The sequence below is a fragment of the Neophocaena asiaeorientalis genome, unplaced genomic scaffold (assembly GCF_003031525.2).
Source record: "Neophocaena asiaeorientalis asiaeorientalis breed wild unplaced genomic scaffold, Neophocaena_asiaeorientalis_V1.1 scaffold150, whole genome shotgun sequence".
Lineage (NCBI taxonomy): Eukaryota > Metazoa > Chordata > Mammalia > Artiodactyla > Phocoenidae > Neophocaena > Neophocaena asiaeorientalis.
The window spans coordinates 9053377-9176785 of record NW_020176571.1 but is presented as its reverse complement, the minus strand read 5'-3'; the positions used below and the strand labels follow the sequence as shown (position 1 = coordinate 9176785).

The window sequence follows — 123409 nt, the reverse complement described above, 5'->3', positions numbered from 1 at the left end:
GCGGGGAGCCCTTCGGCCTGGGTGACTTACTTAGGTGGGGGTGAGCAGTGGTTAGCTCACCCTTAACCTAGAAGTCTGTGCTAGTCTGGGGGGGCAGGGGTCTTAGGGGAGAAGCCACGGCGAACGGCTTTCTATAAATTAGCCTGGAAGAGACGCAGCACTTATAATGTATTCTGAGCCCAAGCTCTCCCTCAGTAAAAAATAAGAAAGAATTTCCAGATCAAAAAGTCGACTGGTCTCCCAAGTCCCCAATAAGCTTTGTAACTGCCTCAGACACATTTAGTTTAAAAAAAGAGAGATTACACCCCTGGCCCAGGTTCTTGCTTCCCAGTCACAGTTAAGGCCACTGACACGGGCTGCGTGTGGGAACTCGTCTCTTCTTTGTATTTTTCAATTCTTTGCCGGGTTGTAGCAGTTTCCCCGCCGCCAAATACAACAGTTCCTTCCTTCCTCCACCTTTCTCTCCCACCAGACTCACTTCTCGGAACCCACCCAGAACACCATTCAGATGCAAGTGACGCCTTTAGAGGGCTGCAGGTCGTCGAAGAGTGAAAGTAACCGGGAAGTCCGGATTGTGAAGTGATGTATAAAACCACCACCACCGTGTTCTCACGTCTGATGATTACTTGGGCATTTCTCTGCTCCCCTTTGCAACTTGAAATTTATCTAAGCAATATGATCTTGAGCAAGGTGATGGACGTTAAAACAGGATGGACAGGGCTGTCATATCTGAAACAGAGCCCAGTCTTTAACTGCCTCCCCCCAACCCCGTGTATGATCTTGGTCTGGGTCAAAGTTACACATTTTACTGAAAACTAATCTCCAGTTCTAACAGTACACAACGGCAATTGTACACAACAGTTTTCTTGGGCGTCTATGCTACAAATGAGTTTGACTTTTAACTTGTTTTCTTAACCACGTATTATTCGTCCACTTTGTGTCCCTGCCTTGCTTCATACACTCCAGAATGTAAGAGCTGGGAGGGACCTTGGGAACCCTGTGGTTCAACCCTCTCTTTTTTTTACCACTGAGGAAATAGAGACCGAGAGGATTCCTGTCCAGGGACACATAACCAGTTGGTAGCAGACTAGAGGCAGGTCTCCTGACTCTAAAGCTGGTTCATTTTCTGTTCCTTTCCCTCCTGATGACCCCAACTGGTCTGGGATTTCGTCTGGATTCGCCTATGTCCCTCTCCTACAAATGATTCAAAATGGCTCCTTCTCGTGACCTGGGCTGCCTGCAGATGTTTCCTTGACGTGGCCTGTGGTCCCTGATATTTTAATACAGCTGTCACTGGCCTTTGGTATGACCTTGGCACTAATTTGACTAAAATGCAGATGCCAAAAGGGCAGGGTGAGACCCAGAGAGCAGTGAGGGAGGCAGTGCCCAAAATTTGTTTCAAGGTCGGGACTTCCTACCTGACCGACAGAAAACATTTCACCTGGGATCAAAGTAAAAGGTCTCATCTTCTTTATTTTTTTACATTGAACGCCCCACTTAGTTTGCTGAGTTGGAGAAGAGGGGGAGAGGGACAGGAAAATTAGGGTAGGTCTCAATACCATAATTTATACCCTATTCCTGAAATTAGATCATTGTTGAAATTTTTACACAATTGCTAGACTACACCGGAATTCTATATTATATATAAGCATCAATGCAGATGCATAAATACACAAACTACCACATCTATGTAAATGGAGATAGTCTAGAGTATTGCACCTTGCCACAGATGTTTGATTTTATTCGTGGAATTAATATCTTACAGAAAAGTTAAAAATGAATACTTCTATCCCCTCCACACCCTGAATATTTCTTCAACTAATATGCAGGACCACCATTTTGTCGCTTTGTTAATCTTGAAAAGTAAACGAGTCACAGTCACGCCACCTTAAGACGTCTGGCTGCCAGCAGAAAGGCTGTGCTTACTCCGACCTTGCTATGATCTAAAGTGTTTTGTTTACAGTCAAGGCACCGGAGATCTGCACAGCAAATAATGAGAAGGCAGGCGTCTGCTGTAGTAGCGACGAAGCGTGAAAAAATACTATGGAGTCCCCGGGGGAAGAGGGAACTGGGAGCTCAGAGCGCCATCCTCCTGCGGAAAGTAGGCGGCGGCTTTAAAAGACTGAGCTGGGGAGAAGAATTTCCAATAAACAGCGTAAAGGCGGAGCCTGGGGAGAAGACAGAAAGTTCCACTGGCACTGCTCTAAAAAGGGCTCTGCTGGCCCAAGACCCAGAATCTAGTCCTGGGTGATGTTTTTGCTGTCATTTTCACTCCTGGTAGTTTTCTCCTTAGAGCTGAGAGGCGTCCCATAAGCCACCCAAGATTGCGTGTCCTTCACCAGCTGAGGAGAGAGAGGAAGCCCAAAATAACTTAAAAGAAAACACCTGTGTGGTAGCCAAGCGTCCCGGCGGGGCGGCAGGGCAAGCTCGCCTCCCAGGTGTGGTCCGTGGTCCTCGCAGGGGGGAAGTCAGGCAGCCCCAAATTTCTGCGAAGGCGCAGGTTTCCTTGCTCTGTTGCCCCTCCCACCACAAGCACACAATTTTAATCCTTCCTCCAGGGTGTTTATGGTGAGGCAACGTTCACTCAATTTCACTAGTCTTCTAAACCGACATGTTTTTAGAGTTTGGCAATTTGACAGTCGTCTGTTTCTGACACTTTTCATTCAATGTAATAAATATTTATTGAGCATCTTCTATTAATTTGCTTATTCTTTATTTCAACAAAGATTTGTTGAGTGCCTTTGATATCCGAGGCCCTGGGGATACAGAAGTAAACAAACAGATTTAAACTAGGATGAAATTTACACTCTAGTAGGGGGAGAGGAGACAGATGATACACAGTAATACATGAGTGAAATATATACACTGTATAAGGAGGTGATACATGCTGTGGAGAAAAAACAAGCAAGGGAGGGAGAAGGAGAGTGTCGTGAGGTCCCAGTGGGACTAGAATGGTCGGGGAAGGCTTCATTGAGGAAGTGGCCTTGGAGAGATGCCCCGAGGACTCAAGAGAGAGCAGCCATGCAGATATCTGGGGAGAGTGTCCCGATAAAGGGAACAGCAAACACAAAAGCTCTGAAGTGTGGTCTTGTGTGATGTGTTCAAGGAACATGGAGGAGCAAGGGGAGAGTAGCAGCCGGAACATCTGCTCATATGAGGCCATGCAGGCCTCTGGAGGGTTTTTATCAATGACTGAGTGATAGGGGAAGCCACTGAAGCATTAGGAGGTTCTAAGCAGTGGAATGATGCGCTCTTACCATGTGTAAGGTATTCCCCTAGGCGGTATTCTCAGCAGCCCAAGGATGAGAAGTCACAGTCCCTGCCTTTAGGGAGTATACCTCCTAGATGGGGAGACCACCATGTGCACAAAAACTCCAGAGACAGAAAGCAAAACCTGGAAGAATGCAGTCCAAAGACAGAGTACAGAGGAGGGAGAAAGAGGAAGCCTTCAAGGAGGTGATATGAGTCAGGTCTTGAAGAATGAGGAAAATGTCAAGAAGATTACAAAGATGTATTGGCAGGGGTGTTAATTGGCGGATGGGGTCAGACGGTGGCAGCTGTATGGATGACATGCTAAAAAAAAAATGTTTTATTCAGTAAGCAATGGAGCATTTGGTGAAAAGAATATCGTGATCACTGTCCAAACTTGTCTCCTGACCCGGAGCAAGCCTGGGCCCTGAGAGACAGTGTCTAGGTACACAGCTGAATGAAAGCTGGGTGGACCGTCCCATTATGGTCTTAACCCAAAGGGAGCTGGTTGTTGGACAGAGTATGGGTGTGAGGCAAGAGGGTAGAAGCATGAGCCACGAGACCACAATAAGAGGGTTTGGAACAGAGAATAGGAGGCTGTCTTGTGTGAGCTACTGAGCTACGAAGGCACAGCTGCAGGTGCTTTGTATGTGGTGCGCACAGCCTTGACGGGAAGCGGAGGCAACTGTTAAGAAGCCCACGCCGTCTTGGACAATCAGATGTTTGTGTTCAGTAGTGGCATCTGACAGCAGAGTAGAGGATGGGTGTGATGAGCCTGGAGGGGCTGACACAGGCAGGTGACTTTGCAGGCTGATTGCAGTTGCTCGAGCAAGAGATACAATGGCCTTAAGCTGTACTGCAGAGGAGGGAATGGGAAACTAGGAATGAATGTGTGCTTGCTTAGGTAGTCAGAACAGATACAGGGGCTGGAGAAAGATGAAGAAATGGAGGATGGCTTTAAGGACTCACGCTTGGGTATTTGAGAGAATAATGCCATTAATTAAGAGAAGTAACACAGAGAGATGATGTAATAGAGAGTTAGTTGTCCACCAAATTCCATCCTCACCTTCTTCCTCAGTATCGGAATTGTAACTGGGCATACAGCTGCGCAGCTACTCTAAATTTCCCAGCCTCCTTTACTGTTGGATGTGGCCTGGTGCTAGGTGTTTTCCAACAGAATGTAAGCCAAAGTGATATGTGTCTTTCAGGCCTAGTGCATAAAACCTATCACATGACTCCTTCCCTTCTGCTTCTCTCTTCCCCCTCCCATGGGCTGTAAAGGTGAATATTGCTGTAACCTTGGAAGCCACATGTTGAAGGTGATAGGGCCACCATCAACCTGAGTCCCTGATCTGACCCAAGAGAAAAAATGAATTTCTATTTTGTTAAACTGTGATATTTTGGAGGTCCATTTGTTATAACATTTTATAGTCAATCCGAGCTAATACAGAGGGAAACGTTTGGGAGATAGGGAATAGGGAAGATTAAGAATTTGATTTGATGCAGACAGTATGTGCATTGAAATTAACTGGATCCCTGTGGGATAAAAGTATAAGAGGTTATGTTCCTTAAGAGGGCAACTGAGACAATATTGGAGACATGAATCTGACACATAATGTGAAAGGATGCTATGGTTGGCGGGGCTCTCTGAGACCTGTCCATATTTACAAATGTGCCAGTAATCATATGGCCAGAGCAGATCCTGAGTAGATTAAAGCTTTCAAAAGTGTGGAAATAAGGATGTGTGTGGTGTCCTCAATATTCTTCATCACATTTGAGCTGTGTAACACTCATTGTTTCTTCATTGTCCCATCCTCCCTTCTCAGAAAGTCTGCTCCCTTAGGCTCTTCTGCTGAGAGATTATATCCCATTGTTCCCATTCTCTAGATTTTTTTTTTTTTGCCAAGCCACGTGGCTTGCAGGATCTCAGTTCTCAGACCAGGGATTGAACCCGGGCCACGGCAGTGAAAACCCAGAATCCTAACCACTAGGCCACCAGGGAACTCCCCCGATTCTCTTTCTGAAGGTGACCAGAGGAGGGGAGAGGCTGTATCTATCTGACCCGAATTTGGCCAACCAAATTCTCTCTCCTGAAAATTTGAAACCAAGTCTCAGAAACTTCAATTAGTAAACTGTAAATTAGAGATTAATAAGGTAATGTAGATTTGGAATTCAAAGAGCAGTTTTAAGAAAGCTGTCTTTGGCACATGTGTGATGGAGGTGCAGATTAAGATCGCCTGCAGCGTCAGAAGAAAGAAAGGGACATTCAAAGAGGGGCAGAGAAGAGAGACCACGGGTTTTAGAAAGACAGATAACACTTAGCACCCCCAAACTCCCCAGTTTCTGGATCCTGCAGCTCAGGAGGTCCAACTCCCTGGATTTCAGTTCTGTGGGACAGCCTGTGTTTGTAAAACAACTCCTCTCATTTTGCTCCAAGCTAGTTTGTTACTGGTTTCTATTAGAACACAAGACATCCCTGATTAACACAATACTTTACATACTTGAAAGCAGCTTCTCTGGTGTCATCACATTGGACCCTCATAAGACCACCGTTTCGAGACGAACGCTATTATCCCCTCTTGCAGATGAGGTCCTGAGATAGGGAAGGCTGAGTGCTCCAAAGCTAGGACCAGTATGCCTGCTCTTCCGAAGCTGAGTCCAGAGTCCACTGTGATGACTCTTGAAGATGTAATGACTTGGTGGGTTTGTAAATTTTATCACTGAGGCTCATTGGCTTAAATTACCTGTAGTGCACTATTCATCAAAAGAAGGTTCTGGGGAAAATGAGATTCAAGTTCCTAAAAAGAAAAATAGCATCTTCGAAAGAACCTGGACTCAGAAAGGGTTTGAAACTGATCCAGTGGGGTCAGACTTTAAAGAAAAAATGCATCAGGCAATTTTAATTAGAGAAAAATCTTCATTTTCAAGTAAAATGTAGTAAGCAAATACAGTATTGCTGGTTTCATAAGAATGTGAAATAAATGGCAAACCCTGGATCCATGACTTTAATTTCCGTGACTGAAACATAAGTGGACACCTCTGTGAGTAGAATATGGAATTTGGAACAAAAAAACATATTCACCACCAACTCACCATTTTCAACTACAGTCATTGAGAAGATACAAAGGAGAAAACCTCCCTCAATTATCTCAGTCTTCAGTTTATGCAAACTTATACCTAAAAAAAAAAATAACTGGAAAGTGCTCATTTTTTGCTGCTGACCACTCTCTGAATAACTGTTCACATGAATATTTGTTCATTCCTTCATTCACTAAATTTTTAATGAGCTCTTAGCAGATGCCAGACACTCTGGGGACACAGCGGGAAAAAAAGATAGCCAAAGTCCTGCTTTATGGAATGGGGTTTACACTCAAGTGTGGAAGGCAGACAAGACACAAATAAATAAGCATAGTATGTCATGTTGTTATTGGTGCTAAAAGAAAAAAAACTAGTGTAGTTGAGGCTTATGAGAGTAATGAAGGCAGATGCTGTATTAACAAGGAAGGACTCTTTGATTAACTGATATTTGAATAGAGACCTGAATGAAATGAGGGCATTGGACTATGTCATTTTCTGTGTTCCAGGCAGAGGGAATAGCAAATCCAAGAGCCCTGAGGAATGTGCCTAGGGTGGCTAAAGAGTAATAAGGGAACTAGTAAGCCAGACACAGTGTGTAGGGACTGGGAGTAGGAGATGAGATCAGAGAGAAAGTAGAGGCCCGGATCATGTATACTATATAAGACATGATAAAGACGTTTGATTTTATTCCAAATGAGGTAAGCCGCCTTTGAGCAGAGAGTTTTGATCAGCTAACTTTGGTCACTTTCCAGAGTGGGAAGTACTTCAGAAAAGCAAGAGAGAAGTAGGGAGACCAGTTAGCAGACCATTGCAGTAATCCAGAAAGAGGTCATACTGGTTCAGACCAGGGTGGTAGCAATGTACGTAGAAAAAGGAGTAGAGTTATTCATAGATTTGCTGAAGGATTGGAAATGGAATGTGTGTATGGGAGAGAGGAGTCCGTAGTGATTCCAAGGCTTTTTCACCTAAGCGACTGAAGAAGGTTTACATTTACTGAAATGGGGCTGACTGAGGGAGGAACAAATTTTGCTTTGAATGTGTTAAGTTTGAGACATCCATGGATATCCAAGTGGAGTTGCTGAGTGAGCAGTTGTATACATGAGTCTCTCTTAGGGGAGAGAGGCTTGTGCTGGAGATACAAATTTGTAAATTTTCAGCATTTAGATGATATTAAAGCCATGGGACTAGATAAGATCACAAAGGGAATGAGTTTAGACAGGGAAGAGGCATGAGTATTACAACTTTCAGAAATCAAAAAGATGGAAAGTCTCTAGACAAAGGCGCCGCTGATGGAGTAGAGGAGAGCCAAGGAGAGGTGACTCAGAGGCCAAGTAAGAGAAAATATTTCAAGGACAAGAAGAGATCAGATGGTTCAAATGCTGCTGCTAAGTCAAGTAAGATGAGGACTGAAAACTGACCATTGGATTTGGCCATGAAGGTCATGGGTGATCTTGATAAGAGTAGTATTGGCCAAGTAGAGGATATGAAAGCCTGACTGGAGTGGACTAAAAGGAAAGTCATGTACATACATGCTGTAAACCCACATGAACAAAATATGCACACATAAACCTTGTCTACGCGGAGGGTGGCTAGGTTCTAATATCAGGGAGCCAGTCTGGAAGCAGGCCTGGGGTGGGGTCTGTGTACTGGCAGATGAGGAAGTAAGCACGGGAAGAAGGTGCCACCCATTCACTACCTTGACTTGTTTCATTGTATGCTGTCACATTCTATGGTTCCTTCAATATCTTTCCTTAACTTTCCTAAGAATTGTCATGTTGACAAATTACCTTAAAGCTCTTTGAAAGGAATCCCTTTTGGAGACGATGCTAAGAGAATTAGCACAGAATGAGCTTTGCTTGTGATTCTCATACTTCACCCAGCTAAGAAACAGAAAATCAAGAGTGTAAGGCTTTATCGTAAATTCTTAGCATAATAAAAGGACATTGAGTAGCATTTCTATTTATTCTTGACAAAAAGCCTTTCCTGACGTTGTCATAATGGTATTCTTCTCCGAACCTCAATAATCTGCTTAAGATCTTCCTGTATCAGCGGACCAATTATACAACGTGTCTAATGCAATTTGAAATTTGTTGCCTTTTGCCTTAACTTGGGATTTGATTTTCTGACCTAGAATGTTTCAGAGTAGTTTTTCCATCTCTTCCTTTACTGAAGAAACAGAAACATCCAGAATAGTTAGGCCCTCTGTGGCCACATGAGGACAGAAGAGGGTAAGTAATAAGATAGAATTCCCCCGCAGAGCATTCATGAAGCAAGAATGTAATCGACCTGCTGAGCTGTTTAAACAGCACAGGAGGGCAGCACAAGGCCAGAACTGTTGGCCCCAATCCGGCAAATATTCCAAACCACAACCATACTTATGGTCTACTTTTCTGAATGCATACACAAGAGTTTTAATCCCCACCAAATTTCACTGAACTTTAAATCTGCATAGACGCTACCTATTAAACATTTTCAGATCATTTTCGTACATTATTCACATAATAATCTGAATTTAACATTTATGTATTTTACTGTAGCAGAGTGTTTTAATAATTGTCTGTGCAGTCGAGGTAGCTGTTATAACCCTTAACAAGTGAGGAAGTAGAAATAAAGATAAAAGGTGATTTGCCTATGGTCACCATAAATCTACAGTCTTTAACCTTTTCTGTATCCTCCAGTGAGGCCAATTTCCATCCTCTAAACAACATAAATACAGAGTAGGTAGCACCTAATAGATATTACTGGCAAATATACACAGTTGCAGTGAAGCTCAAAGAGATATCCCCTAGTGAATTCTGTTAGATCCTCGATATGGCAGTCATGGAATCCATCAAATCTACAGCTCCTTCCAAGAGCAAATGCCCCACCCCTAGCACGGGCCACGGCATGGGCTCCTGACCAAAAACTGTGTTTTATGATGGGGCCTGGCACAGACACCTCTGCCCAAAAGGAAGATGGTTATTAGCTACTCAAATCTTATACTCTCACTCAAGAATTAGAACTGGGAAGTATAGTAAAAACCAGAAGGTCACAGTGAAAAGAGCATAGACTGATGCAGAGAGAAGACATGTAGGGACATAGAGTCACTATGTGCTGGACTCATAGGCCATGGACTTCCATGGCAAAGATGTCTAGAGCTCTCAACATTCCAAATGAACTTATAATTCCTGTTTACATGTGACTCTTTCAAGGCCCTGTAGTTTGGGTTTCCATGTTCTAAGGATTTGGCAGTATGGCTAAGATTCCCGTCACACATGTGAACACACATTCACACACTACTCAAGGGGACAAATGAGACTGTTCCTTACAACCAAAAGAACTTAGCCAACCGCCACCCATAGATAATGCTCCATAACCAAAATAAGCAATATTTAATCACAACCAAGCTCACATGGAACATATGATTGTTTGATCAAAGCTGTACTTCATTCACTCATTATGTATCTATTGATTACCTATGTGTCAGGCATTAGGTGAGAGCTGGAGTTATAGATACAAATAAGCAAGAGACAAATAAGACAAGGTCTCTGTATTTGAGGGGTTCCCACCTCAGTGGGAAAGGCATCATACAAGAATGGAAACAAAGTGAGAAAATTTAGGGAAACTGTAAACTGATTGCGTAAATGGTAGATCCTTTTTTGCTGGTAATTCATTCTAAAAGAGCCCTTCTAGTCAAGTCCAGTTTATCAGTCAACATGAGATTTGTGTCAGTATACTGTATACCCAAGTGAAAAGATGAGAACAGAATCATATCACCATTCTTGAGTGCCCTGATGACTGGGATGTACAATGGTGTATAGATGGACAGGGTTAATAATTACCACATTCATCTTGACCATTGCTTCATGCTGGCTTCTCAGGACTTTAAATGTGGTTATGATGTTTTAGACTTAAAAGTCAGACATTACTTACTGATTTCTTGATTTGAGCGATTATCAAGACAAATAATTAAATAAAACATAAGGAGTTTAAAGTAGAAGAGAAAAGGGGAAAGGCCCTGAGAAAAGGGAGAAGGAGGGAGATCTAAAATACCAATCTTTTTTTTTTTTTTTTTTTGCAGCATGCGGGCCTCTCACGCCGCGAAGCAACAGGCTCCGGACGCGCAGGCCCAGCGGCCATGGCCCACGGGCGCAGCCGCTCCGCGGCACGTGGGATCCTCCTGGACCTGGGCACGAACCCACGTCCGCCTGCATCGGCAGGCGGACTCTCAACCACTGCGCCACCCGGGAAGCTCTAACATACCAATCTTTTAAAACATGTCATCAATATGTGGATCCAGATTTATCATAGGTCTATGTTAACTGTGGATTCAGTCTTAATCACTTAAAATATTAAAAAAAAATCCACCAGTACATACTCTAATATGTTTGGTTTGATTTTCTAATATGCAGAGGGTTCTCTTGTAGTTTTTTTAAGCACTAGAGATGTAAGTCAAATACCAACTCATATACTTTAAATTTTAGAAATATTCTATTAAATAAAAAGTAGATGTATTAAATAAGTCATTTTAGGATAGATACAGTACAATTAAATTCGACAAATACTTAAGTGTGTCTCATTTGTATGAACCATAAGACCAATCACTAGAGAAAATTTGAAAAGTAAGATACAATTACCTTCTTCCATGGCAGGAGCTTTATTCTAGATATAAAAGTTAAACAAAGAGACAATAACATTAATGTATGGCCAAATATATGTGCTTTAAAAAGACGGTACAAGCAAAGTGCTCTGAAGTTTCTAGAGGGAAGGCTTCAGAGGTTGCTTTTGAAAGGGTCTTGAGAATTCAGTGGAGTTAAGTTGAGAGAGGCAGAGAACTGCATTAATTAAATGGGAAAATTTACTAAATGTAAACTTGGTAATGAGAAGAATCATCTTATTTCCCTGTTATTGTTCACTGACACTGTCCGAGATAGCGCATAAATGTATACCATCCCTCTGAAAATATAGGATTGGAATTCTCTCTCCCTTTTGCCTACTGGCAGTCCTATCTCCCACAATACGAGCTCTGTATGCCAGATAGAGTCATTTTTAGCTCATATGCAATTGATACAAGGGGAAATAATGTCAACATAATTCAGAAATCACATTGGTTCTTTCATTATTTTTCCCAGCACACTTACATTTTGAAATGATCAGGGGCAGGTCTTCTTACAATTAAATATAAAACCTTAGCAATATAAACACTTTAAGAAAAAAAGCAGGAAATTCTTCAGGAATGCCTTCCTTTAGTACAAATAGAGGCTTATTTGTGGCTTCAAAAACCTTTAAGAGGGCTTCCCTGGAGGTGCAGTGGTTGAGGGTCCGCCTGCCGATGCAGGGGACACGGGTTCGTGCCCCGGTCCGAGAGGATCCCGCATGCCGCGGAGCGGCTGCGCCCGTGAGCCATGGCCACTGAGCCTGCGCGTCCGGAGCCTGTGCTCCGCAATGGGAGAGGCCGCGACAGTGAGAGGCCCGCGTACTGCAAAAAAAAAACCTTTAAGATTTTTATTACATTGTTATGTGGTAAAGCTACGCAGTGTAAACGAAGGTGCAAAACTGTTTTGTCCTGTGTGTGGGGTTGGGGGTTGGGGGACTGATTGATCAATAAGGCTAAATACTGGATCAGACTCTTCTTTTTCATTAGCTTAGTTTTTTGTTTTTAAAGAGAGACTGTCATTATGGTAATTCTAGTGGATTTTTTAAAAATTGAAGTATAGTTGATTTACAACGAAGTGTTAGTTTCTGGTGTACAGCAAAGTGATTCAGTTGTAGATAGATATACATATTCTTTTCCATTATGGTTTATTACAGGATATTGAATATAGTTCCCTGTGTCATACAGTAGGCCCTTGTTTATCTATTTTATATACAGTAGCTTGTATCTGCTAATCCCAAACTCCTACTTTATCCCTCCCCCACCCCCTTTCCCCTTTGGTAATCATAAGTTTATTTTCTATGTCTGTCTGTTTCTGTTTTGCAAATAAGTTAATTTTTGTCATATTTTAGATTCCACATATAAGTGATATCATATGGTACTTGTCTTTCTCTTTCTGATTTACTTCACTTAGTGTGATAATCTCTAGGTCCATCCATGTTGCTGAAAATGTCATTATTTCATTCTTTTTTATGGCTGAGTAATATTCCATTATATATATATATATATATATAAACATACCACGTCTTCTTTATCCATTCATCTGTCGATGGACATTTAGGTTGTTTCCATGTCTTGGTTATTGTGAGTAGTGCTGCTCTGAACATTTGGGTGCATGTATCTTTTTGAATTATAGCTTTGTCTGGGTATATGCCCAGGAGTGGGATTGCTGAATCATATAGCAACTCTATTTTTAGTTTTTTAAGGAACCTCCATACTGTTTTCCACAGTGGCTGCACCCATTTACATTTCCAGCAACAGTGTAAGATAGTTCCCTTTTCTCCACACCCTCTCCAACATGTGTTATTTGTAGACTTTTTAATGAGGGCCATTCTGAACTGCTGTGAGGTGGTACCTCATTGTAGTTTTGATTTGCATTTCTCTAATATTTAGCGATGTTGAACATCTTTTCATGTGCCTATTGGCCATCTTTATGTCTTCTTTGGTGAAATGTCTATTTAGGTCTTCTGCCCATTTCTTGATTGGGCTGTTTGGTTTTTTGTTATTGAGTTGTATGAACTGTTTCTATATTTTGGAAATTAAGCCCTCGTCGGTAGCATCATTTGCAAATATTTTCTCCCAGTCCGTAGGTTGTCTTTCCGTTTTGTTATGGTTTCCTTTGCTGTGCAAAAGCTTGTAAGTTTGAATAGGTTCCATTTGTTTATTTTTGCTTTTATTTCTATTGCCTTGGAAGACTGACCTAAGAAAACATTAGTACAATTTATGTCAGAGAATGTTTTGCCTATGTTCTCTTCTAGGAGTTTTATGGTATCATGTCTTATATTTAAGTCTTTAAGTCATTTTGAGTTTATTTTTGTGTATGGTGTGAGGGTGTGTTCTAACTTCACTGATTTACATGTGGCTGTCCAGCTTTCCCAGCACCACTTGCTGAAGAGACTGTCTTTTCTCCTTTGTATATTCTTGCCTCCTTGGCAAAGATTAATTGACCATAGGTGTGTGGGTTTATTTCTGGCCTCTGTATTCTGTTTCATTGATCTGTATGTCTGTTTTTGTGCCAATACTATACTTTTTGATTACTGTAGCTTTGTAGTAGTGCCTGAAATCTGGGAGGGTTATGCTTCAAGATTTTTTCTTTTTCCTCAGGATTGCTTTAGCAATTCTGCATCTTTTATGGTTCCATGTAAGTTTTAGGATTATTTGTTCTAGTTCTGTGAACAATGTCATGGGTAACTTGATAGGGATCACATTAAATCTGTAGATGGCTTTAGGTAGTATGGCCATTCTAACAATATTAATTCTTTCAATCCAAGGGCACGAGATACTAGATCAGATTTTTAATTTTGACAAAACTGCTTTCAATTGGAATCAAATGCCCTCAAGGACCTATATGTCCAAGGAGAAAGCACATGTCCCAGGTTTAAAGGTTCTAAAGCAGCATTGTCTGATAGAAATATGAGAAACAGGGCTTCCCTGGTGGCGCAGTGGTTGAGAGTCCGCCTGCCGATGCAGGGGACACGGGTTCGTGCCCCGGTCTGGGAAAAGAAATACAAGAAACATGCAATTTTAAGCTTTCTAATAGCTATATTTTTAAAAAGTAAAAAGAAACAGGTGAAATATTTCAATATAAAAACTATTAATGAGATATTTCCATTTTTTTTCATACTAAGTCTTTGAAATCTGCTGTGTATTTTACATTTACATCACATCTCAATTTGGATTGGTACATTGAAATGCTCAAGAGCCACACTTGGCTAGTGGCTACCGTATTGGACAGCATAGCTCTAAAAGATGACTGTAATGTTGAGTACAAATGCCAGTGGAGGTTTAATTGTGTTAGTATTTTTTTATTAGCCTAGTAACTTTTATGGTCCTAGGGTAACAAAACTGCATAGGCTTTCAGTGTTCTGCTCCTGAGCTTCTATTTTCTATAAGTCCTATTATTTTTAGTGCACCACTTTTAAAAAACTACTTGTTTCTTCTGTACGTATTTTCCTACCCTTCCTCCCAGCTAGAGGTAGTCACGTGACAAGGTTCTGAGCAATGAAATGTGAAGGGAAGTCTGTTAAATCATATGGGAAAGATTTTTCACCCTGATAAGAAGGGAGGCCACAAAGAGAAAGCATTTTTCTTTTTCTTCTCCCTCTATCCCTGCCTTTCTGTTTGAACATTTCACATGAGAACATGATTTTTGGTGCTGTGGCAGCCATTCTGTGACTATGACAGAAGACTCTGGTATGTTGAAGATGGCAGAACAGAAAGGCATCTTTCCTTACAGAGATGTAAATGCAATGAAGAAGCCAGCCAGGCAAAGATGGGGGTAGGAGGGAGGCGGGAGAGGAGTTCCCTAACAGTAGGAAGAGTACTTCAGCAGATATGGCCTTAATGGGCATTGCTTAATATTCACAATCAAAGTCACCCTTTCTTCTCCCATATGCCCCCACCCCCTTGCTAATGATTCCCTTCTAACTGACTGGAACATTCTTTCTTCAGGTGTGACAAGAGTGCTGGAATTACTCCCAACACTTGCAAGAGAGCAGAGCTAGAAGCAGGAGCACAGGTTTCTTGAAGTCCCTTGTTTATCTTTAAGGATTCATGCACAAACACTGCAATTTGGCTATCACATGTTTAATACTTCAAAAAATGTTTAAAATTATCTATCTTGAAAAAAGTCCTATCACTCAGTTAATAAGTAAGATTATATTGTGTTGATTCAACCAATTTTGGGTAATTGGGAATGCATACAAGATTCACTGATCAGCAATTTCTTATCTTGGGGTCACAATAATTCAAGAACCCAGGTTTACATAAATATGTGGACACATATGGTAGCAGTTTTTTTCACTGCTTTACAACGTCAGGGTAATTACTGATTGTGGAAATTCTGGAGGTCTATTTCCTGAGTCGTATGACAGACTGAATGGATAACCAATTCAGTAGTGAGTTTCTTTTACTCATCAAAGGATTTTTTTTTCCAGTGAACAAAGACGAAGTTTTATTTGACCACTTACCAGTCTTACACTAACATTTTCATCACATGTAAATGAACCAGTAGTCTCAAAGGATTCATAGTTCCATATCAACTCTTCATCCAGTTCCCGTTCTCTATTTCCATTAGAACCATCTCATCATGTGCAATAAAAGCATTCAGTTTCTTTTACAGTTGTTGATTGCCTTGACAAAGTAAGCAGTGTTTATGAGTCAGTCTTAATCACCTTAATAGGCGAACAAAGAATCAATTCAGCTTATCTACGTTTCTTTTCCTTCAGGAAGAAAATGTCAATTCAGTCCTGGCTTAGAAAACTGGCTATCACCTTACTTCAACCAAATGAGTGTACCTCTAGATAACGGAGCAGGATTTTAAAGTTCCTTGTGACTTTGGTACAAATTGTTGCCTTAAAGGGTAAGTATCCAAATTGCTACATTTACTAAATTTTACTATCATATCGAACGTAATAAGAAAAACCCAGAGGCTGATTTTTTAAGGTGAAGGCTCTGTGAACCATGCTGGAGGTGTCCAGAGCCTTCAAAATCTGGCCCCATCTGCACACATGTCCATACTTTTCCTCTACTTAATTTCATGCTACCTAAAAATTTCACCTTCCTTTTGTAGAAAGTTTCTTCTATTACAAATTAAAGTCTTCAAATCCATCATTTAAAACCTAACAGAGTCCAACAAAATTTCCCAATTGTTAACATCTATGCTATTATCCAACTCTAAGATAAACATCTAGGTTTAGCTGAATCTACCAGTTACTTAAGGCTGTTTTGAGCACATTAAAACGCATCACTGGAAATTCTTCCATAAGGATAGTTTTAAAAAATCAGCTTGCCTGCGTTTTCTTTGTTTTCAAACAGATCCAGTCATATCTATAACACAAAGTTTCACCAGATCTTCTCATTTTGTAAGTATCATAGTCTTCTAAGCCACCTGAAACTGATTCTGAAGGGAACTTAAAACCATTTTCGAAAATTTGCTTGTTGGTTTGTGCTTTTTCTGGCTATTGCTTCTAGAGTCATCATCTCTGTTTTTAGTTTCAAAATTTGCATGGCTCCCTTTTTGACTCTGCTTCGAGTCTTTTTTTTTTTTTTCAATAGTCATTCTTAATGATGCAGGTATTGCTCGAAATTTGAGCAAGATGGGCTTAGGGTTAGTGTTATTTGCATATTTTTCCATTACAGGAGTCCATATTTTTAACAGGTACCTGAATACGACCTTCGCTTTTGGGTTTAGTACTGTTGCTGCTTACCACTTCTTAGTTATGGTTAGAGTTGTGCTATCACCTTCATTACGTTCACAATGAAGCTCTTCCATGACAGATCTGAAAAGGCAACGATTTCTAAGTGATCAAGATTGGTTTTCATTACGGCTCGTGTTTTCATTACGGCTCGTATTTTCACTGGTTTCAGGTTTACACTTAACCTGTCCTGTTATTAACCTCCCACCCGTGTTCCCGGCTGAAAACGCGACTTTCATCATGAACTACACACCAAGACTTTAGATTCCGGACTCTGAAGTGGGTACTCAGCGGCCGCCCGAGGTAGTAAACAAAGCCCCGCGCAGGCGCAGTAGCAGCAGAAGGGGGAAACTTGGTGTGTTGTCAGCCAATGGGATTTTTCCTACAGTGAAAAGTGGAAAAACAACAACAAAAATCCCCACACCGCATTCTAAGGTGATAAACTGGTTGGCTTTTTTCCATTTTTTACAGACTTCTGGCTTTTGTTTCTGAAGAACTTGTGCGGCCTTCGGGGCCTCGTAGAGAAAAGCCCTTCCTCGGCCCCGGAGACCTGCCGCTGGCGTGTCGCCTACTTCTAGCCTCGTTTCTTCTCGCCGCGGAGTCTTGATTTTTTTTATTTGACGACAGCATTAATCCATCGGGACTGGAAGGGGGGGGTCGTAAATAGGCCTCAAAGCACCCCGAAAACATTACTACTCCCCGGGCTGGCTCAAACATCGCGAGATCTGCCTGCGCGAACAGCGGACGCCCCCTCACCCTCCGGGCGTTTGCTCATGCGCTTGACTGATCATTTTTAGCGCGAAAACATTTAGAAACGTTTTGGCTGGTAATAGTCAACCAAATTTGACCCTCGAGAAAGGTCGGAGGTTAATTCACGTGGACGCGATGGATTCGAGCACACAACACTACATTCTTCGAGATTTTGCAGTCACAACTCCACATGCTTATACGGTCGTCACTCCTTTCCGTTGCTCTGTTTCGGCCGTGAACTCTGTGAGGAGGTTTCAGCGAATCGAGTAGTAAAGGCGTGGGCGTGGGAGAGCCGTCCAGGCTTTAAACCAGAGTGGTGAGCTTTCTGTGTTTGGAAAGATAACCCTGGGAGCGACATAGAGGAACAAATCTGAGGGGCCAAGAAAGAAAACCTTACGTTTTCTTTGTATTTTTTTTTCTGGAGACCAAGAGAAGATGTGAATGTAAATAAGGTAGTGCAGTGGGAGGGAGAAGGTGGGAAAATTGAAGCGGTGCATGAAGGCAGTAGCCATGCAGCACAGTGGAGAGCGGAAACTAGGAAAACAGAACTCTGGGCAGTAGAGCACGTCTTCCTTCAAATAGTGCGTGTTTGTAAACAGAAAGGCAGAAATGCTCCACATCTAGTTCCTCGTGGGTGAGGTGGAAATAGGGGAGTCCCTAAGTGAGTGGGACAAGGAGGATTCTAAAAGCCAGAGTCGTGAGCGGGGGCTGAGGTTGGGCTGAGGTTGGGATGAGGAAGGACAGTTAAGGTAACGGGAGTCAAGAATTCTGCAAGTGTTTTGAGAGAACTGACCCATCTGACCTCTTTCTCTCTCAGGGTATGTGGGACACCTGCGCAAGCACTGGAGTTTGCCCTGCAGCGCCTGAAAGGTACCACCCACAGTGTCCTCTCCCAGTGGGTCCCCTGGCCCCTCGAAGCATACCTCAGGCGGAATGCAATGTGGATTGCATGGAGTGAAGTGGTGGAATTGAGCTACCAAGACACTGGCGCGCAACAAAAGTACCGACTTGTCGCCGCTAGCCTCCCAGGTCACTAGGTAAGAGAGCCCCACCTTTTTTTGTTTTTTGTTTTGGCGGTACGCGGGCCTCTCACTGTTGCGGCCCCTCCCGTTGCGGATCACAGGCTCCGGACGCGCAGGCTCAGCGGCCACGGCTCACGGGCCCAGCCGCTCCGCGGCATGTGGGATCCTCCCGGACCGGGGCACGAACCCGTGTCCCCTGCATCGGCAGGAGGACTCTCAACCACTGCGCCACCAGGGAAGCCCCGAGAGCCCCATCTTGATGTTAGCAGCAGTCGTATGCAGCTTAGCCAGTATATTTGGATGCTCTGTGTCCTGTCTGTAGTACAAGGCAGAGGAACGGTGGAATACATGGTTTTAGTAGACCAGCAAAGGAATGGCTTGTAGGTAAGCAATATAGCTTCATCTGTAAGAAAAACTCAGTATAGAAAGCCGCAGGGTTTAAGTTAGCAGTGAGGGAGAAGGATCCAGGTATCGGTCAATAGAGTGGAAGTACTTTAATAAAGGCCCAGACCTAGTAGTCCCCTAGCAAGAAGTTCTGCCTGGAGCACTTCGCCTCATTTTGGCAGCCTAAAGTATAGCCTAGTAACTGGGCTGTATGTGTGGAGTTCATGGGAGAATGTTCCAGGAAAAAAAAAAAAAGATCCATGGATGCAATAGACTAGGGTTTCTGCGCTGGCGCCTGTTTTTGGGGGTAGTGGGATTGTTACCGAAACGCAAATCCTGTGTGCCCGACGCACAGTGAGGCCACACGATACCAAAATGCTGGAGTCTGGAACACTGAAAGGTTTATTGCAGGGCCATGCAAGGAGATGGGTGGCTTACGCCTTAAAAAACCCCAAACTCCCTGAAAGCAATCAGCAAAGCCCTTTTATAGGAAAGGCGAGGGAGGGGTGCGGTTAGTTGGTGCACACTTCTTGGTGTCAGAGCCTTTGTCCTTGTGGTCAGGTCATGGTCAGCTCACGATGTTCCTGTAAATCTCCACCAAAACAAATGTTACTCTCTGTTCTGACAAGAAAAGGGGAAGGTCCCAAGGCACGACTTTCGCCCTCCGAGGTCCAGGCCTGGTGGAGAGAAGGGGGGCAGTCACCCTAACCTCGGAGCGTCAGTCCAGCACCCAGTCTGGCTCCTCCCACCAGTGCCCAGGCTGAAGAGGCAGATCTCAGACGGTGGCTCCCTCCGGGCCAGGTCCCCAGACCCTGCCCAGCTGTCATGGCTGAGGCAGCCAGGCGCCCAGGGCCCAGCTGGCCCTCAGGCTCCTCAGGCCGCGTAAACAGTGGGGGCCAGGTTCCTTGGACTGTGTCCCATGCAGACTGCCGCTGCCATGCGGTCGCAGAGGCGGGGATGGGGGAGAGGGTCACCGCAGCCTCAGGGCCTGGGCCCGGCCCGTGCGCGGTCCTGGCGAGGCTCTGGAGCCCTGCAGGGCACACCCCCAGCCTGTTCCCTGGGCCCCCCAGCTCGTCTGCCAGCCCGAGGCCGGGTGAGCTGGAGGGCCCCGGGGAGAGGGCTGGGATCGGCCTCTTACCTCACTCTCCAAGTGGACGACCACCGCTCCGCCGACCGTGGGCTCCAAAACGCCCCTCAAACGGTGGCTCCTTGACAGTTGCTCGCTTGGGGGCGGGGCCCACGGCAGCGCCGACCAATGGCTGAATGGGGCCGTCTGTGGTGCCGACCAATGGCTGAGCAAGACCTCTCGCTGAGGCTCCATCCCCCGGCGTTAATGATCTCCCGGTAACCGTTGCCTGGTAACGGGGTGCAGGGTGAGGGTGGGCAGCAACGGCGGAGGGCTAAGGGCTGCGCCCTGCGGCGCTCCGTTACAGGGTCATCCAGCTGTAAGAGGCGTGACCTCTTCAGGATGGTGTCACAGAAAGGGTTTGACCCTTGAGCATACCAGTCAATCTGTGTGCCCTCTCTGGGCCTCGGTTTCCCTGTATGTCAAATAAGGACAATAGTGCCTACCTCATAGGATGACTGTAAAGAGGAAATGAGGTACAGTTGAAAAGACTGCATGAGTTACTAGCGTAGAACTTGATATGTAGTGTATGATCAACAAATAGTTTCTGCCTTGAGCCTCTCACCACGTTTACGCGTGCCATCTCCTCACCAAAATGTGGATGTTCTGTGTAGCATGGATGCATCCGTATTCAGAGAGCCTTAAGACAGATTCTTCACCTTGCCGCCACAGTAGACTCAGCTGGGGAGCTTTAGAAAGTCCTAATGCCCAGGCTTCACCCTAGACCAATTCAATCAGAATCTCTGGGAGTGGAAACTGGGCATCAGTATTTTTTAAAGCTCTTCATTTTGCTGCTAAAGTTGAGAACCACTGCTTTAAGCAGGAGGAGAAAAGAAGTTAGGCCTGTGGTTTAAGACCACTTGTCTGGATAGCTATATATTTGAAAATTTTCTAGAGGTATAAGGGCTAGAGCTTGAGATGGGCCGATGAGTAGGGCATAGTGAGCTCTATTCAGGAGAGAGGGCACTATGATAAGAAGGTGGTAAGCATCGTGATTTGGGAAAGGTCAGTGATGAGGTCGTTAATACAGGCCCCAGGAATACACAGGATTTACTGCAGAGATGGAGGACTTTGGCCTCCTAAGTTGGGCCTTTGATTAGCACAGGTGACACAATTCTGGCTGGTTAGCTCAGTTGGTTAGAGCGTGGTGCTGATTTAACAGCGGTGACAGACGGGGATGTCTTTATTGCTTTACCGCGTTGTGGATCTTGGGCCATGAGCATGGCGGACTGCAGTAGTGGGGTGCGGGGACCTTTTACAGTTGCTCCACTGGTTGGGGAGGGACATCGAGTCATCGTTGACATGTATGTACGGGGGTGTTCTCCAGCGGAGAGGCCATTGATGAGGAAGCCTCTTCCCGGAGCCTCATAGGGTTGATGTGGCTGCTCTGACTACAGAAGTGGTCCTGTCAGTACTAACAGGTGAACTTTCAGTGAGTAGAGAATCAGTTAGAATAGGAGGGACGGCGTGTCTGGGTCAAGAATGTGAGGTTCTAAGAGACAAGGTACTTTCCTTTAGGACGACTCTGGTTTCTAGAGATACAAGTAATTTAGAAGTTCAAACCACCATACTACTTCAGTCACTGATGCCAAGACCCAAACGTAGCAGTAATGGCCAGGAGTATCTTCTGCCAAAAGGGGAGGGGGTAATCTGTCTTTCACTCGGTCCCTTTTCTTGAGAAGCACATGAGTTTAATCCCTAGCAAGAGCGTTGGTGAAATGGCCAGGCATTGTTGCCTAGGTAAGAAGACAGGATTCAGAGACTCTGCAGGGGTCAATAACTAGAGGTTATGGAAGTGGGTGGATGCAGAAGTGAGGAGTGGAATGGGGTAGAAGGATAGGAGACTTCGGGTGAGGAGGGAGACCTATTGAAAGTTCGAAGTAGAAAAATCCCAAGTGCTGACGGTTTAGTTAAACGGTTATAAAAGTATGTCAGAACAGGAGTGCTTCCCGAGACCCTGTGACAAATACCAGAGACAGACTGCTCTGTAGGACTCTGCAAGATGTAGGAGGCTGAGAACTGATTCAACTGCTCTTAAACTCTCACCCATGTCAGGGGCATAAAGGAGTCACGAGGAAGACTGGGAAAGGCTTCTGCAGAGGATACTTGAGTGGAGTTGTTGGAGTGCCGGTAGACAGGCAAAGCAGGGAGAGAGGGACATGGCTCCACTCTTTGCCTGAACGTCAGCTTTCCCGGGTACAGCGGCTGCAAACTGGTGGGAAGGGGAAAGCCTTTCCTGTAAGTCAGGGGGCAAATTTCGACGATGATACTGGACTGGAAATTTTAATTACTAACTTTTCTTACCTAAAAGTGACCATAAAAAGGAATGGGGCAGCTCAGGTTTTCATTCAGGGATGGGAGTACCAGGCACTACAGAGTGTTTTCACTGGGACAGTGGGAAATAAAAATAAAGTTGCTTTAAGTTAGTCCCTGAAATCATGCTTGTTGAGTGTGCTGGAACACTGTTGTTGAGAACCTACTTTGTTCTTGAGATCCTAGAGGTCTAAAGATGAATTAAATGACATTGCTCCCTATAGGAATCTACGAACACAATGCAGTATAATGTATACAATAAAAGAAGTAATATATGTGAAAATTAAAGAAGTACTATAGTAAGAAAGAAGGTGTGAGTAACTTATTTTGTAGGGGGTGGGGCTAAGAGGGACCTAGAACCTCAGAGAAGATGAAAGGCAGCAGGGTTTGAGATGGGAATAGGTGTTCTGCAGGTGGACACAGCAGAGGAAACTGCCTCAGGTCTAACCATGCGTGACACAGCATGGTGTCCATGTGGGAAAACCCAGGCGGTGTGAAGGGTATGCGTATTCAGGTGGGTGATTCAAACGGAGGTGACATGGAGACCAGAGGTGTTGTGCCTTGGCAGGCTCACCAGTGGAGAGGTCACGGAATTTTAAAAACACACACACACATACTAAGATGCCAGTCATTTCCTCCATCGGTCCCTCCCTTCCTCCCTCTCCTTGTCCTTCCCCTTTATAAAACTTGCCAAATTTGTTAGAGAGTGTTGAGGGGTAGCCCAGGAACTCCGCTCCATCCCAGTGCCTGCAGCTGGTTGGATCCGCTCTGTATCCGACTTAAGCTGAGTCAAACAGACTCTGCCTCCTAAGAATTTAGATCAGAACATTGAGAGCCTGGGTCATATGTTTTCTCCCCAGCTTTACTGAAATATGATTGACAAATAAAAATTGTGTATATTTAAAGTATATGATGTTTTGATATACATACACATTGTGAAATGACCACAATCAAGCTAACACCCCATCTCACATAGTTAACATTTTTGTATGTGTGGTGAGAACACTTGAAATCTCTCAGTAAATATTGAGTATACAACTATTATTAACTATAGTCACCATGCTGTATGTATATTAGGTCTCCAAAACGTATTTACCTTATCATTGAAAGTTTGTACCCTTTCACCAGTATCTCCCCATTTCCCGCAATCCCCCAGCCCTGGTAACCACCATTCTACTCACTGTTACTGTGAATTCAACTTTTTTAGATTCCACATATAAGTGAGACCATGCAGTATCTGTCTCTCTGTGTCTGGCTTATTTCACTTAATATAATGTCCTCCAGGTTCATCCACCCTGTCACAAATGGCAGGATTTCCTTCTTTTTTAAGGCTGAATAATACTCCATTATGTGTGTGTGTGCGTGTGAAGTGTATTTGTATATCACATTGTCTTTATTCGTTCATCTGTCGACAGACACTTAGATTGTTTCCGTATCTTGGCTATTGTGAATGATGCTTCGATGAACATGGGAATGCAGATATCTCTTCAAGACAGTGATTTTATTTCCTTTAGGTATATACCCAGAGGTTAGATTGCTAGATCATACGGTGGTTCTATTTTTAATTGAGACTGGGCCATTTAAATTGGAGCATTGAACTTGTAAGGTCATGTAACTTTCAGAGCCGAGGTCACCATTTGGGGGCCAGTAATCAGAACCAGCTGATTGCAAAAGAGAAGCAGGTGAATGCAGCTAATTAAGAGAGAGAAAATAGGGGACAATCGGTCCCGTAGCCTGAGAGAAAGAGATGGAGTCAGTGTCTCTTGGCTCTGACAGCTTTCTGTCCCTTCCTTCAGTCCCATCTGTGGTCTAACTGCCACTTCCTGTTCTTGAGTTCCCTGCACTTCTTCTGAGTCTTTATAATAAATCCACCTCCACCTCAGTGGCTTTCTTTTTTCCCCTTAGACAGCACTCTAATGTGGCTAGTTGCGCTCTCCCCCTCCTCCTGTTCTTGGCCTAATAAAACCACATGCTTTCCACAAGAGGAACACACATACGCGGCATGGACACATGTAACTCACTGCAGCTCGAATGTGCCAAGAAAAGGTAGTTCTCATCATTGTTTTCTGTAGTTTTCACCTGTGTATAAGTTATCTATAAGTTACCTGCATAACAAAATCCCCCCAAACTTAGGAACTTAATAATAAACATTATCTCCTAATTTCTGTGGGTCAGGAATTTGGGAGCAGCTTAGCTGGGCAGTTCTGGCCTGGGGCCTCACAAAGTAGAGGTCAAGATGTCTGGACTGCAGACGCTTGATAGGGCCGGAGGATCTGTTGCCAGGTGGCTCACTGCCCTGTTGCTAGTTGGTGCTGGTTGGTGAGAGGCCTCAGTTTTCCCTGCGTGGGCCTCTTCACAAGACAGCTTTAGTGTCCCTACGACACGGGGGCTGAGCAATCCAAGAGGCAGAGAGCCAGGCAGAAACTGTCCTTGTGATAATCTCGCCTCGGACATTACAGAGAATCACTCCTGCCACATTGTCTTCACTGGAAGCAGGTTATGAGTCTGGCCCATGTTCAAGGGAAGTAGTATTAGATGTCACCATTTGAAGGGAGGCATATCAAAAATTTGTGGACATATTTTAAAACCATCACAACTGTTAGGTTAGAGAGAAAAAAAACCAGGCAAAGTGTCCAATTCAGTCTCAGGTATAGTTCAATTTCATTTCTTAAGTGGTTTCTTTAAATAGTATAAGTCTCCTTTGGGTAAAAATGTTTTCTTTTTCATAATGCCTCCCAAGGAGGTCCTGTCATCCTCTCTGAAGATAACATCCATTTGAATGGAGGGTGGGGAGGGGTAACATACACATCCTTGTGGAATTGCTGAAGGGGGGTATCCCCGACTTCATTCTGGACCTAGAGTGTGCACTGGCAGGGCTCCGGCATGATGCCCCTCGCTGGCCTGAGCGCTGGGGAACCTGCTGGCCTGCGATGCTGAAGCCTGCAGCTGGTGAAATTCATGGCCCATTTTTGGCTTCAGGCAAATCTCCACAGGGAGAATCGGCCTCCTCCCCTTGGGGACTCTTTTCCCCTTGGCCCCGGCTGTGGAGTCACCTCACCTGACCACGGCAGGCCCCCTGGCTGTTAGTTGAACATCCATGCTTCAAGGGAACCGGAAACACTTGGGACAGTTGACTGTTCTGTATGCCTACGTACACTGTGAGAAACTTGCCATTGGCCCGAACGGCCAGGCAGAGTGCAGAGGATGAGGTATGAGGGGCCTAGGCAGTGGTCCCCAGAGGGGAGCAAAGGCAGAGAGCTCTTGCCCTGGGCGCCCCTCTCAGCCTGGAGGTAACTTACTGTGGTACGCAGAGTAAGGACCCCTGAAGATATTCACCCTAACACCCGGAACCTGTGACTGTGTTACCTTACAGGGCAAATGGGACTTTGTAGATGTGACTAAGTTAAGGGCCTTGAGAGGGGAGATTATCCTGGATTATCTGGGTGGGCCCAATCAAGTGACTTCCCAGTCTGAGGTCAGACAAAGGGAGATGTGACTGTGGAATAATGGTTAGAGAGATACAAGGTTGTTGGTTTTGAAGTTAGGAGTTAGGGGGCTACGAGCCAAGGAATGTGGGTGGCAAGGAAACAGATTCTCCCTGTGTAGCCTTCAGAAAAGAACACAGCCCTGCTGTCACCATAATCTTAGCCCAGTAAGACCCATGTTAGATTTCTGACCTATAGTACTGTAAGATAATAGATTTGTGTTGTTTTAAGCTACTGTTTGTGGTAATTTGAAACAACTACAAGAGAAAATGAATGCACTCATATCCGCCTTTGGTCTAGAAAGAGGTCAGGCCCAGTGACTGGCTGCTTTATTCTCTTCTATTTCTCTCTGAACCTGAGACCTAGAGGGAGAGACTTTTTGTTTTGTTTTGTTTTTGCGGTACGCCAGCCTCTCACTGTTGTGGCCTCTCCCGTTGCGGAACACAGGCTCCGGACGCGCAGGCTCAGCGGCCATGGCTCACAGACCCAGCCTCTCCGCGGTATGTGGGATCTTCCTGGACCGGGGCACGAACCCGTGTCCCCTGCGTTGGCAGGCGGACTCTCAACCACTGCGCCACCAGGGAAGCCCGAGGGAGAGACTCTTACTTTCCATGTGGCATGTCCTTGTTCACCACAGAGCAGAATTTATTACTTTTTTATTTTCATTCAGACAACAAATTGAAAGTAAGTACAGTAAACACCCATACACTCTTCACCCAGATTTCGCCAGTTAACGTTTTGCCATATTTACTTTCCCTTTCTGATTATGTGCGTACATATTTTTTGTTGTTGTTGAACCATTTGTGGGTAACTTGCATTCGTCTCGACCCTTTATCCTTAATACTTCAGCATCTCCTAAGAATAAGGAAATCCACTTATTAACCACAATTCGTTTCTCACACCTAATAGAAATAATAATTCCATGACACCATCTAATATCCAGTTCACAAGACAAATTTCCCTAATTTCCACAAAATATTTTAGAGCTTTTTTATACCAACTCTCCCTCCCTCCCCAGTCAGCATCTCATCAAATTACATGCTTTGCAATTGGTTTTCTTTAGTCTCTTTAATAATAGCTCACCCTTATTATTTCACAACATTGACTTTCTGATAAGTCCAGACTAGTTCTCTTGTAGAATATTTTGTTTTCTCATTTTGGTCAATTATTTTCTCATGATGTCTTTAATCTGTTTCTCCAACCCCTGCCTTTTTTTTTTTCTCCCCCCAAACTGGGCACTCTGTCTAGAGGTTTGATTAGATTCAGGTTAAATGCTTTTAGAAAGAATATTTCATTAGTAATGTTGGGTAGGTCACCTTGCTTTATGTTAGGCACTAATTTCAGGTTGTCCCACTGTTAGGTTGGTGATGCTAAGTTTGGTCACTTGGTTAAGATGGTGAGCCCCTGCCAGTCTCACCCTTGAAAAAGTACACATTTCCCTTTGCAGTTTGTAAGTAACGTACAAACAACCTGTTCCCAACAACTTTTCCTCTCATAGTTTGAATACCTGCTGTGGTCCTTGCCTGAATCAGTTATTTCACTGCGGCCTGTAGAAATGGTGTTCTAACTATTATATTCTGCCTTTATTAGCTGTCATTCTTTTGTAAAAAGAGCTTTCTTTTAAGAGAACTGTTGTAATGACTCTCTCAGTGGACAACTGGATAGTGGTTTGCTTTCAGTTTTGTTTAAAGCAATTGGAAAGCTCTTGTTTCTTAAAAGGATGCGTTAACTCAATTATTGAGTTCACTAATATCTCAATAGCATCCTCAATATTTCCAGTTGTTTCTTTGCTTGTTTCCCAGGGCTTCTTAAAATCCAGGCAGTTCACCATTGTAGGATTTGAGGTAGAGGTGGGTGAGAGGTTCACCAATCTATGGTAAAAGGGAAGAAAAACTACTAGATGGGAACCAAGAACGAGCATGGCATCTTGACTGCACCAGTTCTCAGGAAAGTCAGCTTGTGGAAGTTGAGAATCTAGAAATTCCGATAGAACTGCCTGCAGGCTCTGGAACCCCTTGGAAAGTTTTTGCCTGCCCCAGTGTGAAGGCCTGCTCTATGGTACCAAACAGTCTGAGCAAAGTCTTCTATATTTGGTTGATGACAAATAAAGGAATTTTGAGAATGGCTTTCAAAACGGTAGCTTGGATTTCAAGCCTATTGTCTTGCTGTACACTCCTATTTTGAATTTCAGAAGCTGAATATTATTTCCTTCTTTCTTTCCATTACTTTTATAATTTCTGAACAGTGCCACATTCCCTATCCCCAAGGCAAATCGATTCCCCAGGCAGGCAGAGGGGAAAAGAATCACATAAATTATTTTCAAAATATTACCGTAGCTACACAGTATTATGGGATTTTTATGGGTTTGAATAGAAGACAGCTGTCTATTTTCTTCCCAATGGCTGGGAATAAGTTTGGTGATTATAAATTTAATATTTTTAACAGAATTAGTATATTACATAACATGTTTTATAGCCATCCTTAATAATATTTCAGATTATGATTCCTTATAAAATCGTTTTTATTATTTTATCACTAAGCTGTGATGTACACATGCAATCATCCTAAAAAGAATGAATAATTTCGTCTTTTTTTTTTTTTGCATCTCAAATGATTTAAAGAAATCTTTTGTGTTTTTGTTTTTTTTGCAGTACGCGGGCCTCTCACTGTTGTGGCCTCTCCCGTTGCGGAGCACAGGCTCCAGACGCGCAGGCTCAGCAGCCATCAGCAGCCATGGCTCACGGGCCCAGCCGCTCCGCGGCATGTGGGATCTTCCCGGACCAGGGCATGAACCCGTGTCCCCTGCATCGGCAGGCAGACTCTCAACCACTGCGCCACCAGGGAAGCCCAAAGAAATCTTTTTGATTTCTTCTGTCAGAGGCCCGTAGTAATGAATCACATCAGTCACATTAAACTGACAAGTTATTTTGATTGAGTCCATTATCCATGATACAGATTCGTATCATATAATATGCCTGCTCTGGAGTCATACTAAATACTCCTCAATCCTAGCTCCCACACTAACTGGTGGTGTGGTTTTGGGCACGTTACTTATCTTCTGTAAGTTTCCTCGTCTGTAAAACAGGAATGTTAATAATAGTACCTGTTTCATGGTTTGATAGGATTAAATGACATCATGTACTGAACACCTGGTGCATGATAAATATTAGCTGGTTTTGTTGTTGCTGTTATCATTCACTAAAAGAAGAGAGGTGATATCTTAAGTAACTGTCTGGCTGGCTCTCTAAAACTTTCTTCAAACACATATCCAGCTTTCCTGATAAATGAATTTTCTGAAAGTGGCAAATATTAGAATTAACAGAGTTGAATTTCTCTGTGAGTCTTACATAGAAAAACTAGAATTAGCTTGATTCTTATCCTAAAATAAAAGATGTAAACATGTCTTAAGCTGTGGATGTTGGACCAGGAAGGCACTTCAGTTTCCTGAAATTATACTCCAGCTCCTGTATGCTGCCTCTTTTCTTATAGAGTTTGCATTATTGCACATTGAAAGTCAGCATTTCTATCCCTCAAAATAAATATTCAGAATTGCCATGCTTAGGATTCTGAGTTAGAAACCATCAGCTACATGCATGCCTAAAGAGACAAGTGCATAGCTAGCTTAAGTTCCTGACTTGGGATAGTCCAAATGCTATCCAAGGGATTGACCTTATTATTCAAATTTATTTTTATTCAAAATAATCCAGCAAGGCACGTTAAACCATATTTATCTTTTCTGCTATAAAATTGTAAAGCATTCACAAATTGTTCCTGGTTCAGGTGTGGTTCTAAAGCATCTCCCTAAAATTAAGACTGTTAGACTTAGATAAATGGCCTCATGAAAGCCAGAAGCCTCAGCCTGAGAAGAAATACGTTTCCTGTGTTCTTCCCTGTGCTCTGTGGTGGCATATGCCACAGTTGTTCTGTGAAGGTGGCATTTTCATTTAGTGGCACCTAAATAGATTTTTAAGGAAAGCAGCAGTGGAGGATGGGGGGAGTTACCATTGCAGTGTCCATACTAATTCCTAGAAGCCTTTCAAGATTTAGGGTCAACAACAATTCAGTAAAGAAAGGGCCCATTAGGTAAATTTGGCTCTGCAAATGCTAATTGAAAGTCCTCCTCTGCAGTTCAGTCCTGTTCCCTCTTCCTTTCTTTAGTCAGCAGGGTCCCATGGTGACTGGTTCTGAACGAAATCATCCCCTTCAACAGTTACCATGGCAACCGGGATGTCAGTGAAGCAGGAAAGACCCTGCACAAAACTGCTCCTGCCGGGCTCCCTCTCTGAGTTGGAGAGCTCGGCCCTGCCTGAGGCCTAGGGATGGGACTAAAGACATCTGGACGTGCACATTCAAGAAATCTTACGTTTGCCTGTCATTGTGCCTGTGAGCGTAGATATATGGGCATATGGTAAACTGTGTAATGAGAATTTCCCCTCCCCCCAAAAAACATGGAGCATGTTTAAAGGGTGGGGATGGGTGGTGGGATGGGGCCGGGGAGGTAGACATGGGATAGTCTTTTTAGGTTTAATGGTATGTACAAATTATAAATGTGTTTATAAGGTTACAGTAAGTTGATAGTAGGGGAGGTTGAAGCCTTACATATATATAGCCTGATGTATATTTAGACACAAGACCTCAGGGGAAATATTTTTAAAATATTTTTATTTACCTGAGAGTGAAATAGACAAATGGCTTTAAGGAGCTCTGAAGGAGGGTGTAATGCTGTCCGTGGTGCTGAACACTTGATTGTCTTAGATGTGCCAAGGGGGCTCTGGAGGGAGGTTAGGGAACACCTTGCCATGTTAGGGTACTGATGATAAGAAAGAAAGAGACGGCCTGGGGAGAAAGCATTCTTTCCTTCCCTTCCAAGCAATTCTGAATGCCCAGGAAAAATGTTCAGATGAAAAATAAAACAAAAAAGAAAGCGGAGAAGCCTGGAGGTTTGGATGGTTGAATCTTCCTCTTTTCGTGTGGAGATTTTTGGTCCGAGCCAATCAGGTCGGAGATTTCTGCTGCTATGCTCCTGAAAGGAAAAGTGGGGGAAGGGAGAGAGAAGCCGGCCACATTCTCCCCTGGAGCCACATGATCCATTTCCCATGTGACACATTCCAGAGCCCTGGAAAGGAGAAGGGAGGGGCACCAAGGGAGTGGGGCTGGGGGCGGGAAGATGGTTTAACAGTCAACCCTGCACAGCGTCATCTTGTCTTCCTACCAGGAAGCAGGCTCTGAGCCAAGGGGAAGGCAGAGGACAGATATGGATGTGTTCCCAAGCTTCCCTGGTGGTTTATGGCATTCTCCAAACTCCTCTGCAAGGGCTGTTCCTGACCAAGAAGACCCAAGGAGACCGTCTCTGAAATAAAGTCCGGATGAAGGTATGTGCTAGAGATCCCGCGGTTTTGTGGCTGAAATTTGGCTCAGAGGACATAATACCTTCTGTTTTCCAGACAATTTCGAGATTTTGTCCCGGCTTAGACGCTGGTTTGGGGCTTTAGATTTGTCACAGGTCCAGAAAAGATGCCTAGGTAGTTCTGTAAAATGAACAATTCACCACAGTCACTGCCTGTTGAAGAAAAACGAGATGGGAATTGTATATAGTGATAATTAATAAAACAAAGCACTCATTGCTGAAAAGCATTTTTTTCATTGAATCCTGGAAAGAGGGAAAAAGATAATATTACTGACACCAGCCAGATTTCATTGTCACTGCAATAAAATCCTGTTTCATCCTTTTTCAGCTGCTTATTCTGTGCCCATGTTCCCCGAGGTTATTGGCAGTGGCTTAGGGAGCCTGAGTGAGCTGGCGTGCTGTTTCTTTGTGCTGTGTGATCGTCTTCCTTCTGATGTTCCTGATACCAGGAGTGCTTGTGATTGTTTCCAGCTCTCTTAGGGACAGCAGACTGTCACCAAATTCCATATCTTTCAGAATAGCTACCAAGAAGGCTTCCAGGAAGTTCTCAAAGGGATCTTCCAAAGTTACAGGCTAAAAGAATCTGCCATGCACTCAAATCTTGATATCTTTGACTATTTCTATCCAGCACAAAGAGACGAGCTAGCAGATTTACATTTTATTTTGTCTTTATTTAACGAATACTTGTAAAGTTCTTGTTATGTGTAAAGCATCATTCTAAGCACAGTCAGTTATTTAATCCTTATATAACCCTCTGGGGGAGTTATTATTAGTACCCACATTTTGGAGACGAAGAAACTAAGGCACAGAGGAGTTAGGGAATTTTCCCAAGGTCACACAGCTAGCAAATAGGAGAAACAGGGTTTGGACCCAAGAAACTTGACCCTAGAATCCATGATCTTAACCACTTAACTATGCTGCTTCCCTGCTCCTATTATTTCAAATGATGTCAACAGTTGATTTGGCTACAAATTTTGTTCAGCTGATGCTACTAGAACATTGAATCAGCTTTCCTGGCTAAAACAGACCCCCAGTGAAATCTATAGTAATCTTGAATTATCCCAGTAGTCACATTCTGTACCCCCAGATAACCCAGTAAGTAATTACCTGTTCTTCTCTTCCCCTTGTGCTGTATAGATATCTGGTGGTAAAACACTGTATTGCAATGGTGACCAAATGATGTCTAAAGGAAAAAAAGAAATCTAAAATTACATCATGGTTCATTTTTTTTTTAAATCAAACCTAGAAACATTCTTCCATCCTCAGGACCTAGTAATAAGACCAGCCTAAGCATATTAACAGTACTTACCTGGTTTTCAAAATAAAATAAATAGATTAAAAACTTCTGAAATTATAAACACAAACTATGTTATCAAACTGAGTAGATTTATTGCTTTAAAATAATATTATCATACTTTAAAATAGGGAATAGATTTCTCTCTTTTTGCAAATTAATTTAGGTTTTTAAGGGGAAAAGAGGAATTTTTTTTAACTTCTGGAAATATCTGAAATAGAAGGGTTACCTCCTTTTGGTCTGTGTAGTTTCCCTTTTGGCCCTTGACAAGAAAAGATGACTGATCTCATTCTTATATGCTGTGGGAAAACTTAGAGAAGTTACTAGGTCAGAGATACAAAGAGGAAGAAAAGGGGGTAGGAATCCAAAATTTGTGAAATTCCTCACTATATAAAGTGTTTCCTTCACGGTTTCAATTGAAGAGAATACTTTGAGAGGAAGGAGTCCCCTTGATACCTTAAACTTTATTGAACTTTAGTTCTTAGATTTGCTGAAAGATCCCTGCTGAAATCAGCATTTCCCTGGAACAAGTACACTTGACGCTAGCTACTATAGTCATCCGAAGTCAGCTTCTAGACAGAAGGGACCATCTCCTTCCATCTGGCTTTCTAGCACTTAGCACCCAGCCCGTTTATGATATCATCTCAGTGTTCCCTTGTGAATGAAGAATGGGAAGACTCAAGACTGACAGCATGCTGGGGGCCCATGCCTATTTTGTTTTGCATGCTTTTATGCGGAGGATAGTGAGGAGGTAAAAGTGTAGTAGGAGAGAACTTGGCAACAGTCAATATTATGTCTGAAATGTACATGTGCTAGTCAGACAGACCCTGGAGCAATAGCAGACTAGAGTTCCAAAAGGATCCATAAATGATTTCCTGGTTATTACCAATCCCCCTGACATTTTATTTATATTTAGAATGAAGTTCTCCTGATATTTTTATTTACATGTAGATGGGGGCACCCCAAATAGTCTCATTTTCCTTTGATGTTTTGCCTGGCACCCTCTCCCCGTGTTGAAATAGTTCACCTTGGGTTGAGAGTGAATGTCGTGAGAAGGTCAGTTCCTGCCCCAGGCAATCCTGCCTTAATCAGCTGTGCCTCCCGGTCGCTAGAACACTTCACCAAGAGCCCACCGGGTAGGACTACAAGACTCCTCCCTGGAGAACCATGGGATCTTCAGAGTCAGAGGGGGTTGAGCCAGACTGCCTTTTCCACACCGTGGCAATTAGGACCTGAGTACGAAAGATTGTCTCAGGCATCTTGAAAGGTTGCTTAGGATTTGAATTTAAGTTAGCAGTCTAACCTGGCTTAAAATAGTCACCCCTCCTGATAATATACACACATATAACCTATTCTGTTCTTTTTTCATCTGATTAAGTCATTAAAGAGCATTAAGAGTGGGGTTTGTGGTTACCGTTTGGGTCCTTGAATCCTGTCTACTCATCCTCCTGGTCTTTAGTGTGACCTGGAGTGAATGAGGGGTGGAAAAGAAACAGCCCTGCTGGAAGCAAGGTACAGCCAGGCCAGTGCTGCCTGCCCACCGCACGCTTGCTGGCCTTCTCAGATGAGCCAGGCTAGTGCACACAAGAGTCTTAGATCTGGAAGCCTCTCTGGGCTTCCTACTCATCCTTCTCAAAACTGAAAGGGGGCAGTCCTCTCTACCAGCTGAACAGGAGAAGTAGAATAGAGAGAAAGTGGAGCGGTTCCTCTGGAGGAGAGGGCTTGCCAAGAGTGCTTTCAGCTTGGAGGCTAGGGATGAAAGAAGAAACAAGAAGAAGGACAATGGACTTGTCCCTCAGTGGGCATGTGGAAGTGATGCCTGGGTTCTGCTTTTCACTCTTAGTAACTTCCCGCTGCTGGTAAGCCCTGCCTGCTGAATTATCAGGTCCTTTCCTAGGATGTATATGTGGGGAGGTGGAAAGAATAGAGAGAAGGACCAAAGTGTGGATGCAATTTCTCCTCTGAACCCAGGCGAACAGTGGGTTGAGATGGGAGGTGGCTTCTCCAAGAGGACAGTTTAAAAAGCAACAGGGGAGTTACCATCATGACTATATTTCCCTGTTTATAGAGTCACTTTTCCTGGGCCAAACTTTGAAAGCACCCATCTCTTGGAGCCTGTCATTCAGCATATTTCCAAGACACTGGATGTCTGTCATGTTTAATCCTGATGGAAGCTCTCTGATATGCATTATTAGCCCCAGTTTCTGATCAGGAAACTGAAGCTCAGAGTAACTAATCTGCCCAAAGTCACATACAACAAATAAAGCCAGGATCTGAATCCAGATCTTTCTGATTCTGTGCTCTTTCCACTATGTCACAAAATAAAGTTCTTTCCTCTACATTCTTTTAAAAAAAGTGTTTTTGGATATTAGGGTAATACAAATACAGTTCTAGAAAATTTGGAAAATATAAAGAAATATAAAAGTGTAATGAAAATAAAAATCAGTCATGGTCTGGCCACCTAGAAACAACTTATTTTAAAATTTTGGTGTTTTTCTTCTCAGTCTTTTTCGATGCATCTAATGGTAATGAAAGTAAACATTTGTTAAACACTAGCTTTTTTCCAGACATTGTTCTTAGCTCCTGTCTGTGTCACTTATTTTATTCTCACAACAAATCAAGAAGGTGGACACTGTTTTTATCCTAATTTTACTGGTGAAGACACTCAATAAGCACATAGATGTTTAGTAACTTATATAGGTAACAGGTGATTTGAAACCCAGGCAGGTTGGCTTGAGAGCAGGGTTTCTCAATCTCCGCACTGTTGGCCTCTTAGATCAGATAATTCTCTGTTGGGGGTCGGGGGGAAGCTGTCCTCTTCGTTGTGGAATGTTTAGCAGCATCCCTGACCTCCAGCTACCAGACGCCAACACTTTCCTCCCCGAGTTGTGACAACCAAGAATGTCTCCTGATATTGCCAAATGTCGCCTGGGAGGCAAAATGACCTCTGAACCACTAGTCTAAGAGCCCGTGCTGTCAACCATGCATTATGGTTGAGATAACGTAGCCTCTTCACATTTTAAATGTGTTCAGAGTTATTTTCTTCTACATCTAAAGAAGGGAATACACCTTTGAATTTGGAGGCAGGCTATGAAGACTCCCTGGGATGTCAGTGGCTTTAAAGAGCATAGGCAGGAAATTAATTATTTCCAGGGAAATGCTAGACTTTTGTAACAGGTTTGTCATATCCCACCGTTGCCCAGTGTGGAGAATAGCCATGTTTCTTTCTCTTATTACCTTTTCCTGGTTCTATGTGTCAGGCACCCTTAGCCTTCAAGATCTGTTGTGGCCTCTCCCGTTGCGGAGCACAGGCTCCGGACGCGCAGGCTCAGCGGCCATGGCTCACGGGCCCAGCCGCTCCGCGGCATGTGGGATCTTCCCAGACTGGGGCACGAACCCATGTCCTCTGCATCGGCAGGCGGACTCTCAACCACTGCGCCACCGCGGAAGCCCAAATGCTAGACTTTTGTAACAGGTTTGTCGTATCCCACCGTTGCCCAGTGTGGAGAATAGCCATGTTTCTTTCTCTTATTACCTTTTCCTGGTTCTATGTGTCAGGCACCCTTAGCCTTCAAGAATTCAGATTTCAGGTGTACACTTATGGTATAGCAGGGCAGTGCTTATCAACCAAAGTGTCAAAATGTGTCCCAAACAAAAAATGTCTGTTGCAAATAATTTCTAGCTGATAAAATACCAAAGTTTGCTGGTGATTCATTTTTTAAAAAACTAATTAGAATAAAGGTAAGGATATCTACATAATTATTTTCTTTTCAACATGACTTCTAGGTTGAAGATTGTAGGCTCAGCTCCTGGTGTTACATGTAATTCTGGATGTGTCCGTAAGAGTGTATCACATGTATGGACACATTTGTCACATCTGCCTCCGAAGAAGAGGTTGAAAATTGCTGGTGTTGGTGATTTTGGTCAATCATTGCTGATATGCAGAGAGGATTAAAATAAGAAGCACTGAGAAGTGATAGCAGTAGCATTTTAACTTATAAAATGTCTAAAAATATATGGCACTAAAAAATATATTAACCATGTGAAACATATGCAGATACATGTTCAGCCATATTTTCAGTCACATCTGACCACATATATAGTTGCATAATTTGTCCATGAAAAATACATGTTACTGCAAATTCAAATCTAACTTCTGCTCCATGAATTTGAAGGTTCCTTTCTTGGAAAACCCTGATTGAAGACAGTGGTGCAGATCAAAATTTCCCCAGAGTGTTGATGTGAACTTGACGTGAGACAGAATGTAAATGCTTCTGAAAAACGGAAGTTCTTAGTAACTTCCTGTTTGGTGCTTACACTCGGTTCTTAACAAATCCTTCACCTTCTTTTCAAATAGCTATAAATCATATCTACTGTACAGCTCTTTGCTTTGAGTGTAATGAGTCTGCTCTTTGCCTCCCCCCCCTTTCCTCTTTCAGTCATACAACTAAAGATGTTGATACTGAAATCAGAGATTGGACATAAAACTGAACATTTCCCTCCCAAACTTGGACTCAATGAGCACACGGCAACTATTCAAAAAATGTTTGTTGTAATAAATTAAATTGAATTTGGCAAGGTGCAAATTCTGGGGCCAAATTGTTTTCTTCAAAATTTGGAAGATCCCTTACGAGGAGGAGAGGTGTGGAACGTTGGTCGAGGACAGTCAGGGGTTCTAGCAAGTGTTTCTTCCTGCTGAGAAGTTTGGTGTTACATGGGATTGGAAGCAAACACAGGTGGCAGGTCTTCTTAGACCAGACTGCTTCTTGCAAGGAATCTTCAGTAAGAGATTATTGGCACATCCAGGATAATTAGTGGGGAGGGCTTGGCTGGCCCCTCTGTACAATTCATCTCTCCTTTGGAGACCCAGACTACCAATCTTGGACAGCAAAGGCTCAAGAACTGGGCCCCAGCAGCCCTAAACAGCTTCCCGGTCCTCCCATCACAATGCACTTTCAGGATGCACTCTCCGCCAGGTGAAAGTGGTGGATTATAAGTGAAATGAAAGTGTGTTGCTCGTCACAATGTCTACCTATCAGTTGTAGTTCATAGAGCAAAAATGATCCTAGAAATCATCTAGACCAACTCATTCATGTTGTAGATATGGAAATAGAGATTCAGGGAGATTAATTTACTTAAGGTCCTTACACCGATGTAAAAATAAGACCTGGGCCTCTTGACTTGCTGTTCAGTGCTTATAGTCATAATTATAACTTAGGTTTCTTAGTCTCCAGTCTAACATTTAAGGTGAAGTAGAAAGTGCTACATTCTTTAAGCTTTTGGGGGTTTCTAATATTCTGGATGATGGTGGGGTAGTGGAAAGTGATAGAATGGCTGGTATGAGTTTCAGTTTTCACACTCAGTTATATAACAAATGCTATATTGAATTAGTTTCTATTGCTGCTGTCACAAATTAACACAAACTTAGTGGCTTACAATAATGGCCATTTATTACATCACAGTTCTGCGGGTCAGGAGTCTGCGTGGGCTTGGCCAGTTTCTCTGCTTAGAGTCTCACAAGGCTTCAAGGTGTTGGCAGGACCATGCTCCTTTTTAGAGGCTCCAGGGACAATTCCCCTTCCAAGCTCATTTCGGTGGTTGGCAGAATCCAGTGCCTTGTGCTTTAGGACCAAGGTCACGTTTCTTTGATGGCTCTCAGTTGGGGGCCACCAGTAACTCCCAGAGGCCTCTCCCTGGTTCTTGCATGTGGGCCCCGGCATCTCAGAGCCAGAACAGCACGTTGATTCCTTCTCACGCTTGGAATCTCTCTCTGGCTTCTGCCGCATCTCTCTGTTACTAGCCGAGAAAGTTCTCTCTTTGTAAGGGCTCATTAGTTTGGGTCCCCCTGGATAAACCAGGATAATCTTCCCATTTTAAGTTCCATAACCTTAATTGTATATGCCGAGTCCCTTTTACTATATAATGTAGCATATTCACAGGTTCCAGGATTGGGGCATGGGCATCTTTGGGGGCCCAAAGTGATTATCTTTCCTTTTCAGCCTCTGGAGAGAGGAAGGCAAGGAAGGAGTTGGGAATGGCCATTGGGTAACCAACCAACCATCTGCCATCCATTTCCCATCCATTTTGGTTCCCTATTCTGCTATATTTTTCTCCATAGCACTAACCATTTCTTTATTAATTGTGTTGTTTTTCTTATTTAGCTGTGTAATATTGTTTCTCCCACTAGAGGAAAGCTCCATAAAAGCAGAGACCTTGTCTGTCTAGTTAACTTCTGTATCTCCAGCATTTAGCACAATCCTGACTCACACTAAGTGGAAAAGATTTGGATACTTTGTGTGATTGAGGACCACTTTGCATATACCATCCTAACACATTAGTCATTTGTTACGGTGAAGTTGCTTGGTGTTTCTTTTTCCTTTTCCCATTTTATCTGACCACCGACTTTGTGAGAACAGTAGGGAGGGAAGTTCTGTGTTATTAAACCATTCCACACAGAACCCTACTAAGTGGCAGTTAGGGTGGGAAATACTGGATAGTGTCCTTTATATATTCCCCCAAAGAGGAGCCAGTATGACCTAACATTTTCTCCTGCAACTTGGTTTGCAGAGAATTTGGGGAGGATTGCAGCTTGTGGTCAACATAAACCTCCACATGGGGTGAAGCTCGGGCTCCTTTCTGAGATCATAGATCTCAGAGAGAGACGGAGTCTCAGAGGTCACTGCTCTACTGATAATATGTAAAAAAATTTACTCTTTAAGTAGTAGTTAAATTTTAAATGGAACTTTGGTGCCCACTTTGGCAGCACATATACTAAAATCAGACTTTGACTTTAAAAGAATGATGCTCTGATGGTGATAGAAGCCTTCCTGGTTTCTGGAAATCACGCCAAGGATGCTGACTGTGTTTATTTCTAATATTTTAGAATTCGTGTAAAGAACAAAGAAAGGTAAAGGTGATAGAAGAGGAATAGTTCCTTAAATCTAGATATCTAGAAATTTCTCACCCAGAAATGTCGTTGTGGGTTATTTTGTGATGTTAGAAGAGGCTGTTCTGAAAATCCTTCTCTGTTCAAAAAATCATGTTCTCCTTGAAAGCATAACCAATATTCAAACAAAAAGAAAATGTGCCAAGTCTGGTCTCAGGAAACTGCTTGATCCCAGTTTGGAAACAAACTGAAAGGCATAGACCTGGAAATATTATGGAGGAATATTTATATATCTTATATAACAGGAGGAAAGGGAAAAGGGCATTAGGGAAAATTCCAGGCTTATAAATCGTGATGCTAGTGGTCTCAGATGGTGGAGAAGAAACTTTGTTTTCATTGAAAGTATGAGGTTCTTTTGCAATTATTCAAAATTATATAAAGGAAATAATTTAAGCAGGATAGACTCTATATGCTTTTGAGAAAGACATAGTCAATCCAGTTATATTTACATCTTTTGGTTTAGGGTATAGAAAAAGGTTTTATCTGGCTAACATGTCACTATAAAATCATCCCCAACTTGGAGAAATGTTATGTTTATTTATTTGGACCCCAATGACTTTCCCCTTAAAAACAATGTTGTGAATGATGATTAGGTCCCCAGGCCCCTTCACAAAAGCCATTCATCCTTAACAGTGCTAAATTATGTGACTAATGTTAGTATTATCGCTATAGTATGTGATGTGGTTACTAAAATTTGCTTGTCACATGGCTTAGAAGACTTTTATGGGCTGACAGTAGTAAGAGTGCTAATTTTTTCAGCACTCGCTATGTGCCAGACACCAAGCTAGGTGTGTTTTAGAACTACAGTAGGATAACACTGATTGAATGTTTTTCTCATACCAGGCAGATTGACTTGTAATAACTCATTTAACTCCTGTGCATCTGTTATATCATTTAATCCTCATAATAATCAAATGAGATAGGGACTAATTGTCCCCATTTTACAGATGAGAACACTGGAATCAAGAGGGTTAGATAACTTGTTTTGGATCACACAACTAGTTAGTGAGTGACAGAGGAAGGACGCACACTTCAGCTGTCTGCTTCAAAGCATGCACACATAACCACTTTGCAATATTCCTGTATTGTGAGATGAAAAATAAATGTTTTTCAGCAGAAGATTATGTTCTGGGTGTGTAGGTTTGTCAGATTTAGCTAATAAAAATACAGGACACCATTTAAATATTGTAGGAGATATTACATGGGACATACTTATGCTAAAAAATTATGTGTTATTTATCTGAAATTCACATTTAACTGGGCATCCTGTATTTTATCTGGCAACCCTATCTGAGTGGCACGTTATGAGAACATGTCTCTGTCTCTCTGGTTTTCCTCTTCCCCACCACAGTCATGCTGGTGGCTACCTGAGCCTTAACGTAGTTCTGTAAAGCACATAGCTCAGTGTCCGCACCAGAGCCATAGCTCAGAGCCAAAAGCAAGATAGGAACTCAGGAAGCTTCTGAAGAGCGTATGGGACCTCCTTAGCCATTTGTAAATTCAGGGATGTGTGTAAGTTCAGGACTTCGGGATAGGTTGCCCCGTAAACTCTGCCCTACTGGAAGCGGTGGGCTGGTCAACGTTTAACAACTGGCTCTTCAGGGGAAAAACCTATTTGTGATGTTTGTCAGTTTCATGGTGTGAATATTCCTACCATGGCTGATTCATGATACCAACATGATGTCACTGAACTTGGAGTTGGGAAGGAATGTGCACAGCTGTCTCTGAGGAGCCCCATGCAAGCCGGTCCCAGTCCACCTCTGTTCCATTCTTATTTCATATATAGGTAAATCAGGCCTATATAACAGTGAAAGATTTAAGGAAAATATCTACCACCATTATATTTCCTAAATTACAACAATTAAAATTTAAAAGAGAATTTCCTACTCAGGGAAATACTATTGATCAAACTTTTTCTGCATTTTAATCAAACTGAAGTCTAGAGTTCTGCTTTCATTCCGCATTTAAAAGGCAACAAGTTAATCATCTGCGATAATGAATTTCCAATATTCTCACATTCTTTATTCTGAAGAAAGGCTGTATTTCTAGACCAACATTTCTACCGCACTTTTGATACTAAGCCTCTGTGCAGTATATAGTGGGAGTGATTTTTTTTCCCCCAAATGTTCACTGTGTCACATATTTCTCAGCTAGCATATTGAACAGATGTATCTGTGGGTAGCAAGAGGCTGTGGGGGAATAACTTTATATTCCTATGTTTGATTGAGAAGTCCGTGTACAGCCAGTTTGACTGTCTGAATTCACATCCAGCCCATTGTGGCTTTTCAACAGTATGACCTTGGGGAAGAACTTCAGTTTTTCTCAATTGTAAAACAGGACTAATCATGTTACCTACCTCGAAGGGCTACGCATATGAAGTACCAGACACATAGTAAGCACAAAATAAATCCTAACTCTTGGTAGTAGTAATGTTATAAATACTGTCATCGTTGTAATTAGTCTCATTAGTAAACAGCCAATGTATCTGCTTAGGTGCAGCAGATACTTTCCATTCTACAGAAAATGTTTCCGTTCATTTTTTTTTTTCCAACCAAACCATATAAATATTCAACATTATAAAATTCTAATTTGCCATTAAATTTTTAAACAAATGTCAGAAAAAAATGGTCTTCCTATATTATGAGAACATCTGTGGATCTTTATAATTTCAGGAGGGAAAAAGAAATCTGTTGTTAGGGTTTTTTTGAGTCTAGAAGAAACCTAACCAGCAAGGATGTGCTTATCCAGGAATAGCCGCCGGCAAACTGTGAAGTAAACACAGTTTCTCATCTGTGCCCCTCTATTGTGGTCCTTTCGTTAGTTTCTAATCATTCATACATTCAGCCATCCATCAAAATACGATTTTCAAAAAGTTAAAATCATGACTGTCACGATTTTCAAAAAGAAGTTAAAATGACTGTCATTCATCATGACTCATTCAAATATAGAATGAACACCATATCAAAGATTTATTAACTTATTACTGAAGGAACTGATCAGATAATCAGGTTGCTTCCAAGAGCATTTGAATAAATGGATATTTGTAGGGTTTTTTTTGTCATTGCTGTTGTTTGTTTCCTTAAATAATGTGAGCATAAGATTGCTAGGAGGCACAGAGCTGGTTACTGTCGTACAGGGCAATAAGTCTATAACCTTTGGGGTTATTTTATCTACTAGACAGAAATTTGCATGTTAGCGTGTAATGTCTGGGCGCTAGTCATATAGTAATAGCAAAATCAAGCACAGATACATTCTTCCAGAGAATTAAATAATCCTTGGGGAAGCCCATTTAACAATGTCGTAGCATGACATTAAAATGTTATGCTATGGGGACCTCCCTGACGGTCCAGTGGTTAAGACTCCACGCTTCCAATGCAGGGGCTTGCGTTCGATCCCTGGACAGGGTGCAGCCAAAAAAAAAAAAACACTTACGCTATGCTCTCTGTGCCTTATTTTCAAGTATTGGATAATTTTTCTTAACACCTCTATCCATTTTTTTATTCAGTAAACCTTTATTAATATCTGTATGCCCCAGTGATATAAGGACACAGTCACTGTCCTTAAGGAACTCATAATGCAACAGGGGAGACAACGTTCAAAATAAAAATTACAGTATAAAATGATAGACATATCATTTTATATATAGACCCAGACCTCTGTAATGATGGGACTCTCCAGGGTCCCATTATTTCAGAGGTCCCCCAGTCCCTAGCTCTACACCATGTCAACCCATCCACCATTTTCCCCACCTATATATTAAAACCCATCTCTTAGATCCCAATAGATGAATAATTCCTCTCTTAGATAATATATAGATAGAGATATATTTTAAAATAGGGGCCCTCAATATCAACCCAATGGAGTGTGTCATGTGGCAGTCTCCGAGTTGGTTGGGAACAAACAGGTTGAGCAGGAAAGAGGTGAAGAAGTCTTTCTTGTTGCTGCTATAATTACTGAATATGGATGACCCAGACATAATTATGAATTCCGCAGCCCTTGTGTTTCAGAAACACCCCCTTGAAGATGTATTTATTTCCAAATTAATGGAGCAGGGGAGACCTTTCTGAACTTTTACTTTGGGACCCTAGAATTTAGTTATAATATGGCAGACCATGTTTTCTGGGAGGGGGGTGCAGGAGGCTGTCTGCGGTCACCTAAACTACCTTGACTGTCCCTTAAGTGAGAGTTGACCTGGGTGGCTTCAGTTTCACTTGCCCTGCTCTGGAGCCATGTTTTCCCCTGTCTTCATGGTCACCAGCGTTTCGGCTCTCTGAGAACACACGGTGATTTTCTGTCTCTGCATTTAATTCTCCTAGCAGAGCCACCTAGAGTAGGAGGCCTGTATTTCAGTTCTCTGTACTTATGGAGTCAATTCAGTAAATAGCTAACAAGCGATTATTAATGTAAAGAACTTCAGTGGAAGCTGTAGAGCACAGACAATGAATAATGCCCTTTTCCCAGGACCCCATAGTTAATGAGAGAAGACAGAAACATGGAAGCCATTCTAAAGCAGTGATTGTTAGTCTGGGCTGCGCGTTGGGATCACCTGGGGAACTCTGAAACATCCCGATGCCCAGGCTGCACTCCAGAGCAATTAAATCAGAATCCCTGAGGGGGGCTTCCCTGGTGGCGCAGTGGTTGAGAATCTGCCTGCCAATGCAGGGGACACGGGTTCGAGCCCTGATCTGGGAAGATCCCACGTGCCGCGGAGCAAGTAGGCCCATGTGCCACAACTACTGAGCCTGCGCGTCTGGAGCCTGTGCTCCGCAACAAGAGAGGCCGCGACAGTGAGAGGCCCGCGCACCGCGATGAAGAGTGGCCCCCGCTCACCGCAACTAGAGAAAGCCCTGGCACAGAAACGAAGACCCAACACAGCCAAAAATAAATAATTAATTTAAAAAAAAAGAATCCCTGAGGGTAGGACCCAGGCATCTGTATTTTTTTTCAAAGCTCCCTGGGAGAGTTCAGTGTGTTGCTAAGCTAGAGAGCCATGGCTCTAAAGCAAAACAAACTGGGAAGAGGAGTAACAACATGCTCTGTGAAGAAGGAATCCACAGCCATTCTGTATATTCTTATCCACTGTGTGACCACATTTCAGCCCATGAATGTGGAAAATGTAACCTCTCATTATAGCCATGGGGAAAATGTAGGTCAGTTTGACTGTAGGGCACTTAGAGACTGTATAGTCTGGGAGGTATGGTCTGCAGAAGACTATACCTCTAAGGGGAAAAGGGCCCCCAAAAGATCAGCCCTAGAAGGATGACCCCCAAATCATTCCACATGCTTTCTCCCTCCCTTGTAATGTTTGGGGCTTTTTAAAAAACCCCTTGTGTTCCTGAAGAAGGGACCTTCATCCTCCAGGTCCCCGGCTTACACCTCACCTCCTTTGTGAAGCCTTTCCTTTCCTTCCCCCTATCCCAAGAAGAATCGGGTCCCTATTTTTCTCTGTCACTTAACTCCTTATCTACTAATTATACTTATTATAGAATTTAGTTATACTATGGCAGACAGCTCATTTATACATTTACCCTTTTATGAGCCTTACTTTTCGTTGTTCTCCTAGTACCTAGCATAGTTTCTTGGTGTATTGAATAAGTAAACAGAGCTGCAGCACTTTTAGGTCCAGTCCGAAAAGTCATGCCATCAAGCAGGGGCGACCTAGACTGGAGAACTCCTCAGGCTGCCTCGTTCCATTTCTGAGCAGAGGGATCCTGCGCTTCCAGGCAGGAGTGTGTGGGGCGGGGGCGGGGGCGGGGCGTCAGAGAAATTGGTGGACACACTAGTTGATGTAAAGCAGCTGGAGGAAAGGATGGACGAAGGCCTCGCAGCGCTTTGGTGTTAGTGGTGATCTTGAGTTTCACCTGCAGACTTTTGCTGTGAGAGGAAGAAACAGAAGGAAGTTCACAGGTTTCAAAGTGTGTGTGGAGCCATGGGAAAGTGCCTGTGCTCCCAGCTCCTGTTGTATTTAGGCCACAGGCATCCCCCAAGAGTTTAGAGCAGCTCCTTCTGTCTGGGAAAATAGCTCGTCTGTTTTATTTTTAAACTTTAAATCTTTTTTAAAAATTGTAGGGTTTTTTTTTGGGCTTTGGGGTTTTTTTTTTTGGAATTTTGTAGGTTTTACACATATAAAGGTGAAAAGATTATTTCAGTTTTGTAAGGATAACAGTCATGCATTCCAGATTCTCTAGGACAGTGCTAATTTTAGATCTTATGTCCTGTCTTCAGACCGTGTATCCTAATTTTTTATATGGAAAGTATGGTAGCTAGTCTTACAATTTACTATCAACCAGTCAGCCGTGCTTAAAGGTCTTTTGTTAAAATGGCTAATTTCCTTACATTTCTCTTTGAGAAATCAAGTAGGGCTGTTTCATGGATCAAAAAAAAGCCTTGAAGGGAACCTGGACCTGGCCTTCAGTGCATTGCCCTGAGCCCCAGACTTTTGTTGAATGTGGTTTCTTGGTGAGGACAATATCTATTAACACCCTCTCCCTACCACAAGTCATTGGGAAAACCCTTCAAGGAAAAATGGGTCGTTAAGAACTGTTCTTTCATCTCCCCTCTAAACCCCAGAAACGTTTCTCTGTGAGGTGTAGTGACGGGAGCCCCGGAGAGGGCCGGGAGGCCCTGCTGAGCCTGCTGCTGGTGTGCCCTCCCCTGCACCACCAGCCAGGTGGGGTCGCTCTGGTTATTATGGATTCAATCGCTGTGCTTCCTCTTTCTGCTTAATAAATTCAGACCAAATTGAACCCTAATGATCAGACTGCAACCAGTCACCTCAATTTTAATTGAATGGCCCACAATGATACAGGCTTTTTCCCTATTAAAAAGTATACCTTTTTTTTTTTTCCCCCTCACTGAATAGTAGGGGAAAAAAAGTTAAAATAAAGGCTGGGTAAAGTTAGAGTTGCTTGCTTATAATCATCTGAATGCCATAAGGTTTCTAGTAACCTGGTTACACGTTCATTAGGGGACATCTTGTATATTCCTCAGTCAGGGTCATTTGGTGAGATACTAACGACAGAATAGCATCAAAATATGTCACTGATAGGTGGCCTATCATCTTTTGGAAAAAAACAGGCTATGTTTATGTGTCATTAAATGCGCTACTTCTGGCTCATGCGAAAGTGTTATGTTTGCTCCATGTGCTCCCATAATGCTTTTGTAATGGAAATTCTAAAGTAAGTAACGACAGGGTCGTTCCCAGTGGCCAGTCAGTCTGTATTCACAGATTTCTGTTAGCTTTTTCCATAGCCGACGCCTGTGTGTTTCCATCTGCCCAAGTTTTCCTCCCTTGCAGCCTCGTTACTTTAGTGGTACGATATTCGGGAACTTCTCACGTACCTACCGGGATTCCAGCAGCACTTCATTTGGGGGTAACACCCTAACCATGAGCCAGATTTGAGCTCTCTAACCCTCCGTGATCCCCAGCGTATGAAGGGAACAAGGTTCAGTGTAGGAGTGGGGCTTGCTATGAGTTCCACCACATTTGACTAAGGGTCAGGAGATGGGGAGGCCAGGGAAAGCCTGAGCTGGGATCAGCTGAAAGCATCCTAAAATGAAAGAGAAACGGGGCCAGAGCTCTTTCCGGCTAGTAGTCATGTTTTCCTGCCAACACACAAGCCCTACTCATTGACAGATGACAACCGATCTAAGCGTCAAGTAAGGTTGTTAGTCTTAGGAATCAATCCGTGTAACACCGTTTTAACAGGAGGCCTCATTCTTCTTTTCTTATCCAGAACTAAGAGGGAAAAAATGAATATGGTTTTTGCTCACAGAATGGATAGCAGCAAGCCGCCTTTGGTTGTTCCTACACTTCTGGTGCCTCTCCAAAACCACAGCTGCACGGAAATGGCCTCCCCTCTGCTGAGCCAAGACCTGACGGAGCTTTACGAGGAGCATGGCTGGAGGAGCAACGGAACAGACCTGCACTACAGACCAAACCCCGGGGAAGTGGCCACAGCCAGCATTTTCTTTGGGGCCCTGTGGCTGTTTTCTGTCTTTGGCAATTCCCTGGTGTGTTTGGTCATCCACCGGAGCAGGAGGACTCAGTCCACCACCAACTACTTTGTGGTGTCCCTGGCGTGTGCCGACCTGCTCGTCAGCGTGGCCAGCATGCCTTTCGTCCTGCTGCAGTTTGCCACCGGCCGGTGGGCCCTGGGCAGCGCCATGTGCAAGGCCGTGCGCTACCTTCAGTATCTCACCCCGGGCGTCCAGGTCTACGTTCTCCTCTCCATCTGCATAGACCGGTTCTACACCATCGTCTACCCTCTGAGCTTCAAGGTGTCCAGAGAAAAAGCCAAGAAGATGATTGCAGCGTCCTGGATCTTTGAGGTGGCCTTTGTGACCCCCGTGTTCTTTTTCTATGGCTCCAACTGGGACAGTCATTGTAACTATTTCCTCCCCTCCTCTTGGGAAGGAACTGCCTATACCGTCATCCATTTCTTGGTGAGCTTTGTGATTCCATCCGTCCTCATAATCTTATTTTACCAGAAGGTCATAAAATACATTTGGAGAATCGGCACCGATGGTCGAACAGTGAGGAGGACAACGAACATCGTCCCAAGGACAAAAGTGAAAACTGTCAAGATGTTCCTCATTTTAAATCTTCTGTTTTTGCTCTCCTGGCTGCCTTTTCATGTTGCTCAGCTGTGGCACCCCCATGAACGAGACTATAAGAAAAGTTCCCTTGTTTTTACAGCTATCACGTGGATATCCTTTAGTTCCTCAGCCTCTAAACCTACTCTGTATTCCATTTACAATGCCAATTTTAGGAGAGGAATGAAAGAGACTTTCTGCATGTCCTCGATGAAGTGTTACCGAAGCAATGCCTACACTATCACAACCAGTTCACGGATGGCCAAAAAAAACTATGTCGGCATCTCAGAAATCCTCCCCACGGCCAAAGCTGTAGCCAGAGACTCAAGCTATGGTTCATTTGACAGGGAAGCCAAGGAGAAGAAGCTTGCTTGGCCCATTAATTCAAATCCGCCCAATACTTTTGTCTGATTTCTCAGAATTCTTTCAATTACTGCTATGCACCAGAGATTAAAAACTTTAACTGTAAAAACAGAAGCTATTTATGTATATTTTTTCAATCAACTTTCTGAGGGAAATGTTTGATCTTGTAAAATGCACTCACTATTGATTTTAGTTTCTGCGTTTTTTATTTTAGTTGCTTTTTGTTTTCGAGGAAGCTTTCACCTTGAGCTTATGGTCAACGGTCCCTTTCCTCTATTAGTTACATACATTAAAAAAAAGAATGCTTTCCTACTTTTTAATTTACCAGTAGGTCCAAAAAGCATAAGCCATACACACAGTCTTTGATTAATGATTCAACCTGGTTTTATTCTGTTTCCTTTTTCTCCTCCCTACTGAAATTTTGTTAACTGTGGGCTTCTGTTCCAAATGAAATCTCCTGTGTGACACATTTCAGAGACTTGAATTTCTCTACTAAGCAACATTTAGAAAGGCTTAATATTGTATATGTTTCTACATTACCTTCTGTCCGGATCTGTTCTGGAGAGCGCTCCGTATATTGGAATATATTGGAACTTGCTGGGTAGTCTTCTGTGATCGAATTATAATCAGGATTCTTAGGGAAAGAAAGCTTACAGAGTTGCCTAATTTTGGTCTCTGTCTCTTTTTCTGTCTCTCTTTCGTTCTCCCTTAACCTAACCAGCTGATGATGCCTTGAAACATTTGAAGTGGCCGTGCTGTTTTCCTCACATCTGTGTCCCATCTAGGCTGTGTCCAGGATGTTTACGTCTCTTCTGAGTTAAACTCAAGAAAATGAGCAGGGACCCTGCCTGGGCAAGCCCAGAAAATGCCAAAGGGAGAAGTGCAGATGGGATCTCCCTGCGCTCTGCAGTTCAGGCAGACACCTTTGGCTGCCCGGCGCTGCCCCTATACACTAGGACAGCAAGGGCAAGGAGCGCTTTCTTCTTTCTCCTGGACACTCAGACATGAGGCCGTTTCTCCAGCCAGCACTTCCTACCCCTCATCTCTCTCCAGGATGTATCATCATACCCTCAGCAAGCTCAGACTCTTCTTTGGCTGTGGTAACTCGAGATTTTCTTCTCTGGTTGCCAGGTCTCCATTATTTCAAATCTAGGACTAGCACATTTTAAAGATGTACTTATTCAAACAATAACGGGTTTACAGACAAGACCGGTGTGCATTTTCACACCCAAGTTAACGAGAATTGCAAATAATAATATCAGTTGTTCAGTGATTTTACCTGTATTATCTCACTTTATCCTCTCAAGTATTCTGTGATGTTCATATTATCATCTCTACGTGACTTGCCCAAGTCGGAGTGTGACCGAGCTGTTTTTCACACTCAGGCCCCCTAACTGCAAGTCTGTTGCTCCTTCCTTGACAAGACAGGTTTCTCTCTAGGGAATACATGAGTAGCCAAACCCATCCAGACCTCTGTGGGCCTAATGGCTGCTGCCTGCGTGGAAATCTTGAGGTCTGGGAGAACGTGGCATTCTTAACAGGAGAGTCTGGAAATTTAGTGAGCTGGCCCTCACCTTTTCCTTGGCTGTGGCTAGGTTCCTGGGCTGGTGGTGCTAAACGTCTGAAATGGGAAAGAAGCTGTACATCCCACCTCGCAGACACAGGGAAACAAGATTAGGCTTGGGATTTGGGGCAAAGAATGAGAACAATAAAGTATTCCATCCACAAAACGTCTACAGAGCTGATGCATTTAAGTGGAGGTGCTTTCTTTACTCAAAGTCAAAAGATAAAAAGTGTCTTGTATTTTCTTCCTTTTCTTTCCCCTCCACATACTCTTCCTTATCCTATCAGCCAATGGCTGAGCAGACAAAATGAGCCAGATGTTTATGTCCCATGGCCCTGGTATTTTGTGGTTCAGAGTTGTTAAAAAATAGAAGAGACCCTGCAGTACTTTTTTTTTTTATTTTTTAAAGTCGGATTGTAACAAGTAAAATTTCATTTACTTTAATTTTATTTATATATGTATTTTAGGTCTCAGTTTAAACCAGAAAAGACTAGATGATTACAAAGCTCCATTCTGTCCTTAATGTTCTGTGAGTTTACCCCAGTGGGTGGAAATTCAGTGAGACGACCTCTTACAAACTCTTGTTATCGAGATTAGTTTTTTTTTTAAATCCCCCCAAATAATGACAAATTAAGAGTGTTAATCAAATCACAATGGAGAGAGCTCTGAAGTCTCATGACCCATGATAATTCAGCTACATTTTCTCAGCATGTGGATAATTCATTTTATTTTATTTTTTTAGTTTAATATTTAGGATTCCTGTTGTCTCACTTGATCCTGAATTTGGAAGAAACTGGATGTAACGCACAGACTGATGAAGATTTGCATAAGTCCCAGCAGTACGGGAACAACATTCACCCTACCTCACGTTTACCTGCCAAGCACAGGGAGGCAGGCTGTTGGGGGGAGTAGGAAAACGACTCCAGTCTCCTTATCAGGCACGTGACGAGGTGCATCACAGATGTGGATTCATGTAGCCTCCAAACAGGAGTTCAGGAAAGCTAACGGGGAGCAGGGTTCTGAGGAGAGCAATTCCCCTCCCTGGCTCCAGGTGCCCACAGACCATCAGAGGAAGGGGCAGGGTCGCATCCTTTGAGGTGGAATTCAAATTTCTCCTTTCCTTCTAATCTTCAGTGGAATCATTAGTGCCACCAGCCTGCTGCCCAAAGTCCATCAGCACATCCTGCTCAGGTACACTTCCCTGTGGACCTGCCGTCACAGGTTTCCCCAGGGTGCCTGGGACCAACGAATGCCCTGGGCCAGAGTTCTCAGCAAGGGCAGTTTCATCCAGGGGGACCTCCACCAAGCATGTGGAGAGCAGGGTCATTTGCCAGATAAGGTTGGCACTCTTGGCTCTCCTGGTGGGCGCAGTGCTTCCCTTCTCCCTCCAGCCTTGCTGCTACCTGCCAAACTTGCTTTGAAGCAACAGAAGCAAGATCTGTTGGAGCTGCTGGACCAGGATCAGCTTCAAGGTTATGCTCCTTATAAAAACCACACGTAACAGAAGCAGAGAATTCGACTTCTAGAGTAGAAGGAATGGGACGTTGGGAGACCTAACCCAAGCCCCTCACTGTTTAGAAGAGCAAATTATGTCCAAGAGAGGTCAATGTAGGGGTAAACAAAAATGCCTTCTGCCAACCAGTCCAACATTCTTCAAGTTTGCCGTGCTGCTGGCATGATGCATTCACTGGAGTGAAAAAATCCTCACTGTGTTGGGAAGAATATGAAAAGAATAAACAATTCCCCATTGCTTAGTGAACCTGCTAATTCATCTGGAGCAGAGACGACCTTAGGGGGCCGTGATTAGACAGCCATGGAAACGAACCAGCTTGGTGCCACTGTTTTGCAGAACGACCGCTTGGTGGCACTGTGGCCAGTAGGCAGACCCCACCAGCTCTTCACAGGGCCTGGCACACCGGCGATTTGGGGGAAAGTCCTCGTTGCGTAGCAACAAGACAGTGAAAACTGCTGAGCACCCAGAGCAGCAGCTGCGGATTAACTAATCAGTGTGTTCAAAACACAAAGCATCTCAACATGGGAGGGAATTCCAAAATAATTAATACCCTTTACAGACATGAAATCACTAGTCAAAATATTCTTTTAAACCCATTTTACAAATGGTAGCATTTTCGAAAAACCCCATCTCACCAAACACACGGTTGTGCCACCCACACTTACCAGGGCCTCTCTCTTTTCTCCTTTTATTATTTGACTCTCAGAATTTATGGATTCCATAGCAGTGTAATCTAGACTTTCCCTAAAAGTGAATGTTCCTGTGTTCCTGGTAGGTAGGCAGTTAAATTTATTTTAGGTTAAATTTATTTTTGGCCCGTCTCATTTCCCTCAGACCCTCTTTAATTTTTTGAGCCCCTACCTACAATCTGGGCCATTCTGAATTGTTTGCTCAACTGAACACTTCTGTTCAAAAGCTCTGTCTTCTTTCTCAGGAGAAGCCTCCTTACTATTTTTTTTAATTGAAGCATAGTTGATTTATAATGTTGTGTTAGTTTCAGGTGTAAACTGGACACCTGAAGGTAAAAGTATATATTCTTTTTTAGATTCTTTTCCATTATCGGATAGGTTATTACAAGATGTTGAATATAGTTCCCTGTGCTATACAGTACGTCCTTGTTGTTTATTTATTTTATATGTAGTAGTGTGTATCTGTTAATTCCAAAGTCCTAATTTATCCCTCCCCCTCCTTTCCCCTTTGGTAACCATGAGTTTGTTTTCTATGTCTGTTAATCTGTTTCTGTTTTTTTTTAATTTTTTTTATTTTATATTGGAGTATAGTTGATTTACAATGTTGTGTTTCTGCTGTACAGCAGAGTGAAACAGTTATACATATACAAATATCTACTCTTTTTCAGATTCTTTTCCCATATAGGTTATTACAGAATACTGAGTAGAGTTCCCTGTGCTGTACAGTAGGACCTTGTTGTTTATCTATTTTGTACATAGTAGTTTGTATCTGCTCATCCCAACCTCCTAATTTCTCCCTCCCCACATTTCCCCTTTGGTCCGCATAAATTTGTTTTCTATGTCTGTGAGTCTGTTTCTGTTTTGTAAATGAGTTCATTTGTATCATTTTTTTAGATTCCACATGTAGGTGATATCATATGATATTTGTCTTTTTCTGTCTGACTCACTAGAAGAAGCCTCTTTAAAAGTGTTGCTTTTTAAAAACTCTCATCAACCCTAATTGAGTTATACAATTAGGATCCACCTATAATTTGAAGAATGTGTGATTTTAACTCTGCAGGAAAATGACCCCCAGAAATGCTGGGTGTGTGTATCTGGTTTCAGGGTTATGATGCAGGTCTGGAAGCTTGAGAACATCATCTGGTTTTCAGTGGCAGACAGTCAATATAGCAGTTTCAGCTGTTTGCCCACAACAGCTAGATATGGGGAATGAAAACTATAAGGGAATTCTGAATGAATCCTCTCTATTCTGCTTCCCTGCAATACCTTCCAAAGAGTGCTCTGTTTTAGGAGACTATATTCTGCTAGTAGGACCCTGAATGTGCTACGCGGACCATGGCATGGATACCTGGGCAGCAAAAGATCTGTGAAGAGTTTTATGGTGGAGAGGGTGGGGAGCACAGTGTCTGAGAAGAATGGATTTATACTCTATTCATCAGTCCAGACTCATTAAAATTCTGGGCTGATTCTCCAGGTAGATGGACTATATATACTTGAATGACCCTTCAAAAATTAGCGAAAACTGGGCACAAGACTCCAGTGACACCTCCAGCCAACAAAGTTTTCTTTAATCACAAGTATGATGGTTGTTTTCAAGGGCTCTGGAATCAACTTCTGCGTTGAAGCTCAGGTTCTGCTTACTACCTGTTTAACCAGCAACTTCTCAAACCCCAGCTTCTCTATTTTTAAAATGGGGAAAATAACATGCCTACCTGTATTAGGGTTCTCCAGGAAGAGCAGAACCAATAGGACATAGATGACAGATAGATAGGTGGATAGATGGCAGTATTTTAAGAAATTGGTTCTTGCAATTAAGGGGGTCAGCCAGCTTGAAGTTTGTAGGGTGGGTGGCAGGCTGGAAACTCAGGTAGTTGCTGCAGTCTTCAGTTTGAAATCTAGGGCAGGCCAGCAGGCAGGATTTGATGCTAGTCTTGAGGCAGAATTTCTTCTTAGGGAAACCTCATTTTTGTTTGCTCTTAAGGCCTTTAACCGATTAGATAACCATATTATCAAGGATAATCTTAAAGTCAGTTGGTTGTAGCTGTTGAGCACATCTACAAAATACCTTCACTGCAACACCTAGGTTAGTGTTGATTAAATAACTTGGTATTCTACCGTAGCTGACATGTAAGACTATCGTACCACCGTATAGGATTGTAATAAAATGAGCCCAGACCCATGTAAATCATTCATTCAGTGCATTACCAAACACATGGGAAGCCCTCAAAAAAGGTTTTCTATTGTTGTTATTTAAATTTAGTTGTTGCTAACCCAATGGATTTTTCCATTTTCAAGTTCTTCAGCACCTATTGCTATGTGCTAACTAGTAGAAACAGTTTTTTAATACCATTCTCAAATTGTGGCATCGTTTTCCTTCTTTAGCTTTTTTTCTTTTTCTTTTCTTTCTTTTTTAGTTCTGCTAATATTTTGCAGACTCAGGGGGAAGGAACAACTGGGAACAGGAACTTGAATGGGAGGTAGGTGACAGAGCTACTTCTATTCACTCACTCCAAAGGGGATTTTTTTGAACTATTAAGAAGGCATGGTCTAAATTCAGGATATGAAAACACTTGAGAATGCAGCCTTTTACCGTCATTCTTGTGTTGCGATTTCCACATATACAATAGAAAGAACTGATGGAGGAAAATCAGTTTCAACTGTTAATTTAACCATTCTAGTCAAATATAAGAAAAACCAGTGAAACGGGACTTAAGTCACTCTTGGCCATAGTTAATTGTAGGCAACTCTGTAGCTAAAAACATGTAACCATTATATATTTTCAGTTGAACCATAAGTGAATTGTACTGTAACTCGAAACAAATCTAAGTGAAAAGTGAAACTGAAGTCAAGATAGGGTTTTTTTTGTTGTTTTTTTTAAAGCTATTTGATAATTGGAGTGAAAGGGCAAAGAAACAATGAAAATCCAGACTCAAACTTACAAACACAAATATTGTAAGGAACTTTTAAGTTTATTTTGAAGAAAAACTTAAACCAGCTAAATGGTTTATGGCTTTTTTGTTTTTTTAAGAAAAGATATGTGAGTATACTGTTTGGAGGACAAAGGGGGAAAAACACTGCCTATATTTATCGGTTTTGTGGTTTAAAGAAACCCTCAACTAAAACAGGCCACATATTAAAACTCAATGTAATTTCATAGACTAGGTAGAGGTCTCCAATAGCACCTGCTTCCGTTTTTTGGTTTATATGAGCTGTCACACCTTGTGGAAGGTGAAAGTGAGACCTTGCCCTTTGGCAGCTAAGATCACCCGCAGGCTGGATGCACGCAGGCTGGGTGGAGCGGCATTCATCACCTGGCCTCAGGAAACTGCTAGTGATCTTAGTGGTATTATCCCAACCTGGCTCCACCTGTCCCAGAACTGACCCCACAGACTAAGGTTGACTCTCCACTCCCTAGTCACCCTCACGTTTATTCAGGAGACTGAAGTATATTAACCAGAGGCCAGTGTATTGATTTTCAAGGGGGTATATTCCTTTCCAATGACCAGAATGCTTAGATGACTTATTCAGGGCACATTCTTACTGATTTTGGAATAATTGGGAATCTGGAAGTATAATCTGGAAGTTGCTTGGTGAACATGGGATCTGACAAAAAGGAGTATGGTTATTTTTTTGTTTGTTACTATTTGGAAGATATTTTAAACTAGTTTCTTTTTATAAGTTGAATATGAAATCTATATCTCACATGGAAAAAAAATGGAACAATTGTATTCGTTATCTATTATTGCATATTACCCCCAAATTTGACAGATTATAATAACCCACATTTAAAAAAATCTCATTAACTTCTGTGAGCAGGAATCTGGATACAGCTTAACTGTGTCCTCTGATTCACAAGGCTGCAATCACAGGGTTAGGGTCAGGGTCTCATCTGAAAGTTCAGTGGAGGTAGCATCTGCTTCCAGGATCACGTGGTTGTTGTTGGAATTCATTTCCTTAGGGGCCTGAGGTTTGAGGGGCATTATTACTTACTTTTTGTCATTAACCCTATACCTTCTTTTCCTGTGGTATCGGCAAGCATGGTGTTCATTCCACTGAAGTGGGAAAACACAGAACTCAGTGTGGGCTTTTGGCCTGCCGGTTCTGGGTTATCCAAGGCTACCTAGTGGAGGCACAGGAGTCGTCATTTCTAGCCTGCTGACTTGACCAGGTTCGGGGCTGTAAAGTTCGGGGCTTGTCAGGCACTGTTTGCCTCTCAGGAAAGGGGCACTGAGGCATGGCAGGATTGAACTGGGTTCTGTTGGATCTCAGGAGATTTTTCCTGCTCAAATACTTATCTAACTGCAGAGTCAAAATGGCCTGTAAGCCAAAGCTGACTGTCCAACTGCAGCCCAACCCCCAGCCCGGGAGTGTTGGGAGCACTGTGTCACAAGGCAATAGGTAAGTTAGTTGTACCCACTCTGACCCCAAGGCTTGCTTTAAGAATTCAGCTGATCTGCCTCCCGGTCATTTCTAGAGTTCACCTGGGTAGTTCTCTGCAACCCATAACCGTTTCTGAGTCACGACCACCATCTGTCTTGTGAAGTAATCTGAATTTGACATGGATGCCTCCAAACTTCCTAGAGACTTACAAAGAGTCCTTCCAGCTCCGTGTGTCCTCCAGTCAGATACGTGGGGCCTCAAATGTGGCTGCTCGGGTCAGGGCCATGCTGGCCTACACCAGGCCTTTACAGTGGTCGGCTGGAAACCAACTCTCTGGCAGGGGAGGGAAATCCCTGATTGGTAGCATTTACTGATTTCTGTGGTGTCAGTATTCCCATCACTGCTGATTAAAAGCTACCAATCTGATGTCACTCAGCATGGAGCTGGGATAGATGCACATGATTGGCTTTCCTCTGCGGCCAGCAATACACCAGCTGCAGCACACTGTCGTTTTGCACGTTTTGTGAAAGGCACCCTCCAGGTAGAGGGATTAAGAAAGGCTCCTCTCCGGGCAGACCTGCACCACACGCGTGACCTGGTGAGCAATGGCAGGCACCCTTTCCTCCTCACGTGGCTTGTTGAAAGGAACGTGAGGTCGATTTTAGGCCTCCTCAACTGGGTGCCTTTGTGCAGTGCACATTCAGCACAACCTCACACAGCAGTCCCGCTTCGATTCATGATACGGTGTAATTAAGTAAAAGGGATGGAATAAGGGAGAAGTGAGCCAGGTTACCTAGCAGCCTGAACACCTGCTTTATGCAGATGATAGGATTACTGCCAGGTGGAACATTAACTTCTTAAAATTAATCTAGTTAATAGAAGGCTATTATTGCTAAGAAGAGCCCCCAACTATACACCATTCCAGGGATAGACATAATGATATAGCTAAAAAGACTTCAGAAACATGAGGCCTGCAACACTACATGTTGGGATTCCAGACCATTAAATATATTTATCGTTAGTGATTTAAATCTTAATAGTCAAACCCAGGCACACATGAATATTTAAAATTTAATGTAATTCTTTACTACTTTAGAAGCAGTTTCCCATAACTCCATTTAGCCTACCAATTACTCTGGAAAGTTATCCTCCCACTTTTTTACATATGAGGAAATAAGCCGAGAGAGTACATAATTCAAGGTGACGCAAAAAGTGGATTCAAGACCAGTTCTGCCTAAATCTCATACTCTTTTTACTATGCTTATACAGACATACTTCAGTATTGTGAGACAGACAACCTGAAATGGCTCCGGTGAAGATATTTTATTTTTCATAAAAATATAATTGTACAATGCTCTTCAGAGAAAGAAAAATTCCTTCAATGCCCCAGAATACCACGTGATTTAGTAGTAATTTTCCTCTTTTAAAACTAAAAATGTAATTGATAACGTGCATGTGATTTCTTGTGAAACATCGCATTTACGTTTTTAAATTTTATTTGCCTTTATTTTAACTAAGTCCAGTTTAAACCTATGCTTTTTGGAACAACCCAAATCAAGCCTACCAATTCAAAGATGATAAAATAAAATGCTAAATGGTGATGCTGATAAATACTGTCAGTCAGCTGGTAAACAGTGATACGAATTTGCTGCAGCATGAAAGATCCTGATTTAGATACATTAGAAAGATTTCAGATAAAATAGAAAAAAATTTAAGAACTTCAACTATATCCTAAAATTTGATCTAGTCAAACTTATTTCATATTGTACTCAGTTGCTCTAATATACAACGGATCTATGCTAAATTAACAACAGAATATGACTGGTCTAAATACGTAAATTTATTTTCCCCCTTACCTTCCTTTCTTTGGGAAAAGGAAAAAGGAAATATGACTCTGTGTACTCAGAGAGCAAGGAGAACAGCAGAACAGATGAAGGGGGACTGAGCTCGCTGACTCTTCCACCCGCTTCTGTTCTCTCTCAGCCGGTATGCTGTCCTTATAGGTGAGTGAGAGATGCTAGGATTTCAGCATGCTGCTCCTTAACTGGAATGGGGCAAGAAATGCTCCAGCTGTTTTAATCAGTGACGTTTATTAACATGCTTCAAGTGGCCAAGGCGTGCAACCAGCACAATACCCAAAGCAATCAGAACATTCCTTTTTAAGACCAAGAATTTTTCTCTCGGTTTGATCTACTCCAAAATACCAAATAGATAGGTTTAGGATTAAACTGAAATAAACTGTAATTTACTTTCACCCAAAATTACACATCGGCTACCTGAGGACAAAGTCACTGCTCTTGTAAAGATACTGAAGGGAAGGGGAGTAGCTCAAATGAGCCTAAAATTTAAAATCACAACCAGAGAAGAAAGACTTTCAAGCACAATGGGGACATTCCATTGACGAGCCACATTCATTTGGAATGTTTGTTTTGAAAACAACTCTTTTGGGGAATTCAAAAGGTACTGAACAAAGCAACGTAGAGTAAGTCTTGGGCTGTTTTGCAAAATAAAAATATACACTTGAGTAGACCAGATGGCAAAAACATACCCATTACAAATCTGAACACTATATTTAAAAAACTTAAATTCTGAAGGCCTGAACATTAACAATCTTTAATCTATCTGTATTTGTGATCCTAAAAAGACATTAAATACTCTTAAACCCCCAGTCCTCCAAAACACAGAGAGGCCCAACAGACTGGGCTAGTGGTATATCAGTTGTCACACAGTACTAGACTAGAGATCTGAGTCTGCGACCTAAGCACAAGAGATCTTCAGGAACTCAGGCTTAGGGGAAGCACTTAATTCAAATGCATGGCCTCAGAGAAGGAGGGAGGTACCTCATCACCTGAAACTATGTGGTCCATCTCATGTTCCCCCTCACAGTCAAGCTAGACTATGATGCCTCCTCTTAAACTACTTCATAACAAAACACATATTGTTTGGAAGCCAAATGTTTGCTTCATTAGAGCAAAGAGCAATTACAATTTAGCAGCAACAGAGAACACAACTCCTGATTTAAGGATGGGAAAGAGAAGAGAGAGTGTTAAAGTGTCCCAGTGGGGACATCAAAAGATTCCCAGATCTGAGTGTATCATATTGAGTGTGACTCCTCAACCATCACTCCATTTGGTAGCCAGAAAGAAAGCAAAGGTAGTTGTGGTGGGAACTGGAGGGAACTCTTCTGCCTTCTGCTCCTTCTGCCAGGCCCCCTGGCGACTCTGGCTTCAGTGCTTCACTCCAGAGTGGAGGCATGGCCAGGGCTGAATCGGATGCACACCCACAGTGTGTTTCTCTCTGGCTCAGAATACATTCATAAGGAAACTCAAATCAGGGAAGAAACTAAGTGTTCTGGTTATGGCTACCGCCATTAGATCCACCAGCAATGTGTCCCTCATTTCGTTCCAGATCTCTTGAGGCAGAAACTCCATCTCAGCAGCTAATTTCATCCTATTTTCTTTAGAAAAATTCTCCAAATTAGGTGATTACACAACGAAATGTGTGTGAACATTCACTCCTGCCCTCCCCATATACATATATAGACATACAATAGAAACACACTGTATGGGTTGTCAAGACGATGTATGTTACTGAAATGCCTAACAGGTTACTTCTTATTTAAAAATAAAGTTTGACTAATTATTCTCCAAGTACAGATTAGGCCCTAGCAAACCTGTATAAATACAGTTAGAAAAGACAGCAACAAAAGTTTTAAATAGAGGCTATCTTAAGGGCTTTCTTGATGGATTTTGTTAATGTGTACATTATTTAAAACGGGCATATCATTATGGATTATAAAAATAGAAATGTATATATTTGTTAATACATATTCACAGCTTATGCTGGAATGGCTCACAGGAGAAACGGTTCATGCAGAAAATAAACATTACTCAAGTAAATATAAAGAAATAAGATTAGGTCCATAAAGGCTGAGAACTTATAGTCAGTAATCAGCCCATTTGGTTTCTCTTTGTAGGGCAATCAAAAACATGAAGTGACACCTAAACACACATACACATACAATTACATGAATTACATGGAAAGAATATAAATTAACCAATAAAGCAATGTGGAATTGAGGTGCAAAAAATATAATCTTCACTCATTCTCTCTACTGTACTTTCAAGCATTGCAACACGTTAAATGCCATGGGTGGCAATACCAACCAGAACAGGTCTGAATGTTTGTAAATTTTCTAAGTGTTGAAAACTAAAGCAAAATCCTTTGAGATCTATGATCACACATTTTGGTAGAAATTGCAAATTTACAGAGATGACTGAGCAGTAGGTAGTAAATGGAGCCAAGAAGTACAATCTTGCCTATTCATCCTCCAATAAGAATCAGAATATTGGCTTCAATCACTGACTCATCATTTTATATGCTCTTCACCCTGAAAAATAAAGTTACCAATGTAAGAATGCTTTTTTTTAAAAATAAATTTATTTATTTATTTATTTATTTATTTGGGGCTGCGTTGGGTCTTCGTTGCTATGCGCGGGCTGTCTCTAGTTGCGGTGAGCGGGGCCTACTCTTCCTTGCAGTACGCAGGCTACTCATCGCAGTGGCTTCTCTTGTTGCGGAGCACGGGCTCCAGGTGCGCGGGCTTCAGTAGTGGCACGCAGGCTCAGTAGTTGTGGCGCACGGGCTTAGTTGCTCCGTGGCATGTGGGATCTTGCCGGACCAGGGCTCGAACCCGTGTCCCCTGCACTGGCAGGTGGATTCTTAACCACTGCACCACCAGGCACAGGGAAGTCTCAAGAATGCTTTTAAAGTCAATGAAGTTCGGTCAATCTGTTTTAAAATGCATGCTTTTTTTTTTTTTAATTTAGTATCTACGGGAAGGCTATTTTCAAATACAGACTGAAAGAAAACTGAACTGTTTTGGCTTTTTTTCATTAATTGAATTTAGATTAAGGCAAATGTTACCTCATCTAATAACAGCTATAAAAAGCCAATCCTTCAGTTTTATAAAAAATTTTTTAAAAGATAAAAAGTTTGTAATATTTCCTTATAACTATTTTCAAGTGCTCCCAAAGCACTCACAATGATGAAGAAATCAACATACGGCATCTTCATTCTAAAACCTTAACAGTCTCTCCAACAAATGGTGCTGAGACAACTGTATATTCACATGCAAAAGAATTAAGCTGGACTTCTATCTCTCACCATATAGAAAAATTAACTCAATAGATCAATGATCTAAATATAAGGCCTAAAACCATAAAACTCTTAGGAGACAACACAGGGCAAATCTTCATGACCTTCGATTTGGCAATGGATTGTTAGATATGGTACCCAAAGCATGAACAACAAAATTAAAAATGGTCTTCCTCAAAATTAAAGTCTTTTGTACACCAAAGGACACTATCAAGAAAGCGAAAAAACCTACAGAATGGGAGAAATATGTGTAATCATATATCTGATAAAGGTCTAGAATCCAGAATATATAAAGAACTCTTACAATTCAACAACATAATGAAAGACAATTAAAACACGGGCAAGGGACATAAAGAGACATTTTTTCAAAGAAGACATACAAATGGCCAACAAGCACATGAAAAGTTGCTCAATGTCATTAGTCATTAGGGAAATGTAAATCAAAACCACAAACAGATGCCTTCACTAGGAAGGCTACAGTTTTCAAAAATGGAAAATAAAAAGTGTTGGCAAGACACAGAGAAATGGGAAACTTCATATACTATGGTGGTAATGTAAAATATTTCAGCCACTGTGGAAAACAATTTGTGGTTCCTCTAAAAGTTAAATATAGGCACTTCCCTGGTGGTCGAGTGGGTAAGACTCCGTGCTCCCAATGCAGTGGGCCTGGGTTTGATCCCTGGTCAGGGAACTAGATCCCACATACATGATGAAACTAAGAAGTCAGCATGCCGCAACTAAGACCCGGCATAGCCGAAATAAAAATAAATACATAAATATTTTAAAAAATAAATAAAAGTTAAATATAGAATTACCATATGACCCGGCAATTCCACTTCTAGGTATATACCGAAAACAACTGAAAACAGGTACTCAAATACATACTTGTACATGCATGTTTATAGTAGCACTGTTCACAACAGCAAAAGGTAGAAACAAATATCCATCAGTGGATAAGTGGATAACAAGTTGTGGTATACATACACAATGGAATATTCTGCAGTCATAAAATGGAATGAAGTACTGATACAGGCTACAAGGTGGATGAACCTTGAAAACATTAGGCTAGGTCAAAGAAGCCAGACACAAAGTCACACAGTGTGATTCCATTTATACGAAATACGCAGAGGAGGTAAATCCATGGAGACAGAATGCAGATTCATAGTTAACAGGGGCTGGAGGGAGGGGGTAACAGCGAGCAACCTGCTAATGCATTTGGAGTTTTCTTTTGGGGTGATAAAATATTTTCTAACCAGACGGAGGTGGTAGTTGTACAACACTGTGAAGGTACTAAATTCCTCTGAATTGTGACTTTAAAATGATTAATTTTATGTTATGTGAATTTCTCCTTAATTAAAAAAACATCCTTACAGGTGATGGGCTACTGTACTAGACAGAGCCTGAACTAGGTGAGGACAGGTTCTACCATTATAGCTGTGTGACCTTGGGCACCTTAGCAAGCAGCGCCTGTGCTATTTCTTCATCTATAAAATAAAAAGTACAGTTATACGTCACACAATTACTGGGGGAAATAAGTGCGACAAACATAAGTGAGAATACTTTGTAAATCAAAATCAAAGGTATTGTTATTATTAACAGTAACTAGGGAATTCCCTGGCAGTCCGGGGCTTAGGACTTGGCGCTTTCACTGCCGAGGGTGCAGGTTCAATCCCTGGTCGGGGACCTAAGATCCTGCAAGCCGTGCAGTGCAGCCAAAACAATAACTAGACTGGTACACTCTCACTTATTGACGGAGTCTACTTTAAAACTTTTCCATGAATTTATCAGTTGCTCTCTATAGACCCCATGTATAACGCATTTCAGTATTTAGAATCTAACACCAGTTCACTTGCTTATTGGTGTATTACAAATGACATCAACATTTAATTTTATTTGAAGACACAGCAAGGAAAGTGGTCAACAGAAAGCCTCCTTTAAGTCACTCTTCTACAGATAAACTCTCCCATGTACTGTACTCACAGGAATTGCTGTTAGCGTCTGTCTTCCCAGCTTTCAGGTGCCTGCTTGAGTTCTGCTGAGATTTGTTCTGCTCTTCTCCAGTGAGTAGGGCCTTTATTTCAGAAGGGATTTTCCCTTGGTCCATTGCCATGCACCACTGCTTGTACTGAAATATGTAAAATATATTTAAATAAAATTTTACTAGTCAGAGTTCAGCAACCACAGGTGGAAATCCTAGACATAAGAACTCCCATAACTAGAGGTCAAATTGGCTGCTGGGAATCCCACCTTCTGTTGTATTCCTGTTGATAACCTAGAACATGGATGAGGCCTGCTATCTTCAGAAGAGGGTGAAAGACTACTGCTGAATCTTCTTGTGATGTGCTGGAGTAGTGCTCAGATTAAAAAGGCCCCTCTGGCTAAAAGAATATCTCCCCATGGAGTGCCATTCGTTAGAATTCATCTCTTTTTGCTGACTGTCACATTATTATGTCTACTCCTAAAATAAATAATTTTGTAACTTCCTTTCTCTATTTCATAAATATTCACTAAACATCTACTTTCTACCAGAGTGTGTACTATGGACTTTGGGGGTATAAAAGATGAATCAGTCCAAAGATTATGTCCTCCAGTGGCTTACAGTGCAGAAGGTGAGAAATAATTTACAAGCCAAATTCAACGTATTAAAAGCAAGTCTACTGAATAGTGTACATCTGGACTCTCTCCATGACCCGACTTAATTTTCTTACCTTCTAAAAAGCTGGGGGTAGCCTGTCCCAGTATTGTAATGATCGTGTTAGTATTCTCTCTCTCTTTCCCAACCTGTCACCTCCTCCCCTGAGCTCACAGTACTAATGGGTTTCTATTCCCTTTTACCTATTCTCTTGTATATGTCTACAGCTACTACCTAAAGTCTGAATGAGTGAATGAATAAAACCAGGCCAAATGGTATCATACTATGCATATTACTACATACTGTTATACTGCTTTTTCCATTTAGCAATATCTTGTAAGTGTCTTTCTACATCAGTAAATATACACGTGCACTGTGATTTTCATGGGCTGCAAAGGAGTCCAACACATGAATGTAGTATAATTTAACCAATCCCCTACTGCTGAACATTTTGGTTATTTTCGATTTTTTTTTCCTGTCATAAACAATCCCTTAAAGAAATAGTCACTTTCCACTCCCACCAGCAATGTATGAAAATGCTTATTTGCCTATGTGCTGGCTAACAGATGAATATGCTTTCCCACGTTCGTCAACTGGATAGCTAAAAAATGGTATCTTCATGTTTTAATATAGCTTAGGTTGATTGTTTCATGCGTTTATTGACAGACTTTCTTACCATTTCCAGTTCCTCTCTGAGGGCACAAATGGCTCTTTCCCGACTGGATACCAACTCTTCCAAATACTGATATCTCAGTTTTTTTCTGGCCCGGCATTCTCTTGCACTCTGCCGGCTCCTCTCGAGTTTTGCCTTCAAGTCAATTTTGGCTGGCTTTCGACCACGTTTGCCAGGCTTCTTCACTTTACCTCCGACCACCTTCAGCAAGAGAGAAACAGTTCATCTTTTTCCTAGTTCTGGGTCTAGGAAAGTGACTGCGGCTGCATATTAGCAAGGAAAACATTTACAAATAACAAATAAATGGAGCCTGTGGAACTAAGAAAGCATAATCCCATCAAATGCCTTATGATTCTTTGCTTCATAATTTCTTTTTCTGATACTTTTGATACCATGAATGTGAGAGAAGAAACAGTATAAGTTTTCATTATTTCTTCAATAATAAACTTGTTTTAATAATAAACTTTACAGAGCTTAACAGTAAACTTTAGGAACCATATATAGCTAGTAAAAAACTAAAAGACTGCCATTAAATATTTTGTTCACATAGAATTTTTACTGACTTAATAAGTAAGACAAAATATTAAAAATTAAGTTCAGTATGATCTCAATCTTATAAAGCAACACATAGAAGAAAGGATCGTAAAAGGTCAGTGGCGGGGAGGAATCAAGATGCCGGTGTGGGAAGACGTGGAGTTAGTGTCTCCCCACAACTAGGGTGCCTGACGGCCACTGGTGGGGGAACTCTGACCCCCAAGGAGATGGGAGGAAACCCAAAGTGAACCGGTAGGACGTAGGGGGACCGAAGGGGTAGGAGAAGTGGAGGCCAGACAGGATCAGCGCCACTGAGGCCAGGGAAATCAGAAGAGGCAGGTGGGAGGGACTCTTCCAAGAAGAGCAGGAGAGGAGTGGAGGGCCATCACCCGGCCCACTCAGATGCAGGGAGCCTGCTGGGCTCCCAGGTGAGGTCCCCTGCCCTCTGAGACTGGGGTGGGGGGCATGCCTGGGCCCCTTCTGTTCCTTGAGCCTAAGCTCCACCCCCAACAGCACCCAGGGCCTTTTCCAGCCCTGTGGATCCTGAGCATTGGCCCCAGCCACTGCCCAAAACTCGCCCTTGTTTAGGCCCCACCCTCCACAGCCAAGGCCTCCCCCCCGCCTTTTTTTTCCTTTCCCTCTGTTACTATTGTGGTACTGATATACCTTCCGGTTGTTGACATACCTATATTTTTACATTCTTTCTAACATATCTGTTAGTTTCTTCATCTAATTTTATTTTTTACTTTATTATTTTTCTCCTTTTTTTTTTTCTTGCCACCCCACATAGCTTGCGGGTCCTTGATTCGCCAGCCCAGGGTTGGGGGGAAGCTCCTGCGGTGGGAGCTCCGAGTCCGAACCACTAAACTAACAGAGAACCTCAGACCCCAGGGAATACTCACTGGAGTGAGGTCTCACAGAGTTCCTTATCTCAGCACCAAGACCCAGCTCTACCCAATAGCCTACAAGCTCCAGTGTTGGAAGCCTCAGGCCAAACAACAAGTAAGACAAGAACACAATCCCACACATTAAAAAAAAAAAAAATGAGATGGCACAAAAATATGTCACAGATGAAGGAGCAAGGTAAAAACCTACAAGACCAAATAAATGAAGAGGAAATAGGCAATCTACCTGAAAAAAAATTCAGAGTAACGATAGTAAAGATGATCCAGAATCTCGGAAATAGAATGGAAGCACAGATTGAGAAAATACAAGAAATGTTTAACAAAGATCTAGAAGAACTAAAGAACAAACACAGATGAACACCACAATAACTGAAATGAAAAATGCACTAGAAGGAATCAATAACAATATCTGAGGCAGAAGAACGAATAAATGAGCTGGAAGACAAAATGGCAGAAATAACTGCTGAGGAGCAGAATAAAGAAAAAAGAATGAAAAGATGTGAAGACAATCTCAGAGACCTCTGGGATAACACTAAATGCACCAACATTCGAATTATAGGGGTCCCGGAAGAAGAAGAGAAAAAGAAAGGGTCTGAGAAAATATTTGAAGAGATTATAGTTGAAAACTTCCCTAACATGGGAAAGGAAATGGTCACCCAAGTCCAGGAAGTACAGAGAGTCCCATACAGGATAAACCCTAGGAAAAATACACCAAGACACAAATTAATTGCACTAACAAAAATTAAATTCAAAGAAAAAAATATTAAAAGCTTCAAGGGAAAAACAAAAAATAACATACAAAAGAATCCCCATAAGGCTATCAGCTGATTTTTTAGTGGAAACTCTACAGGCCAGAAGGGAGTGGCAGGATATACTTAAAGTGATGAAAGAGAAAAATCTACAACCAAGATTACTCTACCCAGAAAGGATCTCATTCAGATTCGATGGAGAAGTCAAAAGCTTTTCAGACAAGCAAAAGCTAAGAGAATTCAGCACCACCAAACCAGCTTTACAGCAAATGCTAAAGAAACTTCTCTAAGCAGGAAACACAAGAGAAGAAAAAGACCCACAAAAACAAACCCCAAACAATTAAGTAAATGGTAATAGGAACATACATATCAATAATAACCTTGAATGTAAATGGATTAAATGCCCCAACCAAAAGACACAGACTGGCTGAATGGATACAAAAATAAGAACCATATATATGCTGTCTACAAGAGACCCACTTCAGACCTAGTGACACATACAGACTGAAAGTGAATGGTTGGAAAAAGATATTCCATGCAAATGGAAATCAAAAGAAAGCTGGAGTAGCAATACTCGTATCAGATAAAATAGACTTTAAAAAAGACTGTTACAAGAGATAAGGAGGGACACTACATAATGGTCAAAGGATCAATCCAAGAAGAAGATATAACAATTATAAATGTTTATGCACTCCACACAGGAGCACCCCAATACATAAGGCAAATGCTAACAACCATGAAAGGAGAAACTGACAGTAACACAATAACAGGTTATTCAACATAGTTTTAGAAGTCCTAGCCACAGCAATCAGAGAAGAAAAAGAAATAAAAGGAATAAAAATTGGAAAAGAAAATGTAAAACTGTCACTATTTGCTGATGAGATGATACTATACATAGAAAATCCTAAAGATGCCACCAGAAAACTACTAGAACTCATCAATGAATTTGGTAAGGTTGCAGGATACAAAATTAATGCAGAAATCGCTGGCATTCCTATACACCAGCAACAAAAAATCAGAAAGAGAAATTAAGGAAACACTACCATTTAGCACTGCAACAAAAAGAATAATATATCTAGGAATAAACCTGCTTAAGGAGGAGAAAGATTTGTACTCAGAGAGCTATAAAACACTGATGAAAGAAATCAAAGAGGACATAAACAGATGAAGAAATATACCATGTTCTTGGGTTGGAAGAATCAATATTATGAAAATGATTACACTACCCAAAGCAATCTACAGATTCAATGCAACCCCTATCAAACTACCCATGGCATTCTTCACAGAATTAGAACAAAAAATCTTACAATTCGTATGGAAACACGAAAGACCCCAAATAGCCAAAGCAATCTCGAGAAAGAAAAATGGAGTTGGAGGACTCTGTGACTTCAAACCATACTACAAACTACAGTAATCAAGACAGTATGGTACTGGCACAAAAACAGAAATATAGATCAATGGTACAGGACAGAATACCCAGAGATAAACCCACGCACATATGGGCACCTAATTTACAACAAAGGAGGCAAGAACATACAATGGAGAAAAGACAGCCTCTTCAATAAGTGATGCTGGGAAAACTGGACAGTTACATGTAAAAGAATGAAATGAGAACACTCCCTAACACCATACACAAAAATAAACTCCAAATGGATTAAAGACTTAAATGTTAAGACCAGACACTATAATACTTTTAGAGGAAAACATAGGAAAAACACTCTGACATAAACCACAGCAAGATCCTTTTTGACCCACCTCCTAGAGTTACGGAAATAAAAACAAAAATAAACAAATGGGACTTAATTAAACTTAAAAGCTTTTGCACAGCAAAGGAAACCATAAACAAGACAGAAATACAACCCTCAGAATGGGAGAAAATATTTGCAAATGAAACAACAAAGGTTTAATCTCCAAAATATACAAACAGGTCATGGAACTCAATATCAAAAAACCCAAACAATCCTGTTAAAAATGGAGGAAGATCTAAATAGACATTTAACCAAGGAAAACAGACAGATGGCCAAGAGGCACATGAAAAGATGCTCAACATCACTAATTATTAGAGAAATGCAACTCAAAACTACAATGACGTATCACCTCACGCTGGTCAGAATGGCCATTATCAAAAAAGCTAGAAACAATAAATGCTGGAAAGTGTGTGGTGAAAAGGGAACCCTCCTACACTGTTGGTGGGAATGTAAAGTGATACAGCCACTGTGGAGAACAGTATGGAGGTTCCTTAAAAAGCTAAAAATAGAACTATCATATGACCCAGCAATTCCACCCCTGGGCATATACTCTGAGAAAACCGTAATTCAAAAAGAGACATGCACCACAATATTCACTGCAGCACTTTTTACAATAGCCAGGACATGGAAGCAACCTAGATGTCCATCAGCAGATGAATGGATGAAGAAGATGTGGCCCATATATACAATGGAATATTACTCAGCCAGAAAAAGAAATGAAACTGAGTTATTTGTAGTGAGGTGGATGGACCTAGAGTCTGTCATACAGAGTGAAGTAAGTCAGAAAGAGAAAAACCAAACACCGTACGCTAACACATATATATGGAATCTAAAAAAAAGAAAAAAAAAGAGTGGTACTGATGAACCTAGTTGCAGGGCAGGAATAGAGAGGTAGACATAGAGAATGGACTTGATGACATGGGGTGGGAGGGCGAAGTGAGAGCAGCATTGACATATACACTACCAAATGTAAAATAGCTGGCTGGTGGGAAGCAGCAGCATAGCACAGGGAGATCGGCTAGGTGCTTTGCGATGACCTAGAGGGGTGGGATAGGAAGGATGGGAGGGAGGCTCAAGAGGGAGGGGATGTGGAGACACGTGTGTGCATATGGCTGATTCGCTTTGTCGTGCAACAGAAACTAACACAGTCTTGGGAAGCAATTCTACTCCAATAAAGATCTATTAAAAAATAGTGAGGATTTCTCTGATAGGTGTGATTATAAAAAGCTTTTTTCTCATCTGTATGTTTTATGATTTTTAAATATTTACAATTAGAAAAACATAAAATTTGTATATAAAATTATGTGTATAAATATATAAATAAGAATCCTAAACAATTTGGCTATCAATTCCCTCTTCAAATTTGTTGAGCCCAAGGGAACACACAGAAGTCCCTGAAATCTTCAGGATAATTGTCTCCTGCCGTTACAAGTCTATAATTATAACCCTAGACTGTCTCAGGAGATTTCTACCTGCTCCCTCTGGTGTCATAGACATCCTCTCAATATCCCTGTTATTCATTTACCTGCATAGGCACAGTTTTTTGGTGACTGCTAGAGTAATTTAATGTTCTTCACTGTTTAGCTTTGGAACCTCCCCAAGTTCTTATATAAGATGTAACTATGAGATAAAGATGATGAATTTTAAATACATGAAACTGAACTTATACATCAAATGAATCTCCTTCAAAGGAGTCACTGTGAAAGGGGTAAATTTATTCCAATGAATAAGCTTTCTTGGAAACTGCTTTCGGAGCCAGTTTCTTACAAGCCACAACACAATATTACTTTCGCCGTATTACTTTCGAATGACACGTTATTCTTTAAATTCCCAATCTGATGGTCCGCTCTGTTTATCTGACGAGGCTCCAAATGATGTCTAGGTCTTTCTGAAAATTACCCTCAGAGAATAAAAATGTCACTACTTTAGTATACTGAAAGGAATATTGTTGAGGCTTTAAAGGCAATTCTAAAAGAGAAGATGCAAAACTCAAACACTGGCAAATCACTGGAATAAATGCAGAAGTCTTACCAGGTAACAAAACTAAAAGGATCAATCTCCATTTGGATATAAAAACTCTAATTTGTTTGTGTGTTTGGAATCACTATTAATACCATAAACCAACAATGCCCAGTACCCTATAAAGATCAGATCTTTACTCGGTATCATGGTTGGGTCAGGAAAACCAAACTTCAAATGTTAATCAGCTACATTTACCAGAAACTGTGTCATAACAAGACGGCTAACCACTGCATCTAGCATTTTATAGGGTGGCTCTGAAATGAGACTGAATACTCCAAGGCTCTGGAGAAAAATCCTTTCCACCACCATCTTAAAAGCTAGCTGCTTCAGTACTACTCCCAAATTACTTTTAACTTTTCAAAAACTGGTCTTTCAAAGCTTTCCTATTCTGTCTCACCACGTTTTGATTCCAATATAATAATATATACCTCAGGAAACTTTTTTTCAAAATCAAATATATGATTAGCACTTGAAGGATAACTAGTTGATCCAAATATTACTATGGGCTAAATTTTAAATTATGCCTATGTTATATCAACTGCACAATTTCAATAAAGTATTTTGAAATCACCCTAGATTAAAACAAAGTGTATTGCTATTGATACAGTCTTTAAAAAGCAATATATTTATAGCCTAAAATCATGTCTATAGTGAAATAAATGGTAATCACATCTATTCTTTATGTAGTAAAATGAGTCATCAGTCACATACCACTCACTATAATCCAATACCTTATATATTGCTGTTTTTAATTAATTCAGGAATGGAATTCAGGAATGGCTGCCTTTGAGAAGCCAGCAAGAGGACACAGTGTACTGCACAGACTTCACTGATTTTTTACACAAACCTAGCATAGTCATAAAAATCAAACAAAAGGTATAGCCCTTTGTTTAGTTTTCATGGTAGCAAAATATTTAAACTGGAACTATTTTATTCCTTTTTTTAAATTAGAAAGGCACAGTAAATGAATCCAGGGTTCCTGCATTTTATGTCATCTGTAAAATTATATTTAAGACCACATAACCACCACTTCTCTAGCTTAATTTTTCCTCAGTAATAGACTGAATTATTGGCTTTTGGTGTCCAGTTTTCAAGAGAGTGATTAGCGTTCCAGTTTTCAAGAGAGTGAAACACATCACAGGATTATTATAAATCTTAAGTAAATGTAAGAAAGCACTTTTTTAGAAAAAAAAGGGTATTATACAAACATAGGTTAGTATACTAGTTGCCTTAACAACTGAACTTTACATATTTCATAAGCCATAAAGATTGGGGAACAGATAAGGGAAGTTAATAAGAAATGAGGAACCAGGGGACTTCCCTGGTAGTCCAGTGGCTAAGACTCCACGCTCCCAATGCAGGGGGCCCAGGTTCGATCCCTGGTCAAGGCACTAGATCCCACATGCATGCCACAACTAAGAGTTCGCATGCCACAACTAAAGATCCTGCACGCCGCAACTAACACTCAGCACAGCCAAAATACATTAATTAGTTAATTTAAAAAAAAAGAAATACATGCTGTATTTAAAAAGAAAAGAAATGAGGAACCAGAAACTAAAACTGAAATCAACCCCACAGATTCCTTAAATATGTCTGAGCCAAAAATTAGTCTTACCAATGTTTCTTGAATTTTCACAAACTCAGTGATAACCACATTGTCCCCTTGCTCTCTCTTATTCTGTGAGGAAGCACATTAATGTGGCTAAATAAAAGTACTGATTTTTATGCACCAACACAAACGCCAAGAAGAAAACTATGAAAATAACCCCCCAATTTAACTTCTTTTCTGTTGTAGTTTTATGTCTACCAACATAGGGCCACATGAAAATTTAAATAGCTGTTATTGTAACATGGTACCTCTTTATCGGCTATCCATTTTACCTCCTCTTCCTCCCCAAAACACATTTGTGAGCTGCAGAGAAAAGGTCCTAAGGGAAACACTCACAAGGCCTGTCTCCCTAACCCACACCACCAAGAAAAGCAACCTGCCAGCCATTGATTTTGTCTTGCCCTGCACAGGGAACTTATTTCACAAAGGTAGGATATTAGAGATGTTAGATTTCAGCAGGGCCTCTGCAATTCTAAGTCTGTCTTCATTATATGTTAAAAACGTTAAAGTAAGAATGAAGGTCCTACTTTTCTGTTAACTATCTGTTTTTAACACTTTGAGATAAGCTAAAACTAAAGGTCATGATTTTTAGAAAGTAAGCACCAAGGACTCTGTCATATTTTACCTTAGTACACAATAAGTATTTAATAAATATGACAGATAAAACACAAAAGACATTCCTAAGTAGCCAATGAGTCACAGAAGACATCACAAGGGAAATAAGAAAAATACTTGGAGATGAATGAAAAGGAAAACACAATATACCAAAACTTTATGAGGTACAGCTTAAGCAGTGCTCAGAACTAGCCATAAACACCTAAATGAAGAAAGATTTTAAAATCAATAACCTAACTTTCTACCCTGAGAAACTAGAAAAATAAGAGCAAATTAAACCTAAAACAAGTAGATGGAAAGAAATAATAAATATCAGACTAGAGATAAATAAAACAGAGAATGGAAAAACGACAGGGAAAAAAATATCAATAAAACCAAAAGTTGGTTCTTCAAAAAGACCGACAAAATTGACACACCGTTAGCTAGACTGACCGAGAGAAAACATTCAGAATCCTAAACTCAAGACTAAAAGAGAAGACATCACTATTACCTTTACCAAAGTAAGAATGGTTTCACGGGAATATTATGAAAAATCGCCAAAAAACTAGATAACCTAGTTGAAATGGACAAATTTCTAGAAAGACACAAAGTAGCAAGACTGACTCAAGAAGAAATAGAAAATCTAAAAAGACCTATGACAAATAAAGAGACTAAAAAAGCAATCAAAAAATTTCCCATAAAGACAAGTCCAGGTGACTTCACTGATAAATTACCAAACATTTAATAAATTAACACTGATTCTTTTAAAAACTCTTCCAAAAAGCAGAAGAGGAAAGAACATTTCCCAATTCATCCTATGAGCCAGTATTAGCCTAATACCCAAACCAAAGGTATCATAAGAAAACTATAGACCAGTATGCCTCACGAATATAGATGGCAAAATCTTCAATAAAATACAAGCAGACTAAATCTAACAGCATATAAAGAGGACTATCTACCATAACTATGTGATTTATCCCAGGAATAAAGGTTGGTCTAACAACTGAAAATCAATTACTGTAATACACCATATCAATAGGAAAAAGGACAAAAATTACATGTTCATCTCAACAGACTCAGAAAAAGCACTTGACAAAATCCAACACCCTGGGGCTTTCCTGGTGGCACAGTGGTTAAGAATCTGCATGCCAATGCAGGGGACTTAGGTTCGAGCCCTGGGGTCCGGGAAGATCCCACATGCCGCGGAGCAACTAAGCCCATGTGCCACAACTACTGAAGCCCGCATGCCTAGAGTCCATGCTCTGCAACAGGAGAAGACACTGCAATGAGAAGCCCACGCACCACAATGAAGAGTAGCCCCCACTAGCCGCAATTAGAGAAAGCCTGTGCACAGCAACGAAGACCCAATGCCAATTAAAAAAAAAAATCCAACACCCTTATATGATTTAAAAAAAACCAAAACACTCAAAAAACTAGGAATAGAAGGGAACTTCTTCAACCTGGTAAAGGGCATCTATGAAAAAAACCACAGCTAACATCATTTAAAGGTGAAAGATTGAATACTTTCCCTCAAAGATCAGAAACAAAACCAGGATTTTTGTCTTCTCTTGTCACTTCTATTCAACATTGTACTGGAGGTTCTAGCCACAGCAATTAGGCAAGAAAAAGAAAGAGAAGGCATTCAGATTACAAAGGAAAAAGTAAAACTATTTCTACTTGAAGGTGATATGATCTTATATATAAAAAATCCTAAGAAATCCACAAAAAAACTATTAGCGCTCATAAATGAGTTGAACAAAGTTGCAAGACACAAGGTCAATATACAAAAACCAGTTGTGTTTCTATATACAATGAACAAGCTGAAAATGAAAACATTCCATTTAGAATATCGTCAAAAAGAATAAAATACTTAGGAATAACCTTAATAAAATAAGTCCAGGGACTCCCCTGGTGGTCCCGTGGTTAAGAATCTGCCTTCCAATGCAGTAGACATGGGTTTGATTCCTGGTCAGGGAACTAAGATCCCAAATGCTATGGGGCAACTAAGCCCGCGTGCCACAACTACAGAGCCCATGCGCTCTGGAGCCTGCACACCACAACTAGAGAGCCTGCATGCCACAACTAGAGAAAAGCCCATGCACCGCAATGAAAGGTACCGCATGCTGCAACAAAGATCCCACGTGCTACAACTAAGACCCAACTCAGCCTAAAATTAAAAAAAGAAAAAAGTGCAAGACATATACTGAAAGCCACAAAAATCACTGTAAGAAATTAAAGAAGACCAAAAAGAAAGACATTCCATGTTAATGGATTGGTAGACTTAATATTGTTAAGATGACAATATTCCCCAAACTGAGCTATAGATTCAACACAATTCCTATCAAAATTCCAGCTGACGTTTTGCAGAAATTGACAAGATAATCCTAAAATTCATATGGAAATACAATGGACCCAAAAAAGCCAAAGCAATCTTGAAAAAGAACAAAGATGAAGGACTCACACTTTCTGATTTCAAAACTTATTAGCTACACTAATCAAGATAGTGTGGTACTGGCACAAGGACAGACATATAGATCAATGGAAAAGAATTGAGCATCCAGAAATAAGCCTTTATGTTTACGGTCAACTGATTTTCAACAAGGTGCCAATACAATAGAGAAATGAGGAAAGAATAGTTATTTCAATAAACAGTGCTGGAACAACTGGATATCTACAAAGAAGAATTAAGTTGCACTCCTACAACATGCCATACACAAAGATTAACTCAAAACAGAACAAAGGTCTGAATGTAAGAGAGACAACTATAAAACTCTTAGAGGAAAACATACGAATAAATCTTTGTGACCTTGGATTAGGCCATGGTTTCTTAGGTATGACCTCACAAGCAACAAAAGAAAAATTAAATTGGACTTCACAAAATTAAAAATGTTCTGCTTCAAAGGACACCATCAAGGTGAAAAGACAATCCACTGGGAGAAAATATTTGTAAATCATAGATAAGGGACTTACATCCAGAATATATAAAGAACACTCACAACTCAACAATAAAAATACAAATAATCCAATTAGAATGTGGGCAAAGTATCTGAATAGACATTTCTCCAAAGAAGATATACAAATGGCCAATAAGCATACGAAAAAATGCTTAACATCATTAGTCATTAGGGAAATGTGAATCAGAATCATGAGATACCACGTTAAACCCACTAGGATGGCTATATAATCAAAAAGACAGCCAAGAACAAGAACTGGTATAGATGTGGAGAAATGGAACCCTCATACATTGCTGTTGGGAATGTAAAATGGTGGCCACTTTGGAAAACAGTTTGGCAGTTCCTCCAAAATATTAAACACAGAATTACCATGTGACTCAACAATTCTACTTCTAGGTGTATCCCCAAAAGAAATGAAAACATATGTCACATAAGAACTTGTACACAGATGTTCAGAGCACCATTGTTCATGATAGCTAAAAAATGGAAACAACCCAAGTATCTATCAACTGATGAATGGATAACAAAATGTGGTATATCCATACAATGGAATATTATGCAGCCATAAAAAGGAATGGAGTACTGATACATGGTACAACATGGATGAACCTTGAAAACATTATGCCAAGTGAAAGAAGCCAAATACAAAAGGCCACATACTATATGATTCCCTGTACATGGAATGTCTAGAATAGGCAATCTATAGCAACAGAAAGTAGATTGGTGGTTGCTTAAGGCTGGAAGGAGAAGGAGATAATAGGGAGTGACTGCTAAAGGTTTTTTTGTTTTGTTTTTAATTAATAGACTTTGTTTTTTTAGAGCTGTTTTCAATTCACAGGAAAATTCAGCAGAAAGTACAGAGTTGCCACATATCCCCTCTCTCTCTGCCTGCACAGTTTCACCTATTAACATCTTGCACTAGTGTGGTACATTTGTTACAATTGATGAACCCCATGTTGATATATTATTAATAAGTAAAGTCCATAGTTTACTTAAGGGTTCACTCTTTGTGTTGTACAATTCTATGGGTTTTGACAAATGCATCGTGTCATATATCTGCCATTAGAGTATAATACAGAGTATTAAAATCCCTAAAAATCCCCTGCCCTAAAAATCCCCTGCACTCTACCTATTCCTCCCTCCCTCTCCCGTGAAACCTTGGCAACCACTATCTCTCTGCCTGCACAGTTTCACCTATTAACATCTTGCACTAGTGTGGTACATTTGTTACAATTGATGAACCCCATGTTGATATATTATTAATAAGTAAAGTCCATAGTTTACTTAAGGGTTCACTCTTTGTGTTGTACAATTCTATGGGTTTTGACAAATGCATCGTGTCATATATCTGCCATTAGAGTATAATACAGAATATTAAAATCCCTAAAAATCCCCTGCCCTAAAAATCCCCTGGCACTCTACCTATTCCTCCCTCCCTCTCCCGTGAAACATTGGCAACCACTGACCTTTATTACTCTACAGTTTTGCCTTTTCCAGAATGTCATATAGTTGGAGCAATATGCATTTAAGTTCCCTCACACCTTTTTGTAGCTTAATAGCTTGTTTCTTTCTATTGCTAAATAATATGAATAACATTCCATTATATAACAGTTTGTTTATAAGGGTTTCTTTTGGGGTAATGAAAATGTTCTGGAATTAGATAGTGGTGATCATTGTACAACTGTGTGAATACACTAAAAAAATCACAGAATTATATACTTGAAAAGGATGAATTTTATGGTATGGGCTATATTTTAAAATGACATGAACCTTAGAGGCAGAAAGAATAGCAGCAAAGGAAGAATCAAGGTGGCGCAGAGACACAAGCAGATGAGAAAGACCACGAGGGAGGGGAGGGGTCAAGCATAAAGCTCCTAATTTATGAGTTTTAAAAGGCTGAGAATTAAGATAAAACTACTGCATTTAGCCAAGAGGGAGTTCCTGATGCCACAGGCTCCCCAGTCAACGGGTTTAACGTCTGTGGAAAGCAGAGGTGTGATTGTAGATGCCCTTTAGGGGCTTCTTCCAATGAGGAGGACTCCAGGGTCCAGATTAAATCCTATTCCAAAGATTCTTGGATCATTTTACTTTGGCTTTTTAGGAACAAACAACAAAAACAAATTCAGAGCTAAATCTGGGCGTGCAGGGAGCAAGCCCTCACTGCGGGCAAGGCCTTGAGCTAGGCCTCCACGTGTCAGGCTCACGTTATTTCACACCAGGGGAGGTAAACACTGTTATCCTCATCTTTTTCAGGTAAAGAGGGGAAATTTAATTTCTTTATTTAACAACCATTTATTGAACACTCACTTTGCCCCAAACACTGTCAAACTCCAGGAATATTAATGTAAGAAGATAGGGTCCTTATCTTTTTTTTTTTTTTTTTTTTTTTCGGTACGCGGGCCTCTCACTGTCGTGGCCTCTCCCGTTGCGGAGCACAGGCTCCGGACACGCAGGCTCAGCGGCCATGGCTCACGGGACCAGCCGCTCCGCGGCATGTGGGATCTTCCCGGACCGGGGCACGAACCTGTGTCCCCTGCATTGGCAGGCGGACTCTCAACCACTGCACCACCAGGGAAGCCCAGGGTCCTTATCTTTAATATATTTATTAGACTTCTGAAATGCAGCAGACATGAAATAAACACCATTATAAAGGGCAGGATATCAGTACATACAGGAGTCCTGCTGGGATAGGGATGCACACACAGATAAGCATAGTGATCTCTTTATTTCATGGATATAAAATCTAGATGGAACCCAAGTCCCCTGATTAGCATCACAGCAACTGACTCAAGATGCTCAGTTGTCACAAGCTGACTCACTATCATCAAGCGTGACTATTTCCCTTCTAGATTCCTAGGTAGGACTCATTAACCTGAACATATAACTCCCTGAAAAGGCTCTAAAGCTGACAGATGCTTTAAATGCAGTGCTATATTAATGCTATATAGTCATTCATTTAATGACTGGATTCATTTAATCCAGCTCACTGTGACATTAGTCACTTGATGGAGGGCAGCGGTGAGGAGGTTAACTAACAAATTTTTTCATTTTATGCGTCTCTGAAATTTCCCTCTGCTATTGGCGACTCTCTGTGCCCACCCACTGAAGTCAGGCCAGTTTATTCCTTTACAACATGTCTGATTCAGCTCTTCTTCTCTATTGCTACTACCTACATTACTACCCTACTTACAGAGTATTGCCGTGGGTTTCCCAGTGGGTCTCCCTCCCATCCCTCCTTTTCCATCCTTACTTCCCTGGTTAATCTGTCTTGCAAAGAACTGCCAAGTTAGCCTTTCTTTTCAGCTTATTAAAATAACTTTAGTGTATTTTTTTTTCATTGTGAAAAAGTAATACCTGATCATTATAGAGAGAACAAACTTTAACGGCCCTTTGGCCATGTCACGCTCCAGCTCAAGGGAAGGCCTCTGGCTCAGCACTGCTTACCAGGTCACCAAATCCAGAATACTGACTTCCTGTAGCTGCTATAACAACCACCACGAAGTTGGTGGCTTAAAACAACAGAAATGTACTCTCTCTGCTCTGGAGGCCAGAAAGCTGGCAGGGCTGCTGCACCCCCTCCAGAGGCCCTAGGGGAGAAGCCATCCTTTGCCTCTTCCGGCTGCTGGCAGCTGTGAGCATTCCTTCCTTTGTGGCCACGTCGATCCAACCTCTGCCTCTGTGGTCACACTGCCTCCACAACTGTCTGTCAAGTCCCCCTCTGCCTCACTCTTAGGGGGACACTTGCCATTGGATTTAGGGTTCACCCAGAGAACCCAGGATAAATTCCTCCTCTCAAATACTTAACTAAATCACATTTTTGGCCATATAATATTCACTCTTTTACCATATAAGGGGACCGGTTCCATTAGCACATGGATGTATCTTTTTAGAGGCTACCATTCAGCCCACTACATCCAGGCTCCTGCTCACCGAGCCAATTTTCTCTTTCGTTTTTCCCAACAAGTCATGCCTGTGTCCTTGGGGAGCTCACCCCACGCCCTGCACTCCTACCTATACTCACCATTTCTCTAAATGCTCCCTCTCCAACCCCGCCCCTGCCGCCGGATCCAAACCTGCAAATATTATGCTCCCTTTGGTTAGGGCCAGCCCTGGCCCTCTTTCTGTGAAGCTCTTGCTGACAATCACCTTCTGTCCACACATTATTTTTCGTCTCCGAATCTCTGGACCATATAGTCACCATCATGCTGAATTTACACGGTATACTGGTTATTTTTAGTGGTCTCACAGATTTAAGTTCTATCTCCTCCAAGTGATGTGCGCACCGCAGGCACAGAACCTGTGTTTTCTATTCCAATCCCCACTGTATCTGGCCCAGAGCCAGGCATTTAAAAGGCATTTATTAAAAGACTGATAATTGGATGAATAAATGCAAAGAAAAATTAGCAATATTTTGCAATTTAATTTAAATTGGTATTACTATGACCACCACTACCACCAGCTTATAGAAGTTGATAAAAAAAAAGAAAACCAAACCTCTCTCATAAGGGATATAAAATCTCAAAAACCAATCAATAACTTTTATTATTTTACCACGCTTTTAGCATTTATTTACATCCTAATGCTCTTAATTCTTTTTTTAAAAAAATATATTTATTTATTTATGGCTCTGTTAGGTCTTCATTGCTGGGCGCGGGCTTTCTCTAGTCGCAGTGAGTGGGGGCTACTCTTCGTTGCGGTGCGCGGGCTTCTCATTGAGGTGGCTTCTCTTGTTGAGGAGCACGGGCTCTAGGCACGCGGGCTTCAGCAGTTGTGGCACGTAGGCTCAGCAGTTGTGGCTCGTGGGCTCTAGAGTGCAGGCTCAGTAGTTGTGGCGCACGGGCTTAGTTGCTCTGTGGCATGTGGGATCTTCCCAGACCAGGGCTCGAACCCATGTCCCCTGCATTGGCAGGCGGATTCTTAACCACTGCGCCACCAGGGAGGTCCCCTACTGCCCTAATTCTTAAGGCGACCCATAAAAGTTTCAAGTTGTTAAGTCTAAGAGAATTACTGCATTTACATGAAGTGGCAGCATCAGCCCCAGCTAAGAAGGAAAATAGCAGGAAAGCTTGTTTCACTTTTGTTTTGAAAACATAAAGTGAAACGTTATCTGCCATCGATTAAAGAAAAATAAGATAGATATGAATGCGGCCAGCCACTGCTCTTTACCACTTTAAAGAAAAAAACAAGCAGCTATACTTTCATTTGTGTCAAGGCTCCCATAACTTCCTTCACAGCTGTTGGTTAGGCTTCTTCTCTTTTCTTATTTACCAGATCCTCAGGAAGAGAGAAAGTCTAATCACATCTTCCTGCTGCTAACCCTTCTGCCAGTTTTTCTCATCAACAGAGGAGTAACAAGATAAAGCAGGCATTTCTGACTGTTAACTCCTGCCTCTCCTCTCCCGACCCCTAATCCTCCCCTTCCCCAGCTATTACTGTTTGAAGTTAAATATAATACATGTATTTTAGCAATGCCCCAAACTGTTACAAACTGACTCAGTAAGAGTGGCCTACAGGCATATCTCATTTTATCGTGCTTCACTTTACTGCTTTCTTTTACAAACTTAAGGTTTATGGCAATCCTGTATTGTTGGATGATGGCTAGCATTTTTTGGCAGTAGAGTATTATTTAAGTAGGGTATGTACTTTTTTTTTAGACATAATGCTATTGTATACTTAATCGACTACAGTATAATGTAGACATAACTTTTATATGTACTAGGAAACCAAAAAATTCATGTGACTTTGCTTTATTACATATTCGCTTTACTGCAGTAGTCTGGAAATGAACCCACAGTATCACTGAGAGGTCGGCCTGTATACTTAACTGTCTTTGCTTCTTTACCACCCACTCTTCCCCAACCGCTACATTTTGGCTTCTGCCCCATCACTCTGTTGAAACTTCTCATGCTAGGTTCATAAACAATCTCCTGTTTTTGAAGTCCAATGGATACTTTTTCACTAGTTACTTTACATGGAATAACAACCTTTTTTTTCTGGTTCTCCTGTATCACTAACCTCTCCTTTTCAGTTTATTTTGCTGAGTCATATTCCTTGGCCTCTTCTGATCATTTTAAAGTTTTCCAGGGTTCTGTCTCTTTAGCTCTCTCTTCTGTCCACCGTCTTCATCCTTCAAGGATTTTATGCACGCTGCATCAACCACAACCTACCTTGTAATGGTCTCTAGCATGGTCTTCAGCTCAGGCCTTTCTTCTGAGCAATCTAGCCAAGCTGGTGAGGAGTCACAGAGGACCAGCATTTATTTTGAACCCATTATGTACTAAGTTTTTTTTAACACATATATAACATTTAATTCTCACACTAACTCAATAAGGCTTTATTAACACATCCAATTATAGGTAAAGAAATACAGTTCTGAAAAGATGAAAATAATTGGCCAACATAAACCATAGCAATATTTTCTTAGGTAAGTCTCCCAAGGCAAAAGAAATAAAAGCAAAAATAAACAAATGGCACCTAATCAAGCTTTTGCACAGCAAAGGAAACCATCAACAAAAAAGACAACCTACAGAATGGGAGAAAATATTTGCAAACAATGCGAATGACAAGGGGTTAATATCCAAAATATTAAACAGCTCATATAACTCAATACCGAAAAAACAAAAACCCAAACAACAAATGGGCAGAAGACCTAAATAGACATTTCTCCAAAGAAGACATACAGATGGCCAACAAGCACATGAAAAGATGTTCAACATCGCTTATTATTAGAGAAATGCAAATCAAAACCACAATGAGGTATCACTCCACATCTGTCAGAATGGCTATCATCAAAAAGTCTACAAATAATAAATACTGGAGAGGGTGTGGAGAAAAGGAAATCCTCCTACACTGTTGGTGGGAATGTAAATTGATACAGCCACTATGGAGAACAGTATGGAGGTTCCTTAAAAAAACAAAAATAGAACTACCATATGATCCGGCAACCCCCCTCCTGGGTATATATCTGGAAAAGAGGAAAACTCTAATTCAAAAAGATATATGCACCCAGTGTTCACAGCAGCACTATGGCAGTCCACAGCCAAGACATGGAAACAACCCACGTGCCCATTAATAGATTACTGGCTTAAGAAGATGCGGTGTATATATATATACATACAATGGGATATTACTCAGCCATAAAAAAGAATGAAATATTGCCATTTGCAGCAACATGGATGGACCTAAAGAATATTATACTTAGTGAAGTAAGTCAGACCAAGACAAATATTATATGATATCACTTAATGTGGAATCAAAAAATAATACAAATGAACCTATATACAAAACAGAAACAGACTCACAGACATAGAAAACAAATTTATGATTACCAAATGGAAAAGGGAGGGGGGTAGGGATAAATTAGGATTATGGGATTATCAGATACATGCTACTATACACAAAATAGATAAGCAGCAGGGATTTACTGTAGAGCACAGGGAACCGTATTCAATACCTTGTAATAACCTATAATGTAAAATAATCCAAAAATATATATATATAACTAAATCACTTTGCTGTATACCTGAAACTAATACGGTACTGTAAATCAACTATACTTCAATAAAAAAATAATAATCTGTCCAAAATCATAATAGCTTTAAGTGGCGGAAATTAGATTTGAACTCTGGTTATATGCCAAAATCTATGTTCCTTCCTGATTGGACCATCTGCCTCTAGTCTTGTTCCAGTTCCTACATCTTTACCCTAATCCAGTCTCCATATAGCCATGAACATTTTTTTTGAAAACACAAATCTGATATTATCACCTTTGCTTTAAAATCCTTTAATAGCTCCTCAACAACTATGGTGCCTTGGTTTTCAAACAAAATTCAAATTCCCAGGCCCTGTTCCCCAAAATTCTGATTCAGTCTTCTTTATTTCACACTTTGAAAAATACTGGCTCAAATTTCTGAGCTTAACTTGCCAAGCAAATCATGATCTGGGCCCTGATTATCTGTCCATCTTTATCTCTGCCCACACCTCTACTTGTGCCTTATGCTCTAGCTCAGGGATCAGTAAACTCCAGCCCAACTGGCAAGCCAAAGCCAGCCTGTTGCCTGTTTGCAGAAATAAAGTTTTATCAGAACACAGCCATATCCATTCATTACATTCTGCCTACAGTTGCTTTCACGCTGCAGTGGTAGAGTTAATTGCAACAGATCGATCACATGGCCCACAAATATTTACTATCTGCCCCTTTAAAGAAAATTCCCCAATTCCTGCTCTAGCTTGTAGCAAAATACTTATTTCCCAGTGCAGTATGCTTTAGTATAGGACATTCCCTCTTTCTCATTTTCTGAGGGAATCCTATTCTTCTTTACAGATTCATTCCTACTGTGTGAACCCATGTCTGACATACCCAGTCAGGCATCCATTCTTAGTGCCCCCAAAGCACTTTGCCACGACCGCCCTCATTTCTTACCTCACCACGTTGTAATTATTTTTCTGTATGTCTGTCTAGCCCACTGAAACATAAGCTCCTGAGAATAATTATAAACTCTTACCTGTCTTTGTATCTCTAGCACAATGCCTCGTATTACATACATATTAGGTGTCTAACAAATGTTTGACGATGAATGAATAAATGAACAAACTTTTAGGAAAACCTTAAAGAGCAAAACATTCTGAATACGGTTATTTAAACTTAGATTTCAACTGATATCTGTAGAGGTACCCTAGTTAAAATGTACCCGTAGCCTGCGCAGGTAAGGAAGGCAGATTTAAAACATGAATATCTACTGTCTAGTTTGGTAAACAAGCTGGCTCTTCTGTCTTGCTATCATGGAAAGCATGGATAGAGCAGGAGGACAGAAAAGGAAGAAAGTCTCTGGGCTCCGTGGCACTGCCCAAGGAAGGTAGTTCCAACTATAGCAAAGGATGGCTAAGGGGCCGACAGGAGGGACTTCAGGGGCCAAAGGACAGCTCTGGGAATGTCAAAGAGATTTTTGGCCAGGTTAAAATTTTTGTGAGAACCAGCAGTACTCAGAACAACTGAATGGAACAAATGACCAAAGGGGTAAGGAAGGTATAAGGAACCTCATTTTCAAAGAACCATGTGGAGCACAGGTGGAAAGGAAGTATGGAGGAGAAGGGCAGCCCATCTTAGCACCCTGTGGCCAGTGGCTGACACGCGCTCTCACCAGTCCCTCAGCTGGAACTTGGTGCCCTAAACTGTCACGCTGGGCAATACAGAATGGTGGTCTTTTACCAGCTTAGTCTGCGGCAGGAACACAGCTGGTCTAGGATATCTCAAGTTACTCATTCATTCATTCGATAAACATGAAAGTCAAACAGAAAATAAGAAACCCTCTGTCTATGATCAAAGCCTCTGAAAATAACAGATTTCAGTTTTCTTTGTAATTGAATGCAGCACGTTAGGGAGAAGAGGCTTTCATAAAAACAAGTGCTTTTTCTTAGTGGTGAACAAGCAGGTAGACTCAGGACACTACCTTTCTCATACAATCTGACAGCTAAGGGCACAGTTTTAAGGTCGTTTCACGCCCCATCCCGTTGTCCCTGTCCCACTGTGGGGCATAGTTAGGAGCAGAGGGTAGCATGGGGGAAACACAGCTGCAAATGCCATGCAACAGCACGCACTTAAAAATTACTAAAATGAGCATCTCAGGTGCCTACTGCACTGTGTTAAAGACCGAGGAAGTCCCTGACAGGTAATATGATAAGGATAGTATTTTCTGAGTGCCTATCATGTGTTAGACTCTGTATTCCATGCTTCACGTGCATTATCTCTAATCCTCAACAAAGCCTGGGAAGAAGGTATTGACCATCTAACAGATAGAATGGAAGCTCAAAAAGGTTAGATAACTTAGCCAAGATTTTTGCCTTCCCAACTAGCCTAAGTAGAAATCTATTCAATCAGAATTTGAGATCTGCTACTTAGCACTTCCCCAAGCCCAGTCTGTCTCTTGCTTTATTTTTCCCCTTAGCTGTAGTCTGTATACTCTGGCTGGCTGGCTCAATAGAGCAAACTGATTAATAAAGCCCAGGTACATCTAGGGCAGTCTCCTTAATGCCACTCTGTTCCAATTCAGTTCAATCACTATTAACCAGTACTCTATGATGTAACATAACAGGCACACTGCTACCTACCTGGAAGGCAAAGCTGCACTCCCATTCAAAACTGTCCTGCCCTGACTCCAGGAACCTAGACGGCAGAAGGTGGAAAGCTCTTGGCAAACTCATTCACCACCACTGATGAAAACAACTCAGAATACAGAATCTTTATAAAGGGATTCATCACATCATCATCATGTTTCCTGACCTGCTCATTCAAATACTGCCTCTCTGTAACTGCTGCACCTGCCCACTTTGTCCTCTTCCTGTTGCCCTGGCCTTGCTGTCAGCCAGTTTGTCATCTTTTATGCTCTCACCAGCACAACCACCATATACTACTTTCAAGCCTCAACTATCCCCTTATACAGGGGAAAATGGAACCTGAGATTCCATCACCCATACATAATGTGAGGGAAAAGCGTGTTTTGTGTGTGAGTATGTAGGTATCTACTAGGAGGAGAATACAATTTTGTGGGACTGTAACAACTAGAGCACAGGGAAAGGCAGGCCTAGGAGCCTTTTTAAAAGAATGTTTCATACCACCTGACTGCTGAAAGAGCAGTCCAGTCTTGCTGTACGTGGCATTTAAATATTACTCAACCACAGCTACGACATGTATTCAAAGTGAAAGTAGTGTATTCACAGAGGCACTATCCATCCAGAGACATCTGAAGTGGTTTTTCTTTTCCGTAATCGTTAAAGATTGAAGAAACTGCTGGTTTTTAAATACCGTCACAATACAATGAATTAATAAAGAATGAGTACTGAATTCGTTTTGCTTACCTATGAACCTTCTAAGAAGTTATGAAAAGCCTAGCCCCCAAATTAACTTCACTCTTGAGGCAAAACCGTAACACTTTATACCTTCCACTAGAGCTTGCCTGTTTCTAGAAATAAGTCCTATGTTATTTTATAGGTAGATAAATAACTCAAAATCCTATGTATTTTTCTTGAATTTATTTGAGATTACTGAAGACTCTGAGAAAGTTATTACATGTTTCAAAGGTTCAAAAAAGAAACAACTGAAAATTATGTAGAATATACTGTGAGAGTCTCAAACCGAGGACATAAAAGAATATGTTGCTTTAGCATCCTTTCCCAGCCATATCCAGGAAAGATAGTGGATACAGTATTTGGACTTAATTTCAAAATTAACACTGAAAGATCAAGCTAGCAAAGGTTGTTATGGAAAATTCTCTTCTGATTTTTCTGGAAAACTTTCAGAACTCCTCCTTTCTGTCTGGGAAATACCACTTCCTATTAGGAGGGGTTTGCTACTTCACAAGTAAGCTTCCTCTAGGTGAGTCCTGATTCCAGAGTACTGCCTTGGGCTTTCCCTGCTTGCATTTCTCTCGGAGCCTTCTGCAGGAACAGGAAGAGGAGATAAGGTAGAATAACAGAAGCAGCACAGAGAAGATGGAAATTTTTTCAATCTCTCTGAGGATGGGTGAAACAAAAACTTGATAGCAGCAAAACGTTACTGGTTAGGTGGAAGGGGAAAGGGTACCCAAATGAAGGAAAAAGCTATCACAAGCGGCATGCCAGAGAGTGTGGAAAGTAAGACCTCTGGAAAGCATAGGGAAGAGTGTCTATTTTGAAAACTGGCAAACTCTAGAGTCTGATTCCTTAAAAAAAAAAAAAGTCCAACTTCCTAAACACTCTAAAACATCGATAAGCTGATGATGAATAAACTGACCATCACCATCTTCATGACATATAACTAGACAACACTAACGCGGACAGACAAAGGTTATACATAAACTATATGAATTAACCAATAACGAATACTGTCGGTCATTTATCATCATAGGGATAAGTGATCTGGATAGGGAAAGGGGGATGGGGATGGAATATTAAGATAGATTAACAAGAAGGAATTCATTCCTTTTCTTGGAGAAGGCTTTCTAGAGGAGGTTAGATTCCAGACTCTGGACGAATAGCAACAGGAGCTTAGCAGAACAGCTCAGAGGGGGAGTGAACCGATTATATGAATGGGGCATTGAGTAAGGGAGCCTGGGAGAAGAAAGGGGGACCGTCAAGGGGAACAGGGCCGGTTCAGGGTGCCCTAGTTAAGGTCTCCAACGTGGAGAAAGGCTGGGTGGGGGCAAAGGAAGGCAAAAAGAAAAAGCACAGTAGTTTCTTCACTTATCTCGGGAGGACTAGGGTTTACACTACCTGGAAAAGCTGACCAACAGGCTTGCCCTGGGTGTGATTTTCCAGAGGTGTGGGCCCTTGCTGGAAGAACGCAGCCCGCTGTTCCCTCAATTCCTGTCTGGGTAGCTGGGGTCATGGCTGGAGGCGCAGAGATGTCTAAGGCCGGTGTCTCTTGGGTGCTGCGTGCATTACGGGGCTGAGGCTCAGCGGCGGGACGGGCACTTAGCGACAAGCTGGCGGCGGCTGCAGCAGCTGCGCGTGCAAACTCCGGGACTTACCTTACTGTCATCCATCTCGGCAGACAGGCCAGCCCGGCCGGGCGCTCCCTCCCCCGGCCCTCCCCCGGCTCAGCCGGCCTGGCCCGGCCCGGCCCCAGCCCCGGGGGAAGAACGGGATAAGGTTCTGACTGCCTCCTCCTCTCGCCTAACAGTTCGCTTCCCTGATGCCACAGTCACGGGGACGAGGGACCAGTTCAGGGATGGCAGAGCGGACCCTGGAGGCGGCGCAGAACACCTCCCTTCCCCGCGGCTGCCTCCTCCTCCCCCTCCATGACAGGCTCTGGCTGTGTTTACAGACGCCCTGGAGAGAGGCCCGGACCGGAGAGAGGGCGGCAGCGCGGCGCGCCGATTGGCCGCTTCGGCTGCCGTAGCACCGCGGCATTCTGGGGATTGTAGCTTTCGTTACCGTGGTCTCTGCGCGGCGAACCAAAAAGGAAACTACGATGTCCACAGAGCCTCAGAAAGACGTCCGTTTTCCTGCCGGCGAGCGCTACGCAGGAGGGGCCGAAACTACGTTTCCCACAATGTTTTGGTCCCTGGGTTCCAGCGGTCCAGGCGTAGGAAGGGGACCCTAGAAGCCCCGCAGAGGCGGACCTGAAGGAGGGCCCCTGGGAGCAGGCCCTCCTCATAGACACCGAGGAAACCCTGTTTATTTTAAAAATTCAACCCCACCCCCAAACAAAACAAAACAAACAAACAAAAAACCTAAGAATGCACAATGGTGCAGCTCCTTCTGGAAACCATTTGACAGTTCCGATATTAGACATCGAGTTACCATATGGCCAGCAATCCCACCGGAAATGACACCGTGTGTCCCCACGAAAACTTGGGCAGTAACGTTCTGTCCTAAAGGCGTTATTCTTAGTAGTCAAAAAGTGGAAACAACCCAAGTGTTCAACAGTGGATGAATGGCTGGCCAACTGTGGTATTTATATTGAAAGGAGTATTATTCCTCAATGAAAAGGTATGAGGTACTGATACATGCTGCAGTGTGGTTGCGCGAGGATGAGCCTTGAAAACACACAGTGAAAGAAGCCAGACCCAGAAGGCCACATATCGCGGATTCCACTTATAATGAAATGTCCGGAATAGGTACATTTAAAGAAACAAAAAGCTGGTGAGTGGATGCAGGGGGGCTAGGGTTGGGGAACAGCAGGGAGGGAGGGGGGCCAGGAATGGGGAGTGGTTTTTAATAGGTACTGGGTTTCTTTTGAGGTGATGAAGCTGTTCTAAAATTGATTTAGGGATGGCTGCACAACTCTGAATATACTAAAACCCACTGAATTGTATACTTTAAATGAGTGAATATTATGGTATGTGAATTACATCTCAATAGTAAATAACAAAGAATGTCTTGGCATCCTCCTGATCTAGTAAAGTCAGTGAGCTTGTTGTTTTGGCCTGTGTTAGGCCATTGAGAATTTGACAAAGATTGTCTTATTAATGTTATTCTGGAGAGCCCCTTTGACTCACTCCTTTTCAGACTCCTACAGCGCTTTACTAAACCCTTCCAAAGTTCAAATGAGGTAGAGTTCCCAGATTTAGCAATAAATATACAGGGGCTTCCCAGGTGGCGCAGTGGTTGAGAGTCTGCCTGCCGATGCAGGGGGACGCGGGTTTGTGCCCCGGTCCGGGAGGATCCCACATGTCGCGAAGCGGCTGGGCCCATGAGCCGTGTCCGGAGCCTGTGCTCCGCAACGGAAGAGGCCACAACAGTGAGAGGCCCGCGTACCGCAAATAAATATACAGGACACTCACATTTGAATTTCAGATAAACAAGTACCTTTTTAGTATAAGTATGTCTCATACAATACTTGAGACACACTTTTACTAAAAAAAGCATTCATTGCTTATCTGAAAGTCAGATTTAACTATGTGTCTTCTATTTTATCTGACAGCTCCAAATTGAGGAAGAGTAATAATAGAAAAGCAGAATTGTCTCTGTCCGATCTGTACAACGCTTCAGAGGAACTAAAGCAGGTCAGTCCCTCAGAAGTAAATGCCGCCTAACCAGGTCATCATGTGGGGTTGCAACTTTCGGCCCAGCCAGGGTAGGGGGGCATCTGTAACCTCCAAACTGCATTCCAGGCAGTCTCAGAGACGTCTAGCCGCATCCTCTCTTATGATCAGGGGAGCAAAGCCTGTGCGCCTTGCAGGTTCTTCTCCTCTTTCCTCACCTAATACCCCTTTTCCGCGCCCAGTAAGGCCTCAGTCCTCCTCCCCAGCTATGCCCTTGCCACCACTAAGCCCTCTTTTTCGGGGTGGAACTGCCTTTCCCCCCGGGGGTTAGTCCTCTGTCACTCTGTCTGCATCCCTGCTGACAAAAGTGCGCCGGGCCCTCAGGAAGGAGGACTAAGACGTTTTGAACCAGGTGATGGAAATTTAAACACGTGCTAGGGAAGTAGTATGTACACCAACTTCAGGAGAGTGGTTTTCTCTAGGGAGGGAGAGAGAGAAATGATGGAGAGGGTCTTGCGGTGGTTAGCTGTAGATTTAACTTTTTTTTTTTAAAGAATGGTAACATTTTTATTTATTTATTTATTTTTATATTTATTTTTGGCTGTGTTGAGCCTTCGTTTCTGTGCGTGGGCTTTCTCTAGTTGCGGCGAGCGGGGTCCACTCTTCATCGCGGTGCGCGGGCCTCTCACTATCGCGGCCTCTTTTGTTGCGGAGCACAGGCTGCAGACGCGCAGGGTCAGTAGTTGTGGCACACGGGCTTAGTTGCTCTGCGGCATGTGGGATCTTCCCAGACCAGGGCTCGAACCTGTGTCCCCTGCATCGTCAGGCAGACTCTCAACCACTGCGCCACCAGGGAAGCCCTAGATTTAACTTTTTTTTTTTTCGGTACGCGGGCCTCTCACTGTTGTGGCCTCTCCCGTTGCGGAGCACAGGCTCCGGACGCGCAGGCCCAGCGGCGATGACTCACGGGCCTAGCCGCTCCGCGGCACGTGGGATCCTACAGGACCGGGGCACGAACCCGCGTCCCCTGCATCGTCAGGCGGACTCCCAACCACTGCGCCACCAGGGAAGCCCTAGATTTAACTTTCAAAGAGATGAAGCAAATATGTGAAATATTGTGGTGGAGTGTACGGTGTATTGTTTTCTTCGTATTTCTGTACATTGAGAAACTATAAACATCCTCACTTTAGAAAGTGTGGAAATACTTTAAATTATTTACTAAAAATTTAATTTATAAAAACAAACAATCACATCATAAAATAAGACTTGGTAAAGGGAAGAAAATCTTATGAAGAAGTATTGTATAGTCATATGTTAAATATTTGCTGAGAAGTACCCAGGATTGGTAACAAAGGGGTGAGGAAGAACAGAAGAAAAGTATTTGCTTCTGTAAATTTAAATCCTCAAGGAGCCTATAATCCAGGAAGGAGAAATTCACACATATGGGAGACTAAGAACAATCACTAAACGATACAGACCAAGTTTCATATCTATGTGCTAAGTTGTTCAGAGTGGGTAGGGAGAGCCAAGCATCAGGCTGATTCATGGGAAAGGAAAAGTGAACACAGCAATTTTTTTTTTAAAGGAGTGGGAGGAAGCTTAGATGAAGAATATAATCTCAGGGTCCTGGACATATTTTGTATACATAGTTTTCAATCTTTTCTTCCTATATTGCCTTCTCGAAAGGAACCTCCGAATCATTCAGTTCCTTTGAAAAATGCATATAATTTTCTCCTCCCTCCCCTCCCCACCTTTCCTCGCCAGCACACACAAACACATTTCATGTGCTCTCAGACACCCCACATAGAGGCACTGTTGGCCTGTGATGCGTCAGGTCTCTGCTGTTGCTGTGGAGTTTCTTGTAGTGAATTCCTAAGCAGCATGGCACACACCCACTCCTTCTTGATCTGCATGCCTTCCATGCCCTCATCTCTCTCTTTCTCCTGCTCCCCTTACTGCTTGGCTAAAAGAGCACAGGTGTCTAAACAGAGCCAAGATGATCATGTTACTCCCTGGGCCACATGGGTCTGCTTGGCACTAGCCCCTGGGGAACATCAGAGAGAAAGGAAGCTCATTAAAATAGCTTGTTAGGCTCCAGCTGGCTTTCCATTAAGTTTGACACATAAGAGTCTAAGAATTTAAAAATTATCCAGCCCTTTCCAAACGTTCAATGGAAATGAAAATTGGTTGATTCAATTCTGCCATGCAAATTTGTGCTAGACTCATCTCCAATCTAGAAATAGCAATAATGAACAACAAAACCTTCCAAGAAAGAAACAAAGGTGGCCGTGAAATCGACCACGGTAACTTCTGACCCACCTTAACACACACCATACATTTGGGGAAGAAGGTATCCCAGAGTCACCCCAGAAGTGACCCGTCATTACTTCTCTGTCCCTGGCCTGTCTTCTCAAAGAGTTGATCATCTGTGGCTGAGTGATAAAGATTTTTAAAACGCAGCATGGTTGTACAGTGAATTTGTGGATGGTCCCGATTATGACACAGAGACGGGGAAAGAAAAGGAGGAAAACTATTCAAAGAAAAAAAACAAACCACTGATTGAAGAGAGGTAGGGGGTGGCATAAGATTAAGAGAGGAGGGTAAGGGAACAAAAATTAACCACAAACAAGGGGAACAGTACAATATTCTACATTCAAGAATGCCATGGCTACATTGATATGTAAATTTGGCACTAGAACAACAGAGTATTATTGCCGCTGATATGGTAATCTTCAGAGGTACAGAGAAAAAGTGGGTGGGTCATGTGAAATTCATGAAATGCTTGAGGTGAACTCACTGTTGAAGTTTTAGTCCTGTTTTGTTTTTTGTGTGTGTTTTTTCCAACGTACTTTATAGATAAGTATTCCTCTGTCCTTTTTGTTTCCGAAAAGTTTAGCTTATTGTCATGAGGCTATAAAATATTCCATTTCAAAAGTTTGGTTCTGTTCTAAAGGCATTTTGCAAAATGCTCCCCCCCACCTTTGCCTACACGGACAAATATGCCTACATTTGCATACAGCACAGTACCTATTTACTCTGCATTGGCTAGAAAGTTCAGAAGCAAGAGCCTAAAGGAACATTTTCAGAACGAGCACATAATTCAGCCTCCAACTTGTCAGCGGGAGCAAAAGAAATAAATGATGCCGCAAAGGACTGAAACAGTCTGTTGCCGAGGAATGAAAAAAGATCTGATCAGCATAAAAATAAGGAAGAGAAAATGAAGCTCGAGGAACCAAAACCTTCCACGTTCAAACTTTCCCTTACCTCTTCCCCTTCACCAATGTACTGAAAGTGTCACCTCCAACTCAGCAACAGCTCTTCTCAGTATCCTCCCAACTACCGTTTCTACTGAAAATACTAAGCCTTATGTACCTCACACTGTAGGAAAGAATGAAGTGTGCCCTTGCTTAAGGAAAAAAAAGGGAAATTATTTGGCCAATAAGCAACTGTTTAAAACTAAACCACCCTTCATAAGAGATGGCTTGTTAAGCATCACTATTAGTCATTTACACTTTTGTATGAATGTGCTTCTTTTTTTTTTTTTTTCTCTCCTTGTATTTGCTACCTGACGATTAGGTTTAGGTTTGGGAGAAAAGAGGAATACACATATGGGTTTGAAGGACAGGTGTTCTAAGAAGGGGAGAGATCTGTGTAGATCTGATTGCTGTGCTGGAGCTTTGAGCATTTAAAGAGCAGCCCAGTAAATGGTGGATGCCCATGAAGGTTAGGGCAGGGGAGATAGGAGACAGATGAAGAACCAACAAGTGACCAGGTACCGTCTTTCACAATTCTTCTGAGGGTTTACCCAGCAGACCCACGTAAGACAGGCACATTTATTCTACTGACTCAGACCTGAAGAAGCTTAAACTTACCATGGCACTTGTGATGGAGGAAGTAAAAAATACTCAGCCTGCATGTTTGCTTAGGAACATTTTTTTTTTTTCAAAAACAAGCCTCCTTTCATCAAAGTTCACTTTTGAGGTTTTTTCCAGTTAAGTTTTGGTAAACCCAGAGTTGTTTGCTGAATAGAAATCTGACAGGGCTCATCTTCCAGATCTTACATTGTTAAGGAACAGAAGACTGGAATCCTGGGTTATGCAGGAGAAAGCATGGTTTTGGTACCTGTGACTTCAGGAGAGCAGCAGGGGTCCTATTTCTTATTTTATGAATAGCCTTAAGTCCTCCAAATTTTGCTTCAATATTCTCCATTTCTAAGAAAAAAAATGCAACCTAAAATTTACTATTGGGACTCTATCAGACTTACTTATGACCGTCAAGATGTTTTCAAAAAGCTCCAAACAATATTTATGAGAATTTAAGTGTTAATATTTCCTGTCTCTAGGTGTTATCTACTGCTAGATGTAAACACCTTTGACTCTTTCTGACATTACTTTTAATATTATGGATATTCTGATTTTTCTCTTTGGTATCACATATCTTCATTTATTTTTTGACTCGTTTACATATTCAAGAATCTTTACAGCATATTTTCAATTCCCTTAAAGGCTTCCTCATCTGCATAAGAAGCCTTCCATTCCAGATACATCTTTAAACCATTTTACTTATACATTAGAATTGTTTCCAAAAACATTTAAGCCTGAATATGGTTAATGTCAGTCTTCTTTGGTCAATACAATGGTGCTTGAATGGTATAGCACCTCATATTTTGTGAGATAAAATATAATATTAGTAGTAGTAATACCACTCAGTTTCCAAAAATGTTTGCATGAAATTTATCACGTAGGAATTAAAGGATTGCCACATGGAATTTGACCGATTGTGCAAAGGGTATTTTTGTCACCAACAGCAGTCCTTTGGCAGAACGGCATGGTTGTCCTTAAAAGTTAGATAGCATCGTTCTGCTGAATAGCCGTTTCTGTCTCTGTCATTCATAAATGTGTCCAAGTCATTAAAGATTTTTTTTCTGCTTGCTATATGAAATAGTTCTTTAAAAATATGTATTATAAATGTATCTCAAACAAGTTTCACAGGACATCCTTTGATCCTTGTAAACAAGCCATGGTGATTGTGCCCTCACTGTTTCTGGTCTTCAGAGAGTCACACTGTGCTCTTTCTCAGCTGTCACATATCCAAATGAAATGTACTGTTTTAAAAAGTCCCCACACCTGAGCCCTGTCAAGTTTTGCAGTGGACTCTTCTGAGCGGTTTCTGACACCATCACCTCTCTTTCCAGGGACAGTCACAGAACTGCCTCAGTACCATCTCCCATGGGTGTGGATGTGTGTGGAGCAACCACGGTTCTGCTTGTCTGTGTTTTAATCTGAGTAAAAGAATTATTCTCTTTTCATTTCTGTTCCAGACTTTTTGCTGCCCAACATTTTCTGGGGCCTTCTAGAAATTTCAGGGGATGGATTAACCACAGCGATCTATAGGAACTTTGTATAAGCATATACATATTTTCCATGCAATTACTAAGCTCTTTGTGCCCTTCATTTTTTCTCTTTAAGTCAGATCTTTAAACAGCCACTTTGTCTCCCTAACAAGATAAACCGTATTATCAGAACTGAGAGTTTATACAACTAGCTAATTTTGTTACAGGGCTCATTTTAGAGTTCAGTGTAGGCATGTAAGAGTCTAGTTTGTTGCTGCACCTCTCCCGACACACCTGCTGCTCTCACGATTATGAGATTCAAAACACGAGTAGCAACCCTCTCCTTCCGCTTTCTACCAGGAGTACATACATACATGTCATTTCGAATTTTACAGATTCACTTTACATTTCAGCTCTAGTCTCTAGATGTTTTTCTAAATCAGAAAAGAAAGTCATTTTGTCTTAAGTGATGCTGCCTGCCTCAGACAAGCCTCTCGCATGGTACCATGGCCAGTTCAGGATGGCCTTGCACTGGCTGATGCGCACATCATTAGAGGTTGTGCAAGAAATGTCACTTTTGCCTCAGTGTCTGGCACCTCTGACATCACCGTGGACTCTCTGACCCTCTCCTCTGTGCCTCACCCTTTCCCTTTTTTTCACACGGTTCTTGCCTTGTGCTCTGTTCTTCTTGTTGTTTTGTGTTTTCAGACAGCAAGTCCTGGGAGGCGGTTATCCTTTCCCTAAACGTAGAGGATTTTCTCCAGTTTGTTTTGTCTTAGAAAACTTCAGGCCTTCTGCCGTGTTTCGCTTTGATAGCCTCCTTTCCCACTCAGCACGGAATGTGTCTGTTGATCAGCTCTGTTCTGGCTGCTGCAGGTGAGACTCAAATAGAGGCCATCTCCCTTCCTGCTCGTCACAGCTTCCAGACAGGATCACACCTCCCCTTCCCCTAGCCTCCCATGTCCCCCGCAGGGTCCCAGAGGTAAGGGGGGAGTGGTCCTGGCTGCACTTGCCCGGTTTCCTGCCCTACAGTTGTGTTTCCTCCTCACTTCCCATCCCTTCTCTCCCTTGTTTCTACTCCTAAGCCAAGATGCACTTCTCTCGTCGCCTCTGAAGCAGGGCTTGATACCCTCTCCAGCTCTGCCCTCCTTCCAGCCAAGCGAAGGGCTAGGAACCCGCACTGCTGTACTCGTTTCCACAGGTGCTGTTGCCAAACTCAGAAGAGGCATTTTCTTGCGGGAGTGGAGGCTGGTGATGGAATCCCTTGGGGGGGCTGCCTCCCCAGATTTCCCTCTTTAATGTCTCCAGCAAACAGGTGGTCACTCTACTGGTAGTAAATTCCTGGGTATTTTTACCCAACACCCCATAAACAAAATGGCAATGTTATTGGCCATGTCATATAAGCAGGCCTATTGAGTAATGTCCCCATTAATCAATTTGCCAAAGAAAGCAGGTTGTTATCTCAGCTTGTTCGGAGGGAGGCTAGCTATGGGAAGGAAGAAGAACTCAGGCATCAGGCTTACAAGTACGCGGTCAAGATTTAAATGATACCTAATCGGTGACTTGGTGCGCTGTGAAGTGAATCTTTCCCTACGCAAAACTCCACTGGCAGTACCGTTGATTCTCTCGTAATTGCTACAGGAACCTCACTAGATTCCCCTGGGGAGAGCCTGTTGCCCTGGGACTGAAGTAGCGAGGAGATAGAACCCAAGAGAGATGCAAGTTTTACCAGATTTGTCTCAATATTAAGAAATGTTGTACTACAAAGAAATCCTTCGGCTGGAGGATGACTGATTCACTTTTTGATCCATCCACTCATTCATAAAACACCTTGAGCAGCTCCTTCTCCCCAGGCATCGTGCTTTATGCTAGACACACCAAGATTCACGAGGCAGGGTCTCTGCTCTCAGGGAGCTTACACACTGATGGGGGATTCTCTAAGTATGTGCAGGATAGTGTGTAAAGTGTGATAATAAAGCTACACATAAAATACAGAGGGGATCTAGGGGAAGTCTTTCCTGAAGGGCTTATTTCTGTGCCAGGTCTCAAGGGATGAGTACAAGCTTTTCAAGCAGGCAAGAAAAGAAATGTTTTCAAAGGCAGCCTGGTGTGAAATTACAATGGGAAACCGCAGATAATTTGGTTTGGGTGTAACACAGGCATCTCAGGAGATGGGAGGAGCAGCGTCAATAGCTAAGGCCGAAGACATACACAGGAGCTAGATGATGAAGTGCACTGAATTCAAGCGGGGACTTAATTTGAAGCTGCTTGGGAGCCACTGAGAGTTTAAGCAGGAGAGTAACAATTAAATCTGGGGGAACTTGGCTCTTTCACATGCAGTTGGCAGCTCCTCAATAGCTTTTCCTTTATTTTGTAATGTTTTATTATATTATGTCATGCTTGTAATATACGTATGCTATACAATGGTATGGTATGTGGGATTTACCATTGTAGTCTAAGGGCCTGGCGTCTAGTATGCTCTTACTAATACCTGATGACTGATATAATTTCTGACACAGTCTCTGACCCTTGCTTAGATGTCGGTGGTACCAGCAGGTGGTACCGGCCACACCTCTGGGCTCCCTTTCCCTCCAGGCTCTTTCTATCACCCACAAGCAACAAGTGACAGAAGAATGGTTGGGATGTCTCCATGGGGGTGCATTGCTGCTGCATGACAGTGCCCAATACATATTCTAGAGATTATCTCAATCCCTCCATCACCCAGAATTTTCATTCAACCAATTGTGACATCTCTGGGAAAGAACATTTTCAAAATGTTAGTGAGACGTGGAACTCACTCTGGAGTGAGCTTTTATTTTCAACTTTCTTGAACTATGTCCCTTTTGCAAGGTGACAGACTAAAATTTCTCAGTGCCCTTCATTTTCCCCACACCATGCCTGTAACAAATATCACCAAGAAGAGATGGATGGGCAGATGGAGTGTATGTTAGACAAAGAGACTGAATTCAGAATCTTCCATTTATTCAATAAAATTGAAAATATGTTAAGAGACGTGGAAAAAACCCCTCAATGTTGTCTACAGAAACTTTCCTTAAACAGATAGAATTTCTCTTTTTGATTTGTAAAAGTAACAACAACAAAAAAAACTACTTTTTATTTCAGAAGTAATATGTGCCCATGGTAAAACATTCCAACAGCAAAGAGGCTCATAAGGTAAAAAGTAAAACCTCCGGACTCACTCTCCAGAGTTAACCACTGTATAACCTTCCAGAAATGTTGGACACACTACAAGGAGTATGGGTATCTCCCTCTCATTTTTACACAGATGGTATTAAATTACACACACTGGGGCTTCCCTGGTAGTGCAGCGGTTAAGAATCCACCTGCCAATGCGGGGGACACGGGTTCGAGCCCTGGTCCAGGAAGATCCCGCATGCCGTGGAGGAGAAACTAAGCCCCAGCGACGCAACTACTGAGCCTGCGCTCTACAGCCCATGCGCCACAACTACTGAAGCTCCCAAGCCACAACTACTGAAGCCCGCAGGCCTAGAGCCCATGCTCCGCAACGAGAAGCCACCGCAATGAGATGCCTGCGCACCGCAACAAAGAGTAGGCCCCGCTCGCTGCAACTAGAGAAAGCCCGCACGCAGCAACGAAGACCCAACACAGCCAAAAATAAATAAATAAAATAATTTTTTTAATTATTAAAAAAATAATAAATTACACACACTGTTGTACATTTTTTTCAATTAAAAAATATGTACTGGATATTATTCCATATCATTGTATACGTAACACTCTCCTTCACTGTTGTTTTTCTTTCCTTTCTTTCAGAATCTACTATTTGCTTTACTTTTTATTTTGACTAGCTAAACAATGCAGAAATATTCACACAACTTTGGTTATACATCTTTCGGTTCTTGTGTAACTTTATCTATAGGACAGATTCCTAGAAGGAGAACCTCTGGATGAAGTACATACACCCTTGAATTTTGGCAGATATTGCCAAGCTTTCCTCCAAAACAGTTACAAAAGATGTATTTCCACCAGTAGTGTATGTTTCCCTAGTTGCCAGACAGCATGGTTTGTTACCAAACTTTTAAAGCTTGGTATGTTAAAAATGGTATCTGGTTGATATTTCAATTTGCACTTATTGAATTAGCAGCGAGATGGGGTATTCTTTGCATATGTGGTGGGGATTTCCTTTTTTTTTTTTTTTCTGAACTACCAGTTCATATTCTTTGCTCATTCTTTTATAGGTGGTTGGCTTTTTTCTTATAGATTTCTGAAAGCTCCATATATATTAAAGGAATTAGTGCTCTTATCATATATATTAACCATTTTTTGCCCAGATTGTTGTCTGTGACTTTGTTGATTGTATTTTTTATTCAGAAAATTCCATTTTTCAGTAGTCATATGTATTCATCTTTTCTTTATGACTTCTGGATTCTATGTCATACTTAGGAAAAGCTTTCTCCATGACAAGATTATACAAAGATTCATTGTTTTATCCTAGTACTTTTATAATTGCATTTTTGTATTTAAGTCTTTTGTCCACCTTGGATTTATTTTTGATGTGCAGAGAAAAATAGAGCTCTGCTTTTATTTTTTTTTTCTAAAAGACTAAACCTTTATCCCAACACTGTTCACTGAATATTTTTCCTACTGATTTGGAATGCTCCTTTTTATCATAAACTTACCTTGTTCGCACTTGGGTCCATATCTGGACTGCCTACCTTTCCCCACTGACCTGCCTCTTTCAGCACTATACTATTAATTAGTGTGCCTTTAGAATGTATTTTTAAAGATCTATTGGCTTTGGGCTTCCCTGGTGGTGCAGTGGTTAAGAATCCGCCTGCCAATGTAGGGGACTTGGGTTCGAGCCCTGGTCTGGGAAGATCCCACATGCTGTGGAGCAACTAAGCCCGTGAGCCACAACTACTGAAGCCCGTGCACCTAGAGGCCGTGCTCTGCAACAAGAGAAACCACCGTAATGGGAAGCCTGTGCACGGCAACGAAGAGTAGCCCCCGCTCGCCGCAACTAGAGAAAGCCCACGCGCAGCAACAAAGACCCAACACAGCCAAAAATAAATATATAAAAAATAAATTAAAAAAAAATTTTTAATCTATTGGCTTTAAGGCAGTGGAAATACTCTACGTGATATTATAATGATGGATATATGTCATTATACATTTTCCAAACTTATGTAAAGGTGAACCCTATGGTAAAGTGTGGATGTTGAGTGATTATGATGTGTCAATGTAGGTTCACCCCTGGTTAAAAAAAGAACCGTTCCAGCGAGCAATGTTGATAATGGTGGAGGCTATGCATGGGTGGGCACAGGGATATATAGGAAATCTCTGTACCTCCCTTTCAAGTTATAAACCTAAAGCTGCTCTAGAATAACAAAATCTTTTTAAAAATAAAATAAAAATTTAAAAACTAATAGCACTAATTTCCCTTCGTCACTCTACTCTCATTCTTTTTTAAACAACTTTATTGAAGTATAGTTGATTTACAATGTTGTGTTAATTTCTTCTGTATAGCAGAGGGACTCAGTTATACACATACATATATATACAATCTTTTTCAAATTCTTTTCCATTACGGCTTGTCACAGGACATTGAATATAGTTCTCTGTACAGTAGGACCTTGTTGTTTATCCATCCTGTATATAATAGTTTGCCTCCGCTAATCCCAAACTCCCAATTCTTACCTCCCCTCCCCACCTCCCCCTTGGCAAACACGTCTGTCCTCTATTATCTGTGAGTCTGTTTTTGTTTTGTAGATATGTTGATTTGTATCATATTTATTTATTTTTAAAGATTTTTTTTGATATGGACCATTTTAAAGTCTTTATTGAACTTGTTATAACATTGCTTCTGTTCTATGTTTTTTGGTTCCTTGGCCACGAGGCATGTGGGATCCCATCTCCCCAAGCAGGGATTGAACCTGTACCCCCTGCATTGGAAGGCAAAGTCCCAACCACTGCACTGCCAGAGAAGCCCCTGTATAGTATTTTAGATTCCACATATAAGTGATATCATATTGTATTTGTCTTTCTCTTTCTGACTTACTTCGTTTAGTATGATAATCTCTAGGTCCATCCATGTTGCTGCAAATGGCATTATTTCATTATTTTTGATGGCTGAGTAATATTCCATTGTATATATATATCACATCTTCTTTATCCATTCATCTGTTGATGGACATTTAGTTTGTTTCCATGTCTTGGCTATTGTAAGTAGTGCTGCTATGAACATAGAGGTGCATGTATCTTTTTGAATTATAGTTTTGTCTGGGGATATGCCCAGGAGTGGGATTGCTGGATCATATGACAACTCTACTTTTAGTTTTTTGAGGAACCTCCATACTGTTTTCCACAGCTGCTGCACCCATTGACATTTCCACTGACAGTGTAAGAGGGTTTCTTATTCTCCACACCCTCTCCAGCATTTGTTGTTTGAAGACTTCTTAATGATGGTCATTCTGACTGGTGTAGGGTGGTACCTCATTGTAGTTTAGATTTGCATTTCTCTAATAATTAGCAACATCGAGGATCCTTTCATGTGCTTTTTGGCCATCTGTCTTCTTTGGAGAAATGTCTATTTAGGTTTTCTGCCCATTTTTCAATTGGGCTGTTTGTTTTTCTGTTGTTGAGTTGTATGTGCTGTTTGTGTCTTTTGGAAATTAAGCCCTTATCAGTCACATCATTGGCAAATATTTTCTCCCATTCTGTAGGTTGTCTTTTTGTTTTGGTTATGGTTTCCTTTGCTGGGAAAATGCTTGTAAGTTTGATTAGGTACCACTTGTTTATTTTTGTTTTTATTTCTATTGCCTTGGGAGACTGACCCAAGAAAACATTGGTACGATTTATGTCAGAGAATGTTTTGTCTCTATTCTCATTCTTATATTTCCAGATGATCTATACTCAACTACCAATAAAAAATGTAACTGTATGCTCTGTTTGCATACAGTGACAATGGCTGGTAAGATGACTTAAGGGCTCAATAGCCACTATAATTTTATTGTTTGCATTTCCAGCATTGCAGTATGAACAGCATCGATTCATATCTATTCTACTGATTTGTTCATATGTATTATAATTCCTTCTTGTGCTTCCCCCAAATAAACTTTCGACTAAGGACTATTTGACAATCTCCCAGTGTTTACTCAGTCACTATACTGAACCCTTTAAAATGCACAGAAACAGGGAATGCTTATTAAAAGCCGAAAACACTAGGCCTGTGCTAGAGTGTAGGTAAAGAAAGTTCATGTTCATCCTACCTCTTCTCCCACAATCCCAATAAGAGCAGGATCCCAGAATCAGCCTCTACTATCTTTTCCTCCATACCAGGTATCTCCCATCTATGTATTTAGGGATGTAACTTTTCAGTCTTGGAAAAAGAGAGATTTGCCAAAAGCGTTAAGGATGCATTTGGAATCTTAGTAACTGTAGTCGCGGTGGCTGAATTCTAACCCATATGTGGTTTACCAGAGGGTACATCTTCCCTCTATCTGTGCCTCCTCCTCCTTGAAGTCCACAGGCATTCTGAAGGTCTCTCGAAACCTCTGTGAGTCACAGGTAGAGGGTTTAAAAATGAAAAGTCAGAAAGTTTGGAAATTAAATCCATAAGGAAGGAAATGACCACTGGCTTGTCGGTAAGCTCTGTCCTTCCCCATCATCATTTTCATTACCACCCCCTCTCCCTGACAAGATCTGAAAGTTCAAAGCTAGACATCACCTCTACAGGACCTGCCAAGAGAATTTCTCAGTTAGGCTCCCAACTACTAACTCTCCATCTTGAAGCTGCAGGTGTATTATTTTAACCACCGTTCACAGAAAACCTGGGGAAACGGGAACTGACAGACTCCCTCATGAAACAGAATAATAAGGGGCTTTGACTGGTTTATGTGACCATAGAAAAGTTCAGAGCCGGTTACCTTGTGAAGACATGGGCTCTTCCTTTGATGACCTTCTACCGGGAGGCCTTAGATAGACTTCCTGCATTGGGCTAGAGATTGGACTAAATGATCTTTGAGTTGGGCTGTGTATGAGTCATGGAAAGTTTCCCCAAGGAGGTGGCAGCTGAGCCAAATCTAAAATGAGATTAAAGAGACACAAAAGGGAGAGAAGAAGAGAAAGCAGCATTCCAGGTAGAGGGAAGAGTATAAACAAAGGCATGGAGATGTGATGATACAGCATAGCAGGAGATAGATACAAATAATTTAGTACAGTGTTTTCACAGTATTCAATGCCAGGTAACAGGTGGCAGGGGTGTTGTTGGGGAAGTAGGGAGTAGCCAGGTCCTGGGGGTCCTGGTGTCCCATGATGAGAAGCTTGGGTCTTATAAGTGTTTGCAGGGCTTTGAAGTAGATGAATGACATATGGTAACTGGGATAGCCCCATATATAAATATCATAGTGATGACCTTACCAAAAAGAATACAAGGCAATTTTGAATTTAACCTAATTGGTGAAAGCTGGTGAGAATCTTGCTATTTATATGCTATGGGATCATCATACCTATATTTTAAGTTTGACAAAGGTCGTCTCCATCTAGCTTCTTAAACTGGATTGTGACATAATTGGACTCACATATTGGAAAGATCATCCTGCTAGTGTTGCAGGAAATCATTTTAAGGGTATTGAGACTGAAAGAAGAGAAATAAGTTCAAGTGCTTTTGGAATTGTCTAGGTGAACGATGACAGAGGCTTGAACTAGGGCTGCAGGTAGGGACAGCTGTTGAAGACAAAATCAGCAGGTTTGCTAAAAGAGTTGGTTATATAATGTGGCAGCAATGAAAAGGTACCTCCCAGAATGGGTCACAACTGACTGATGACCCCAGCTTCTCTGCTCTGAAATCCATCCCTGATTCTTACTGAGGTCATGTTTCCCAAAGGCTGCTTCATGACTGAATGTGTGTGGCAGGGTTGGTGGGGGGTGTTGGTTGCTAAGAAAGGCCCACTCCTGGGAAATGTGGCACTTCTCTGATGGACAACTTTAGCTCCAAGATATTCCATCAGCTTTGCTGGACTTTCTTAGAACTGCACTGCAGTCTAAGATTCTTCGACTCCACCAACCTTCTCCCCTTCCTTCCTCCCTTCCTCCCTCCCTCCCTCCCTCCCTTCCTGTCTTCCTTCCTTCCTTCCTTTCCTCCCTTCCTACCTTCCTTCCTCCCTCCCTTCCTTCTTTCCTCCCTCCCTCTCTCCCTTCCTCCTTCCCTCCTTCCTTCCTTCCTTTTTTCCTCCCTCCCTCCCTTCCTTCCTTCTTTCTTTTTATCCTCCCTCCCTCCCTTCCTTCCTTCCTTCCTTTTTTCCTCCCTCCCTCCCTCCCTTCCTTCCTTCCTTCCTCCCTTCCTTTCCTCCCTCCCTCCCTTCCTTCCTTCCTTCCTCCCTTCCTTTCCTCCCTCCCTCCCTCCCTTCCATGATTCCTAAGGGTCAGAGCCACCGCATGGTCCGACGGTTCTTGCAGAGAACCTTGACTGAGTAAGCTTTGGGGCTCTGGACTCACAATAACCTCTGTGCAAATCTGGCCCCACCACTCCTAGATATGTAAGTTCAAGCAAGTAATTTAATCTCTTGGAAGTGTCAGTCCTCTCATCTGTAAAATCATGATACTTGTCGTGAGGATTAAATCAGTCAGGCTTATAAAGTACTAAGCACAGTATGTGGCACATAAAAAGTGCCTGATAAATGTTAGCAATTCTTATTATTAGATATGGGAGATGAAAGAGAGAAAGAAATCAGGGGCGATTCTTAGGTTTCTATTTACAGTATATAAAGTAATCATAAGTATCTCACTCAAGTTAATTCTCCTTTTGCGTACAGCAGATGGCCTTTTGAGTACAAAAGAGATTAGGAAAGCCTTCCTTTCTTTCCTCCCCTCTCCTACGTTTCTTGACCCCTCTAGCTTTCATGGCTAATGGAGGATAAACTATAAGATGATCCATCGAAATAGACATAAAGAAGACTCCCCGACTCTGTGGTTTAGAGGGTGGCCTTTCACCACATTACTTCAGGCTCACCAGCTTCCAGCAGGAGACAAGCTCTGAGAATGTTCTTCTGCCCTGTGGAGGACAGGCCCACGCTAGAGCACCTTCTTGTAACGAGGGAGAAAAGCTATCTACCTTCCCCGAGGATCTGAAAAACTGGGTGGAGGTATTCCAAATTAAATGCTTTTTATAGAGTTTTATTTAGAACAGTTTAGCTGTTAAATATGCACTAGCAAGCACACGGCAAAGTGTGTCCTAACGCGCGATCTTCCCCTTCCCAAACACACTTACAGAGCTCAAGGCAGAACCAAAATCCAAATCATAGAATGGAACATGGAGGTATAAAACTAGCAAAATGGCATAGAAAGGGAAAATGTAAGTGCCTGAACAAAATTTTAGGAAATTTGTACAGTAAACCTGGGATGAGGAAAATCTAGCTGAAGCCCTTCGTGTGAAAAGTGCCGTGGGTTTTAGGTGATCTGCCAGCTCCCTGGACTCAACAGTGCAATTCTTGGCTTGTAGAGAAACGGGTGTGATCTCAGCCTGCGCAGTAGAAGTACAATATCCAAGTAATGGGAAACCTCAGCTTCCTCATCTGCACATTTAGGGCCTGGATGAGATGATTTCCGAGTCCCATACAGCTCTGAGATTTTATGAGTCCATGACTCTCTGACTTTACAGTTCTAAACTTGAACTCCTGCATTTTCAGGAAATGACCACAGACAAGATATATAGGCTTGATGAAAGCAGATAATTCATTTCTCTGCTTAACTCTCTAGCCTGAATTCTCTCCAGTGCGAGAAAATCTTTTTGTGTGCTGATGTGCCCCACGGAGACCTCCCGAAGCGCACGTGACACAGGAGCAAAATTGTGTCTGTCTGTCTCACACCGGGTCAGGCTTTGCACAAGACTACTTCTCCTGAGGTGGCAAGCTTGAGCAACCAGTTTTTCCTGAAGTTTGCCTGATAAGTATGTTTATGATGAGCTGTACTGTCATTCTTCTATCTTGCCATAGCCTTGGAGGGCCCCTCCCAAGCTGACTGGCTGTCTAGTGACATTGGTAGTCAAGGATTTGGGATGCAGAGATCAAGGTCAACAGGGGACCATGACGGAAAGGACTAGAGAGCCCTAGGACGCAGGCCCCTTACTAGGCTCTCCTGCCTTTGGGCTGAGGGAGGGCATGGAGTCCAGTGTAACGGGAAGCCTGTGATGGTTTTGTGGGCAACCAGGGAGCTTGCCCCCTCCATCACTGTGGCTGCCATTCTCATCTGGACCCCCTCATCTGGCATTTTCCAGCACTTTAAACATCTTTTGAGACAAGGACAGCAAAAGAGAACAATCATGGGGAAAGCCAAGCTTTAATAAAAATAGAATTCCAAATATTTCAGCTGGGATCTCTTTGTCTAGCTAAAAGAGATTTAGAGAGTGGATCAAAAGACCTGCATCTCCTTCTCGTGCTGCAGTTACCCAGGTGTATGCCTTCGGGCAAGCCACTCAATAATCCTGGGCCCTTGTTTCCTCACTTGTAAAATGAGGAGAAAGCCCACCTGGCTACTTTCAAGAGTGGAGGAATCCTTTTAGCCGACCCTGGTTCACGGAGGCCCCCTGACTGAGGACCAGGTCATATACTGAGCAGGGAAGGAGTTGTGTATAGGCTTGCAGGTGAACTTCGTGTAGCCCATTAGGAGGACCCTAGAACAGAAGTGTTTCAGGGGCAATAAGCAAGAACTGAAATCCCAGGACTGCCGGGTTCCTGCCTCAGGTAAGTCCCTCCCAGGTAGTGGTTGAGTTTGTCCAAGTCTCACTTTCTTCATTCTGTCGGGCAGAAGAGGCCACAGAGAGGGGGGCTGTGGCCACCAGACCATGTTCTGTAAAAAGAGAGAGGTAGCAGAAAGGCCAGAAGAAGAGTAACCCCACAAATGGACCACAGCTGACTACCCCATTCTCTTCCCAGATGGGAAGGGGCCTGGGAGCCAGGGGCATCCCTGGCTGCCTGGGTTCTTTCCTCTCCTAGGCAGCACAGCTACTAACTGGGGCAAGGAAATCAAAACCTTGGACAAAAAGGGTAAGTCTAGGAAATGCTAAATCAGATGGGCTTTTGGAGATTTTTGTGGGATCTGTAGGCATTTATATTTTCAGGGGAGAGTCCTTCCTATTTTATTCTGGTACAATATACAAAACCTAACATTAACCATCGTAACCACTTTTAAATGTATAATTCAGCGGAGAGGCCCATTTTGATGACTTCAGCTCTCTCCCTGTGCTGAGGTAGATTGTGTAGTCTCTGCTGGCAAAGTTCTTGGTTGGCCTGTGGGGTCAGACTGCAGGGTCCTAGTGGTTAAGGTGGGTCTGGCTCCTGCAATAAGGAAACACCCCAAAATACCACATACACGACGGGAAATTATTCAGTGGTCATTTCTCCTTGATATGGGTGAGATCTCATTTGCTACCGTGTCCCTTTTATTTTTATCTCTGTTGTGGCCCTAAGAACTCGGCCAGACCCATGGCTTGCCTTTGGGCCTGTTTTCTTTTGTTAGGCTACATTTTTGTTCTCTGCAGACTCCTGGCTTATTCTGGCCATGAAAGACCTATTCTCCCTGGGATCTGACTCCCTTCAGGGGTCCTGCATTGCTTCTGTGTCAGATGTGATGCTCAGCTTCTGCTCTCTACCTGAGCTCCAGTCCCATGTCCCTGACTGCCTACTCATCATTTCCTCCGGAATGGGACGCTCACTGTTCTTCCGAGCAGATTGTGACAGGTCCAAAAACAACCTTCATTTTTTTTTTTTGGCCACAAACCAGCTGTTCCTGTAACCTCTCAGCCCTTGTCAATAGCCTAAGTCATTTAGACAAGAAGCAAAGTCCTCTTTGATCTAATCTCCTTTCTTTGCTCTCAGCCATTCAGTCAGATGGCTAGGAACAATCAGATTTTCTTCCAACTATTGATCGTTTCTATTCTTCCTTTCCTCCTCTGCTCCCCACGGCCCGTGCCCATTTCTAGGTCATTACCGCCTCTAATGTCATCTACCGCTCACGTCCACTCTTATCTGATTCGACTCCCTGTGCCAGGCTGATGCCAGACCTATCTTCATTCATCACGTCATGCCTGTTCGAAACTTGAAGCTCTTCCCTAACCCTATCTATAGGCTTCTTGCCCTTATCCGGCTGTTAAATTTCCCCTAATTTGATCCCAGTCTAGACAATTCCTCTGCCAGGCAGTTATATTGTAATGGAAAGTTTAATGGATTTGCGATTAGTGGACCTGCTTTCAAATCCCAGCTCTGGCCTCAGCAGAACCACCTGGAGGAACTCACTGACTCTTGGAGCCTTGGATCCCCATTTGCAAAGTGTCATAGGGAATGTCACCAGGATTTAATGAGGTGTGTGGGGGCAAGTTAGCCTTGTGCTCAGAAACCACATTTGAGCTGACCGCCTTGGCTCAAATCCAGGCTTTCTCGCCTGGCAACTGTGGGACCTGGAGCAAGTTCCTTCACCTCCCTGGGCCTCCTCTCTTGCAGCTGTAAAATGGAGATACAACCAGTACATACCTCAGAGGTCTGTAGTGACGATTCAGTGAGGTAATGCATGTAAAGTGCTTAACACAGAGCCTGGCACAATGTAAGCTCCACTGGGCATAAGCTATTATTATGTGCAAGAGACCTGGCACAGTGCTTGATACCTGACCGGCACTTAATAAATGTTTGCTAGGTTTGCTGATGAATTCATTTTATCCGTGTGATCTCATTTCCCACTAATTCTTGCTCTGCACGTTCTTGTGCCACTCTTCCTGCAGACAGGCTGCCTGCCTTGGCTTTTCATGAATACATTTCCCACTTTTCTTGCCTTTGGTTACAGCATGCCTCTTTTCTAGATTGTCATAATTTATTTTCCCTGCCTATCCAAAGTCTTCCCACTCCTTTTTTTTTTTTTAATTTATTTATTTTTGGCTGTGTTGGGTCTTCGTTGCTGTGCGTGGGCTTTCTCTAGTTGTGGCGAGCGGGGGCTACTCTGTGTTGTGGTGCGTGGGCTTCTCATTGCAGTGGCTTCTCTTGTTGCGGAGCACGGGCTCTAGGCGCACGAGCTTCAGTAGTTACGGTGCACGGGCTCAGTAGTTACGGTGCACCAGCTCAGTAGTTGTGGCTCAAGGGCTCAGTAGTTGTGGCACGTGGGCTCAGTAATTGTGGCTCACAGGCTCTAGCACACAGGCTCAGTACCTGTGGTTCACGGGCTTCGCTGCTCTGCGGCATGTGGGATCTTCCCGGACCAGGGCTCAAACCCATGTCCCCTGCATTGGCAGATGGATTCTTAACACCTGCGCCACCAGGGAAGCCCTAAAGTCTTCCCATTCTCTAAGGTCCGTCCTACACCCTGCCTTCATGAAACCTTCCCTCGTCACTTCGGTACATACTGATTTCTCACTTCTCTGAGCCAGTTACCTTCAATTTAGCATCTGGTACACTTAGATGCTCTCTCCTGTGTATTTGTTTTATGTCTTCAACTAGTTTGGAAAATATTCCTCAGTCTAGCATTGTTTCAGAGTACACAGTAAACGTAGTGAATATTTAAACTACTAGACGACCTTATCAATTCCCACTATCTCTCGGGATAGTTTGCATTCCCAGATTGTATTGAGGGTGAAATTTGGAGAAAGGGACAGAGAGTGTCTGAGGGTGAGGAAGGGTCTGGAATTCTGAAACAGCTTTTCACACCTAGAGTCTCTTATCAACAGAGTGGCACATGAGGGTGAGGAGATGGGGGGACAAGGGTCTCCTAGTAGGTGGGCCAAGGACCTATGGCCTCTGAGCCAAAGGTTTGGAGAAATGCTTAAGCCCAGGTGAGGCAGACCATTGCTGACACAGACAGCAAAGTGTCCCTATTCGAATCTGGTTCTTGCTATGACAGGTTTTGCCTTTACCCAGTTTCTCAAGCCTCTTACATCTTTGCACAACATTTGCCCTATTGAGAAACCGGTTTTGCATGAAACCTCCCATGGCTTGAAGCAAACATCCATGATGGTGTTTGCATACCATTGGGGTTTTACTCCTCCCCTATGTGCCAATAAGGGTGAAGTGGCATTCAGATGACGTGATCTGAAGGACATCACTGCGGCCTCCAAAACTGAGAATCTTTGAACTATGTGAAAGGTTCCTACCAGGATTTCACAATGACAGAGAAGGCCAGGAAAGACTAAGTCTAGGAGGCAAGGTTAAGAACATTGTCTTTACATCAGTTTTCACGAAGCCTTCTCAGAGTACAGCAGCCACATTGACCTCCCCGCCTCTGGATCCTGTAGTCCATACCGTCTAGACTACACAGTTCAGTCCTGGTTGTATATTGTCTTCTAGAAACTGCTTTGTGTGTTAGTTGCAAGTTCCCTGAGAATACAGACTATCTCTTATACTTTTTTTTTAAATTAGTTTATTTTACTTTATTTATTTTTGGCTGCGTTGGGTCTTCGTTGCTGCGTGCGAGCTTTCTCTAATTGTAGTGAGCAGGGGCCACTCTTCATTGCGGTGCGCAGGCTTCTCATTGTGGTGGCTTCTCTTGCTGTGGAGCACGGGCTCTAGGTGCGCGGGCTTCAGTAGTCATGGCTCCTGGGCTCTAGAGCGCAGGTTCAGTAGTTGTGGTGCACGGGCTTTGTTGCTCCGCGGCATGTGGGATCTTCCCAGACCAGGGCTCGAACCCATGTCACCTGCATTGGCAGGCAGATTCTTAACCACTGTGCCAGCAGGGAAGTCCTCTTATACTTCTTTGTCGGCCCGTGTGGAGCCTCTCAATACGATTTAACTCAGTGCTGGGCACGATAAGTTTCTCAACAATAAATGGTGATGAATTTGTTTTTGGAAATTCAAACGCATAGAAAGTGGCTCCACAGAGGAGAATTAGAAGGCCTGTTTCTTCTTAAAGTGGTGGGTGTTGGAGCCCCATCGTCTCTGGTGTCGTTGTCAGTACCAGCAGCCTCCTTTCTCAGGTCAGGGAGTCATGACAGTACAGGCAGGACACACGTTTCCTGTGCTTTCCCACGTAGGAGAGAAAGATGTTTTACCCAGTGCCTGAGACCCCTTCCCGATTCCGCTTTCCCCTCCCAACCATGAAGGCCATACAGTGAGAGCTACGAGGGGCATCAGAGATTGGCTGACTCAGTTCCTTGATTTTGTAGATGAGGAAACTTGGGGCTCAGAGACGAGCAGTTGAGGGTGGTGGAGAGAGGATGTATAAGCTTTGGAGTCAGGTGGAACTGGACTTGAATCCCAGTTCTGTCCCTCTTCTGCTGTGTGATTGTGGGAGCATCTCTTCACATCTTGGAGGCTCAGTTTCCTCATCTTTAAAATGGGGATAATAGTGCCTACCTATGGGGGTCGGTGTGAGAATTAAGTGAAATAATGTGTGTAAATATAGTGCTTGGCAATAGAGATGCTCAGTACTTGTGGGCTCTCTCTCGTTTGCTTCTCTAGAGTGTCCTGCCCAAAGTCATCAAACAATTTAGTGCTGGCCTCTCCTGTTATTCAAGCTAAATATTCTTTCAATTACATACTAAGGCTAGCCTCTTACTAGAAAATTAAGATCAAGCATTAAAAATTTTAAAAATTACTTTCACTGGGGAGGACTTCCCAAGTGGTGCAGTGGTTAAGAATCCACCTGCCAATGCAGGGGACACGGGTTCGAGCCCTGGTCCGGGAAGATCCCACGTGGCACAGAGCAACTAAGCCCGTGTGCCAGAACTACTGAGCCTGCGCTCTAGAGCCCGCGAGCCACAACTACTGAGCCAGTGCATCGTAACTACTGAAGCCCGCTCACCTAGAGCCCGGGCTCCACAACAAGAGAAGCCACCACAATGAGAAGGCAGCGCACCTCAATGAAGAGCTGCCCCCGGTCACTGCAACGAGAGAAAACCTGCGCGCAGCAACGAAGACCTGACACAGCCAAAAATAAATTAATTAATTTTTTAAAATTGACAGTTTAAGGCAAAAAATCATATATTTACAAATAAAAATTACTTTCACTGGGGATTTGGACCAATTTATTTTGAGCTGATTTATATGCCTCAGAGATAACTTAAAAGACAGGAATACTGAATTTCAGAGTGAAATTCAAAGGTGTTGAGGTTTTAGCCATTTCCAACTACAGTGTTTGAACTCCTGGTACTCCTAAAATAGTACTGATGGCCTTTTACCCCTTTAAACAAAAGATTCCAGTCTCTGATATATGTACATGCTTTGCTTTGCAACCTGATCTTTTTCACCTGTCTTTCTCAAGACATACTCTGCTGTCCATTCATCACCAATTGGAGCTAAAACGAAAACACTGCTGTTAAAGTTCTTTTAAAAAAATTTTAAAATGTATTGGTAATGATCATGGGGGACTTGTGGGGTGGCTTAGTCTCAGAAATGAAACGGACATTTGTATCTTTTGTAAAATTTAAGGATTGATGATAAACCTTTCTTTCCCAAGCTGGAGAAGATTCACTGCGATCATTATTTCTTTGAAAATTTGTAGTTAGCTAATATTCATTGTGTTTGGCTGCAAATGTATCTTTCAGTATGGAGCAGAACCAGGATTAGTCCAGAAGAAAAATCTTGGCGTGAAATACCTCCTAATTGTGACTATTTATCAGTCTCCAATTGTGGTTGACAGCTCATCATTTCGTGAATCATTTGGGTCCTGCAAGGCAGAGGGACGAAGCAGGGGCAAACCTCCCTGAAGTTTCCTTTGTGGAAGGTGTGGTGGGCAGAATAATTGTCCTTCAACGGCCTTGTCCAAATGCTCAGAACCTGTGAATGTTGGGCTACACTGCAAGGGAGGATTACAGTTGCAAATTAGCAGATTTAACAAAATGGGAGTATCCTGTGTTATCCAGGTGGGCTCAGTGTAATCACAAAGATCCTTAATAGGGGAAGACTGGGCAGAGGAGAGCCAGGGACACGGTTGGTGATGTGAGAAGAACTCAAGCCACTGTTGCTGGTTTTGAAGATGGAAGAAGGGACCACGAGTCAAGGAATGCAGGCACCTCAAGAAGCTGGAGAGGACAAGGAGATGCATTTTCCCCTAGAGCCTCCAGAGGAGAACACGGCCCGGCTGACACCTTGACTCTAGCCCAGTGACCCCCATTTTAGAATTCTAGAACTGTAAGATAATAAATTTGTGTTGTTTTCAGATACTGTTTGTGGTCATTTGTTTACAGCAGCAATAGAAAACTAACACAGTCTCTCCAAACAAAGGTTAACAGACCATCTTGCCCCAAAGGTGCTGCCTGGCATTCTGGAATTTCACGCAATCATGGGCAACAAAATTCCCAAAGGGACTGAGACACAGGGGGAGACTGAGAGCCATACTTGTTATTTATGTCACATAATTTATAAAGAGTTTCACTTAATATTTCCATTTAATCCTCCCATCAGTTCTATGAGGCGGAAATTTTTATTATTCCATTTTGTAAACAAGAAAGCTGAAGCTTAGAGAGTTAATTTTTCTTTCTTTCCTTGTTTTCTTGGCCGCAACGCATGGACCAGGGATCAAACCCGGGCCCTTAGCGGTGACAGCGCAGAGTCCTAACCCCTGGACCGCTAGGGAATTCCCTAGAGTTAATTTTTCTAAAGTCAGATAATAGTAAGTAGTAGAGTTGAGATTCACAGATGTGGTTCCAAACTCAAGGGTGCATCACTACTTTGATATCTGTCTTGCCCGGAGAGCCATTCAACTAGGAAGTCGATACTTACAGAGATCGCTCATTAGTTCAGGTAATGTCTCGAATAAATGGAGGTTGTGGGGAGAGGTGCAGATAATACTCTGCAGGGGGTGTCCACTCTCCATATGTCTGCTTCTTATGAAATGTGGAGTCTTCCTAGAATGTACCTGTTGTCAAAAACATCACTGGCCAGTGGTGGCTACTTGCTGAATATTTTTAATTCCCTGTCCACCATGAATGTAAATTTCACATGGCTAAATTATAACTCAACCCCACCTCCCTCACCTCAATCTGACCTCCACCCTGACTTTGCTATTTCTTTTAAGAATTTCATCATTAACCCTGTCACCTAGATTCAGCAACTATAAGAACAGTGACAGCTAACCCTTATTGGGAATACATTCCAGTTATTGTGCTAAGTGGTTTAGACGTCATCCATTGAATCCTCCCAACGACCCTATGAGGAAGGTACGATTATTAACCCTATTTTATAGCTGAGGAAATTGAAGCTTATGTAAGTTGCCGAAGGTGACACCTTAACATCATCTTTTTTTTTTTTTTTTGGCGGTACGCGGGCCTCTCACTGTTGTGGCCTCTCCCGTTGCGGAGCACAGGCTCCGGACGCGCAGGCTCAGCGGCCATGGCTCAAGGGCCCAGCCGCTCCGCGGCATGTGGGATCTTCCCGGACTGGGGCACGAACCCACGTCCCCTGCACTGGCAGGCGGACTCTTCAACCACTGCACCACCAGGGAAGCCCAGCGTCATCTTTAATTACTCATCTCCTCCGCCTTCCAGAGCACATGAATCACCAAGTTCTCTCAGTCCTTCTCTGTACTGTTTCTTGCAGTTGTTTCCGTGTCCATTGCCACTGTATCAACCTTGGCTCTTTTTGAGTTATGCCTCAGTTATTGCTAGAGCCCAATACAGTCTCTCTTGTTCTATGATTCCCCTTCCTCAGATCTTTCTAATATGCTTTGGTCAGACTAAGCCACCTAAAATCCCACTTTTATCCCATCTTTTCTGAGTTCAAACCTTTAAACTAGAGAAGATACGTCCAGATGTCCCCAAAGGTTATCTTTGGACAGTGTGACGGTGGCAATAATTTTTTGAAAAATTAAATAACTTCATTGTATTAAAATTAAAAGGAAAAACTGTTACAACTATAGGTTGAAATTATAGGGCCAGATACATAATAAAGATAAGCAAACATTATACCCTATAAGTTTGTAGGTCAAACTTCATTTGTTCCAGCATTGGGGAGCTCTCATTGGTCATCTGACCATTCCAAACATGCAATTCCACTTTTTAGAAGCAAATCTTTGCATTAAAAAAGGTTATGTAAATCTTCTTAGTGTCTCCATATATTTATAAACTTCATTACTAGTGGTAAGACAACAAAGGTATATGGTAAAAGAAAAACTGAGTCAAAATACTACCAAAGGATATAGCAATAAAAAACTTTTATCTCTCTCCCAAGGATAACCGTTGAATAAGGTGATTTGAATTTTCTTCTTTACACTTTACATGTTTCTGTAATTCACAGACTTTTAGCAATGGACATGTATTGCTTTATGATAGAAAATAAGACCAATAAAGCATAATTTTTAAAAAGGAACCAAATTATTGATCATTCCCTGCTACTTATAATAGAAAAGCTAGTTTTTTTGGCTGAGGCCCTGTGTAATCTGGCCCCAAAACACTTTCCAGGCTTATTATAAACTGTTGAATACAAATGTTCTGCTTCAGTTAAACTATTTTAAACACCTTTTCCCTGCTGTGTCTCCAACTGTGTGTTTTCTCTTCCTGGAATGAGCTTCCCCTTCTCTTTTAATATCCCAATTCAATCTATTGTTCACTATCTAAGTCTGTTCTACATACAGCCCTTCCTAAAAAGGAAGGAATCAGTATGTAGTGAGTATTTACCGTGTGGAATTATGCATTATATTTGATGCTTTCCTTGGTAGTCATTTGAAACCCACAACAGCTCTGGACGGTTGGTGTTAACAGCCTTCATACTGAAGATGAGGAAACTAAGTTTCCCACAAGTTACGTAGCCAGTATGCGGCAGAGCTGGACTCTGGAGCTGGCTGTTCTGCCCCAGCTCAGACAGCCCTCATTTTTTCCAACTTCTGTAGCTTTTTTCCAACTTCATTATTTATCTAAGTTTGACCCATAATCATAAAAGTTCATTCTAAGAGAGTGGCATTGCTTGTAGTACTACTTCGAACTACTTATATTTTGTATTTTCTTGATCTTCTCCACGAAACCTCCTGTAAGAAAACTTGGGTTGAGTTCTAACTTGCGATTTCCTAGCTCTGCATCTCTGAGCCAACTCCTTAAACTTTCTCAGCCTCAATTTCCTCCACGGTAAAATAGAAAAGAAAATAATAATACCTAACTCTTCTGGTTGTTATGAGAGTTAAAAACCCAGTATATACCTTGTACAAAAGAGCTGAGTGTTTCTGTGTTGGATTTAACATGGTGATATTAGTTTATTTTCAAATTCCATTTAATTATTAGTTTCTTTATAGTAGTGTTTTTTTCTTTTTAACATCTTTATTGGAGTATACTTGCTTTACAATGGTGTGTTAGTTTCTGCTTTATAACAAAGTGAATCAGCTATACATATACATATATCCCCATATCTCCTCCCTCTTGCGTCTCCCTCCCACCCTCACTATCCCACCCCTCTAAGTGGTCACAGAGCACTGAGCTGATCTCCCTGTGCTATGCGGCTGCTTCCCATATAGTAGTGGCTTGAGATAGTCCTAAAAACTCAGTGATCTAAAGAGAACTAGATGTTTTTCTTCAATACATTAAAACACTGACTTTACACAAATTTTAAAAAGTACTTTTTAATCAAAATAGTATTTTGCTGTTTGGTCAGAATATACTATCTTGCTGTTTAACCAACGTTGAATAAGAGGTTCTGTTACTAGTTTAAGACTGTTCCCAAAGGTAATGTTTACATTTATAAACACGAATTATTATTGAACGTTGTCATTTTTAGTCCAGAAAACCACTGAGCACTTCGAGAGCTATACTTACTCAGAAAATGGAAGAACCATTTAAAGATCACTGGTCTTCAAAAACAGACACCACTTTTTCATATTCTTTATATCAGAGGAAGAAAAGGACGTCACTGCATTCACTCCAATTATTTTCCTTTAAAGTCAGATGAAAAGAAGCAAAATTCACAAATAGTTTTTAGCTTTGATTTACTTCCCCCCCCATGACCGCTATCATTTATAGAAGAACTTTTCAGCCTTTTGAAAGATAAATACATCTGATGTCAGATATGAGAATTCTTTTATTCTTAATACTTTATTTCACAGTTATTAAAAGACTTGTCAAAGCAACCTTGACAAAACCCCCAAATGTGTGTTCTACATAACATTGAAAATCAAGTTTGGGCTGTAGATAGAAAAAGTCCATCCGCAACTCTCCTAAGATTGCGACTGAGAGATTCTCATTTCTCAGGGCGCTTCCCGAATACCTGTTTGTTATGAATCGTTTGATTAAAATAAAACAACCAGGGCTTCCCTGGTGGCACAGTGGTTGGGGATCTGCCTGCCCATGCGGGGGATGCGGATTCGTGCGCCGGTCCGGGAAGATCCCACATGCCGCGGAGCGGCTGGGCCCGTGAGCCATGGCCGCTGGGCCTGCGCGTCCGGAGCCTGTGCTCCGCAACGGGAGAGGCCACAGCAGTGAGAGGCCCGCGTACCGCAAAAACAAAAACAAAAACAAAACAACCAAGTAGTCTGGTTATCAGGTCATTAGGATCTTTGTAGGATTGAAATGTCCTACATTTGCCTGAAGCTGGGCAGGATCTTTTTTTCTCCCCTTGATACGCAATCTCCTTGAAAAAATAGTTTCTATTCCACTGTTTCTCATTCCCTGGTGAACTCACTGCAATCTTGCAAGACTGTCTTTGGTGAAACCACCCTCTTCACGGCCACTTAATTGCCAAATCAAGGGAAGCTTTTTAGACCTTATCTTCTCTGAGTATTAGTTCACTTGAAACACACTCTTTCCCTGCTTGAAACGCTTTTTTCTTAGCATTCTGAAACAGCCACGTCCACTGCCTTTCTTTCTGCTTACCCGTGTCTCCACACTCTTGACTCAATCCTGGGATTACCTGGCTTTTTGTTTGTTTGTTTAAAGAATCAATTATATATTTATTTATTTATTTTTGGCTGCGTTGGGTCTTTGTCGCTGCGCATGGGCTTTCTCTAGTTGTGGTGAGCAGGGGCTACTCTTCGTTGTGGCGCGCGGGCTTCTCATTGCGGGCTTAGTTGCTCCTCAGCACGTGGGATCTTCCTGGACCAGGGCTCGAACCCGTGTCCCCTGCATTAGCAGTAGGATTCTTGACCACTGTGCCACCAGGGAAGTCCCATACCTGTTTTAAAAATCTTTGGCTAATTGATAAATGAAAAGTCATCTAGTTTTTGTAATTTATTGTGTCTGTTTACATATTTGCCACACAAAAATCAGACATACGCTGATAACAGGGTTGTTGCCATTTATTCTTTCTTGGTTGTACATCTTAATTTGACGTTGAGGCTTTTCATCTCTTTCAGAGAGGGGATTGTATGTTTACGAACACCTTCACCTCCCTCCTTCCTTCTATTTGCTTACAAATGAGCATGTATTTGTTTAATTTAATTGAATGGAATTGAACACTTCATTCCCATTAGACTTTTAAGCACTATACTTGGTCCAGGTTCTTCATAAACCTTCCAGTGAGGAGCACGGAGCACTGTACTGAAAGATGGGAGAACCGTTTCTAATCCCAGTTTAGTCCCTAACTAGCTGTGCATTCTTGGGCAAGCCACTTAACCTCTCTGGACCTTCGCTCCCTTTTATGTAAAGTGAGTGGGATGGCATCAGATAACGTCTTAGGTGTCTTCTTGTTCTCACGTCACAGAGGTAAGATTTTCTTCCAGAAACTTCCTTCAGAGGCAAACTCTTAGAATATTGCCTCCTACTCTGCCAGAAGAGTGCTCTCCTCCAACATAGTGTCACCTCTTTGAGGCAGAACTTGGTTCCTTCTAGAGCTGTGATTCGTTTGTATGGGACCACGAGCCCTAGGACAGTAGCAGCAACTACCATCCAAAAAACCCAGCCAAGACTTAAAGGTAAAGTAGGTCTTATTCGTTTTGTGCGTGTATTGACAATGCTTTGAAAACCTGTTGAAAGCGAGGGACCCAGTCAGGAAAACACACATAAGCATATACGTACAAAATTTTAGGGGGCTCCTAGACCGTCTGAAGCCCGTCCACGTACTCTCTGGAAGCCATGAACCCTAGGCTAAGAATATTTGATTTGGGAACATTAATGGGATCCCTGGAGATAAAACAAAAATATCAGAAATGCTTACTTCCCATTGGAAGAGGGAGCTGCTAAATTAAATATTTATAGAATATTATCAAAACTCCCGTTTCAAAACTAAACTCTTATGCTTACTTGTAAATATCTTCTTCATAAACCAGGTCATGTGCTAACCTGCTTAAATCTTGCAGAGTAGAATGCAAACTCCTTACCGTGCATTGTAAGGTCCTGTATGGTCTGGCTCCTGTTCGCCATCGCTTTATACTTTTGAGCTCCACTGGCCTCCCTTTTGCCCTGGGAACATACCGACTCCCTCCCTACAAGTCACTCTGTTTCTGCTGAACAGTCTCAGTGACCTGCTGCCCCTGCACAGACCACATCCCTGCTGGCATTCAGGCTTCAGTTCAAGCGCCCCCTCCTCAGGAATGTCTCCACCAACCACCTTCACCCCACCCTCAACCGTGTGCTCTCACAACACCCAGTTTTCTCCAGTAAAACTGATCTTGTTACAGCCCTGGCTGTTTTTGCCTTCTCTCCCCATGAGAATGTTAGTTCCATGAGGGAAGGGGCCTTGCCTCTCAGTTATAACCGCAGTCCTAGAGCCAGGGACAGCGAAAAACCCTAAGGGGGACTTCTCTGGTGGCGCAGTGGTTGGGAATCCGTCTGTCAACGCAGGGGACACGGGTTCGAGCCCTGGTCTGGGAAGATCCCACATGCCGCAGAGGAACTAAGCCCGTGCGCCACAACTACTGAGCCCGTGTGCCTAGAACCCGTGCACGAGAGAAGCCACCGCGATGAGAAGCCTGTGCACCGCAACGAAGAGCAGACCCCGCTCGCCGCAACTAGAGAAAGCCCACAAGCAGCAACAAAGACCTAATGTAGCCAAAAATAATTAAATACATTAACAAGCAAACAACTTAAGGGGGTCTCAGCACTAAAGATGGCGCTCCTCTTCCATCTTTAATTCTGACCAAAAAACTTGGTGCGCCTTCCTCATATTAAACTCTAACTAGAAATAGTACTAAACCGTACGCTTACATGTACCAAAACAAAAATAGCTTCTTTCCAGATGATCTGATTGTAAGACCTTGGAGCCCCTGCTTTGCTGGCGCCCTAAATACATGAGCCGTTTGTCTGCTTTTAGGGAACCTAGCACTCATTCAATCCTTTAAACATACTGGAAGCAGTTTTAGGTTAAGCTGGCCTATGCCTACCAAAAACACCTTGCTGGGATTACTGATAGGAATTGTGTTAAATCTATAAACCGACTTGGGAAGAACTGACGTATTTACTATATTGGGGCTTCCAAGCCAATTATTTAGGTCTTCTTTAATTTTTTTTTAATCAGCATTTTATAATTTTCAGCATACAGGTCCTGTACACAATTTGTTAGATTTATACCTAAATACTTCATATTCTTTGGAGCAACTGTATCAATAAATGATACCGTTTTACATTTGTTCCTACCTGTTTGTTGTTGGCATATACAGAAGCTCTTTTAGTAGAACAAGGAGGAATGTACCCTTTAGTGAAGTAAACTTGTTCAATATTTATTTGCTGGGCTACTAACAAGCTATGTATCCTACCATTCATGTACCTCTGCAGTGTGCCTCTAAATCTCAAATTCATCCTAATTCTTGATTGCTACACCCCAATCTCTACTACTGTTAGAAGGGTCTACTCATCCCTCACCTGAATACCCCTTATGCATTCCATCTCCATGTCTTCACTCCTGCCACTTCCCCTCTAGAATCGTCCCTCAGCTGAACCCTCTTACCCCAAACTAGATCTTAACTATCAAACCCCAGCTGACATTGCTCCTTTTCTCCACTGGACTCTTTTAACCAATATCGTAGGCCACTCAATCATTAATTGAGTTTTTCATTAGTTTTAATCCATGTCTCGTTCCCTAGTTAGATGATATGCACTGGGAGACTCCCATAATAGCTATCATAGCACCACATACATGGAAGGTGCTCCAACTTAATTGTTGTTTAAATGAAGAAAGTCGAGAGAGGTTTCAAGACGTGTCAGAATAAGGCGCCTGGAGCTGCAGCATCTAAAGAAGAAGTCTTCAAGATACATGCTCTCCACCTCCAGGACAAGGATTCTCTCTCTTTTCCTTCCTTCCCCCAAATCCCAACTCCTCCAGCTAGTCAGACTGGAGATGCAGATCCTCTCCAACAACCCCTTTGAAACCGTTCTAGAAACAGCAGGTCTATATGCGCAGTCGATTTCTAGAGGTTTTCTTTAAGAGCATAGGCAGTAATCCCACTGGAGCGGCAGTAACAACCCCTGGCCACCAGAGGGCAGGGCGTCGCGGGAGAGATAGCTTCCCCTCTGCAGAAGTCTTAAAGAGGTCAAAGGCAGAGGCAGAAAGTCGGCTCCGCATCCATGGCCTTCAGGCTTCTTTTACTGACCCGAGTGCTCAGCGCTCTCCCCCTCTCCAGATGGGCTCCTTTTCCTCCTGTAAAAGATGGGCCGGAAGTTCCTAGAGGCTTACCCTAATACTAACCTTAAATGATTATAATAACGAATGCACTTAAGCTGCAGGATTTAAAGGCAGAAAAGGACTATGGAGATGTTTCATCTTTCGTTAGATGAACCCCAAACCTGCTTCTCAGTTCTTTTACCAATCAAAAACGAAAACAGAACAACAGAAAGCCCCAGGTAGTGTCCAAACGGACATTCCCCAACAAAGATTGGCCTTTAGGGACCAATGTCCCAAATCCAGTACATTGTAAATGGAATATTTCAGGAGCTACTATTCCTACACACAAATTCTGGCTCATGGGGCAGTCCGCTCGCAGTGTGCTTTTCCGTCATTAATCACATCTTTGTTATGTGATATCCACGTGAGTACTTCTCAGGAGAAGCAGCTTCATGCTCAAATGCTCAAAGCACACTAGAATAAAGCTCCGATTGTCCTGTTCAGTGATTCCAAGTCCTGGTTTGTCACCACCTCGGGTCTCTAGTTTCCCAAAGTTTGTAACGCAGTTCCAAAACAAAGCTATTTCAATTAATCCAAATAAAAAATGCACGAAGTGTGTGAAGTTAAGTCAACGGGGTCTTGCTCTTGCACTTCGCAAGAGGCGGTGGACCTCTGGTCTATGCTGCCTGGTACAGAACACACCTGTGAAGAGCATTTTAGCACTTCGCAAGAGGCGGTGGACCTCTGGTCTGTGCTGCCCGATACAGAACACACCTGTGAAGAGCATTTTAGCCTGCTTGTGCTTACTACATTTACAAATGTAAATAGAAACAATAAGTAAATATAAGCACAGTAAAGTAACGAATGTAGGAGCATTCAGGTGAGGGCTTTCAACGGCAAACACACAGAGGGAGCGGAGCGCTTGACCACCTGAGTGTGATTTTTTTCTTAAAGTACCTGTAGCTTCTCTTTCCTAAGCGACGGCAGCGCCCTGCGTTTTAGATTCGTCACTTTTTAAAGAGCGATTGTAATGCTCTCAAATCATTGTTGGCGTTTCTTCACGCTGGGGAGGCAGCTGGAAACAGCCCAAGGAGGCGGAAAAGGCTCTGCGCCTCGCTGGGGCGCCGAGGGGCGGGGGGGGGACAC

The 123409-nt window shown here is 42.2% G+C and overlaps 2 protein-coding genes and 1 long non-coding RNA gene across 8 annotated transcripts; 1 reads left to right on the top strand and 2 right to left on the bottom strand.

Annotated features, from left to right (window-relative positions):
• The first annotated feature begins 16632 nt into the window (after positions 1-16632).
• On the top strand, positions 16633-50044 carry GPR19 (G protein-coupled receptor 19). 5 transcript variants are annotated; one of them, XM_024733313.1, is made up of 5 exons: positions 16633-17722; positions 18224-18443; positions 26184-26420; positions 30952-31108; positions 47120-50044. In XM_024733313.1, the coding sequence occupies exon 5, from the start codon at positions 47136-47138 to the stop codon at positions 48387-48389; it is 1254 nt and encodes a 417-aa protein (XP_024589081.1). In that variant the 5' UTR covers positions 16633-17722; positions 18224-18443; positions 26184-26420; positions 30952-31108; positions 47120-47135; the 3' UTR covers positions 48390-50044. The 5 variants fall into 5 exon arrangements, with proteins under 5 accessions (XP_024589081.1, XP_024589079.1, XP_024589082.1 ...); XM_024733311.1 differs by lacking the exon at positions 26184-26420; XM_024733314.1 differs by lacking the exons at positions 16633-17722; positions 26184-26420 and adding an exon at positions 17758-17858.
• LOC112391827 (uncharacterized) lies at positions 19192-23199 on the bottom strand. Its single transcript, XR_003001572.1, has 2 exons — positions 19522-23199; positions 19192-19396 (listed from the first exon to the last, which is right to left on the bottom strand). It is a non-coding gene; the product is annotated as an uncharacterized LOC112391827 (long non-coding RNA).
• Positions 50045-59615: 9571 nt separating the features above from the next.
• On the bottom strand, positions 59616-88857 carry CREBL2 (cAMP responsive element binding protein like 2). Of its 2 annotated transcripts, XM_024733317.1 has the most exons (4): positions 88568-88848; positions 64953-65150; positions 63625-63769; positions 59616-60877 (listed from the first exon to the last, which is right to left on the bottom strand). In XM_024733317.1, exons 1-4 carry the CDS (start codon positions 88580-88582, stop codon positions 60873-60875), a joined length of 363 nt encoding a protein of 120 aa, XP_024589085.1. In that variant the 5' UTR covers positions 88583-88848; the 3' UTR covers positions 59616-60872. The 2 variants fall into 2 exon arrangements, with proteins under 2 accessions (XP_024589085.1, XP_024589084.1); XM_024733316.1 differs by lacking the exon at positions 59616-60877 and having other exon boundaries at positions 62428-63769; positions 88568-88857.
• Between the last annotated feature and the right edge of the window lie 34552 nt (positions 88858-123409).

What these genes read in the sequence shown, in the direction of transcription:
- CREBL2 (XM_024733316.1), bottom strand. An exon ending in TCAGAGAGGAACTGGAAATG is followed by an intron (nt 63,770 to 64,952) that starts GTAAGAAAGTCT and finishes TACATATTTCAG; the next exon opens with TACAAGCAGTGGTGCATGGC.
- GPR19 (XM_024733311.1), top strand. Translation starts at nt 47,136, where the DNA reads ATGAATATGGTTTTTGCTCACAGAATGGATAGCAGCAAGCCGCCTTTG.